At 45.2% G+C, this 143688-nt stretch overlaps 1 protein-coding gene across 1 annotated transcript; it reads left to right on the top strand.

Annotated features, from left to right (window-relative positions):
- The first annotated feature begins 31866 nt into the window (after positions 1-31866).
- Positions 31867-138453, top strand: FAM168A (family with sequence similarity 168 member A). Its single transcript, XM_075727566.1, has 6 exons — positions 31867-31945; positions 114227-114307; positions 125666-125791; positions 133593-133735; positions 136616-136790; positions 138341-138453. The coding sequence occupies exons 1-6, from the start codon at positions 31876-31878 to the stop codon at positions 138451-138453; spliced, it is 708 nt and encodes a 235-aa protein (XP_075583681.1). The 5' UTR covers positions 31867-31875.
- Positions 138454-143688: the final 5235 nt, after the last annotated feature.

Here is a 143688-nt window from a genome sequence, read left to right as displayed (position 1 = left end):
TTTGGAGATTAGATGAAAGTAGCCTCAATTCTTAAATGCAACAGAAGTAGCTATTTCAAGAAAAAATGTTTAAGTAACTGAGAAGTTGCTTCCCTGAACTCTGCTGTGACAGTTGACACCATTCATCTCCTCTCATGTCAGCCAGTTGGATATCGCCAGACCTTGAGCAGTTCCTCTTCCCATAACCAGTTTATGGCATTGAAGAATAAAGATTCTTCTTAGGTGCCGCAGGATCTACTTATGTAAAGACACCAGAAAACAGACAGACTCTTTAACAGTTTGAAGACCAGCAAGATGGAGAGCTGATCATGAGATCTCTTCTTGTCATTGTGTTGTCCATCGTGCAGTCCACACGCTGGTTAGTCTTCCTCCCATGCCACCTCCACGAGACAACGAATACGCAGCCTTTGGAGGTGCGTGGGCGGCAGTATTTTGCAGTCGGTTTGGTCCAGGTAGGCATAGATCAGTGATCAGACCTTTGGAAAGATGAAAAACAGAGAGCAAAGGCAGAGCCAGCATGCTTAGAAGTGAAACACTCCCGGGAAATGATCTGTCCGTGTAAGTGCTGCAGGTGGCCTTTCCTGGCTGTGATGATCACCTCCGATACATCAGATCTCATAGGCAGGGCTCAGCAGATGGAAACTCAGCCAGATGTCAGGAGTCATGGCTTTTAGAGACATGGAAAGGGAAAAAAAAATTTAAAAATATATTAAAAAAAAAAAATTAAATGTAGTTTCAAAACGGAGTTGTTTTATACTGCTTCACACCCAAAAAGCCCAAGTGCACAAGCATCAAATTGTGGAGATCGGAGATCTACTCATAAGATGCTTCTGAAAAGAGGGTAATTGAGCAGATATTTAAGATATAACGAGACAAGTTTTGTTGTAAAAATGTAACCATGTTGCTCCAAGCAGAAAGTCCTTGGAAACAGCTTCAGTTGCAATTCTTCCCTGTCCCAAATAAGCTTTCATTATTGGCAGTGAAGATCTGAAGTGCTGTTTGTTAGCAGAATTTACGGATGACTGACAGCATGCTCAGTCCTCTGGGTCCTCATGTTAAAGACAGTTCTTGCTACTGAAAAATATATCAGAAATCCCCAAAAAACCCAGGGAGTGTACAATATTCCCAAGTTAGGAACAGCACACCTGGCTTTTAATGGTAGTTTGTTTGATTCTGGGATATAGGAGAAGTGATATCTTTCAGATGCATTTCAGTGAGAGCCAGAACATTTTTTTTCCCTTTTCCTGCTCACCTGGAACCACTTAGAAGTGAGCAATTCCACCTGTTTGTCTTGCTGATGGCTGTTTTCTTCTAGTATAAGGAAATAGTTTCCACTTATATTTGACCATTATCTCATACGGATGTGGAGCAGGTTTCCATCTGCTGCGCTTGACTAGAGAGGAAATAGTGAAAGAAATCTGGGAGAAATTGGGGAAAGAAAAGGAAAATTTTAGGTAACTTAAACTGCTGACCTGTGTGTTCTGACTTTGCCTAAAAATTCCTCATTTTGGGGGCAACAGTGATAATAACTAAGGAAAACGCTGTGCCAGGTCTCGCTGATGATGGTAGGTGAGTGCTGCTGTACCAATATTATTGCTTCATGCCAGTGAAGTCTCCTACTGCCGAATGGATGCTGCGGGATGTTGTAATGCCTTCTGTAGCTCTAGCAGTGTTAATTTTTTATTATTATTATGAACAGAAGTATATTGGGGAAAGAGGTCTTTCAGTCAGACTGGTTATAGAAAGAGATAATGCTGGTACGGAGCATCAGATACACCAAAACCAGAAATATATCTGGCCTTGCTATTACTTGACTTGGAAAAGATTCAGTAATTTGGGTGGTCTACAGCTGTTTGTAAATGCCTGAGTTTTTTTTTTTTTTTTAAAGCGGTAGAAAATTGCAAAATATGTAGACAAAACATTATTTTCCCTTAAGTATCATGTTTTCATAAGTCCCACTAAGTGATGGTCCATTGGCAGTGTTAAGACTAATCTAATGACTCAAAGCTACCGACACAATTAGAACATGTGAAGGATCAGTTTTTAAAAATGGTGCTAGCTAGGTGTCTAGCTATTTAAATAGCACATGTATACATTTAAAAAAAAAAAAAATAGTAGAATGCCTTTGGGGGCTCCCTTTTCCCCAGAACTCTTAAGTTCCTCTCCCAAAATAACTCCCAGCTCATAGAATCATAGAATCGTTTGGGTTGGAAAAGACCTTTAAGATCATTCAGTCCAACCATTAACCTAACATTCATTACCAAGTCCACACTAAACCAATTAAGGGTAGACTAGACTAAACCATGTCCCAGAGTGCCACATCTGCCCGTTTTTTGAACACCACCAGGGATGGGGACTCCACCACCTCTCTGGGCAGCCTGGTCCAATGCTTGACTACCCTTTCCGTGAAGAAATTTTTCCTAATATCCAATCTAAACCTCCCCTGGCACAACTTGAGCCCATTTCCTCTTGTCCTATTGCTTGTTCCTTGGGAGAAGAGCCCAACACCCCCCTCCCTGCCCCCTCCTGTCAGGTAGTTGTAGAGAGCGATAAGGTCTCCCCTCAGCCTCCTCTTCTGCAGACTCTCCAGCTTGTTCACCTGTTTCAGATAACCTTCGAAAAGGGAACTGTGCGATCGGATTTTCCTTCTGCTGTACCCTGTTAATAACTAGAAATCCCCTGGAATTTCTTGGTAACGGCCCTGCAAGATGTGCTCCTGGTATAGGCACCCAGCAAACTCTAGCCTTGGACAGCTGGAATAGCGAAAAGGTTATAAGTAAATATGTTCTGGAAATTACATTTTAAAATTGGTTTAGGCAGTTTTCATCTTTAACTCATTTTGCAGTTAAAACCTAATTATGAATACTTAAATTCAGGTTAAAGAATCCAATTTTCTTCTAGTTCTGCATTAAACAAGTTGCCGGAACTTACCTGGTGGTAATGGGTTAGGTAGGAAGCATTCTCTGAGGCGGCATCGCTAAACTGCAGGCTTCATTTACACATGTAGGCTATAATAGTATTTTTAAAATGTTAATTTGGATAGAATGTAGTTACTGTCTTTGAGAAAAAAAAATCAATTACGCCTACCCCAGCTGGACTTACCTATGATTAAACTGAAAGGCAAAAATAGGATTCATGCTTTTTGAAAAAGGTGAGTTTGCCAGACTGTCATCTGAATTGTAAATAGCAGCTTTGGGTTTGAAATTAGTCATGGTCTTACACTCCTGTTCTACTGACGGGTAAATGAAAAATGGATTTGGGTAGTGTTGTCTCTTTTTCTGGTCGTTTATATGAAATGGGCAACTGCCAAACATAAAAATACCAGCTTAAAATTCCTTCATGTGTTTTGTGTTGCTGGAAGTTCAGATTGTACTTGTTGATTTAAAATTGGACATTGAAATCATATGTTGGCAGCAGTTGAAAAGTACGGTGTTTACTTGTCATCAGAACTGGTTTCATCCTGGAAAACATCGAGTATTTATTTTGCTCAAACCGCTGTCTAATACTTCTGAAGTAGGGGGGGTTCTTGCAGCGTGGGTGGGGGCTGCAGCGCCGGGGGGGATCGCTTTGAAGCTATCCCAAACTGACATCTTAATGAAGCACAAAGAAACATTATACTGCCCAAGATGATGTCTTGGGGGTAATGTGGAAAAATTTTAGGTAATGGGGATCAATCAGAGTAAGTTCCAACAAAGCCTTGACAACCCCAAGTCCTTTCTCAAATGATAGCTGATTTCTGAAATTGGGAACTTGAGAATGCTGCTTGTGGCTGAATTTGTCTTCAGATTATATTAGCTTAATTTAGTATGTGTTTTGTTCTTGGTTTTCTACTCTGAACCAAGATGACTATGAAGAGAATGAGAATTAATTGTATAACCATTGTATTAATATGGTGCACTAGAGTCTCTGTCCTCAGAGATGCTAAAACTCTGGCTGGATAGCCCACGAGCAACCCAGCACAGCTTTGAAGTTGTCCCTGCTTGGAGCTGGAGGTTGGAGAAGATCCCTCCTGGAGGTCCCTTCCAATCTAAATTATCCTGTGATTTTGTGATCCCACCAGAATTATATACTAAGCTCCTGTCGATCACTTCTCAGAAACCGGTTGGAGATGGAGATAGCGAGGATTTGCCCCCAGAACTTCTATTGACTGTGACGTTGAACGCCTGTGTCCACGTCTGATGGACAGGCATGGACAGGTGTCTTGGCTCTTGGGTTGCAGATCGGAAGTAGACTAGCAATTCAATTTTCATACGCGAGAACGTGATCCATATCTTTCTTCAGTCCTCAGTTGGGGTTGCTGTGTAGTGCTGCTGTCCAGGAGCATCCCTGTTCTGTCCCAAAGGCATTTTAGAAGAGGAGTCTTTCTCCGTATGTGGGAAAGCTTTGGGACTTTGAATGAAAAAGGAAAAGGAAATGGACACAGCATATAAATAATTCGTTTGCCAAGTGTGCATCTTTTCTGCAATGATTAAATATCTTTAAAAGGTCCCTTCCAACCCAAACCAGTCTATGATTCTGTGATCCTATTAATGAGGAATAATCAACTCCGCTGTTAATGATAAAATGGGATGGTAGAGGGTGCAATCAGTTTGGCAATCTTAGACATTGCTGCCCAAATAGCTTCATCTCTTTATTACAGGTCGCCTGAAAGCAGTTAATCTGGAGTCATTTACTTGTGATATGACCTGGCTAGTCTCAAAATGACACTTTTAAAGAAGTTGCCAAATAGAGCCATCTGTTTTCTTATACTCTAATTGCTCATTCAGCCCAAACAGCTCAGCAGATCTAAGGAAACCAGTTAGCGGGGAGGGCCAAGTGTTGACATGCTGTTCTGAAGCTATCTAGGTATGAATTAAGGCTCCTTGTCCGGAGCACAAACGCAGAGCCGTAGAGTACTTTTTTTTTTTTTTTAAATACTCCTCTACTTGTCTGGTTGTGCTTCTGTTCACATCACCTATTCCACTCCACAGATGAGGCTGGTGAGTTTTACCGTCTCTCCTGCTTGCTAAGAAGTGACCTCTAAATTGCTTTGCCTGCAGCTTTCCGGGCACTGTGAGCCTCCTCTGAAATGATTTTGTGAAGTCTCGGTTCTTAAGGCTTTCAAATTGTTCCTTAGGACGTACTTCTATTACAGAGGCTGGAAGAAAGGTGCTTCTCAAAGGGCAAAACCTCCACGCTAGGCTGTGTTTTCTAATCTTACTGAGGTTTCAGTTGCTGCTTCCTTCAGTGTTCCTCTTTAGATGACGGGTTGGAAGGAGAAGCACCGACAGAGATAGGAGCCCCGTGCGCTCAGTCATTCCCCAAAGCATGTGTTTTTCAAGCGCGTAGGACTCTGCAATCCCCAAGCCAACATGAGCTTGCTCTGCCCATGCTCAGAGCCGACCGAAAGCGTGCCGATGCCTTTAGCGCAGTCCCGGGAGCAAACGCCGTGCTCAGGTCAGACACCGTACCAGCGACCTTCATGTGGTTTTGAGTGGTTTGAGCATAAGCAGAGCAGCTTCGCATCTTGTCTGCAACTTTCTGTCTAGAGACGGGCGCCATCCCAGCTCTGTTGCTTCCTCCTTCCTTTGAGCGGCTTGCTCTGCAGTCCTTCGCCAGCTATAAACCATTTTGGCTCTTGGCAGGCTTTGCTGTTATTGCAAACGAGGTGGGGGGATTAAAAGCTCTCTGCATTTCACGTGTGTTTGCCTCGAAGCAGGGGAGGGAAGGCGAGGGTGCAGCAGGCTGCTCTGGGGTCAGCTGGTCCGCCTGATTGCACCAGGGTCACTCGTTAGAGCTGGTCTGCTTTATGGGGCACAAAATAGCCCTAGGGCTGTTGCTCCTTGCTGTGCAATGCTTGTTCTTTCTTTCTTCTGGGAAATGAAGTTCATTGCTATTTTTATCTGTATTGTGTAGTGTTTAGTGGAGTTTTGGGTGCTGTAAGAAGCAATCAATAATACTTGTTGACTGACCTCTGAACAAGGCTTCCTATTGCTCACAGAGAAACAAATGTTGTGAACAACTTGCTAAAAGCAGCTCTAATTCAGCAGAAACCCTCGGGGAGAACCGCAACAGAAGCTGCTGCTGGTTCTGAAGGGCGTCTCTCCTTGCTTGGTGGTTCCAAGTGGAACAAGGCTGGCATGTGTCCACAGGGTGGGTTCCTGTTGATATGCTTCCTAGAATGACATCTCATGCTTTTGGAGGCTTCTTTTGGTGGAGATGTTGACAGCTGGGGTAGAACTATAACTAGACTGCCTAATCCGTGCCTTACTGGGTGAGAGCTCAGTAGCAGGCTGGGTGTGAAGTTTAACTTGAGCAAAAGTGGCTAAAGAGAAAACAATCACTTGGGATATTGTTGTGGCTATGTTTTAGTGAATGCCCTCCTTGGCTGGCTAAGGAACTTGGGTTGTAAACTGCTCTAAAAATATTCATTGATGCAGTCTCTTCTTTGGAAATAGGTTGCTCAGGTTTGCAGGCATCTAGCCATACCTTGTTCTTAGAATCACAGAATAGTTTGGGTTGGAAGGGACCTTTAAAGGTCATCCAGTCCAACCCCCTGCTATGGGTAGGGACATCTTCCACTAGATCAGGTTGCTCAGAGCCCCGTCCAACCTGACCTGGAATGTTTCCAGGGATGGGGCATCTCCCACCTTTCTGGGCAACCTGTGCCAGTGTTTCACTACCCTCAGTGTAAAACATTTCTTCCTTATATCTAGGCTGAATCTCCCCTCTTTCAGTTTAAAACCATTACCCCTTGCCCTATTGCAGCAGGCCCTATTAAAAAGTCTGTCCCCATCTTTCTTACAAGCCCCCTTTAAGTATTGAAAGGCCGCAAGAAGGTCTCCCTGCAGCCTTCTCTTCTCCAGGCTGAGAAGAACCCTCTTCTTCTGTCTGTTATGACTGGGAGGATGTCTATCCTTGCACTTAAGTGCCATTAGGATAGACTTTGGGTTACCATAGTGGCAGGCATGGCAGTGTATATACTGTCTGGACATATTTGAAGGTTGCATACCTATAAAATCATGAGTAGTGTGGGGAAGGCAAGCGATCGGTCCTTACTTGCTGTCTCTTTGGTAGAAGAACTAGGGGATGTTGAGTGAAACTGGCAGCAGGCTTGTTAGAAAAGAGTTGTTCTTTGCATATGTGTAGTTCAGCAGTTGAACTCATAGCCCCAGAGTGGTGCGGAGGGTAGGAGCTTGCACTGGTTCAGAAGTGACTGGAAGAGTTCATAGAAAAGGTTTTCAAGGGCTGCTGAATCCTTCTTCTCAGGGAATGTGTGAACAGCAATTTGCTAGAGTTGAGGAGCACTCTGTGAGGGAGCAGCACAGCATGCTTGTCCTTTCCACATGTCCTTACATGCCTGGCCTCCGTCGGAGGTAGGAAACTGGTTTAATTGGACTTTTGGTGTCTCCTTTTTTTGGTCTGACCTTTAGGTTTTTAGGTATTCCTATTTTCCTTGCCCTGGGATTCGTCACGAGTAGGCATGGTTCTTTATCAAGCTCTCAATGCATCATTGAGGATGCTTAACCCCCTTGCTTCAGGTTGGCCTTGTAAAGTGTGTGATTTCCATGTCCTCCAGAACGTCTGCCTGACTGGTACTGGATGGGAAGAGCAGCAAGCACTTGGTGCTGCACTCATGGAGATGATTGCAATTGCCATTTCATTCTTAATGGTAATTTCTTCATGGAAAGAGTGGTCAAGCATTTGAACAGGCTGCTCAGAGAGGTGGTGGAGTCACCATCCCTGGAGGTGTTCAAAAAATGGGCAGACGTGGCACTTTGGGACATGGTTTAGTGGGCACGGTGGTGTTGGGTTGACGGTTGGACTGATGGTCTCAGAGGTCCTTTCCAATCTTAATGATTCCTAGTTTTTACTTTCATTAAAAATAATCCAGCCACCAAGCCAGGAAACATGAAATTACTCCTCTGCCCTTAATTGGTTTCGTGGTGGACTTGGTAGCGTTAGGTTAATGGTTGGAATGGATGATCTTCAAGGTCTTTTCCAACCTAAATGATTGTATGATTCTATGATTCTAATAAGCAGTAACCGTGCCCTGCTCCTGGATGGATTTGGCTTAGGGTACCATTTTTGAGCAGCCTCAGCCCTTGTTAGGAGCTCTTCCAGGTTCCACCAGAGCTGCTGCTGAGTGCCCGGGGACACCTGGTTTGGATGCCTGAAAAATCTCAAGCCTTGAGCATGAGATTGAGCTGAGTCCTGCTTCCATACCGCAAAGCTGCCTGCCTGCATCTTGTGTAATGGACCACGGACCAAAGTCCATGGACCAAAATCCAGAGTCTGAGAGTTCAAACTGAAATGGAGTCAGAGCTACCACTGGTGCCTGATACAGCGCCTTCGCCTGTCCAGGAGAATTAGTGGCATCCTCTGCAAGGACATTTTTTTTTTTTTCCCCAAACCTCATTCCACTGCTATGAAATTGTAACTGTGTTAAACAGAAACCAGTAAAGACACATTATTTGTATCTCCTCCTCTCAGTTTCTGCTTTCTGAACTCATCATCTGTCCTGCAGCTGCTGGGAGCCCAGGTCCATTTTATTTTCTGCTGTATCTTTTCTTTCAGCACAATCTCGGACTATAAAACCGAGGAGTTCATATTTTCACCTGAACAAAGGGAAAGTGGAGGTGTTTCCTGAAAAATTACGTGAAACACATCTCCTTCCAAGCTCCCCAAATGCAGGAGTCATCTAGACATTTTCTAATGGGTACAACTTTGGGATGGGGAAGACAGGGACAGCAAGTCAGTGGTCCAGAGTTATTGTGCTGAGATGGGGTTAAGCAAGGTTCCTGCAGCTCTCTGTATTCTTTTCTGGAGGCAAGTTAAGGAGCTGTGGGTTGGACAAGGCATTCTCTGGTAGAAGGATATAGAAGGTGGGTTGCAGGGACAAGCTCTGCCCCCTTGTCACCTGCACTAGCTCCCACAAGCTGGCAGATGCATCTGAGCCCAGCAGGAACTGCTGATGCCTCCATGGCTGCCCAAGATCTCTCTGTTTGCCACAGGAAAGAGCAAGCTCCTTTTGCCGAGTCGTCTTCATTGCCCCTCTGCTTTTTCTGGGCTCCCGCATGTTGCAGGTAAAACGATGACTGGCATTGCGCTGCTGTGTCCCTGGCTGTCTAGGTGCAGCCGCAGCTGCTGAGACTCCTAAAGCAAGGAGTGGAAAACGGGATTCTTTTCTTCCCAGTTTAGAAGATGAATAATTTTTTCTCCTTGTTGCTTAAGGGTTGTCATTGCCAGTTCATATTCCAGGTATGGTAAACGAGAGATTCTGTGCGCACCCTCCTGGTGATGCTGGCTGTGTCTCTGCAGTGGAAGAAGTCAGAAGTGGTCCACAGAGCTGGTTTCATTGCTTGATGAGTGATTGACCGCTTTCTGGATCTTGAGATTCTCCAGGAATATGTGGGGTCGGGATAAATCCTGGCCACCTGGCAAACTCCAGCCCTCCTTGTTTGGCCTCCTTGGCCAAGATAGTTTAGTCGCTGTTCCCATAATCCTGTTTACCCTCAGGTGAAGTGCATTGCCCTTGAACAGAGGTCACTCTAGGAACTCTTCCATAGTATCCCTTTTTTATTCCCAAACTGCCTATATGCAATTTCAGGAGGTGAGGGAGCTCTTTACAGGGTGTTTGCCAGCTACAAGCCTTGAAGCATCCATTAATACCCAATACCGATGGTATGAAACCCAGCTGAGCCTTGGCTGGGACTCTGTGGAGCTCCAGGTCTGTTGGTGGCTCAGACAGCTACGTCCATAAGAAATTGCTGTGGCACCTTGTGCTCTTACTATCTCTTAAAAAAAGCTTCTCTCTCTCAGAATCAGAGGTACCTCTGGGAACTAAACTCAGATCCCTTAGGACATAATTTGGTACTTTAACTATAAATCTTCCTTTTTCCGTATCTTTTCTGATAGAGGCGGATACTTGTATCTCAGAAGGAGACACCTGACTGTAGGTTTTATAGCAAGGCTGTTTGGATGATGATGTGCGTGTTACTACCTTCAGCTGACCAACTCCTCTGTAAATAGGGCAGTGGCGGGTAATGCCGTTTGTCATGCCTGTCAGCTCGAAGCCTCCGCGAGGGAGGTGACAATTCTCCTTTCAGCTGGACAGGGGTTGCAGGATGTGTTTGTACCCATGGGGAAGAAATTGTAATGTTTGTGTGTGTTTGTTCCAAATTACTCAGTTTCAGATCTGCTAGCTAACGGGCTAATCGTGGTGCTCCAGCATGGTGATAGGCTGGAAGAGGACTCTGTGAGGTGCTATTTATAGAATCATCGAATTGTTTAGGTTGGAAAAGACCTTTAAGATCATCCAGCCCAACCATTAACCTAACAATACCAATGCCACCACTAAACCAATTAGGGGTAGAGTCATAATTCCATGTTTCCTGGCTTAGTGGCTGGATTATTTTTGAATGAAAGTAAAAACTAGGAATCATGAAGGTTGGAAAGGACTTCTAAGATCACCAGTCCAACCATCAACCCAACACCACCGTGCCCACTAACCCATGTCCCAAAGTGCCATGTCTACCTGTTTTTTGAACACAAACAAAAAAAAAACCCCAAACCCCCAAACCTTTGGACCACAGAAATAATTTCCTTGGTTGTCCTTTGACCAAGTCATCCCTCTGTTTACATCCTTCTACTGCCTCCCCTCCTCAATCTTTTCACACATAAGCCCTCTGCAGCCTATCTTTGCCCTTTGTGTTGTTTCTCATTCTGTAGGAGAGGCTGTTGTCCACCTCCGGTTGTCCTTTGGTGGCAGCTCTCCTCCTTCTCCTCCTTCACCATTTGGTTTCATCAAGCTCCTGCTGCCCTGATGGCCAAGAAGTGCTGCCTGTAGACACCTACATGACTGCTACCTTTGCTCCTTAGCTGTATTTCCTTCGCTGTGATACCGCCAGCGTACGACAATTAGCGCAGGTTGTGTTCCCTTGTTTTATACTCAGCTGCTGTCTCCAGTAAAGCTGGTGGGTGGTTTGTGTGTGACAGATGTCACAGCGCTCCAGTGCTGGGTTGGAGAGCGCTGTGCTAATGCAAACTCGAATAAGTGCGATTTACTTTGCTTTTCATGCCTCATTTAATAATCAGTGCAAGTTCACAGATTAGGAAGGAAAAAGTTATTGTTCACAGCATCGGAACCAAATTAAAAACATTCATAAGCTTATAGCAAAACTCTCCAAAAGAAATTACTGAGATCTGCTGTGAAAATTACAGAAACTTGGCTACTCCTAATGACATAGTTTATTTTGCGAGACAGATTAAAAGCCACACTGGTTACGGGACGGGACGTGACGTATTTTGGGGCAATGCTGAGTGAAGAAGTAGCACTTCTTGTTGTCCTCCTACTGAATCCAAGCCTGTAAATATCTTTGTAGCATCTGTGGGTGAAATACCTGCTCTTGGCACAGTACTGCTGATCCAGCCAGCCAAAAGATACGGAAAATTGGAACTGGAAGAATGATCCTTTGTTCTGAAAGTCCACAGATCCATAATGATTCATCTTCTGCTTGATTGCAACTGAGGGAGCAGAACAAGCCCTGACAGTCGCTGACGGTGAGCGTGGGTGAGCTGCCGAGGCGCAGGCAGTTGTGTTCCCCTGCTTCGCTTGCAGGGAGACTTTCCTCGACCTCCCCGCTGAACAGATTTAATAGGTTTTTAGAGGCTTGAAGGGCTTGCTCAGTGCATCTAGCCTGGCTTTCCCTCAGCCAGACTGTGAGACTTCATGCAGTAATGTCTCCATCAGGCCTGTAGCTTCCAGGTAAACTAGCGCATGTGCTTGACAGAGATCTGTACTCTTGATTTATTGCATATGTTTTCCCCAGTAAAGGATTCATGACACAGTTCAGGAATTGGGGCTTGTTTAATTACGTGGAGCAGCTTTGGATTAACCTGAAACCTCTGGTAGTTGGTGTCTTTGACTTGATCGGTGATGGGTCTGTCAGGAAATTATACAGACCTGCGTGAAGTCTCCAACCCACGTCAGGAATATATGTAGGATATGTAGGGCACGGACCAGCAGATCACCTCATTAACCAAATCACCTCCAAATCACCTCAACTGGTCAGGAGGGAGCTAAACCCACCCTGGCTGTGGCACGACTTCCAGCCCTCTCTTGGGAACCGGGACGTCAGGGTAGACATCAGGTTAGCAAAACAAAACCAGAATAAGATATATAATTGCTAAGAGTCTGATGTGAAGAAAGAAGCGACGTGTAGCCATAATTAATGGCCAAATAATTGAGTGATTTGCCGAAGTCGTGCAGGATACGAAGTGTGATGTATGTGGAGGACATGCCATGAAAGAGGTTTGCAGGAGATTACCTGAGGTCGTGGGCTGTTTCACAGCAACCTCTGCTTGCCAAAAAGGCCACCCCTGTAGGGCAGAGGCTGCTGAAGCAGCTGTGAGCCCCATCTTTTGGGGAATATGGAGAGTTCCCAAACCTTTCCTGGGCTGCATATACTTTCTTGGTCTCATTACCCCTAGGAAAGTAAAACACCTGGGTGTTTGTGCTGCATTCGTCTGAAGCCTTACTTTGTTTTTTGAAAAAAACACTGAACAGCCTTACAAAAAAAACCAGGATGCTTTTTTACCCTCCCTTAGTGAAACCAAGTGTTAAATACTGGATTACAAGATTGGAAATAGAGTCGTATTTTTATGTGGTTCTTTTGTAATTCCAGGATTGCGTTTAACAAAAATCCTCTTCAGCTACACCAGTGTTTCATTAGCTTTGGATGCTCGTGACCCCAGAGCTTTTCCTACCGCGTTAAACACTCTGAGATAAAGTCTTTCTCTCTACATTCAAGATGGAATTTCCTTTTCTCCTTCTTACTATTTTGTTAACCTATTTTAGGAATGATTCTTCTGGATTTATACCAAATATAGATGCTGTGACTCAGCCTCCTCTGTTCCTGGGTTTGGACTTGGAGATCCACTTGCTGCTTTTGCATTTTGTAGCACTTCCCTCCACCTCTGTAATTTCCCCCTCTTCATTTCTAATCCAGTCCTCTTGCGTTCCTCAAGTAGCGTTCTTCAGTTTAAATGGCTTTCCTATTGATCCCAGGATTTTTAAGATTGTCACAATATTTTATAAATCAGCATCAGGAGAAGAATTCTGCACAGGAGATTCACCGTATCCAGTTGGCCATTAGACTGGCACAAAGCCCTTATGTGACATTTTAATAATACAAATGATAGATCTGGAACTTGTGATGGATCTGGTGTTGGGTTGGTGGTTGGACTGATGATTTTAGAGATCCTTTCCAACCTTAATGATTCCTAGTTTTTACTTTTATTCAAAAATAATCCAGCCACCAAGCCAGGAAACGTGAAATTATGATTCTGCCCTTAATTGGTTTCGTGGTGGACTTGGTAGCGTTAGGTTAATGGTTGGACTGGATGATCTTAATTTCCAACCTAAACGATTCGATGATTCTATGATTCTATGTGTTATTTTGGTTGTCCTCGATCTCTAGGGAGACTCTCCTCCTCCACGTAGCACCTGTGGAGGAAAGTTCATCATGAGCTATGTGCACAGACTGTCGTCTCTTGAAGTCCATCATGATGCTTGTGAAGGTTGCTGTCTCAACCGTGGTCCATGCTGCAGGAAAGGAACTCAGTCGGGGATGAATGTTATTTTGCAATTTGTATGCGCTTATGTTGAGGGCAGGGTGAATTTAACGGTGAGCAGTGGCTGATCTACAGACCTTGAAGCTACGAAGCGCTCTTGGTGTCGCGCAGAGTTGGGGCGGGCTCGTGGCAGTGTTCTCTCGCTGCGTGGCAGCTGTGGCTCAGAATCGGTGCGTGGTTTGATTGTATGTGTGCTCTCCCGTTAACAGCCAGTAATGGGGCAATTACTGCCTAATGCGGATGTGACTGTCCGTTTACTATGATCTAGACCGAAATCATTAACTCATTTCAACAGGTTATTCAATGGCCATGAGATGGAGATGAGCCAGCTGGACACAATGTGGCACAGAAGGACCGAGAGGCACGGGAAGCTGACTTTGTCAACGATGTCAGCTCAGATTTGCAAGATGCTACAGTGGCCGATGAGCATTTTTGCTTGCCTTTTAATTTGCCAATAACTGGCAGCACACGCTTAGCAGTTCTCTCTCATGTTCAGGTTTTTATTTCCCCCCTCCAATGTCTGCAGAAGATTTTCAAAATCAGATGGCGACAGTGAATTGCAAATCAGGAGGATTAGCATTTGTATCAAACACACTCCAGCAGAAGGAGATTACAAGTCTGGGGTCAGCCGATAGCAAGAGCTCAGGAGCGTAGCTATGGAGCGGGTGCTGCTGGAAGGGATGAGGAGGAGCGGAGTTCAGTGACGCTGCCCACCTGATATTCTGCTCTGGTCCTTCTACAACGCTGCCTTGACAGATGTTTTGCCTCTGCCAGGATTTTCTGTTCTCCTATGGAAATGCTCGAAGGTTTCACCTCTCTCTGCAGAATATAATCCTTCAAAAAATGTCATTTCTGTTCTTCGGTATCATACCTTTCTTTCTCTTTCTGCCAATAACAAGTATTTTGCATCAGATAAAAAAAAACCCAAACCAGTAGAGGTGCTGGCACATGCTTCATCTTTTTACTCGTGCTGTCTGTGTAGGCTGCTCTGAACAAAGAAGGGATGTGAGACCAGCAAGCATCAATGGCAGCTTCGCCAAGAGGTGAAAAAGGCCCTACTCATCCATGCGGTGCGCTGGTCTAAAATACCTGCGGTTTTGTATGCGCTCAGTGGGGTGTCGTGTTAATTTGAAAAGTAATAGCGCGAGCTGGGGGAAACCTGGGCTTCCTCTGCAAAGGGCTTAAACGCTGAAGGTACGCGTTCGCTTAATTGCTTGCCTGTGGCAAACAGATTGCCTAAGGGTGAAATTAAAGTGCCACTCCTAGAAAGCTTTCTAATTACATTTCCGTAGCCTTCAGCCATGTTTGGAGGAAAAGTCTGACGATATTGTGCTGATATCTAAATCTAAGCGCTGTTGCTTTATTATTTCCAGAGAAAATGGAGGGTTGTGAAGTGCATCTTCCTCTCTGCGTGTCGTGCGTCGTCTTCTGTAGTTGGACGAGGAGCATTCTGCATGTTGAGGGGTTGCTGGCGGGGGAAGCACGGCCCCAGTGATGCAGGGACCTCTGCACCCCAGGAAATTTGTATTGAGATACCTTATGGGGTGTCATTCCCTGTGCTCTGACTTCTTAACGCACACACCGTTCTGTTTAAACGTATTCAAGTATGGAAAGAAATTAAAATATAAGATTTATATTTAAATACAGGATTTAAATATATATTTTATGAGTTGAAAAGGAATAACCAGATTATTTCATAGTTCTTGAAAGAAGTCTATTTTGGGGGGAAAAAAAAAAAAAAAAAAGAAAGAAAGGGGGGGGACCTTGGGAAGTGTCTTGCTGTGTAATGCTTGTCCTTTATGAAGTGGATATTCCCAGGCTCTCCAGATCGTAGAGGTCATGATTACTCTCACAATTTGCCCTTCTCTTCTTTCCATCAAGGACATTTTTTTCCCCCCGTGTTGCCTGGCAATTCATGTGAAGATCGCTTAGGTCCTGCCCTGTGCTCTCCCTCTGTTTTCTCTGCCGGTCACATTGTCGAGAATCTTAGGACTGGTCTTCCAGAGGATGCACATCCAGCCTGGTTTCGGTCTTACTAACGGGGTGTGCTGCCTACGGGGCTGCGGGGGATTTTGCTACGCTTACCGTAGATTTGATTCTTTCTAGATTCAGTTCCTTGTTAGCTCTCCAAGCATCATTCTTCTTTGCTGTTGGAATCGTCTCTTAAAACTGAATTAATTGTTGAACTGAAACCAGGAACTCGGTTTCTGTTGTTTTTTAAGAAAAAACCCATGCCACCCAATACCTCACAAAACACTGCCTGGTTATATTGAGCTTATTTTCCAAGCATGTATAAACAAACCTGTGAATTCATTAAGAACTAGAGTGAATCTTACCAAAATTAGTCCCCTGCCAGGCTGTATTTTTCATCACAGGTAAGATCAATTTGGGCATTGTCAGAGCAGGGGAAAATTTGGAGAAAGGAAATCTCTTGAGTAGGTGGTGTGCCCCTGTTGTATGATTGATAGAGTTAATTTCAGATGCGAATTGAATTGTTACGAAGAATGATGGCATAAAGGTTATTATGTACAGAGATGATGCTTATCAGCATCAAAATAAATGTGTCACAAATCGGTTGCAAATCAAAGGCCTGATTTTCTTTTTTTTTTTCTTTTTCAAAACGCATAAATAAGGGGTGTGCACCTGTAAATCATGTAATCACTGTCTAACGTATGCTAGGATCTTTGCAGAATATACAAAAGACTTTGCTCTGTAGAGTCTATAATGTAAAGCTAGGAGGCTACAGACATCTCTGTGTGCTTAAACCCAGGTGGGGAATGCGCCTGAGCCAACAGGAGCGTGCCGACACGCAAGTGTGTTGTAAAATAGCTGCAGCACTGAATTCCAAGAATAATTAAATTATTGGTCTTAGGTAATACCTCCCTGACTATCTATTTGGACATGCACAAGCTCTTGATTTGGTGTTGGCTTTGGTACAAGGCAGCAGCAAGGGTATGCTTTGGTGTCTTACTTCTGTTACGTTATTTACGGTGCGAAGATGTGGGTAGATGTTAAAGTTTAATTTCAGTGTAGTCTGGAGACGGCCGTTACCCAAAGATTATGTTCTGTCTTCAGTTAAACTTTTGCCTTTGTACCTGTAATAATACTGAAATGATATTAAAAATGCAGAAAGCTTAGGCAAGCTGACAATTAAACAGATTTTGTAGACGCAATCCAAGCTGTGGTGGCCGCACGTGTGTAAGATTTGGGGTAACCTGCTGGTTGGAGATGATATTTAAAAAAACAGAAATTCACTGAATCGCTTAAATCGCGCAGTTGATTTCTTATGATAGGCATTAACGTGAAATTAAGCCATTTTGTGGCAAATTGAAACTTTTAGACTTCTAAAATGTCAGCGCGGGAGTCATAGCATCAAAGGGACGCTGATTGATAGAAAATAAGATTTTTCTTGCTGCTAAGTTGAAAGGCATCGTAGCAGTGTGTGAAGGCTCTGGCATCCTTGAAACCAAAGCAAAAGTGAATGGCAGATTAGTGAATTCAACTAATCATATCATTGCTGGATGCCCTCTTGAGTTTTAATGTTGTGTAATATCCTTCGACAAGTGAACGTGTTAACTTTTTTGGTATTGCTTTTATCGAAAATATCGGTAGTTGTGATTGGAAATCCTACTTCACTCTTAGTGCGAGCATCGTCTCGTGTTGGATTTGTGTGAGTATCACATTGTTAATATTTTGAACAAGACATGAGGAATTTTTTTTTTTTCCTACGCACGGATGCTGAAGCCCTGGTTGTTCAAATGGCTCCACGTAGCCTTGACCTTACACACAGGAGAAATCAATCTGAGGTGAATAGAAATGTTCACGTGTGAAGACCAATATTTACTTAGAGACCATTTCCAAGAGACCTCAAAGACTTTTTTAGTTGTTTTCTAATGTCAGCATACACTGTTATTTTAAGGAAGAAGCGAATGACTGCTCTGCTTTTAGTTTCTGCCATGCCTTTCAATCCCCAACCTGGCCTTATCCCCCCGGACGGAAAACAAGAAAGCAAAGCTGGGTTGTCTGGCCAGCCTGAATCATCAGCTGGGGATTTAGCAATTCTTTTTTTGCTGATATAAACTGCAAGCCGTAAGCTCCTTCAAACTTCATTGAATCTCTTCTCACTCTTTAGTTTAGGAAGGAAAGTCCGGAAACCTATGAAAAGTGTTAATTGTTGACTTGCTGTGGCCTTTCAGCCCTTTTCTTTGTGTGTGCTGCAAAAGCATTCCTGGTTTTGGCCTCCCGGGCTGGGTATATTCACTGGAAACCTGAATGAGTGTTTACGTGAATAAAAGCACTGCAAAATCCTCTGTAATGGCAGGCTGAAAAATTCTTGGCTTTTACAGTGATTATGAAACGAATATGCTAATTGACTGCGTGTTGCATACATTATAAACTCATATCATACATTCACAGATCTTGGTCTCCTGTCTCTTGTATAGTGTCTGCTACTAACCTTCGGAAATTCCTGTATTGAATGTTTAACTTGTGTTTGAGACCTAGTACAGCTTTATAAACATATGTAGCCTTCATTTAAAGATTTCAAGTGATTGATCGTGCTCATCTGATGCAGACTTTCTTTCTCTTATGCTGGTTATACATTGTTTTACCATGTATTTTTGCAGCATCTACCCATAGAGGCTTAGGCTCAGAGTCTGCAGGAGAAATCACAGAATCACAGAATATTTTGGGATGGAAGGGACCTTTAGAGCTCACCCAGCCCAACCCCCTGCAGTGAGCAGGGACAGCTTTAACCAGAGCAGGGTGCTCAGAGCCCCGTCCAACCTGGCCTGGGATGTTTCCAGGGATGGGGCATCGACCACCTCTCTGGGCAACCTGTGCCAGTGCCTCACCACCCTCAGCGTAAAACATTTCTTCCTTAGATCCAGTCTAAATCTATTCTCCCTTAGTTTAAATCTGTTACTCCTTGTCCTGTCACAACAGGCCTTGCTAAAAAGCTTGTCCCCATCCTTCCTGTAGGCCCCCTTTCAGCACTGCAAGGCCGCACTAAGGTCTCCTCGCAGCCTTCTCTTCTCCAGGCTGAACAACCCCAACTCCCCCAGCCTGGCCTCGGAGCAGAGGGGCTCCAGCCCTCGGATCATTTTGGTGGCCTCCTCTGGCCCCGCTCCAACATCCCCATGTCCTCCTTGTGCTGAGGGCCCCAGAGCTGGGCGCAGGGCTGCAGGTGGGGTCTGCCCAGAGCGGAGCAGAGGGGCAGAATCCCCTCCCTCGCCCTGCTGGCCACGCTGCTGGGGATGCAGCCCAGGATGGGGTTGGCTTGCTGGGCTGTGAGTGCAGATTGCCAGCTCATGCCCAGCTTTTCATCCCCCAGCACCCCCAAGTCCTTCTCCGCAGGGCTGCTCTCAATCCCTTCATCCCCCAGCCTACGTTGATGGCAGGGGTTGCCCCGTCCCAGGTGCAGGACCTTGCACTTGGCCTTGTTGAACCGAGTAGTAAAGAATTCATATATGATGTGAGTTGGATACATAGTAGAGCAGCGGGGCATATGTGCAGAAGGGGCTATGCATTCTCGATAGGGAGGGAGGATGCTGAAGGTCGTCTCTTCACCCACCCGCAGCCACCCAGGAGCATGGCATGGTTTGGTCATGGAGGCAGTTGGGTTTGGGCAGCTGGTGAGATGTGTGGGACGCTGTGGTCAGGCAGTGATCCCCACCAGCCCTGCTTCACCGTCAGCCAACGCAGTGTAAAGGTTTTGCGGGCAAGGGGAGGGGAGAAAGCTGTAGACCACAAGGTCTCCCAGTCCGCTTTGATGTTTGAGGGGTGAAGGTGATTAAGTCTTTAGGATTTAAATCAACTAATTAATTTCATATTTTCAGTTTGAATCATCTTTATTTTGATGGCTTGTAATAATAATTACAACACCACTGCCTTTGGGTATGCATCCCTCTTTTTCTTTTTTTTTTGCCTGGACTGTCCCCTATTCCCTTAGGAAGTAAAAACCCTGCCTGAATGCTGCCTATGATTGTTGTGAATATAATACTTTCTTAACTTGAGTTCTGTTTGTTCATCGCTTGGCACCTTTCACCTGAAAAAGCCAACAGGGTTCTTTTGCTTATTTTTCAAGTGGTACCACTTCTGCAACATGTGTTAGCCGGGTATTGGTGGTCTTCAGTATCATCAGGCACACCAGGTCTGGCATAAATCTGGGGTCCGTTGTTCTCCTTCCATGTAGACTGATTTCCAAATGGAGGGAACGAATGCCAGCATCTGCCTGACCTATGGGTATGAAAGACTTTCAGTCTCCTGGGCTCGTTAATACAGTACCTCTTGCCAACACGAAATTACAAAAAGAGGATGAGGAACAGACCTCTTGCTAAAGCTTCCTTTCTGCTAATGGATTTAACCTGTGCTCTCCTTCGTCTTCCTTGGTACAACTTTGTTTTAGAACAAAGATTGCAAAATATTTACGGAAGAAGGGACTATTACAGAGGATTGATCCCCTCCATTTGCATCATTAATCTTCATTTTTCCTAGTCTTTGTCCGTGCATCAGCACGACCAAAGGAAAAGAGAGGGAAGGATTTGCTGTGCTGCCTGCCAGGGGAATGGGACTGGAGCCGGAGGACAGGTCCATTGTCCTCCTGCCACTGAACCCTGCATTGGGTTTCCAGTCTTGACCACAGAAGAAAGCCTGCGACCAGAAAATGGGACCTGGGAGGCAGTCATTAGAGGAACAACCATGGCTGGAAGTCATAAATCACCCAGTCAGAACCTGCAGCGCCGTGCATTTGAATGCTGACCAAATAAAGCTGAGAGGATTCTGACCAATATATTATTAAAAGGACATCTCTGCCCTCATCTGATTTTAATTCCAGGAATATTGTATTTCTGGTGTTTCGACTTTGTACGGTGTAATCCACTCAGGAACAAATTTAGATCTTTATCCTACTGTAGGGCATTGGAAGAAGCGATGTTTTCAATATTCAGGATATGGTTTGAAAGTGATTCTCCCATACTGAGGGGAGTCATTATAAAAATTGAAGGAAGGTAATTCGTGGTAGCGGTTGGAAATTTTGGAGCAAAATGTAAATGAAATCATGTCTTTAAGGGTAACGTGACTATTTTTGGTATTGAAATTTTTCTGTTAGAAATTGGTTAATACAATTTAGTTTGACCCAGTGGAAAAGAAAATAGAATGCGATACTGTAGCCTGAAATGGAAACAAGAGTTCGTTCAGCTGGTGTGATTTGGATATGCCGTCTGCAAGCGACTGCATCCTCAGCTCACTGTAACGGTGTCATCTTCAACTCTTTTTCCAGCCTGGTATTTCTCTAGCTGACCACATCCCATTTTGAAATTATGCTTTAAACTCTTTGCAATGGGAGCCTCCATCTCTAAAACATGCTCAAGTACTTGAGTCTTCTCTATTGAAAACAATATGCCGATGGCAGCAAGTTTGATGCTCAGGAGCTGAATCTCAGTCCTGCCGGTATGGTCTTGCTTACCTTGAGCCCATCATCTCACTGCTTTTCTGCGGGCTTCTCGGCATCTGTAAAACAGACCTGCAGTGGTGATGGATTATTTAATATTTTTAAAGAGCTTGGAAGAGGGGAAACTTATATTTATTAGTGACATGAATTGTCTTTATGAATATTATTTTTCTGTCTGTTTTTTATGTCTGACTACTAAAGCGTAGCTTCTCTTAGGAAAAGGAGCAATGGTTGACTGTGAGAAAGGTCTGAAGCAGCTTGAGAAATCTCAGATAAGAAAGATGACTAAGAATATTACTTCGCTTTTTTTTATAGTGTCTGGGTGATGTTATAGGATAGATGTTTATAATCCAGGGAAATTTTCTAACCAAAGCCTCAATAATTTTATGGTAGGTCAAATTCTAAGTTAATAAAAAATGTCAATTAGTCACTATTTAGTGCTTGTTTAACATCATAGCTGATGTGGTAAGTTGTCATGGTCCTGTGAGGCATCGTAACATTGTCTATTTGGCTGATGTGCTATAGTACAGATATCCATTGATGGAAAAGTGTGAATCCTACCCTCTCCCCCACAACCCCTCCAAGGTTTCTGGTGTCCTACCAAGTGCCAAGGAAACTTCTGACTGGATACCGTTAGGAAAGGCCAAAGTCTTTGGAAAGCAGTTATGTCTGATGCCAAGAAAGTTACAGCCTGAGGCTGTGGAGGGAGGTAGAGGTCTGAGAAATGAGTTGCAGCACCAACTATTTTGAGCCGGAGATGAAATGCTGGTTGGAAGGATGTCTGGAGCCATCCAGTCCAACCTTCTGCTCCTAGCGGGGCTTTCCCCAGCAGCAGGTTGGGTCAACCATGGCCTTGCTTAGACCAGACCTGAAAACCTCCAGCAAACCTGTGGTCAGCCTGGTCCAGTAAGGCAGCACCCACCTAGTCAAAAGGCTTTTCCTAATGGCCAACCTGAATCTTCCAAACCATCATTTGTGGAAAGGAAGGAGCAGAGGGAAGAGTCTTCAAACTGCGTGTTCTGGGATGTCTTTTCAGTAAAACACAATGAAGTAGGATTGTGAAGATAAAAGAATCGAGATAATCAGCTGGAGGAAGACGTGGCTCAGTCGGAGAGCAGAATGAGAGCACTAAAGAGAAGAGTACTGCAGGGTTCATTTCAAAAGGAAAAGTCAGAAAGGCTTCAAGTTAAAGAAATTAATAGGAATATATCAAGGAAGTCGTTTGAGAACTACTGAGAATGATTTTGGACATGCAGGGACAGATATGTTAGATATTTTAAAAAAATACATTTATTTATTGGTTACCTGCTGGTGAAACCCATCAGTCTTGCAGATATAAAGCAGGGAATTTACAGCACAGAATTCATCTGCATACAGACGTTTTCTTCTCTGGAAACAGGCTAACATAACATCAGCTGTGCTAGCACCATTTTTTTTTCCTCCTTGCCAAAATTTCTTGTAGGGGAACTGTTTTCTTATTTACTGAGGCCCATAAGGGTATTTTTATAAGCTCTGCCTAATTCAAATAATACAAAATATAGATATTTTGCCAGGCCACATTCAGGCTCACTGAGCAGTTGCTTGTTCTCACCAAGTGCCATAGCTGGCTGTGGTGATCCCATCTTCCTTGTCTGTCTCTTGCTTTCTCAGGCTAGGACAAGGATTTCCTTTACTATTTTTCTAATATGCTATCTAACATAATTGAATCAGCAAATTTTTTGGATCTTCTGGCTTTAAGTAGATCATAAACTTCAGCAAATGAAAGGTCCAGGTTTTTCCTGCCTCAGCATTTATTTTTGGGCAGTCTGAGACCAGCAAATTCCACAGTCAAGACCTGCTTTGTGCTTATAAATTAGCCATTTAATTTTTCATACTACGAAGACACAAGGGCTTTTTCCCATTATAGATATCAAACTTTTCTCAAATGAAAGGTGTATGGGTTGGTTTAGTTATTTATCTGAGAGGAGGCAATGGGTGATGGGAATGTGGCTCCTTATGAGCTTGGCTAGGGTCTAGAGGAAGGCCACAAAAATGCCCCAAGCGCTGGAGCCCCTCTGCTCCGAGGCCAGGCTGGGGGAGTTGGGGTTGTTCAGCCTGGAGAGGAGAAGGCTGCGGGGAGACCTTGGTGCGGCCTTGCAGTGCTGAAAGGGGCTTGTAAGAAAGATGGGGACAGACTTTTTAGCAAGGCCTGTTGTGACAGGACAAGGAGTAATGGATTTAAACTAAAGAAGAATAGATTCAGACTGGATGTAAGGAAGAAATGTTTTACGCTGAGGGTGGTGAAGCGCTGGCACAGGTTGCCCAGAGAGGCGGTGGAGGCCCCATCCCTGGCAACATCCCAGGCCAGGTTGGACGGGGCTCTGAGCACCCTGCTCTGGTTAAAGCTGTCCCTGCTCACTGCAGGGGGTTGGGCGGGGTGAGCTCTAAAGGTCCCTTCCATCCCAAAGCATTCCGTGATTCTACAGGAAAGCTGGGGAGGGACTCTTTATCAGGGATTGTAGGGGTAGGATGAAGGGTAATGGTTTTAAACTGAAAGAGGGTAGATTTAGATTAGATATTAGGAAGAAATTCTTTAGTGTGAGGGTGGTGAGGCACTGCCACGGGTTGCCCAGAGAAGCTGTGGATGCCCCATCCCTGGAAGTGTTCAAGGCCAGGTTGGACGGGGCATTGAGCAACCTGATGGCAGGGGGCTTGGTCGTGATGATCTTTAAGGTCCCTTCCAGCCCAAACCATTGTGTGATTCTGTGACTCCCAGCTAGCCCATGCCACCCCCGTGTGTCTCCCCAGTGAACAGATGGGTGCTACTGCCCTGGTTTGGAGGTGGATCTGTATGAAAGATGCTATAGGACTGTAAAGTATCCAGCTCATTTTTGTTTTCCCTTTGCTGGCCTTTGAGATTGGATAAATCAAGTCCTATATGGAAATCCCTTGCTCCACAGCATTTCCAGTTGTTTTAATTATTTCCATCAGGGTCAGCTGAACAGCTTGGGTTTCATCTGGTGAGAACCATACCACTGGTCCATGGTGGTCATTAACATCTTGCTGTTCCTGTCTCTGCTCTCCTGTGGATGTAGTCCTAGATGGTAACACCTCTGTGGCAGGGTACAGCGGCTCATTGCCCAACCCCTGGGACTCCTCGGAGCAGCCGGATACAAATGCACTTGCCTTGGCGATTGCTGAAGTGGTGTGACACGAAGTATCTATGAAGAAAATACGTCGTCAACGTAATTAATGTGTAATGCAGTTCAGTCACGTTCAGAACCTCTTGGAAGACCGTACACAAATGACGTTGTGTTAATCACCAGCTGCATTAGCTGTACTGCTGACTTCAACGCCATCCGCGTTCATACAGTGAACATCTTGATTGCATTGGGTGATGACTACGCATCGAATATTTTCGTATCATGCTTTTTAGGTGTTCTCTCGAAGTTGCAATCTCTTGAATGGAGGGAATATTGTTTATACTAGCTCTTCTAATTCAAAACTTGACTGAAGAGTAAAACTGTGCAACGTCATCTTTCCTCTGAAGATGGTCCATGCCTGGAGGACACTGATGCTGTCTGCAAGCCTTTACCCCCGAGGGATGCAGACGTGCCATCCCAAATCTGGTTCACATCAGCAAAGGCATGCCTGCGTGCAGTAACGTCAACTGCTAAAGCGTTCCTGAACTGCTGCTTCACTGCGCATCTTCATTTCCACTGGAAATGCTCCCAGAAAAAAAGGGTCCAGGACATGACTGAGAGCAAGCGAGCAAGCCTGAAGTCAAATGTGCGTTTCAAATGTGAAAACACTTGTTGAAAGAGCAAACTTTTTCTCAGGATAGAAGAAAAGCTTCTTGCTTAGCTCTTGCTGCTTTATCACTAAAAATAGCAATATGAAAATCAATAGATGTATCAGTAGGATGGTTTGAGGACGAGGGTGACCCTTCTGCTCCGGCCGCATGGAGTTTATGAAGCAGGGTGCTGCAGGTTTTGGGGAGCTGGAGTTTGCAGTACAGATTTTATAGTTAGCCAGGTAAAACAAGGCTGGAGCAGAGCTGAAATTTTCTTTGAAAGCGAAAAGTGGGGAGACCTGCAGAAAAAAAGCAATATTCAGGCTGCTGAATGAGATGCCCTGGATCAATTTGTATAAACGTCAAGGTATAGCTGCAGTACAGTGGAAGAGATAAAAGCGAACATTATAGTGTACAAACAAGACCTACCGTTAATAATTTACTGCTAATGGAAGCCTTAAACTTTTTGTGGAGTCTGGCCTTTCTTTGGTTTCCCTCTTTAAATAGATTTTGTTTTAAAGCACTTTTTATTTTATTAATAAAAGATTAACTAAAATTGTGTCAACTTTGACCTGATTCTTTTATAAGGTCTTTAACAGGTTAAATATTTTGCTTCACATGAGATACGTTCAATCAACTTTTAGTTACCGTGTAACTAAAAAAGGAGTAAACTAAAAAGGAGATGTTAAATGTGGAAAACTGCATCGTGTTATGAATCTCCAAGCTCGTGCGTACTGTCACAGCGGAGTTTTTTGGGGGAAAGGTGGGACGTAGCCTTGTAGCTTGCCTAAATTAACCTTTAGCAGATGAATTGGAAGTTAATTTAATTATTGTTTGGTGGATCCCAAGTGAGGATCAAGCTTCAAATGACTTAACTGAAAAATTGTCAGAAAATCATTGGAATTTGAATGCAGTGTAAGGTCAGGAGGTCTTTCCATGTTCAAGGAGGCTTTGGCGGAATACTATTAGCATGCGATTTGTATAAAATGAATTTAAAGAGGTGATGTGCAGATCAAGGAAGAAATGTATCTCTTTGCCTTTTTTCTTTGTTCACTCTCATGTTTGGTTCTCTGCTGGCTTACGTGAAATAAATAATTTTTGGTACAGATAAGCAGACGCTTAGAGGAGAAAATACCGCTTTCTTTCCAAAGAAAAGCGTAAGGGACAGGTCTCTCAAAAGCGCTTACATCCAAGTTTCACAAAAGACGGAGGCAAATCACAACCTAAGCAGTATGGGAAGCTAAAGGGTGACTCTGACGCAAGGACTGACATGAAACAGGATGGAGAAGTATCTGTCATCCAGAAAAGCTCACGTTTGCATTATTTACTATTTTCTTTACATTTGTATTTAAGTTTAGATCTACTATTTAATTTTTTTACGAACCTGAAAGGTGTACGAGTCAGTGTCACTCTTTTAAGAACCCTGTAAAATCTAGTTATCTCTCTGTTTATAAATATTTTCTTCTTAGTCTGAAAAGAAAATGAAAAATAACTTCATAAACTTCCTGAATCTTGCATGCCAGCTTTATTCTTTTCTTTTAGGATTTTTTAAATATCCTTCAGCGTCGTTTTTCTTTTCCTCTGCCTCTGTACGGGAGAAGTGGGAAATACCTATATTTCTGTACGTCAGAGTGGGAGAGGCGTATAAGATGCCAGATCCACCAATGTGTGCATAGAAATACTCACGTTAAAACTTGTTTATGTGTAAAAATTACTGATGCGCGCCAGTATTTGCAGACTCAAGGCCTGAATGACTTTGGGAAGCAGTGAAGCTGGTCACGGCGCTTTCAAAGGCACAAAGTAAACTAACGCCAGAGCAAAACAACGGGGTAAGATGTTCCCGTTGTCTTGCGTCTGTCATAGTTGGAAGGTGGTGGTGATACCTGTGCTGGTTTTTGAGTGCTTTGAGCGTTTTTGAGTGCTTCCAGTAGGAAGAGGATGAAGTAGGCGATGTCCTAGGTTGTCACCGGGGTGGGGTCAGAGCCCTCTCCCTTGGCAGCAGCAGGAGAGCGCGATGCAGAGCGCGAAGCCCAGCTCTGGTCCAGTGAGGCGAGAGCGCCCGAGCGTAGCTCTGCAGCCACTTCACAGCACGGCGAGTTCAAGCTCAGCATTCAGGGCACAAGCATTTTCATTTCCCTTCTCGTGCTCCTTGGAAATCCCCCGTGCAAACTCGATTTGCCTGGCGTGTTGGCCTGCTCATGGCGAGGTGGCCGCCCGTAGACTGACCTCTCTTGTATTTCTGTTTACCCTTCATCTGAAGTGATTTCCTAGCGTGATGGAAGCATGCCACGCACTTTCACAGGAAAGATAAAATAGATGAAAATGTAACCAGGTTACAGCCAGAAAGTATCCTGAGACTGTTTGCTAGCAGCTTATTCCCATGGCATTCCTGCTGGAGTTACTCCTTCAGCTCCTTGCTGGAGTCTCAGCAGCTTCTAAGCAACTGAGCGTCACTGTCATGGGGATTAGGAAGCGGTGGAAGCTCCGTGCAATAGAGCAGTACTTGTGTTTGTCTGTTTATAATTCATTTCTATTAGTCTTTTTGTTGTGTATTCATGGCCACGAGCAAGTGCTGCAAGTTATTGTGGCGAAGGAGGTTTAATTTTGCTAATCCTGTTTTATTCCCATTTCAGTGTAGCTTTTCGAATGCCACAATGCGGCGCCTGTAATGAATTTAAAATGTATTTTTGAATGGTATTGTCTTGCAGAATGTATTGGAAGCTCATCTGAATGTGCTTTAATACTAGATGCTGAAAAGAAAGAAAATCATCCATCTGAAATGCCGTTTGCATGGACTGTTTCATGCTGGCTGGAGATAACACCCTGCATACCAAGCAGGGAGGAAGCACAAGCCTCTTCCTCATAATACACTCAAACCCCTAACATGATTACAATCTTTTTATCTCAGCTGAAAAGCATTTTCGTTCATCCTTCTCAATAAGAGTGTTTCTTTTTACCATTTGGTCCAACACCTAACGCAAGCCAGACAATGTTCACCACATTATGATTTGTTTGTACTCTTTACACCCAGAAAAGTGCAAATGCAATGATGACTGCATTGAACAAGGCACTTTATAAATGCAGCCGTGACTCCGTCCTTGTCCAGGAGCTGAGGTCCAGCTGTCACTGTGTGGTCCTGGGTGGAGGAACGCACATCCAACTGGAGGAGAAGAGGTTGGTTTTCGGACAAGTTGGGTCCTTGAGCTGGCTCGCAGGAAGCGGTGCTGCTGTAGAAGAGGATGCTTGGTGATTTTCGCTTTTTCTTTTGTCATTCCTGGGGAAGAGGGACCCTCAAAAACTCTATTTCTTGGGCAGGAAGGCTCAGCTAGGTAGGAGACTGGCTCTCTGTGTATGAGAAGGAGAATGCAGAGCTGGAGTAAGATGGACCCTAGCTCTGTTGCAGAACATCCTCAACTTACAGATCCTCTGGAATGGCCAACATGAAGAGCCATGTGCCCGCGTTTGACTGATGAATAGGATGTGGCTTTCCGCAGCCGTTTGATATTGCTGCAGGGGTCTCCCAGTGGCCCCCCATGCAAAGAGCACCGTGGGCACATTTGTTGAGAGCGTAGTCCAATGTCAGGCATCGTGCTGTTAGTTGGATGGCCAGGCACCTGAAATGGAGCCTGGATATTGACTTTCCTCCTGTGAACACAAGGATGGCTGGATGGGATCAGATCAAAGGTCCTCGCAGCCTAAAAGCCTGTCTGGAAGGCTGTCTGGGGGAGAGGAGGAGTTGCTCCGACCCTTGGAAGGCTTTCCAAATCCCACCATCCCAGCAGCAAGGGACATGGTGAGGCAAGCAAAGCAACCAACCACCCCTTTTGCTTTTGTTGAACCTAAGACACAATTATTTTTTCTAATGCCTCCACTTGCTTGGGTTATGAGAAAAAGTGTGTGATTGCTGCCTCTCCACCTTCTCCAGGTCATTTGTGATTTATTTTTTTACAGATGTCTGTCACATTCCCTGTCCCACTGGGCATTTCTTGTCTGGACTTGAAGTGTCCTGTTAGTGATTTAACACTAAATCTCTGCAACTCTATGACACCTCCCTCCTCCTTTTTCTCTCAAGTCCTATTTGTGGCATCTGTTACTTAAAGCATCATGTACTAGTAGTAACCCTTAGGCTACGTATATGACCGGTGTTTTAATTCAGAACAGTACTGCACTTTGGAGGTGACTCCCACCAATTGCGTTGTTGTTTCCATGTGCAAAGTGGTTTTGGTGTGCGTGGACCTGATTTCTTTCAGAAGCTTCACTCCCGTTGTCCATCACACATCCTCCAAGCTCTCATGGGACATACAGGTCCATACCGGTGATGGACATACCAGTAAAGGACATACTGGTGGCATCCTTTAGAGAACTTCAAACCATGCATCAGGCAGGGACCAGACTAAAAACCAGACTAAATCTAGTCCGAAGGAAACCCTCAAAGTGCAGCGGGTGTAGCCGTAGGAGCCTCAGCACAAAATGCTTTGATTGCCTTCTCATGTCTGATTGCACCAAAGTGTCTGGTAACGTAGACGTGTCTTTGGATTTTTATAGTGCTTTTCCTCATCAGAATATTATATGACCATTAAAATTTCGAAACACCTTCTTGCCTTATTCCTACTATTGTTGTGGAATCTGCATTGCAGGGTGATGATGGAATCAAATTGAAAAAAAAAAAAAAACCCTCACTGACAGAGGCATTTGGGTGAAAAGGAGGTTTTTGCTTCCTGGCTTTTGTTAGAGGAGCAGTAGATGCTCCTCATGCATTGTGTTGTGCTGGCACTTTTGGGCAGCATATTCCCCCACCTTGTTACTGTCAAACCATCTCCTTTCAGATGCTTTCAACTTACTGAAAATGCACCTGCTCGGGTGAAACACGTCCTACATGCTTTGGAAAAAGAAAGGCTTTTCATTTTGATGCCTTGCGGACAATGATTTATTCAGAGAAATAACATGCAATAGAAATGCGGTGGTTGAGCTTAAATCAACATTTTTTTTTTTCACTAGAGAAAAGAAAATAATTTTTGTGAATATAGATGGGTTTTGAAGTTCATCTTCTTATGAAGAAGTCACATTTTTTTAAAGCAGTGGTAGGTAGGTGTCATACATGGTATGCAGACACATAACGTGTTTGTTTGTCCACAGTTTCAGGTATACATAGAATCACAGAATCATAGAATGGTTTGGGTTGGAAGGGACCTTTAGAGCTCACCCAGCCCAACCCCCTGCAGTGAGCAGGGACAGCTTTAACCAGAGCAGGGTGCTCAGAGCCCCGTCCAACCTGGCCTGGGATGTTTCCAGGGATGGGGCATCGACCACCTCTCTGGGCAACCTGTGCCAGCACTTCACCACCCTCAGCATAAAGGATTTCTTCCTTATATCCAGTCTAAATCTATTCTTCTTTAGTTTAAATCCATTACTCCTTGTCCTGTCACAACAGGCCTGCATATACGTATGAGTGCATCCTGTATCCGCCACATCCTACGCTGAAATAGTGTTGAATGGGATCTGTGTGGCAGCCCAAAAGCCAGACTTTTGGACGGACACTTACAGAAGCTGATGCTCACCGTCTCAGAGATAGATGGCGTTGGGTCTTCTCCTGTAAATGAGAACTCAAGTCAGAAGGCAAACACCCGCTTGCCAGGGGCAGGTTGGCCGAGACTTGGAGCGCTGCCTGGGGACACGAGGACCAAATGGCCGTAAACCCCTTATGCTTGAATGTAAATCCCCAGCTGTCATGACTCATGGACATGATTTTTTGCACTGATTTTCTTCTTGATCTTCTGAGGAGCTCCATCGTGTGTTACTGAAGCCGCTGGCGTAAATATGTGTTTCTGTGTAGCTTTCTCTTTCGGCTCGCTTTATAACCATGATTTCCTTTGCTTTGAGAATTGCTCCTTCTGTGCTAACTTGGGGGTGGAGGGAAGGCTAATTAATTAAGCAGTAATTGTTGTCAAGTCAATTGGTGCTAACATTTAACATTTGACTTGTTTACTATCCTGAGGTAAAGCGGAAGGAGTTAATGATCTAACAAATTGTGCAGCCATCATGAGAGACTTGTTTGGAAAGAACAGTTTTGTTTATGAACTGTAAAATCATACATTTAAAAAACCACCACATTTTGAAGCAAGATCGTTGAGGTTCTTGTGTGAAATTGTCACTAGATAGCTGTGGAGACAAATGCGTCGCCTAATAAAGCTTAATGACTGATTTTCCCATTAATCAGAATTGAGAATGTGCTTCATTAAGATAATTAACTGAGCCAGTTGCTTAACTGACAGTTAGTAGACACAAATTCCCAAGTTACTTGCTTTCCTCTAAATAAAACTCACAAGAAGCTAACCCAGTACTGCTTCATCATCTTTATTGGAGAGAGAAACAGAAGGGTTGTTAAAATCTCATTGCCTGCATTGGGTCCGTGACTGCATCTCCCCGTCTGGGACAGTGGTGGGACACGGTGGGTGGCCCTGGGTGTCCTGTGCAGCCTTGCATGGGCCCCAAGCGTTGGGCTCAACGTTCTTGTAGTCAGCTCACGCTGAAAGCTCACAAATATTTGCTGCTTTCCATCTCGCCAGCAGCAAATGGTCTTTTATCTGCTAATTTCTGAAAGGTCAGGTCTTCGTTATGGTTGTTTTTGTCACCCAAGAACTATTAGCTCCTCCAAGGGGGAGAATTCCTTGTCAGAATTTGTGGCTTCTCCTCTTTGTTCATCACAAGCTAGAAGTGGGGTCATGAGTCCTGAGCCCCCCTGAAGGCAGGGATGTATAAGATTAATCTGCTCCGGGTGCATTTGTAGGCAGAATATGCAGTGCCAAAGAAGTTAGGGGAATTAACGGAGAGATCCAAAACTTGAATTATTAAATATGCTATCTGGTTGTAACGTCTAGTTGTAAATCCTTTCTTTCACAGCTCTCTGTGTCTTGAATTATAACACGGTAATGCTTGCATGTAGCAGAAGACTCTGCACAGAAGACAACTCTGGCGCTAACGTAAGGCAGTCATCTCAACTCTGCTTTTCTTTTGTCCTCAGAGTTCCCGGTCTTCCACCATGAACCCTGTTTACAGCCCCGTCCAACCTGGGGCTCCCTACGGAAACCCGAAGAACATGGCGTACACAGGTAGGACCGGTGTTCAGCGGCTCTTTCGTGAATGTCCATATTCGGTGGTGAGAGGAGATGATCATCAATGAGTGGTTAATCCCTTAACTGAGGGAGAGAGTTCCCATCAGGGAGCCAGATGGGTGACTTGCAGGAAAAACTCTTCAGCAAAGCCAGTGCAGTAAGGTTAGTGAGAAGGAATGGATCTGAATTCGTAAGAAGAGGATGCCCTGGAAATCCTAAAGAAAAGAATCAAAAGGGGGTTTCTTTAGACAAACAAAACACGCAAGAAGTTGCTGGGGGAGTCAGCTGGGAGCTGGAGGGCTTGCCTCTGGAGCTGAACTGAGTGACTCAGGCACACGTTCTGGAATAATCCTGCCATAGAAATGAGGATCCCGCAGGCGAGAGCCCGTTATTTGGAGAACATGCAGTTATTGTTGCAGGTGGTGATTTAAACTGTGTTATTGAACTGATTATTTTGTTTCCAGGTTATGCTTTGGTTGAGTTAACGAGCAAGTCTGATGTCTGTTTGAAGTCCATCTTTAGAACTGAGTTGTCTAAAGATGTCAAAATAGTCAAAAAAGGCACTGAAATATGTTTACCGTAATTGTGTAACTAGTGGGGAATGAAAGTGTGCTGATACGGAAAGAATTTAGCTCAGAGAGAAATAGTACTTTGCAAAAAGAAAATCTCAATTTAGGTATATCTGTGGTTTTCCCCATGGATTATGCTTACCAGCAGTTGTTGTTCTGATCTTGTATAAGCACCTTACAAAATCAGCCTTGGAAGACTCCTTCTTCTAACAATTTGTTGAATATAATTAGCTATTAAGTGTCATATTGTGTTATGATTTCCTTCTTTATATTTGCATTGCCAGTTGTATGTGTTGACTTTTACCTAATGTGCGAAATTGCTTGGGAATGCGCTTTTGTGGACCAACACCAAATGGGAATGAACATCAAATGCTCTTCGTTACTTCATTTACAGAATATTCTCATTGACTTTGGTAGCTGTTTCAGCTGGTAGATCAGTAGGGCTGGCTGCGTTGCTGCGAGGAGACTTGTCTGACATTCTGCGGAGCAGAGAGTTCCTCAAAGCTGTTTTGCCCCATTTTCATTCACCCTTTCTTTTTCTCCATCAAATTTATGCATGCTGCTTTGCTGGAGATACTGTAGCGCGGGGAGACTTTGGTCTCACAGTCAAAGCACTAGAGGCTTGGGGAAAAAAAAAAAAATCTCTGTGAATAATAGTCTCTTCAAAAATATCGCCATTGTAAGAGGACTGCAGACTCCAGCAGTGCTTGGGTGATAGAATGAGCTCATAAGTGCACAGTTATTTTCCTGCACTAGAAAAAACAGCAATTTTGTGCTTTCCAGCACAAGGATGGTTTGGACAAGAGTCTACTTCTCTCCCAATTTTTTTTTTTTTTTTTTTTTTTTTTGGTGTGTGCTCAAAGCTTCACCTTAATATCCATGCAATGTAGATTTTCTATATCTGCTTTCATACAATCCTGAATGTTTTAGAAGCTGCTTTCTGGCATTTGATAAGACAATTTTATTTAAATATTGAGGTGCAGATTGGATAGAGTTTGTACCCTGACCTTTCTGGAAGAAGAGTTTTAGAGGGTGATTTCTGGTTTAGATGAATGAATTCTACATGCCTGCATTCTGAATAAGTCAAATGGCAACATTAATAGGATGTTATCTTCTCAAATAACCTGCTGGTTAATCACCATGAAGATTGTACTGTGCACTTAAATATTTAAAGCTATTGTCTGCCTTGGCCAGCTTGTACCAGCTCTGGTAGGGATCATGGTGAGGAGGCCCCCATGAGACTGGTTTCACCCCAAACCATGGGACTTCAGGCATTTGTCTTCCATAGTTTGGGATACAAGAGGAATCAGCGGCAGATGTGCAGGATGACCTTGAAGAAAAAAGTTGGAGGCAGATCAGACTGGAAAAAATATAACAGGGTCCTGGGTTATGTCAATGGAAAAAACAGAGAAGGGAAGATTCAAGTGAGTGCTTGAACGTAGGATGCCGAAGCAGGAATTGAATATTAGTGCTTGTCTTTAACATTGCACAGGTGTAAGGTAAGGAGTCAGTGGGCTGAATTCTTACAATGAAGACCCAAAATAGATAATAGGTTAAAAAGTGTTTAAACAAAGAGCTGTTTTCTTTGTTAGGCAAATAGTATTACAAAACCTTTTAAATATGAATTTGTTTGCATGTCCAAAGAAGGGCAACGGAGCTGGGGAAGGGTCTGGAGCACAGGGCTGGTGGGGAGCGGCTGAGGGAGCTGGGGGTGTTCAGCCTGGAGAAGAGGAGGCTGAGGGGAGACCTGATCGCTCTGCAGCTCCTGACAGGAGGGGGCAGGGAGGGGGGTGTTGGGCTCTTCTCCCAAGTAGCTAGCGATAGGACGAGAGGAAATGGGCTCAAGGTGCATCAGGGGAGGTTTAGATTGGATATTAGGAGAAATTTCTTCACGGAAAGGGTAGTCGAGCATTGGACCAGGCTGCCCAGAGAGGTGGTGGAGTCCCCATCCCTGGAGGGATTTAAAAGATGCGTAGATGTGGCGCTTAGGGACATGGTTTAGTGGTGGACTTGGCAGTGCTGGGTTAACAGTTGACTCTGTGATCTGAAGGGTCTTTTCCAACCTAAACAATTCTATGATTCTATGAATATTTAATGAAAGACCTAAAGTTATATTGCAAAAGAGGGGGAGAAAATTTAAATTTTATCCTTTGTATAGACAAGATGGGCAACTCCTGAGGGTGTTCTCAACAATTATTAAAAGAAGGCTGCCACGTCTCCTGCATTACAAGTGCCAGGCTCTGTCTATCTAATTCTTGCTTTCTATGCTTAGACTTCATTTACATTGCTTTAACTTGCATTATTTAGCTACATATCAATTTCTAATGTAGTCACAAGCTCTTCTGGAGGATATTTAGACTCATAGAGACAAACAAAATAGACTTTTCACAGGAGAAGCATAAAGTTAAGGAGTTTGTAGATACTTCCTTCTCAAATTGCTTTGAAAATAATCACTAAAGCATATGACGTGGTAGATCTGGAGGGGATGTTGACTGCTGTCATATGTGCAAACCCCTTCCATGGTCCTGGGAGCTCATTACAGCTTTGGGGCTTAACGAGTGTCTCAGTCCTGATCAGCAGTTGAATGGAGGAGTTTTTTTTGGAGGAGTTTTCTTGGAGCCCCTAATTTGGAACAGCATGTCAGCAAACCGTTCCCATGAACGCTTCATGAGATGGAATGTACGATGTCTGTCCCGCAGTTTTGATTTGAGATATAATTTGGGTTACAATATAGAATTTATACAGTATAAGATACGATTTTTTTTTTTGAAACTCATCTTTTTGCAGTAGTGGAGGACACTGAAAAAAATTAACACCAAGCTTTCTATTAGGCAAGAAAGAGAAATGAAAAAACCTGAAGTGTAATAAAGTTGCGGTAAAGGTTGTTAGCCCTAGGCTATGCTCTCAGTTTGCTTTAGAGTTCAGATTTTTTTACTCCAAATCTAGTACAGCATGTGTATTACTTAGATTTTTGTCTTTAAAGATCATGCATAAGCCATTAATTTCTAACCTTGTGGAATAAACCTCAGGTGGGATATATGCGGAAAGAAAACAAGGACGGTAATCAGGACACTGGCAGGTTTATTTCTATGGTCGTGTGGTTTTTTAGTGCTAAATGTGAATGCTTTCTGTAGAATACATTGCTTTTGGTTGAAATAATCAGTTGTAATCTGATTTTCTTCTCATTCTCACTTCTTTGTTGTTTTCAGTACCTGGTGGGCTAGCGAGAGAGGTCCATTTCAAGATAAATACAAATTTTTGTACCAGATTGGCCGCTTGCGTGTTAGGGAGAATGGGAGATCCTTGGCACATACTCAAGTACTTGATGTACCATACATTTATTCAGATTCTTAGTTTTTCCATTCTGATCTTCCTTAAAGGAAGTGTGAAGGACAGTTATTTCCTAAATGATCTTTAAAATGTGGTCTGAATTAGGTGAATTTTTATGGGAAATTATAATTAAGTTAAAAAAAGGAAGTTTTAAAATAGAGTTATTAGGTGAAACAGAGTCAGAAGTGTTAAATTCGTAAGAAATGTTTATTGAAACGTTCTCCATGTTTGAACTAAGATTTACTAAGGTGGTTTCTCATGTAGTTAGTACATCTCATAAGACCCCCAGATCCGTTGGATTGCAACCTCCTTCCCAGTTTCCTTCCTAAACTGAAAGAGGAGAATGCACCTTGTGCGTTCTCTGCTGGCAGCGCTTTCTCGCTGTTGAATGAGCTGGCTGTTGAGCTCAGCTAAGGCGACTCAGAAAGAATATTCCCACTGCAGATGGAGCTACATCTATCCAACGTTGGGTTCGTGCTCCAGCAAGTCCTGGTTCCTCGTGCTCAGCTGGTGACTGCTTCCACTTCGCTAATTCAGCGTATTTTAGAACAGCAGCAGCAAACAGTGTTTGAGTGTTGTTTACTATTTAATTAAAACAGACTGTAATTACTTGTATCTTCATGTAAGCTGTCGTTTTAATTGAGGTTAAGTTAAAAAAGTATTTAAGGACTCTCATTTGCTTTTTTATTATTTGTAGAATTCACTTTACCTGCCCCAAACATAAGCTGCTGAACCGCCTGGCTTTCCTTTGCCGCATTATCCTTCCCATTTTCTTGCGTCCACTTTTGCTAAGGCACCAGTCCTGCAGCAAATAGATTAGCTCGTTGGTGTGGAATCAGGGATGAAGAATCAGTCTCTCCTGTAGCTTGTTTGACTTCAAGCGTGAAACTATAAAAGTGTTTGTTATAGCTCACAGTATTATCGTTTTCCCTACCAGAAGCTGATTAATATGCTGATAAGATGCTGTGATTCATGAACCTTCGGTAGACTGACTCTGTATTCGTTGTAGTTATTACTAAATAATAAATGATAATAAAATCCAAGAGCCCAAAGATGTGAAGCTGGTTCGTAAATCTCCAAGGAGTTTGTGTCACACTGCTCTAGTGCACAACACTTTCCAGGTCCTGCTGGAGCTCCTTCTGAGCTCCCATACTCAGAAGAGACGTTCTCCACCTCAAGTTTTTGCTGATGGAAGCCCTTGGTTTGCTTTTGACAAACAGCTCTGATCAGGCTTTATGTGCCGTGAAGCAGTATTTCTGTTCCCCTCACTTCCCCTAATTATTGAAGGTAAAGGAAAAATTATTTTGTTCACTAGGTTATTTGGGATTTTAAAAGGAACAGGACAAATTCTGGTTTTCTAGTTTCTCACTCTTATCCATTCATAAAAATCACTCAACAACATGGATATATTCTCTTCTGTTCCTTCTTTGACCACAGATTACTAATGATGCTCTACCAGATGGTTGTCCCCCTCCACCTTTTCCCACATCCAACCCTCCACTTGCTCTCCAACAAAAATACACACTTTCATTTCAAACTCCTTGTACTAGTCCGAAATCCCTGCTGTGGAAGTGCACACACCATCTGACCCTGCCTGGGGTCTCTCCTGGTCACCCAGATTCAGAATTGGTTTGCCCAGTTTTAGATACCTGCAGTGTGGCTGTGTGTCTCTGAGTGATCCCCTGGGATTTAATGGTAAGGGGCAAGAAAAGAACATCTCCAGTGTGGCCTGAATGTCCTAGAAATGCTCGTTTCTCTCTGATACTGAAAGGTGTATTGATGGCTGACTCAGATGTAGACATCGATGCAAAGTGGTCTGTGTTTGGTCTTGAGTTCCATCTCTGAGATTTGTGTCTGAATTATTTACCGCAGGTCTTCTAAAATGGTAAAATCCGTTTTAAAGAGGTTCTGTCTTGACAAGGTTACGTGCCTGGCACTTGGGTGGGAAGGGAAAGGCAAACGCATCTTCAGAGGTGAGTACGTGTGGGGCAAGGAAGGATGGTGACTCTCTTTCTAGGCTGAATACTCACTCCCACCACATGTAAAATGTGGACAGCTTGCCCACTGAAGGCCAGCTGGGCCGGTCGTTTCTCAAACACAAGGTTTTCAGCTCTCATGTAATCCCGTCAGCCTGTGGCCATAACTGCAGACTGTCCTCAAGGCCATCAGATCAAGGTTATTTGGACTAGTGAGGACACGGCCCAAAGCCACATAGGTCACTGATCTTCCCACCTCTTTGGTCTCACTCAGGAAAGAGTCGGGGATATGCAGCTTGTATCAGGAATAGCGTGGCCAGCAGGAGCAGGGCAGGGATCGTCCCCCTGTACTCGGCACTGGGGAGGCTGCACCTGGAATGCTGTGTCCAGTTTTGGGCCCCTCACTACAGAAAGGACATTGGGGTGCTGGAGCATGTCCAGAGAAGGGCAGCGGAGCTGGGGAAGGGTCTGGAGCACAGGGCTGGTGGGGAGCGGCTGAGGGAGCTGGGGGTGTTCAGCCTGGAGAAGAGGAGGCTGAAGGGGAGACCTGATCGCTCTCTGCAGCTCCTGACAGGAGGGTGCAGTGAGGTGGGTGTCGGTCTCTTCTCCCAAGTAGTTAGCGATAGGACGAGAGGAAATGGGCTCAACTTTCATCAAGGGATGCTTAGATTGGATATTAGGAGAAATTTCTTCATGGAAAGGGTAGTCAAGCATTGGACCAGGCTGCCCAGAGAGGTGGTGGAGTCCCCATCCCTGGTGGTGTTCAAAAAACGGGCAGACGTGGCACTTTGGGACATGGTTTATTGGGCACGGTGGTGTTGGGTTGATGGTTGGACTGATGGTCTTAGAGGTCCTTTCCAATCTTAATGATTCCTAGTTTTACTTTCATTAAAAATAATCCAGCCCCCAAGGCAGGAAACATGAAATTACTCCTCTGCCCTTAATTGGTTTAGTGGTGGCCTTGGTAGTGTAGGTTACTGGTTGGACTGGATGATCTTAAAGGTGTTTTCCAACCTAAACGATTCTGTGATTCTATGATTCTATTCTGTATGCAGCTTGGTAGCAGCCGAGGACAGTGTGGCAGAAAGCAACAGCAAGGAGTCCTCAAGAAGGAGGGTCTCACCCTCGTAGACAGTGTAGAGAAGACAACCGAATCTGTTTCATTCAGGAACCAGTAGATCACAGAGTACGAATGTGAGCTGCTGTCATCAAGAAGCTTTTGTTGGGTGGCAGTATTCAAATGGCCTAATCCTCTGGCTTTGATAAATAAAAATGTGCGTTTTGGAGTTCTGATATCTAATACACTTGTCCTGTTGATAGTTAATTAGCCACGAGCAGCCCCACTGCTACAGGTCTATAAGGAGTTCCCTTCTCCAGGCGTGCTGCTCAGTGGGTGCTACTGCAGGGTCCTCATCCCAACCTGCAACTCTCAAGGGATTTCCCCAGAAATGTCTTGAGGTCAGTGTCACCCTGTCTGGGACAGTTTGTCCTTACAGGAGGCAGCACCTAGCATCCTTAAATCCGACCAGATACAGGCTGGGAACTCCCCGGTCTTCTGCCTCCGTTGCACGTAGAGCTTGGGAACCCCAGTGGCAGTACCTGAACGTGATGGATACCCTCATTCCTTCTCCCAGGGCTTTTCCTGGTTTGTCAGGTGGAGCCCCCAGCCTTCCCATGTCTTTGTAGCAGGAATTCCCTTGTCTCTTGCTAATCAACCTTGTCTCTTTTACTAATTCCTTTTTCTCTTTTGATAATGATTTGTATCCATCATGCGTTCAGGTTTCTGCCATGGATCTTCTGGTGCTTCTCCACTTGTTTTTTTGTCTCGGAGAGGGATGGAAGGTAACACCTTCCACCACCCCCTTCCCAGGCTTTTTGGGAAAGATTATCAGTCAAGCCTCAACGCTGCTCTTCTGGTCCTTCTCCTTTTTGCATTGCTCGTTCCCTGGAGTCTTTCACTCCGTCCCAGCTATTTTTCTTTCTCTCTTGCAGCCTGGCCCAGCTGGCAAACACCTGCGTGGGTCCGGGGGAGCTGGACTCATTTCACCAGGAGGAACCTGACGCCTTTTAATAAAAGGTCTTTGTGCAACTGGGTTCTGTTTAGCTGCATTTCCAAAGTGGATTAACCTAGACTGCCCAGAGGCACTTTTAGGGAGCCTCTGCAGCACACGAATGTGAAATAAATATTCAAGGGTAGCTGCTCGGCAAGTTTTATCCTGCATAAGATTCACCAAAGTATTTTGGGGAAGCAGAGGAGTAGTCGAAAGCGAGGAAGACTTTGAATCACATTTACAGTTCATCTGTGATCTTGCTGCGAGATCCAGTATGTTCTTCCTCAAGTAACAAACGTGTCTTCTTCATTTGAAAGCATAAAATAGTCTTATTTCTGATGTTTTAAGGAGAAGTTCTGGCTAAGAGCTTTGTCATTTGTATGTAGAAAAGCGTGGTGTCTCTCTGTGTCACTTGTCAACCTTTTTTACACTGTCTGCAAGGTCTGGGTTCATTTGCTTTCCAATTTAATTGATTTTCCTGCTTCTTCAAGTGGCGATCTCTCTGCGGGATTTTTGAGAGCACTGAGGAAAATATACGACAGTAATGTAATTTTAATTTATGGTGTAACGCACACGTGCGGTTATAGTTACAAGATTTTGTGATAGAGAGTGGGTGTGGCTGGTAGGCAAATATGTGAGTCAACATACTAATTACTTTTTTTTTATGCTGGTGGAAAGGCATCGGTTCGATATTTTTCTTGTGTGTCTGAAATCTTGGAGAACTTTCGGAGGGATGCCTGAAAGGATTAAGGATTTGTGCGAACTGATGCTCTTACATTTGTGACCCATGCTGGCAGGCTGTGCAAGTCTGAAGCAAAAATCGTGCAGACATCATAGTCTAATTCTCTCTAAATTTCTGTAGAAAGGTGGAGAACAGAAATGTGGTCAGCTTCACAGCCATTGCTCTGGGCTCCAGGTTGACCAGTGCTGCTTGCTGAGGATGGGTTTCCTCTAGGACCCTCCACACCTCTGCTATTGCACGTGAGTGAGCCCTGCTTCATCCTTTTTGGACATGGAAAGCTCCAGTGCTTCCTTCAGCATGTTAAGCTCTCCCACCTGTAATTTGGGGTTTCTCCATAGGACCTCCACACGCTCCAGAAGAGCGAGATGCATCCCTGAGCCGGGCTGGTCACTGCACTCCCAAATTGCAAACTCCCAAGTTTTGTCATTTTTGTTTCCCCATAGTGAAACCACAACATTTGTTCGGAGATAATGATTAACAGAGGGAATCGGCATCGTCCGCCCTCCGGTCATTGTTTTTCTTGGCAGGACAGGAGGTGTGGGATCCTCAAGTGTGTTTTTTTCCTAATCTGTATCATTTGTATTCGTTGCTGAACCTCAGACATCAACAGCACATGTGAGGACTGACCTGCTTTACACTTGCTTGTTCATTTAATTTATTGGTATGGTGAAAGCCGGTAGCCTTCAAATTTGTAGAAGACGGAAGGATGTTCCAATAGGATTTCTACAGTCGGCCTTTAATCCTCCTTTGCATACTCTTTGTGGGACAAAGATAATTCTAGGCTTGATTTCAGCCTTTCTTATTAACTCAAAATTTTGCTGTATTATTCTCTGGAAAGGCTGGGCCTTTGATAACAGATTAGTTCTTTGGCCAAGAAAACCAAGTTCTTTCAGAACTGCTGTGTGCGCAGAGGATAAATTAGACTTTTTTTTCCTTTCTTTTTGGCATTCCTCAGCACATTGGTGGGGAGTGCCGAGGAACTCGAGGCGAATGGCTTTGATGCTGAATCAGGCGAGGTTGGGGTGCTCTCCTCCTTACCTTTCCTTGTACTTGAAGATCTGCACGCGTGTCTACCCCTTCCATTGATTGGGAAACATCATTTCTGGTTTTAATTAGGTGATCCATTGCTTACTGGTTCTGTAAAACAGGAATTTTAAACTGTGTTCAGGGTGTTGAATTGATTTCAGGGTGATTAAAAATGTATGAAGTGGGTACAGTGAATATTTTTCCTCTAGCGTTTCTTCATGTTTATTAATTGGTGTGTATAGAGCAGACAGGAAAATCATACTTGACTGGGAAAAGAATGAGCTCTGACTTGTGTAGACTCTTGTTATCTTTATGTTTAAATGCATAATTTCCGTACAGGAATACTTCCAAACAACTTGCTGAATTTCTCAGGGTTGGAAGCTGTTTGAGTTTCAGTGCTCTGCTTAGCTGATCAACGATGGCTAATTCACCTTCTTCGTAATAAATTAACTCATGGACTTTCTCGAAGTCGTCAAAAGCATAAAACCCCTAAGGAAATGAAGGACAAATTTTCTTGTTTGGGGAGCGAGGGAGAAGGAAGCAGAGGGGTTTGGGGTGAGATTAGGGTTATTTATGAGTGCGTGCAATAGCTGTAGGCTGTATTTGGCTGGTTTTCCTATCAACGGCAGCACCGTTGGGACGATGGACATGGAGGTCACCCACTGCACTCACCTATGGATGGACACAGGTTACTGTGCAAAATAGCCCTTGGCGCACAGAAGTTTGGTTGCCATATAGCTGTGTTTCAAGACAAAAGACTTTCTTTCTTTTTAGTGTTAGAAATGGAGGCATTTATATAATAATAAAGCTCCTTTGAAGAAAATAATTCATAACATCTTATTACAGATGCTTGTAGGCTCAGTTTGTTTGGAGGTTGGTCCCACTGATATCAGCCTTCCAAGGAGTTTCATAGAAACTTTGGGGAACATCCTTCACCCCTTGTTTTGTCACTGCTTGTATAAGGTTTTACGCGCTTTTCCCCTGTGTTGTAAATAAGCAGAATAGTCTCAGATCTTAAAAGCAAACAAAGCTCATGTTATGTTTTCCTGAATGACCCCATTGTGTGCTTTTTAATCCTACATGCTCGGTTGGTACGTGGAACTGGTTTATGCTCTGCCTCATTTCTTGGCTACAATATTGATTTTGTTTTTTCCCGTAGTGGAAAAGAAATAAAAAGATTAAATGACTAGGGATGAAGAGGGCTGGAGAAAATGTGTATAAGGCAGAGAAATTAAAAAAAAAAACCATAGGTGGAAAAAAACAGATGGCCTTGGAAACATGTTTTGAAGGGGAAAGTACTCCTTCGTTTAAAGAAAATAAAAGGTGAACAGAGAATTTTCTTGTGTGTCGGTTACTTCTGTAGAGTATTGGCACTTAATCTGAAATTAGGGAAGAAATAAGCATTATTTTTAAGCATGAGCTCTGCCAAAGTTCTGTCTTACATAGCACGTAGACAAATTCTAACCAGTGATTTGGGCTTTTAAAATGTATATTCAGTATTAAAATTGGTGAATGCAATTTCTTTTCCTTGTCTTATATCTTAGTTTCTATATATATCATAGAATGAAACTCTTTTTTGGTGGCTTTGTTAATTTATAGCGTGTTTCTAAGCCATCTTCTTTTTCTTTGTTTTAGCCATGGTTGTATTGGTTTGCACCATTTAAATTTCTTTTTTGATGTGTTCCCTTTATGTCCATATGTTTTCCTATACGTTCCCTTTACTTTGCTGCTGAACAACAAGGAGCCTCTCTATAGGCAGTCAGAGATCACGTTGGCCATCTTGGTGTTGTCTCCGTGGCATTTTGGTTCTCCGTGCCCCTAGGTCACGTTGCCAAGTCATGCTTGATTTGCCATACATCAAATCCTAAACCTATTTTGGCCTCGTTGCTTTCCAAACCCCCATAATTATTTCCTTCCTCCCCGTAACGATCTCTGGATGTCCAGTTTGCTCTGTTGAGAAAGCTGCTGACGTGGGCGGTGTTCCTACTATGAAGCCCCTCTACCGAGAGGTTATTTTAGGGACCTCCCTCCCCTTGTTTCCAATCTAGCACACCTCCTTTCACGAAGCCATGGTGTCTCTCTTCCAATGGTAGCAACTGTGGAAAAAATATTAGATGAGTTTTTTAAAATCCTTCCTTCTGGAGGTGAAGAGCACCAGCATGGGCTGGCAGAAGTCCGTCAGCAGCCGCTAAATGGGTCAGTGATTCTCCGCAGAGCACTTTGGGAGCCTCTGCCATGGGCACCGTGGAGCTGGAGTGTGACCTTGTCATTGTGTGAATTTGAGATGGGGGTGGTTAATAAAACAAAATGAAAATGTCTCATAGCACTGAAACCCCACGCCTGTTCGGAATCTCTCAGCTGTAAGTTAAAATCTCACCGAGTCTAAAATAAATGGCTTTTTCTGCATATTTTTTTCTGCCATTTGCAGTTCAAATTCATATCCTTGCTTGTTTTTCTCTGTGCATACTTGCACACCACACATTCAATACCTCTCAAATCCCCAGGTGCTTCAATTAAATGATTGAAAATAAGCTCTAATACTGCCTCATGATCCACTGAAACCCCTTAATATTTTCTGCCTTTCCTCCCCCCCCCCCTTTTTTTTTTTGTCTGACACAGCAAATGAGTGGTTAGATACTTGTTTTATTTTGGCATCTGAAGGTAATAAATTAAAATTTTGTGGCTTGACTTCTGGAAACATGTTTGTAGATTAAATATTGAATTTTTCTCCTCTCCTGGTGCACAATTATTTTTTACACTGTACGCAGTCAATGCGATACAGTGCAGAGATCTGTACGTAGAGAAACATGAGCTGGTATGGGGTCGTAAAAGACTTCTATAAGCTTCAGAAATAGTTCCCTCGTTTGTAGCAGATCTGTAAATTACCGAGTCTATTTTTCTACTGTGCTTTATACCTAACATCTTAGTTTTAGTTTTATGGGGATCAGCTTTCCCAAAGTGGCGCGGTTGAGCTCTGGCTTGTTAATCTGTTTTGCTGTGCTGTTTGCGTTAGATTTAGCCTCATCTGAAACCAAAATCCGGAGTTGCTTATATGCAAACGCGTTCGTATACTTATTTTAAAGTGCGTGTGCCTGCCTTTCCCTCTCCTTGCGCTTGCTGGCATTCGGCCTCATTTCATCTAATGCAGTACTGGGCTAGAATTTTAATGTCTCTGCGGCCAGCGATGATTTATTAGATCCCAAAGCCCTGGCTCAGAGTGCAGGAAGAAAATATTGCATCAGTGAGCTGGCTTGGCACTGCTCAAATAAATGAGTCCTGAAAGACTCTTTAGTGTTATGGCCTTTTTTTTGCCTTCCCCTCCCCTCGCCCCCACCGGTCCTTCCCCCGTCCCCGACCCCTGAGTTTCTGCTGATGTTGAGAAGTGCTCGTTTCCTTGCAGGAATTGCCATCTCCGGGTCTTTTTACGATAAATGCGTTTGTCAACAGCCTCGTTGCTTAAAACCTTTTGAATCCCTGCGGTTGCTTCGCGTGGGGCCGAGGAGGAGCTGTAATCCTCAAGTTGGGAAAAAATGAATCTTTTGTGGCAGGGCATGAGCTTGGGCTGCTGGTGATGAACTGGTGGTGCCGTAGCATTGCAGTGCATGGGGAAGATGTCCCTGTGGTCCTTCTTCTGGCCAGCATGCAGTGCCATCAGCTCTATGCTTAGCACCTCTTTGGGGTGGCACGCTGCTGGAGCAGCCCTATGGGTCGTTGTGGCTCGGAACTGAGCTCGCCGGGGGGGATATTTCACCTACTGTAGGTTTTCACAGTCTTTAGAAAACATGGTTTCTCCATTGAGCTTACAGTATCCAATAAATCTTTGTTTAGCTGGGAGGAAAATTGTGCTACTACTTGAAACGTCCCCGCAGGTCAAGGCACGATGAGTTATGTGTAAACTGTCACTACGGTTTTTTTTCTCTTCTATGTGCTGATGGAGAGGTGATTTAATTTTCTAAGTATGTTTTGCCTCCTCCACAGGACAGGAATGAGAGCAGTAAACATCAGCGTTGCCATTGCTCTGCCACTGAAAGGAACAAGTTTTGGCCATCTCTGCTGCCAGTATCACTGTGCTCCCGGCCACCCTACCGACATGTCACTGCGGTGGGCTCCTCCGTGGGGCGGCCATCTCTACTTGTGATTTAAAGTAAAGCATGAAAGAGCTAATCCCACTGCTTACAGATAAGCTGGCTGTGTTTGCTGCTGGTGTTGGTCCTAAAGATGCTCCTTATGTCACCAGCTGAAGGCAGGTGTTGGGTGGAGATGATCAGTCTCGTGTGGGCAGGGAGGGCCATGAGAGTTGCGTTAGGTGGGGAAAGCTAACGGCCGTCCACTGCTTGTCCAAAATACAGGGGGCACTTCTCACGTCTGCATCGGAGCCTGTCATGGAATCACAGAATGGTTTGGGTTGGAAGGGACCTTTGAAGATCATCTAGTCCAACCCCCCCTGTCACGAGCACAGACATCTTCCACTAGATCAGGTTGCTCAGAGCCCCGTCCAACCTCACCTTGAACGCTTCCAATGATGGGGAATCCACAGCTTCTCTGGGCGACCTGTGGCAGTGTCTCATCACCCTCACTGTAAAAAAAAGTCTTCCTTATGGCCCATCTAAATGTGCCCTCCTTCAGTTTAAAGCCATTGCCCCTTGTTCTGTCACTGCAGGCCCTGGTAAAAAGTATCTCTCTGTCTTTCTTAGAAGCCCTCTTTATATATTGGAAGGTCGCAATAAGGTCTTCCCGGAGCCTTCTCTTCTCCAAACTGAACAATCAGCCTTTCCTCGTAGGAGAGGTGCTCCAGCCCTCTGTCCATCTTGGTGTTCCTCCTCTGGACCTGCTCCAACAGGTCCATGTCTTTCTTATGCTGGCGTCCTGTCTTAGCACTGATCTGGGGAAAGAAACCCAGCACTTTAATATTCCAGAGAAGAGCAGCAGTTTGTGGCCACCACCCCAGTGCTGGCCGTGCTCACCCCCGAAGCTGGTCCGACGCGTCCCTTCTAGAGTGCTGTCAGCCCAGCAGCCTTTCCCCAGGGGCACGTCTAATTTTTTTCACTTCATAAAGAAAATAATTTTGAATCTTTTCATGAAGAAGAAGAATAAAGAAGAAATCAGGCTGAAAAGATGAGCTCTTGGAAGACTTGAGTTGTGAGCAACAGTTGTTAGATGTGAGGGTTGGAGGGAGAAGTAGAAGAATCTCATAATTAAGAAATTCTCTTTAGTAAGTAACCAAGGGCAGCTTCAGCCTTATGCTTGATTTGTTGCTGTCCATTTACAGTCAAAAATGATGTTGCTATCTCTTGTTATTAGAAACCTAATGTATTGCAGGGAAGATAATCCATATCTAGGGAGAAGGAGTCATCGGTATTGGTGGCATTCCCAGGAGATGCAAAGCCCATGATAACTGTAAATGAAATCAGATAGGGGAAAAAAGTAGATTTTAACAGCTTAACAATGAGTTATTTCATTCAGAAAGATCTGAGCGTGTATGCGTCTGAACGTCTATTTCCCTCTAGTTTCTTCTTATTTCAAATTAATAACTGTGTCTTGAGGTGAGGACCATTTTGTGCTGTGTGTTGAAGGCATGGGTAAAGGTGTTTGTACTGTTCAGGCATTTTGTTGCCAGAATGTTTTTGTCTCCTCTGAAGACAGTTAAGGAAACAGTAGTATAATTAACTGTCATAGGAATTCCAGGGTGAACAGAGCAATTTTTCATAAGTGAAGACACAGTAATGATTATGTAGTATTTAAATAGGGCATGGTTTGCTTTGAGCCTATTAATATAATTCAGGGTCTAGGACTGCTGGACTCAGACTTATGGTGCGCACCTACAGCATCTCATTGAATGCATGAGCAGCAGGTTGGTGGCTCTCAGGTCTCTTGCAGCCAGCTGAGACAAATTCTTAGGTGGGGGGATCATTCTCTGCAATTACCTATCTCTCTTGGCTTCGGAGAGTTTAGGATAACAGCGCTTCTCATGCGGGGACTTCAGTTTGGCACTTGACCATTGGTACATGCATTTGAACCTGGTAAGTTTGTCTCTTCTCCAGCACCTGACCCCAGGGTGCGAGGAATTAAATTGTAAAATTAGTGATTGACATCTCCCTGGCTGATGGGAGGGAGAGAGCAGAAGTGCATTTCTGCTTCTGTGTCCAGCCAAACACTTGAAGGTCAATTCTGCTAGCTAGCTGTAAGTGATGGAGGCTACAAGAGGGCCCATGTGTGCTGCACTCTATATCTGATATCAGTTTCCAAAGATGGTGGGAGTTGTCCATGTCATGCAGCTTGTTGCAACGTCTCTAGCAAAATGCAGGGAGACGTGTAGAAGGGGAAGGTGACTTCGTAAAAAAACCCCAACCCAACACATGCCTCATCTCCCCCTTGCTTATTCTGTCATACTCACATGCTCACAACACCAAGATGAACGTATTTGCGGAGTCTGCCAGGACCACATGCATGCCCAATGGAGAATCAGGCATGCAGCCGTCAAGTCCTCATCACGTCTCTTGGGTCCCCCTTCATCAGCAAAGACCACCTGGTTTTTGGGTGTGCCATTTGTGCCCTTTAGGAGTTGACAATGATTGGGATCTTCCTCCTCTTCATCCTGTCTTGCCTCTTGTCAGTCATTAGTCAACATTGCTGATCTACTTACTGCCTCTTTTTCCCTCTACCTGAAGGTCTTATGGCTCTCGTCCTTTTTTCCCCCTAGTTTGGGTGTCTTGAGAAACTGGACATCCTGTTATTTTTAATGTGCTTTGATCTTAATGACCTGCTGACACAGGTGCCATCAACACATGCTTTTCTCTTAAGTCTTCTTCTGCTATTTCTTCAACAAAGAGCTGCATTATTCTCTCTGGCAGCCATGGGAATGCCTCCAGCGAGATAAAATAAAATCTTAGAAGTTTCAAATTATGCTGAAACTAGTGAAAATAAATGATAAGCAGTAGCATAAAAAGGAGTGGCTGATGACAAGTATGTATGAAGGATAACGCTCGTTGAGTTCCCGCTCCCCTTGAAAGGAGGAGAGTCCATGGGCATGGTGCTGGTGTTCACTTTCCAGCTTACGCAGTGTTCCCATGCCAAAATCCATTTGCCAAAACGCAGGGACTCCAGGTAAAGAGGGAAAGCTGGCATCAGCATGTCCTTGATTAGCTTCCTCCTGCTAATTTGTCTCCATTAAAACGATAAGTCGTTTAAGTTGCTGCTTCCCTGAATATTAGTGGTGCATCTGCCTGAGCGGTTGGCCCAAGTGACCTGCCAAAGTTTCTGCTACTTGTCCCGTAGTAAAGAGAATGTTATCTAAGCACTGAAGGGCAGAGGAGAGCGTCTCCCTCAAAAAGGCATCATGCATCTCCCCATGCATTTTCATCTCTGGCTTCTTTCCTATCCTATCAGTGCTTTGGTTTGGCTGTAGAGTTTTTTAATTTCTTTTTTAACCAGGCAGTGCGTTATCCCTCCCTTGCTTCTCCCCAGCTGTCTGGTTCCTTAAAGGCAGTAACGTGTAATTCTCCCATCGTGGATGTTAGACCCGTTATGAATAAAGATGAAGTGGAATGCTTTCCCATTAATTTAAAACTTTGGTTATCATGACAACAGGTTACAACTCTCTTCATTGCCATGACAATCTCCTGCAAAATTGTTAAAATGTCGTCTTATAGTTATTTTTAGTTTGTCCTGTATTCCCATGGAGACCAACTTTTACTTGAAGTGTTTGATGCTTTGTGCTTGGAGCCTTTAATGAGCCTCACAGAAGTGTGTAAGTCAGTAAAGTCAGAGACCTCCGAGGTCAACCGATCCCTCCGTCAGCCCTTGCAAGAATGGTCTGTGCAGTACGCTTTTCTACTGCTTTGTTGTATTATGTGCACTTTTTTTTTTTTTATTATCTTCTCTCATGTGATTTTTAACATTTACATTTGCTGTAGCGCCTGAGCACTTGTCGTCTTCTTTGCATATGACCCTATTTGTTGCATTAAATTCTGTCTGAAAACTTCAGATTCTGCACAGGACACTGTGGGGAAAAAATCTACAAGGGAAAAAGAAAAACTATAGAAGACTGTGAACAGGACACTTAAAGTGCTAATTTGGTTTTAGTTGCTTTGTAGTTGTTTTGAGGAAAAAAATTGCACAGATATGAAGTTTTCTCTCTGTCTTTCCAACAGTTTACAAAGGAAGTTTTACTGGAGTAACATTTGCTCATTCAGCTAAACATTTACTAGCTTATCATTAAGCAATATTACAAATTACCTCAATTATAAATGGAAATAAGACTACTTTGCGAGCCTCCCTTTTTCCTGTGCTTTTATTTTCTCCCCAGGGAGCCAGTTCATGTGATCCATGGGAGTCTCCCCCTCATCGGCTGGAATTAGAAATTAAAAGTAGTAAGAACAGATAGCCGAAAAACAGGTTGCATCTATCGGACTGTTTCCCAAAAGTGGGGCAAGACTGACTGTCAACTACTATTTATTTATGAAGTATTTATCTTGCTGCTTCTTCAGTGGGTATGAGCATGGCTACTCCGAGGTAAAAAAGAGCAAAATTGAGATGGCATCACTACTTGTGCTGCACTGGAGAGGGTTAGCAGAGAGGTGACATGGATTAATCCAGGTTTCTTTACATTTAGGAGCTTGCTGTTAAAATTTTAAAAAAGGACACCTTCCAGTATCCTGTTGTCTATGCAGTACTGGTTCAGATCATTCGAACATGGAGTTTCTTTCACAAAGGTTGAAAAAAGAGTATTTGTATAGGCAGCTGATGTTGGCCTGATCCATCCCTTGGCGGTGCTGCTGCGATGGCTGGGTTTTCTCTGCAGGGCTCTACAAACAGCTCAGCAGATCAAAGCCTCCCGTCCATGTGTAATTCTGTGCCCTCTTCCACTTTATTGCCCGGGGGTTTATAGTTGTGAGGAATATCTAACACTATCTGCCTCAGCCTGGAAGCCTTTCGTGAAGGTGGCTGAGACTCTGTGTATTCATTTGTATTCATCATACCTTGAGTAAATGGGTTTTCGCTGTACTTGGGATTTTTTTCCACATCTAATAACTATTACAGTTTTTATGTAGTTCCTTGGTAGCCATCTTAAATTGTTGCATTTTTAATACTAGGCCTAACTCTTAGCTCTACTTCCTCTGCCTTTGTCGTGTCTACAGCCTTTAAGTACTTGTAGACACTCATCGGTATCCCATAAAAGACTTTTTACCACAGTCTGTAGTGACAGGACAAGGGGCAACAGCTTTAAACTGAAGGAGGGCAGGTTTAGATTGGACATAAGGAAGAAATTCTTTATGATGAGGGAGATGAGACACAGGCACAGGTTGCTTAAAGGAATTGTGGATGCCCCGTCTTTGGACATGTTCAAGATGAGGTTGGACGGGGCTTTGAGCAACCTGATCTAGTAGAAGATGTCCCTGCCCATGGCGGGGGGTTGGACTAGATGTTCTTCAAAGGTCCCTTGCCACCCAAACCCTTCTGTGAATCTATGAAGTTGTCACTTAGCCAAACTACCTGTGTTTTGCTATCTTAATTTTTCCCCAAAAATCAGACCTTCTGACACCATAATCCTTTTTGGTGCTTTTCACTAATTTTCCTGCAGGTTGGCTTTATTGGTATGGGGTTGGATCCCTAACAAACCCTGCCTGGAGGTGCTCATGCTGGCAGAAAGCTGGGTCATCAAGAGTTTCTTGTGACGAAGCTGGTGTTAGTCAGTGCTCCTATTTCTTGAAGTAAAACTGGTTGTTTTAAGAGGTGGCGCAAATACACAGATAATATTTCTATCAATAATTTTAGGCCTCTCTAGCTCAGGAGCTTATAATTGATTCTAAAAACTCTTTTTAAATGGTGTAAAATCTTTCCCTCTCTGGGATAATTAAATCCTTTTGCTGTTTAAGGTCACTCTGAATCTTTTTACAGCTGATAAGAGCCATCAGAATGGTTTTTTAATGTCTCTTGCTTGCAGAATCTCAATATTCATCAGAGTCCTTTTGCTTTCTGGTGTGTCTGATGTTGCATTTTCCATACGGAATCAAAATATAATATGATTTCTGCATAACTCAGCCCTCATCTCTAACATTGTATCATTATTTTGGTAGTAGGATTTCCTGGGATGGTAAATGGTTCAGTTCTGCTTTTCAGTTGCAAGCGGTAGTTATGAAATACGGTCAAGATTTTTATCCTGATGTTGCTCAGCATTCTGCAAGATGCAAAGAAGATACAGGCCTGAAGCTGACGGTATAGCACTCAAATGAAATCATAATCTATAAATCCCTTTGATATTTTTTTTCATACCGCCACTTGTAGAGGGCATTGCATAATTACGCTGATATTACTCAGGTGGTAAATTGTGTTGATTGTAAGGTGTGTGGCTGTATCTAAGTGTTTCCACAGAATTTTGTACATGTGCTGTACTCAGAAGAATTTCTTCTTTGTGTGTGTGTTTAAGAGGGCATTTAGCTTTCCTCAATAGCAATTGTTACTATATGGCTGTTCTCATTAGCAATAAAGGATATAGCTAATATAATTTATGCAAGTTATTAATAATGCTGCTGATAGTTTTCATATTGAGTCGGTTTTGTTGCTTGGGCTTTTTGTTTCTTTTTACATTATTTAGAATAAAATAGAACAGACTATTTCAGTTGGAAGGGACCTACAACGATCATCTAGTCCAACTGCCTGACCAGCTCAGGGCTGACTAAGTTAAAGCATGTTATTAAGGGCATTGTTATTTGATTTTCTATTTGCATTTCTGTGACCAGTGAATTAATTTTATGAGACACTTTGGTTAACAAAATACACCATCATCCGTGCTGTCTCTGAGCTTGGGACCGGCAGCTACAGTGAAGTGCAAAGAGAAATCTCCAGGTACAGAAAACAGAGTTTCCTTCCTCTTGCGCTTAGCAGGTACGGAAGAGGCAAGAGGTAATGTGTTACTTTGGAAGGGAGGGGGAATTTTTCAGATTTCCCTCTTGGAATTCATCTTACTTAAATCAGCGCAAATACACATTAAGTCTATTCAGTTCCTTTAGTAATATGAGGAAGGAGATTTTTCTGTATCAAAGGCTATTGTCATCGTAAGCCAGGGCTGATGAGATGGTAAAAGACCTTGACGTAAAGAGTTTGTTAGAAAAGTCCCAGTTTGGCAAAGTACAGTCGTGTATGGCTTGCAACAAGGGTGCGGCTGCTGGCAGCAGAGTTCGCTTGCACCAGAAACAGGGTCAGGAGAGGAGTTTGGGTTCAGGCTACCTGAGGTGAAGAGCTATGAGGAATCCTCTTGTAGGGTAGATTTAGACTAGATATAGGGAAGAAATGTTTTAAGCTGAGAGTGGTGAGACACTGGCACAGGTTGCCCAGAGAGGTGGTCAATGCCCCACCCCTGGAAACATTCCAGGTCAGGTTGGACGGGGCTCTGAGCAACCAGATCTAGTGGAAGATGTCCCTGCCCATGGCAGGGGGTTGGACTGGATGACCTTTAAAGGTCCCTTCCAACCCAAACCATTCTGTGATCTTATGATTTCTCCTTAATGTATATTCTACTCCAATGACTTTTGGAGTAAACAAAGACTTAGAGATAAAAAAAGCTGTGTAAAATCTTTACAGCTCCAGGAGATTTTCTGTGGATCACTCTGTGATTACACATTCACCCCCAAAAGCACGATAATTGCTTGGAGAATGGACTTGTAAAGGTCTTGTAGAAATGTAAGCTATCTGCAGCTATTTCCAATATTTCTTGTTAAAAAAACAAACAAACAAACCACAAATAATGTGCAAGAGCATCATTCTGTTGGTAAATAAGAATGGCAAACAGCTCCAGGCAGCTGGTGCATTTTTTCCTTGGATACCAAAAAAGTCATCCCAAGCAGGAATCTGTTCTTAAATATTTCTTTTTACTATAATAAACAAATACTTGAAACCTTGAGATCAAGGAGCAAGCAAAAATGTAGAACAATAACTTATGAAAGTATGATGTTGTTTGTGCCCCTCAAAAATATTGCTGGTATTTCTTACAGTAATCTTGCGATAACATGGGGATTTCTTCCATTTAACTGTGGCCTACTTCTGTTGCTGGTGGGGTTCCTGGCTTCTTCTCGATGGCCAGCCCTGAAGCTGGGGAAGGGTCTGGAGCACAGGCCTTATGAGGAGCGGCTGAGGGAACTGGGGTTGTTTAGCCTGGAGAAGAGGAGGCTGAGGGGAGACCTTATTGCTCTCTACAACTACCTGAAAGGAGGTTGTAGTGAGGTGGGGGTTGGTCTCTTCTCCCAAGCAGTTAGTGATAGGACAAGAGGAAATGGGCTCAAGCTGCGCTAGGGGAGGTTTAGATTGGATATTAGGAAAAATTTCTTTACGGAAAGGGTGGTCAAGCATTGGACCAGGCTGCCCAGAGAGGGGGCGGAGTCCCCATCCCTGGAAGCGTTCAAAAAATGGGTAGATGTGGCACTTTGGGACATGGTTTAGTCTAGTCTACCCTTGATTGGTTTAGTGTGGACTTGGTAATGTTAGGTTGATGGTTGGACTGGATGGTCTTAAAGGTCTTTTCCAACCTAAATGATTCTATGATTCTATGATTCTCAGCAGTGATAGTTTTAGGTCCTGTCTGTGTAAGAGCATTTTATTGTACTCTGGCTTGAAAATATATTATTGAGATGGGTCTTGAGTCTAGAGCCTTAAATTTCATCTCCTCAAGCACTGAATGTATTTTCTTGCAGGGTGAATGCCCAGCCCTGAATTATTGGGAGCATTTCTCTCCTATGCTTCCATCTGAGCTCCTTTCTAGTGCAGCGTCTGCTTCTCGTCCAGTGAAACACCTCATCTGAATTACCAATGATCTCTTTCTACCTCCAGCTTTGTCCTTCAGGCTCCTTGATGTGTCTTTGAGATTCACCTTCTCCATCAACTTAGAAGGCTTTGTCACCTCTTGTCCTTCAGAGGTTCTGCTTTGTTGCACCTCCAGCTTTCTGTGAGGTCTGCACTGGGGCATGCCCTTGCTCTCCTTTTGCTTCTGTTGCAGAAAATGTTATCAATAGATACAAATTAAGCTGCTCTCTTTGAATTGAAAATTTGCGGATCTTCCTTTCTGCTTACACTTGTTTCTTCTTGATCCCTACAAAATCCGACCTTTCTCATCTGTCTTCTTGTGTGCCTGGAGCTCAGGATCTTTTTCCCACAACAGTTTTTACATCTCTTGCTCTTCTTTCTGGGTTCCCATGGAAAGCACTTCAGTGCTTTATCTGCCATCAGAGCTGGTAAACTTGAGGTCATCTTTAACCAAAGACTTTATTGAGGTTGCCAGCTTGCTTCTCTCTTCTTTTGTTTCTCATTTTGTTCTGAAGAGTGTAATAGGGTAGGGTAGGGTAGGGTAGGATAGAAATAGGATAGGATAGGATAGGATAGGATAGGATAGGATAGGATAGGATAGGATAGAATAGAATAGAATAGAATAGAATAGAATAGAATAGAATATTTAAGTTGGAAGGGACCTACAATGATCATCTAGTCCAACTGCCTGACCACTTCAGGGCTGACCAAAAGTTAAAGCAAATTATTAAGGGCATTGCCCAAATGCCTCTTAAACACTGACAGGCTTGGAGCATCGACCACCTCTGTAGGAAGCCTGTTCCAGTGTTTGACCAGCTTAAATAAAAGATCTGTGACTTGGTTTTCTCACCCTTTTTTTTGATATTTTAGCAAAATTACAATGGATCAGATTTCCAGGTTGAGGAGACATTTCCCATCTTAGTTTTAACTGAATTTGAGATTAGGTCTCCCAGAGCTTGCTGAAGAGCCTTAGAATGGGGGGCAAAATTTTCACTTTCTTTTTAGAGGGGGAAGTGTCTTCTTGGAATGGGGAGATACAAGCTGGTCTTAATCGCCATGTGTGTTCTTCCTAGTGTAGTATTTTGATGAGATGAATGAGGGCAGCTCATGCAGCCTTGGGGTACTTAATTCAAAAAACAGAGCGGGGGAAATAGATGCAAGAATAATGATGGTGGATGAAACTTTTCAGCTCTACATCATCAGTTCAGCTGCCATCCAGGCAGTTGCCGGGACATGAGGATTATCGGACAAGTGGTTGTTGGCCTGTGTGAACTGAGTGGGTGGTGTTTGGAGCTTCTGTTTTTTGTACTAAAACAGGAAAGGACCCTGTATTCATGTGAAAAAAGTATTCAGTGTCGTAGCCTGGTATAAAAGAGCAAAGGGAGCTGCTGTGTGAGACTGGTATGAAGCAAGCAAAGGGAAATTCAGCAGGCACTTGCTGTAAGCGCGGTATCAAATGCTGCTGGCCACCGACTCAGCAAATGCACTCCGATTGATTATCCACCGACTCGTCCGCTTGTTTGCCTTCCAGCTCTTACATTAACCAATAGTTAAATCATCCCTAGAAATCCCTGGGGCTTCCTTGACTAATTGACCGCTCAAGGTGGTCCAGGTGGTTCCCTGCACGTCCATCTGGCAGCAACTTGAACCCATCTGGCCCTGCTTTGGCCTTGGAGAAACCTCTCCTGCTTCCCGCGGGAAGTTTATCCCGGAATCTTTGCTTTCAGAAGTGTTTAAGAAACAAAGCAAGATACTGCAACTACCAGTAACTCCTGTCTGGCAGTTGTTTATAGGACAGACTGAATGACTTCTGCTGCAAAATAGCGCATGACTTTTTTATCATGCACAAGAAAAAGCTGGAGCAAATGTCATCTACTGGGAGAGCCCAACTTGTATATATTTAGGAAGAGTAATGTGTAGTCCTAGGGAAGTTGGATGGTAAAGCTTCTGGCATATCCATTCAGAGCAACTCTCCAAAGTAAATGCAAAGCTGGGCATCTTCAAAAGGCAGGGCATGTCATCCTGCATGTCTATATCCACCCTCGCCAAGCGGGAGGACTTGGCATTCTCCGGCATGGGGAGATCTGGTGAGTGGCACGACTTCTCATGTTGCTGGCAAATGGTACAAGTCGTGTAGTGTTTGACAATGTTAGATATTTTTTTTTTTAATTCCTTATTTTCAGAGAAATTTTTTGTTTTGCTCTTGCTCCCGGTGTAAATCAATAAGCTTCATCGGGATGTATCTCCAGATACTTGCACGTGTCCACATGCATACAAACTCTGTGCCGTTGATGTCCTTGCTATACTTACCCAATTACTGAATACAAGCCTTTGCTTTCCTGCACTGTCAATCCAGCACGTTTCATCAGCAGCACGAAGGTCATTTCAATCCTTCAGGTGAACAGAAGACCTGCCCGCCTTTTAAAATCAATACCGGTGGCAAGATTATTTTTAGAAAGGGAAGGTCAAGCCCTGAACCTGAACACCTCGCAACGACGGCAGAGTTCAAGTTTAGTCCCTGCCTTTGTTGCCTGGGGCTGGGGTGATGCTCTCCCGTGCGGTACCCAACACGAACCCACCGGTGAGGACCGCTGGGTTTCCTTCCAGCGTCACCCTCCTTGTGCCCGAGTCCCTGTGGCGTACAGAAAGCAGATTTATGCAGCTCATTTGCTGCCCCTGTCTAATCATTCTTAGCTCTGCATTAATGTGCTGAGCAAGTAAAACTAGTTAATGAGAGGAGGAGAAAGGAGTCTTTTTTTGTAGGTCTAATGCTCTTGTTCCTGGAAGCGGAGGGGAGTAATTAGCATTCCAGCCGAGGAACCAGTTACTATGGCAGTGCGTATTGATGAGACGCGGTTGATACAAGTGAGCTAATTCAAACCAGCCGAAGGCCATATGTTTAGCTCTGTCTTTGTTATATAACAAGTTTTGAGGTCTTAAAAAAAAAAAATTCTGAGTCGAAATGACCTTCAAGGAATGGTTAAAATAAGAAAGCCACCGACCTTTTTGTTACCGGCACACAAACTCATTAGTTACATAAACAGGACGAAGGTTTTTAATCTCCTTTTGAAGTTATTTGCATATTTATTGAGGCTTACTGTGACTTTTTATTGGGGATCCCACTGATCCAAAAGTAGAGGACACACACAGCTGCAAAACCCACCACGTTTCCGTGAGGTTCATATTGAGCTAGGTTATTAGTCCTTGAGGTGGGACAAAATGGCAGTATTTAGTTTCGCTGTGAAATCAATAAACCGGGAATTTCTTGGTATTTCTATGCTGTTTTTTTTGTTGAATATTTGATCTTCAGATTATTTTTTTTCCCCCTGTATTCCCTGTTACTCTTTAAAAGGAGAAAATCTTTGGAGCATTGAAATTCATTTTACTACAGGGAACAAAACAGGATCTCAGCCTTGCTGAGTTGCAAGCAACTGTTGTAATTAGATTTAGCAACAAAAATGATACCTCAAAGAGTGCTATTGAGGCAAATGTTTCTTCACACTCCAAATCACTGCAGAGAAGGGGTTTGGAGAAGTGGAACTTCATTTTGCTCGTTGCTTTACCATTAACACCATTGTTAGACTCCACATTCGTAGGATGGTTTCATGACTGAAAGTGAAGCAGGAGCCGAGATGTCCCTGTTCCATCGTGCTCCGGTGGTGCTGGTTCTCCTTGCTCAGCCTGGATGGAGTCAGTGAGCACGTAGCACCAGTTTTGAACGCTCTTGTTTCATATAGCCATCTACTCTTAGTTATATCACAGCCCTACACGTTACCTGTGCAGGTATAGATGGTATCCTGCTAACTGTGGCTTCTGAAAGTTGAAGTCGTATTAAAAAAAAACCCCAAACAAACCCAAAAGCATCACCCCCCAAATATATTTTGTTAACCACATATTGCCAGGATGGAAATTCCGTAGGCTACAGGTTGCAGAAGGTGCTACGGACAACAAGGAGTGTAATAATTAAATTGCACAGCACACCTGAACGTGGGCTATTGCGGTGATTAATTTGAAATGCTGTCCTGTAATTATAATCAAACTATATTCTCTGCAGAAACCTTTATGCTCAAGCAGCAAGGAGCTGTTATGCATTATTGACTTTGGAGTAGCTGGAAGAAATTCAAAACATCTTCATATAAATTACATTTTGGTCATGGTCTGCTCATCCACACTGGCTTTGCAGGTGGAAGCTCCCCCTCCTCGAAGGCAGCTCCCGGCAGCTCCAGGCGTGTCCCTGCCTCCCTGCCAGCTTTTGCCAGCACAGCTTTTCTGTTCCTTATCCCCACCAAGAAGGTTTTCTCCAGGACATCAGCAACATAGCTGGGGTTCCTCACCCCCAACGCCACTTAGATCCCATCAAAGAGGTGCATCCATTGCGTGCTCCCCAGGAGCGTCTATGCCCAGGTCCCTAAATTCGGCACGTAGCTGATGGAGATGAAGAGAGACTGCAGCGCTGGGCCATGAAGCTCTTTCCTCGCCTTCCCTCAAGCCTGGCGTAGGCTGCAGCTTTGATGAAACTTGTCCTTGGTCTTATTTCCTCACATGCCTGAGTCACCGCATCGCCTAGTTTTTTCTCAGGGTCATGCTGCCACTGGTGCTTTTTGCTGCCTTCTTTCCTTTTGTAGTATTTCTGGTTTTACCCCAGTTAAGGCAAAAAGTAATTAAGGGGAAAATGAATTCAATAACTACATGACATGTTTATTTTTTTGCTGTGTAGCTCCATTAACAGAAGGGCTGCCAGAAGGGGGATGTGGAGGGGGGAAGCAGCAAACTGCACCAAGGATGCACCATGGAGATAGCCCTCCTGTAACCTCAGTGTCTTGACCGATACCGTAAAATCATAGAATCATAGAATCTTTTAGGTTGGAAAAGGCCTTTAAGATCATCCAGTCCAACCAGTAACCTAACACTACCAAGTCCACCACTAAACCAGTTAAGGGGAGAGGAAGAATTTCATGTTTCCTGGCTTGGTGGCTGGATTATTTTTGATGAAAGTAAAAATTAGGAATCATTAAGGTTGGAAAGGACCTCTGAGATCATCAGTCCAACCATCAACCCAACACCACCATGCCTACTAAACCATGTCCCAAAGTGCCACCTCTGCCCGTTTTTTGAATGCTTCCAGGGATGGGGACTCCACCACCTCTCTGGGCAGCCTGGTCCAATGCTTGACTACCCTTTCCGTGAAGAAGTTTCTCCCAATATCCAATCTAAACCTCCCCTGATGCACCTTGAGGCCGTTTCCTCTCATCCTATCACTTGTTCCTTGGGAGAAGAGCCCAACACCCCCCTCCCTGCCCCCTCCTGTCAGGAGCTGCAGAGCGATCAGGTCTCCCCTCAGCCTCCTCTTCTCCAGGCTGAACACCCCCAGCTCCCTCAGCCGCTCCCCACCAGCCCTGTGCTCCAGACCCTTCCCCAGCTCCGTTGCCCTTCTCTGGACACGCTCCAGCACCCCAATGTCCTTCTTGTAGTGAGGGGCCCAAAACTGGACACAGTATTTACAAGGTACTTAATATTCATTTATTTGATGAGCATCGCCAGGCCCTTTGCTGTTATGGCAATATCCTCTACCTTGTTACAGCAGCTGGTTGATGCTGGTGGATGAAGATCCTTGTGGTGGGGTTCTGTAGCTGGGGAAGGGAGATGGGGAAGGTTGTAACAAGCCCTTTGACAGGCCGGCGTGCCGTCAGGTTTAAAACCCACGTCTTAGGGTTAAACCACACTTTTAAGCCTCGTCCCGCTTAGCAGGTCTTGCTTTTTGGTGCTCCAGGTCTCTGCTGCACTGTGGAGAGGATCAGATGAAAGCACTGTCATTAATATTTGCCCTATACAACATGTTTTTGCAGTTTTTGAATAAAACCCCGTGCTTCTGTTATGTATGAACCATACTAATTTACTTTCAGGAAATGTTTGCCTGACTTTTAAGTGTTTTCCTCTTTTTTTAATCGTTGGCCGATTTATTGCAGAAGCTTAAGTAGATGTTGGAACTGTATTTGATTTAAAGCAGGCTTGCAAACTTAGTGCATAGCATAAAAAAATGAGATGTTTATAGATCCTTTTCTGTTTGACTGGAATACACCTGGCTTTCTGGGCTAGACACGTGCTATGCCTAAACCCAAGGCTTTAGAGATAAAACACGGCACTGGGATGGCTGACCGGTCTCGTGGAGGGATGCTGCTGCGATAAGATAATGAACTTGTTGTGGTTGTTGGAAATGGTTGTTAGTGTTAGGAGGAGGGACACGAAGGGCACAGACTGCCACAACCACCTGATAACGTCCTGCGAGCGTGGCATCTATGGGTCCTGTCCCGCTAGCACGTTCCAGGCTTTTCTGTGCATATCAGAGGATAAATTAATGTTTCTAGTCGCCACGTGAAAAAACCCCAAAGGTCAGATACGTTATCCTAGATTTGGTTCCTCCAAAGCTTCGCGTTCCCGGCGGAGCGACTCCCTGCAAGGGCAGGCGGGGAGTTTTCAGGAGGCTTCCTTTGCAAGCAATTAATGATTTCAGGGATTCAGTAGGAGTTGTTAGTGTGGCAACGTACGTTTCTGTCCCTTCCTATAGCACCTGTACAACAGCTTCAGGGGGCTTTGCATCGCGTGGTAGCCGTGCCTTCTGCTGTGCAGGTGTTATTCCCTCCAGTGCCATACCCGTGCTACAAGATTGTCATCCTCCTTATCTTTTAATCCTGTAGACTGATTTTTTTTTTTTCCTTCTGTGCTTATGTATTTACGTGACCCTTTATAAATATTGTATAAAACATCAAATTTTTTCTGGTTGAACAAATAGTCAGGATTCTATTAAAGAACAGGGCACGACATCGTTTTCAAAATTAAATAGAGCGTTACAAATTGGCTTTCTTCCTTTAAAAACATTTCACCAGGATGTGGAAAAACAAGGAAAATGTATCACAGTGTAAAAAAGAAAGAGAAATCTTTGCAGTCACAACGATTTTGGGAGGAAAGAAAAAATAATTTTAATGGGGCAAATAAAGCCGGTTTTTCTTCCTGTTTGGGACTTGGGTAGCCGGCGTCTGTAGGTATTCTGCCCAGAGGGTTTAGGAAAATCCCGCTCCGTCAGTCCTTAAGCACTGCTTCAGCAGCTTTCCCAGGGCTTCCTCGAGGGCTCAGCTCCAGGCTTGGGTTCCTGCATCACCCCATTTTGTCCCCTTCTTCCCTCCCAGTTCTGCCTAGTTCTTTTCCTGCCTCTTCAGCCTCGGCTGTGGCAGTGATGTTATGCTTAATTTGGCAAACAAACTGAAAACATAAAAATAATTCCATTAAGTTTGAATAATAATTAATATTTATTCTTCCGCACACACTCCATTTGCCTGCCAGCCAGTCTGGTTGCATTTAATACAAATTATTTCATTCAACCCAGAATCATTTATCAGAAAATTAAAGGAAACAAAGAGCGAAGAGAGGTGCTAATTTTCCCCTTCATCCCAATAGTCCCAGGGTTAGGATTTTTTTTCGGGGTATGGAAGAACCAGCTTCAGTTCTGTCTGAGAAGGTTTGAACCTGGATGCTCTTGTTTCAAGAGCGATCACAAGGTTTTAAGGATATTTTGGGATGCTTCTCCTATTTATTTCTAATCCTGTTCCATTTTGCATTAACACTGGAGTGGGACCAGAGTCCAAATGAATGTCCTAACCAGCAGGTTCAGTCCTCAGTATATTTTTCCAATTGAAATCATCCCATAAATTTGAAGGAGAGTCACCAAATAATTCAGGTTGGAAAGGGCCTCTGGAAGTCATCAGGTCCAGCTTGAGTCAGCTTGCTCGGAGCCTTGTCCAGTTGACAGAAGTTAATGAAATATTTTTGAACGATTGAAGCCACATGCTTTGGCAGGTTTGCAAATTATGCTGAAAAAAAGTTTGCCTGACTCTGTTGCCAGGTTTTGAAAGGACAGGACCTTCAGAGGATCCAGGATGTTGTAAAGCACTCGCTCCCGGAGGCTGGAAAGATGACGGAGCTTTGAATGAGCGTAGTTCAAGGGAGAGATGGGGAACAGGAAAGCTCAAGGCTTTAGGATCATAGAATCACAGAATCACAGAATGCTTTGGGTTGGAAGGGACCTTTAGAGCTCACCCAGCCCAACCCCTGCCGTGAGCAGGGATAGCTTTAACCAGATCAGGGTGCTCAGAGCCCCGTCCAACCTGGCCTGGGATGTTGCCAGGGATGGGGCATCGACCACCTCTCTGGGCAACCTGTGCCAGTGCTTCACCACCCTCAGTGTAAAACATTTCTTCCTTATATCCAGTCTAAATCTATTCTTCTTTAGTTTAAATCCATTATTCCTTGTCCTGTCACAACAGGCCTTGCTATAAAGATTCTCCCCATCTTTCCTGTAGGCCCCCTTTCAGCACTGCAAGGCCGCACTGAGGTCTCCCCGCAGCCTTCTCCTCTCCAGGCTGAACAACCCCAACTCCCCCAGCCTGGCCTCGGAGCAGAGGGGCTCCAGCCCTCGGATCATTTTGGTGGCCTCCTCTGGACCCGCTCCAACAGCTCCGTGTCCTCCTTGTGCTGAGGGCCCCAGAGCTGGGCGCAGGGCTGCAGGTGGGGTCTGCCCAGAGCGGAGCAGAGGGGCAGAATCCCCTCCCTCGACCTGCTGGCCACGCTGCTGGGGATGCAGCCCAGGATGGGGTTGGCTTGCTGGGCTGTGAGCGCACATTGCCAGCTCATGTCCAGCTTTTCATCCCCCAGCACCCCCAAGTCCTTCTCGGCAGGGCTGCTCTCAATCCCTTCATCCCCCAATCTGTACTGATACCGGGGGTTGCCCCGTCCCAGATGCAGGACCCTGCACTTGGCCTTGTTGAACCTCATGAGGTTCACACAGGCCCACCTCTCCAGCTTGAGATGAAAGGATACTTTCATCTACCTTAGCTGGCAGCTGCGGTACGTACGGCATGCGCAAGATGCCTGGCTGAGATAAGCCTACGCTTCTGGGGTCAAGGTTGGCTGGAGACTCTCGCCATGGGTGCGTTGCAGGGGCTTTCTCTTCGCTGTTACCTGTGTGGATTATTTTAGATTATTCTTAGTGCTGACTTGATTCCCTGGCAGCTCAAAGACTACATTAGAACAGAATTGACTATTTCAGTTGGAAGGGACCTACAACCATCATCTAGTCCAATGGCCTGACCAGTTCAGGGCTGACCAAAAGTTAAAGCGTGTTATTAAGGGCATCGTCCAAATGCCTCTGAAACACTGACAGGCTTGGGGCATCGACCACCTCTGTAGGAAGCCTGTTCCAGTGTTTGACCAACCCGTCCCAGTCTTTTTTTATCTTAATATACTGTTGGACTTGTCTTCCCTCAACTGCATGTTGAGCAGTGACTTTCCACCATCTCTCTTTCTAGATGCTGTGGCAGTGTGTACAGAAAAATTCATTGTATTGCTGTTTTTTGGGGTTTTTTAAACTCTGATAGTGTTTGAGCCCTGCAGTGCTTTGGCTGGAGCTGACCTCAGAGAGCAGGTAATAGGGTGGGCATGGCAGAAATCAAACAGCAGCACCTCAAAACCTGGCCCCATTATCTCCTCACTGGCAGGACCAAAATCTCCCTTTTAGTCCATAGGGGCTTTTATGGAAAATTTCATGGTTTTTATGGAAAGATTCAGCATCCTTTGCTGCACTATCAGTCTGAATGCCGGGTTTCTTGATTTATTTTTTTGTGGATTTTTTTTTTTCCCAAAGTTTACAGGAACTATGGACACAAAGCTTTTGCAGCTGGTGCTGCTTTGTCAATGGATTTCCACATCCTCCCAAATTCAGGATGATGAGTCAGGCGGTAGAAACAGGAAAGGAGTAGCAGTGCCGTCTCATCCGAAACACGTCCCCATTCATACCGATGCCTTATGATGCTGCACGTTATGAGTGATGAACATTACATTGTTTTGTTTTCCTAGAATGTGCAATTAGAGGAGATATAAAAACCTGGTGCTGCTCACAGTTTCTTTGATAGCAGGATGAGAGAATAACAGCTGAAAGAAGGCGAGAAAAGCAGGAGGTTCTCCTAGAGACATCTCGGCTCTTCTGAGCTGGGACCCATCTCTGCTTCCCAGCAGAGCGCTCTTCCTATGAGACCATTGCTCAACGATTTTTGTAACTTAACTCAGTCCAAGGCACATTTTATGGTTATTAGGGTACATATGTATCATTTAGCAAAAGTTCAGCTCAGTTGTCTTCCTGCAAAGCTGGCTTAGTCTTGCAGTGGAGCTAGTCTTTATTTCCTAATTAAATGACATTCTTGATAGGAAGGAAAGTGTGAATCAAAGAAAGCATATGATGATCGTAGCATGTCCCTGTATTGTCTATCCCAAGTAAAAGGCTAAAGCAGCGCAGTGTGATGCTCTCTCTTGTATTAAATGTTGCACAAAGTAAGAAGAATAATTAGGAAGTGCCATCTACTTTAGGCTGGAGAAGAGGAGGCTGAGGGGTGACCTCATTGCTCTCTACAACTACCTGAAAGGAGGGTGTAGTGAGGTGGGGGTTGGTCTCTTCTCCCATGTAGTTAGCGATAGGATGAGAGGAAATGGGCTCAAGCTGCACCAGGGGAGGTTTAGATTGCATATTAGGAAAAATTTCTTCATGGAAAGGGTAATCAAGTGTTGGAACAGGCTGCCCAGAGAGGTGGTGGAGTCCCCATCCTTGGAAGCGTTCAAAAAACGGGCAGACGTGGCACTTGGGGACATGGTTTAGTCTAGTCTACCCTTGATTGGTTTAGTGTGGACTTGGTAGTGTAGGTTACTGGTTGGACTGGATGATCTTAAAGGTCTTTTCCAACCTAAACGATTCTATGATTCTATGATTCTGTTAAGAATGCACATACAGTGAGTAGTGAACGTGTCCCTGTCAGGTCAGTTTTTCCTTTCTTGCCTGTATATCTTCCCCTTATTCTCTAACTTTATTTTCACAAGCTAAAATGGAAAAGGTAATTAACAAAAAACCCCCAAAAGTCTGATTTCACCCTGGAGCAAGTGTATACTGATGCACACTAGTGGGATCTTTAGTTTTCTGACCAGACTTCTGCTACGTATTCAATTTATTGCATGCGTATGACTCAACCTTTGGGAAGCAAAGACCTTCTTGAATATTCATTGAGTAAGTCCTTCTAACGTCCTGAACTCACATACCTAATCAGGTGATATATTTACTTTCATAATCACTCCTGACCTCCTTCCATATGTAAATCACACAATTTGAAAGCACATAATTCAGCACCAGATAGGACATCCAGCTGATTACTCTTACAGTAATTGCAGTGCCTCTTCCCAAAATTTCCTGGAAGAATCCTCAATCTTAAGTCTCACTTGGCCATGCTATGCCCTTGACCACTAATAAATTAGTTTTAGCCCATTTCTGCTTCCTTTGAAAGGAACCTGCATCTACATTTTCTTTAATCTCCTGAAAGCCTGCACAAATTACACCAAAAGGCTTTTTGGAAAATTGCTTGGAAGCATTATCAAACAGGTAAGTTACCAACTCATGATCACACTAATGTGTTGGAGCTCTTTCCTTTTAATTCTTTTGGGAAACATTGAGGGGCTGTTCCAGTAAGTTTCCCTAGACATCTCTAATGCCATCATTTATTTAATATGATCAAATGGCATCCCTTGTTATATGTAAAGCAAGTTTAGTTGAGCTGGAGGAGGGGTCTCAAAAGCAAACCAGTCTTTTGAAAGTCATAGTGATGACAGCATGAATAATAATAGAAATGAATGATGCTGTCCCTTCCTTTTCTAAACTTTCAGTTTATTCTGTGGCTCTAAAGTAAAAATTACGGTGATATTCTTTAGGGTTGATTTTATTCTGGCAGCACTGATTGGGTTTCTCTCCTGTTGTGATTTGAATCCAGCTTGGTTTGTTAATTTGTGCCTTGCCCCTTTGGGACTGCTTGGTGTTCGGCAAGAAATTTGTCAAGTTCTTCTGTCCTTACAAAAGTGCCTGATGGTGGTCAGGGAGCAGAGCTGCTGTGGGTTTTGGAGAAGACCTGTCATTTTGTCTTGTGTCGGTCTTGACTTAGAAGACTCAAGCTCAAATGCACCCCTGTTCAGGTAGAAACGCAGCATGGGCTTAAGTGTTTTGCTGTACAAAAACATTTGTCCTTTTTGGACATCAATATGTTATATTACGAGAGCAAACTCTTTCACTCTGTTCAACTCATGTAAGTATGATACTTTGATTCGGGCTTCATAATCGGAAAACCACCCTAAAACCAGAATGTGTTTCAGAATAAATAGCTGGTACAGGTTATGTATGGCAGCCCTGGAATCTGTAGTGTATTTGTTAGTGCAGGACATCTCAGGAGCTTCTAGAGATAAGATGAGAGCCCACAACTCATTTTTTATCCCCATTCTGTTTCCTACCTCCCACTTGTGTTGTGTTTAACACTGCATTTTGGCTATGACCATGACCAGCAAGTGGGCTGGTGGAACTGCCTAGCCCTTCCCAGCACTTACACTTCGTTATGATGGGGGAGTTGGCTGAAGAATTACCAGCTCTTGGATTTCACCACCCTTTCTGCTGAACGTCGTATTCATCAGAAAGTGCTGGGCTCCATATCATTCCTCAAATGGAAGTTAAAAATTAAAATACCTACTCAAAATCATCATAAATGTATATTCAGCTTAGTGTCCTGTGGATAAATTTTTAAAAAAGGGGCCAAAATTATGTCAGCTGAGGAGCTGGATTCATCTCACCTGTCTTTAGGGGGTGTCAGTATAGAGGGTCTACACATTAGCCCCTCACACAGGCTTTCCCTGGAGAGAAACAGAGATTTTTTGAGTGTTACTCATCTCAGCAAATGTATTACTCTTGAGTTGCAATGAATCCCTTCCCCCATAATTAAGTAATTGTAACTGAGTCAGTTCTGTCCAATATATTGGAGATTAAGGTGCATGAACCTCTGTATAATAACTGATTGTGGACCTCTATATGATGATATTTAACTTGGCAAACCTGTTCCTCAGTGCTAATTTTAATAAGCAAAAATTAAAAAAAAAAAAAAAAAGTACCTGCAGAAAGATGCACAGGAGACAAAACAGTTGTGGGGTGATTGGTGCATGTTGATATTTGGACTAAAAATGCCACGTGTCGAGCTACTTCAGGCAAGTTTTCACTGTCATGGAAAATGAATTCAGCACTGACACTGATTTTATTATACACTCCAATAAAACAGGTTATTGAGTTACATAGTTTATATATTGTTAAAGAACACACATACTATAGGAAGTACAGTACGTGCTTCTTTTTCACTCTCATGAGTGAAAATTTTTGGCTAGAATAATTTTTTGATGCCCTTAATCATGAGAATGCAGCTGAACCTTTGTAACTTTTGCTCAGCTGAGATGTAGTGACGCTGAGATTCAGCTTCATTGCCAGTCGGTACCCTTAACCGTGTTCCGAGCATCTCCTCTTCTGCCAGTGGTTGTATAAAATAATCCTGGCAATGTGTTGTACCTGCTTCCAAGACATAATTACCAGGTGGACGGCAGTTTTAATTTTCTACTGAAAAAAGGCTGTGATTAGAATCATAGAATTGTTTAGGTTGGAAAAGACCTTTAAGATCATTGAGTCCAACTGTTAACCCAGCACTGCCAGGTCCACCGCTAAACCATGTCCCTAAGTGCCATGTCTACATGTCTTTTAAATCCCTCCAGGGACGGTGACTCCACCACTTCCCCAGGCAGCCTGTTCCAGTGCTTGACAACCCTTTCTGTGAAGAAATTTTTCCCAATATCCAATGTAAACCTCCTTTGGTGCAGCTTGAGCCCATTTCCTCTCGTCCTATCGCTTGTTCCTTGGGAGAAGAGACCAACACCCCCCTCACTACAACCTCCTTTCAGGTAGTTGTAGAGAGCAATAAGGTCTCCCCTCAGCCTCCTCTTCTCCAGGCTAAAGTAGATGGCACTTCCTAATTATTATTCTTCTTCTATTCGCTCCAGCACCCCAATGTCCTTCTTGTAGTGAGGGGCCCAAAACTGGACACAGTATTCCAGGTGCTGCCTATCCTCCTTTAGTTTAAGAGGTGAATCTCCCCTCCTTTAGTTTAAAACCGTTACCCCTTGTCCTATCGCTACAGGCCCTACTAGAAAGTCTCCCTGCGTTTGAGGTATGATACATCACTGACTGCATCGCTCCGCTGCTTAACAAGAACCCTGAAGCAATTTTTTTCCCCATTTATGTCATTGAAGCATAGCCTGGTCTTTCTTGACTGCCCCAATACACTGATTAATATATTCATCAATATTAATGTATTCGTCAATCACACAGAATTCAGTGAAGTACGTGATAGGCAAAAGAAATGTTTGCTGATTTGTCAGCCCTTGTGAAAGTGGGATGAAAATCAAGAGACGTATCAAGAGGTTGCTGAGTGGGAACCTGGGGGAAGGTGGTGCGTGTAGTTTGAGGATGAAGAGAGCTAGCTAGGTGTCACATTCAGTACTGTAATGAAGGGGAGAGGGAGAAAAAAGAAGCAATTTAGGCAAAAATACAAAGACCGAAACCTCAATAGTAGTTTTCAGGGTCACGTTTCTAATTCTGGTCAAAAGATCAGTGACACCATATGCGTGTGAGGTACATGTATTAAAGCAGACAGTGAGGCAGGAAGGATCTTATGTGATGAAGCAGCCAACGTATTGCATTAATACGTTCTCTGGCTCTGCACAGAATTGCATTACAAGGCACATAACCGTGTCAGGTATAACGTGAGATGGAGGTTTGGAAGGCAGATAAGGCATCGAAGTTGCAAAAACCTAAATGAGGTATCGTTGTGCCGTTTATAAAACTTCTCTGCTATTGCAGTAGCTTTAGGAGGACTTTTTGATTCTGCTGAAGCATTTCAGATCTTCACTTTCATGTTCTTTTTCATAATCTCTTTATCTCTTGATATACCAACACGAAAAAGATCCTGCCAAGCTGTCTGAAACCATAAAAAAAGAAGTTGCCCTGTTTATTGACCTCTGCTTGAAAGCTGGAAACCATACTTCATTTTCTTAGATGTTTTCCTCATTTCACCTCCTATATTATTATAATCATCTGCCTTTCAAGTGTGGGACAAGCTGGGAGCCTAAGAATTGCCAGTCTGGAGCAGGTCCTCATGGTCCGCCTGGTTCCTTCTCGTCTCCATGGCAGGACCAGCACCAGGTGCTGCAAAGAGGCACAAGACCTCCACAACGAGAAGACATGGAAGATTCTTCCTTTCCCCTTTCCAGGTGCATGGATGTTAAGTCCCACCACAAGCTCTGTTAATTCAGTTTAAGCTGGCAGATATGAAATCTCCTCACTCCTTCTGTGATGGATGTTTTCTATACTAATTATTGTCCCGGATACGTTGGATGCGTACTAAATTTTTGGCATCACACTCTGATAAGGACTTCCTTGAATAAGTGTTTCTTATATTTGGTCTGGTATTAATCACCTTTTATTTTCATTGAACAGTGTCTTGTTCGTTTTGTGCCAAACTGGAAATTTCCTCGCCAGTCACTTCCTATTCTTGTCCATACCTGTCCTCTGTAGGCCATTGCTTAAATTCCATCTTTCTCTTACATCTTTCTTTCTCATCTTTCTATTATATCTTGCTTTCTCATCTCCTTTCTAAAGTGAATTGCCCTTCCTTAATCCCCGTTCATTTTGCAATACTCCTTTCGAGCTAGAGAGCCTGGCACCACGCGGAGCATCCAGAGGAGAGCGAAGCGCTGATTAACAGAGAGGCATCGCACTGCTCTCCGCGTTTTCCCGGCCTTTCCTTATGCGCCGTAATATCTTATTTGCTTTCCTGGACCCCAATTGCTCATTGAGCAGATGTTTCTCTTCATCCTGGCACTCTTAGCACCAGTCCCTTTCCTGAGTGGATGTAGTTCATTTAATATTTTGGATCGTTTTTTTCCTCCACTATGTATTATTTTACACTTACCAGTAGTGGATTTTGTTGGTTGTCGTTTTACTTATTCACCAAACTTTGTACAGGTTTGTTTTTTTTTTCCCCCCTTAAATTCCTTGTAGTCCTCTCTGGTCTGGCTGGTGTTGTTAATACATTTTACTAGCAGGTTTTCTTTTTTACTACTCACTTTTCATTATTAATACATATGTAAACAATTATACATATGTATTAATACATACATAAACAATTGTTAATGGCTTTTTGTTTTTCTTCCATAAGTTAATAGAGGAGTGGTGCTGCAGTGAATTAATAGAAAATAAATTAAAGAGCCTCCTCCACCAGCCAGGGGAGCTGGCGGGGGATATTTTTACCTTTCCCAAATTTCCCAAGCCAGCCCTCCCTTGTGCCCACACGTCGGTTTTAATGTGCATCGTTGCTGGCTTTGATGAAGGGCTGCAAGCTTTCTCCCCGTCCCTGGCCGCTATCGCTGAATCAGGACGACGAGACCAAACGTCCTTTCTTGGCTGTTTAATGCTGCCCGTTGTTATCGATGCCTTTATCACAGCAACAACGCAAATCAGTTCCAGTGGGAGACAGAAAGTACAGCCTGTCCAGGACACCGAGCCCGGGTCACTTCAGGCAACCAGCCTTTTTCCCCCCTTGTTTAAACTGGCAGCGAGCTGCTATCTTTTAAGTGAAGTGCCCGGTGATAGCAGTAGCCTGTGTGCTGGAACATTCGGTGGCTGGACCCTCCGGGAGGGGATGAGGATGCTGCGGAGGGCAGATGCTCACGCGTGCGCTGAGCATTCATCGGCTCCTTCCAGCATGTTTGGAGTCTACTCTTCCATCCTTGTTTTGCGTGTCCTTCCTTTATCCCCTGCCAAAAGATTAATTTAAACGCACTTTCATTTCACTATCTTTTTTTTTTTCTTCCTGCTAGACTGTCTATACTTGATTTGCAGTTAATTTTCCAGCGTACGTGCAGCTTCTTGGGCAGGGAGAAAAAGTCTTCTGATGTATGATGCTTGCATTGAATCATAAAGCTCCATTTCGTGTCATTTTCCAACGTAAACGTTTCTATGATTCTATGATTTTCTGGCAAATGTAATTCAGTGTGGGAATTATGGTTTTGGTTCAGATCCTTGGGTCTAAGACAGCTCTTTCCTATAAATCATTAGCAAACAATACAGAAGCTCTGTTTCTGATTGACAGCTCAGTCTGTATGTCATTACTCTACTCTGGTTTATTTACCTTCTTCATTAAGCTTAGGGTGTAGAACTGCCCACTCAAAAAAAATAAAGAGTAAATTAGCTTCAACAGGAATGATTAAAGCTATTACCATATTCTAATTTATCACCTATTACCAGACAAATGAGCGCACGCTGACTTTGTGCTCTCCTTCCACCACGCTCTTCGTTGCCAGCATTGCTTCTAATAACAGAAGGTACTTGACACCACTTAAGAGCACAGTGCCCAAAATGAATCCAGCACCTCTTAGCGTCCAAATTCAGGTGAAAAATAGGACTGCCATCTCATATATATTTCATATAAAGTCATGCTTGTTGTAATTGCAAGTATGGAACAAAACGACACCATTTCAGGAGAGAGAAGACAGAAGAAGCAGGAACTGAAGTGCAGGAGAGGAATAGAGAAAGCATAAAATAGCAATTATTAAATAATTCTGTGTCAGAAACTCTCTGGCTAATATATTAAATCGTAGAATAATTTAGTTTGGAAGGGCTCTCTGCAGATCTTTTTTCCTCAGCCCCTGGCTCAAATCAAAGCCAACTTCAAAGTTAGATGTAGAGTCATATGCAATTGAGTTTCAAATTTAACCAAGAAAGGATATTTCCATCCCCTCTCCGGGCCCCAGTTCCACCCTCCCTGTGGATGTGTTTTCTCCCAACGTTGAGTTGAATTTTTCTTGCAGCAACTTGTGCTCATTGCACATCATGCTTTTGCTGTGCACCTCCAAGGAGAGCACAGCTCCATCTTCCTCTAACCCCTCAGCAGGTAGCTGCAGATGCCATTAAGGTCTCCAACTTGCCTTCTCTTCTTCTGGCTGAGCAAACCCAGCTCCCGTCCTCCCCTCACACTTTGTATGCTCCAAGCCTTGGGAATGCCAGTTTGACTACGAACCACTGACAATTACCCTTCCAGTCTGATGATCCAGCCAGTTTTCCACCCATCCCTTCATTCATTCCCTGGTCCTAGGGGAGGCCATGCTGAGAGACATGCTGTGGTGAGGGTAGGTGACATCCGCGGCTTTCTCGTCAGCTGCTGAGCTAGTCGTGTCATTAATGAAGGCAGTCAGGGTAGTTGTGTATGATTTGTGCTTCACAAATCCATGGTGGCTGTTCCCAGCCACCTCCTTATCCTTCACATGCCTGGTTATGGTTTCCAGAAGGGTTTGCTTCATGAACTTCTGGGTAGGGAGGTGAGGCTGACTGGGTTGGCATTCCCCTCTTCATCCTCTTCGCCCTTTTTGAAGGCGGGTGTGATGTTTCCCTTTTTCCCATCATCAGGGACCTTCCCCATCGCCATTACCGTTCAGAGATGACAGAGAATGGCAGTGACATCAGCCAGCTCCCTTGGCACCCTCAGATGCATCTCGTCTGGCACTATGGACTTGTGTATGTCCAGGTTGCTTAACCGGTCCGTAACACATCTGTCCTCTATCAACAGTTGTTCTTCAGTCCTTCAGACTTTGCCAAGACAGCCTGCTCTTGGACACACGGGAGCAGAGCTAGCCGATAAAGACAAAGCAAAGAAGGACCTGAATTATCTCAGTCTTTTCTGTGTCCTTTGCTGCTACGTCCCTTGCCTCCTTCTTCGGTGGGCCCATGTTTCCCTTAGTTCTCCTTGTGCTGCCAGTGTACCTGCAGAAGTCCTTCTTGTTGCCCTTCTTGACAATGTCAAGTCCAGCAAAGCACTGGCTTCTCTGATGCCAGCCCTGCACAGCCAGCTCTCACAGACCCGCTAAAGACAGCATCCCATGGGATCCCACTGACTGGACCCCTGAACAAGCCAAAGTCCGTTGAAGTATAAATTCACATATTTCTCATTTTTGTTAGTGCCGTCTTCCCTACCTTTGCGTTCCTCCTCTTTCCCCACAGTCAGTGCTATAGTGTTGCCTACATCATCAAATAACTTCACTCCCCTGGTTCTCCTCCAGCTTCTCCTCTGGGTTATCCTCCAGGTTCTCCTCCAGGTCCATGGCATCCATGCAGCCTGCACGTGCCACCACCCTGGGACATTAAAGCGTGGTGGGAAGTGCGCTCCTGACCCAAGCTAAAGCACTGATGTAGGCGCATCGTTACTGTGTCTCTATGCTACTTGGGTTCATAGGCTTGTTGGCTTTCCTGCGCCCTACGGTGTCTGTCTTCTGCCCTTCTGACTCTCAAGGTGTCCAATAACACGGCTGGTGAAGGTGTTCAGTCCCATGGGAGAGGAGATCAGGGAAAGCATGCAAGATAGGCAGGAGGGCAAGATGGATAAAGAAAGTGTGCGTGACGCCGCACAAGGGAGAAACACGCTGAGAATGACACTGATCCAGACTTGGATGAGGATTTTAGTAATGTGAAAAATACAGGTTTGGGTGAAGTTGAGGGAGGATGCGGTGGAGCTTGGCCAGAAAATAGCTAGTGACAGAAAAAGCTAATCGGTGCTATATAAAGTTGCAGGTTGGCTTGTTGATTTTTCACTATTTTGTGGTGTTTAATTTGTTTTGCTGTTGATGCCTGACTGATGTCTCGCAACTCCTACTCTAGGAGACTCTCAGATGAACTCCTAGCAGGAATTGTTTAACGCAGGTGTGTGATATTGGGGTGTACTTTTAATAAATGTCAAGACTGACACGTATTGGTCTTGTGCTGTTGAGTAGTATCTGTCCAAATGTGATCTTTTTCTTGATGCTTCTCTAGATGTGCAAAGCTTCGGCTTCTTTGCTGAATTTTTGGGTTTGGTTTTTTTTTTTTCCCTTCTTTCATGAGAAAACTATCCAGCAATAAAGCACAGAAGAATATAGAAGGCAGATTGGTGTTTGCTGTTTTCAGTTCATTTACTGAAAACAGCTGGTAGCCATTTAGGAGAATGGGAGAAATATTGCAACTTCTGTCAAGGCTGAAAGTAAACACATGATTAAGGCAGAATTGACAACTCCTGTTTCACCACCAATTATTTGTCATCATGCTTTGGTGAACGACATCAACATGAAAATACATTGTTATGATGTGGATATAGATATTATTTATCTGTACTGGCATAGAGTGGCTTCATCTGCTCGCTAAGTGCCTTGAAAATACAGCGAGACGAATCGTGGCTGTTGTTCAACTCTTTTTCAGCTAGGGGCTTCCCAAGGATTATACAATTAATTTAATTGTATAAACTTTCGGGGTGGGGGGGGCGTGGATAAGCAGTTTATTGGTCCTATTTGGGAAACGCAGGGCAATGTATGGTTAAATGGCTGGCTGTTGGCTTGCCCAGTCCGCTCCCCGTCGTTGTGCCGCTGACCTTATAAAATCCTGCCAGTCTTTCCCTTTTATAAAGTGAATTCAAATCAGTGTTTTTGAAAAAGTGGAATTTTAAAACCCCAGAAAAACTCCAAACCTCTCTTGTTTTGCCTTAGCAAGAAGCCTTTTCGTACGAAGCAAGCTGGTGGCTTCTCTTTGAATTGCCTGGTTCTTTGGAGTGGTAAATTAAGACTTAATGTGGCATCTGCTACCTATTAACATTTTTCCCATACCAACAGAAACGCGATCGCGTGTGATAGTATTGAATTAGTCCAAAGATTTTTCTGAGAAATCGTGATCTTTTAGAAAACATCCCTGCCGGAGTCCGTCAAATGTAGCGGGCTGCTCCGTGGCTTTGTTTCAAGAAAATTTGCGTTTCTGATCTGTATTTATCCTAAACAAGCACCGGGTGATGTCTAGTTTGGTGTTTAGCTTTTGACAGAGCAGTCAGGAGGGTCAGCCGTGCTCTTCGCCGCCTGCCAACGTTTACGAGCAGTTAACCTCTCCTGCTAGCGAAGGTCACGTGCGTCAAAGATGGAGCTGTAAGACACTGATGTCTTACGTGAATGAGAATAATCTCACAGGTGGGGGAAGGCTGGAAGTGAGATAAAAATTTCAGTATTAATTTTTTTCTTTAATTCTGAAGGACGACGGAACTTCATTATCCAATATGCTTAAAATTGAACGACCTAATGAAATTTCACACCCACTAAATTTAATCATGGATTACTCATGTGGGATTTGAATCAGATAAAAAGGATGCCTCAGATATTTGGTAGCACTTGCATAAGGTAATAAAAAATCTGCAGTGTTCTTTGTCCTTTTTAGCAAATGTGAATCGCTTGACCTACTTTTCTTTTCTTTACTTTTTTTCTTCTTTTTTTTTTGGCATTCATGGACCTGACCCTGACTTCCTCCTGGGCATCACTGAACAGTCAGTCCCACACTCGCATACAAGCAGACGGATCTCAGGAGTGCTTCCTCCTGGATGTTGTTGATGCACGGTGGATTATTGGCTTTTGCTGCAGGAGTTTGAGACTGGGAAAAGAAATAAATGTGTTAGCTTGTGTATAAAAAGACCTTGCTGGTAGGAGGATATCATCGGGAGCAGGTGAGAGGTGGATGCTGGACTAAGGTTCTTCTGCTCAGGGCTTTGTATGTGACTGCTGAATGGTCTTTTGCAGATCACTTTACCCCTCCAAACCATTGGTGTATGGGCTTAAATTATGTTTGACACTCAGGGATGTTCTGAGCCCCCAAGAACTGGCGGTGCCTTTAGCCAAGCTGAGACTACACGTGCTCTGTGCTTACAAACTGGGCTATTCTCTCATTCACTGTGTTTCCGGATGAGTAGCCGTTTGTTGTCACTGTTGTTAAGTCTTAGTTTTGGTAGAATCCAAAGCTTATAGTCACCAGCAAAGCGAGACTTGGGGAACAAGAGGAGACAAGCACAAAGGCTGCATTTGAATTACTTGGGGATCTACTTGTTGCTTACATAAATGACCAAACACAGTGTGTGCTGTTTTTACAAGCAAATTTCCAATCAATAGGCATTGGGTGCATCGTGATCTAAGCGCAGATTGCTGATCTTGGATTCTGTCATTGACAACTTTGAAACAGTTAGTGGATCAAATCTAGTTAGCATTGGTGATGGTTACAAGAAGAAGTAAAAGGAGCACAGCTTTGGGGTGAATCTCTTCTGCTCTTCCCCCTTCTGACACAGCTACGGCAGCAGCTCCTACCCCTGCAGGGGCTAACCTAACGGTGAGGATTGGCAGAGGATTCTGGAAATAGCAATTCTCATGTATATTTAGTGGGACTTAGGGACTTGGGGCTGTTCATCAACATCTCCTGGTTCCCAGCAGCACCCAAGCACAGAGGAAAACCATCCACCTCCGCGCCTGAGCTGAAGACAAGCAGATAAAGGTGGGTTGTGGAGCACAGTTGCAGCCTGGAGTCACTTTTTGGAGGTATACAGTCAAAGGAGCATTTTGAAGAGATGTTAGATATTTAGGGGGAATTGTAGCCTTTCTTAGTGGGACTGCCCGAGTCAGATCAAGCACACAATGGTGCTTATTTTGAAATGCCCTGAGTGAGCAGCACAAGGCAGGCTGGCACTCTGGGGGAACCAAGGAGGAGTTGGTACCTCACTACTGAATATGGATGGCTAAGGGAGCATTAGGTGATGGAGAACCTTGAAATAAGCACAAATTCCTGACTCTATAAGCACAAATTCCTGACTCTTGGTAGAGGAAAGGGAGCCAGTCAAGTTGAGCAAAGGAGAAATGGCAGGGAGAAAGCCATGCACTAAGAAAATGATCTTTCTAGCGGTATTCTGAATAGACAGGGGTGGAATAGCAATGCTTTTGTCAAGGTCAGAGGATAAACTAATGTGATAGTTGGGATGTGAGATGATAAGTGGATGGTTGCCTAGATGGATGGGGAAGGCTATGTTTTAAGGATGTTATGCACAAAGAATCTCAAAGACTTCAACCTAGTTTGAAGCAGAAACACGGACAGGTTGCAGCTGAAGACAGTGATGAAGTTGTAAGTGCGAGTGACAGGGAAGATGCTGGGCATAGTCAATGCAGAATTAATAAGAAGAGCTTGTGGAGAAAGCTCATGTACATATACTCCTTGAGAGCTTCAGCTGGTGGGTAGGCATCCTTGACATCCATGAAGAGATGTCAAGCTGAAATGTTATTTGGACAGGAGGAGTCACGTCTACGGTAGACACCGCTTGAGTTTTTTGTATGGGAGTTAAGAGCTTTAAATTCCCTTTCAGGAACAGTTGAAGTTGGAGAAGCCAGCAGTCTTCACTTTTTGACAGATTAGGAGCCTGGCTGTCCACAGTACAACAAAGTCAGTAGACGGACATCTCAAGATGGAGAGAGAAATAGCCTTTGTTGTCAGATCTTTTCTGCTTTTGGCAGAACAATTATTTCGAAGCTTGCATGGTCTCTGCTTGGTGTCCACTGGGTGCCCTTCATCTTCAAAAAAAAAAAAAAAAAGTTTCTGCCTTGCACACAGATATAAAAAAGGATCCATCAGCAAACTGAACAGCAGCTTCAAATGTTTCATCAAGGAATATGAAATCTCATCACAGCTGGATTACCCACAAGCTTCAAAGTTCTTTAAGGTCAAAAAGTAGTTAAATTGTATAGAACAGTGTGAAACAAGGGCACTGAGGCTTCCTCTGGAGGCACAGAGGAGCTGCTTGTTTTGAGTGCTGTCTTGAACAGCTGGCCTACTATGTTTTTGTTCTTATAATCACTTCCTACTGGAGTTTTCTAGGCTTGTAGGGTTTTTTGCCAGTCTTTTCACACTGCCAAAATTAACGGAAGGGAATTTTCTGTTGAGTAGAAGCAAAAGCGCCGTTCAATTATAAAAGGTGTTCTTTAGTATTTGCAAAACACTTTGAGGTACCTTTATGGTGGTGAGAGCTATTACCACTATTATCTCTCACGCTGCAGGATGATGCCATGTTTTGTTGTAATGGACAGCTGTAATTTTTGTTGACTTCTCCATGTGCGTGTCTGGAAATGGTGGCCACGGTAGGCAGGCAGGCTTTCTGGCCGTGTTTATCCAGAGATGGACATCTCCTGCCGCAGCAGACTGCTATTAGGTGACCTCCGTCACGCTGTCAAGGATCTGGAGTGACCATGAACCAAACGCAATGTGTTTGGGTCAGTTCACTGCTACCAACGACAACGAATCTCCTCCGTTGCCAGTGTCTTGGGGGGAAAAAAAAAATCAGTAATTTAAATCAGATCGGTGCCTGCCACAAATTTTACAGGCTGTATAAAAAATACTTGTAAGGCCAAAGAGTAAAGGCAATGATGGATCACGGGCAGCTGAGGCTCACTGAAGGAGTTGTGGTTGATACCAGATACAGGGGAGATTTTTCCTCCTTTTTCGGTCTCCTGCTAACACATACACCTGCTACACCTGGAAAGGAGTTCGTGCTTATTTCTGGGAGACACGATTGCCTGTCTTTGCTTGTACTGCACTGCAGTTTTAAAGCCCAAAGTTTATCTTTTAATAGAAAAAAAAAAATTAAAAGTCCGTGTCTACCTGGAAGGAATGCAAGTTATTTGAATATGTGATGTGCAAAGTGTGCTCCTGTGTTAACGCACAGTCGGAGCTGCTGATCTGAGGAGCAGGGAGTTGGGAAATGGCAGAGGCGAGATGGTGGGGTGTCCAGGCTTGTTAGGGACCTATCCCGATAGTCTTCTGTGTCGGTTCCTATCCCTCAACATCACACCTCTACTCATTTTGAGTTCCTCCAAAAATAGTCCTTTAAAAGGGGGTTGAGAACTGTCCTGAGAATCATAGAATCATAGAATCGCAGAATGCTTTGGGTGGGAAGGGACCTTTAGAGGTCACCCAGCCCAACCCTCTGCAGCGAGCAGGGACAGCTTTAACCAGAGCAGGGTGCTCAGAGCCCCGTCCAACCTGGCCTGGGATGTTGCCAGGGATGGGGCATCGACCACCTCTCTGGGCAACCTGTGCCAGTGCCTCACCACCCTCAGCGTAAAACATTTCTTCCTTATATCCAGTCTAAATCTATTCTTCTTTAGTTTAAATCCGTTACTCCTTGTCCTGTCACAACAGGCCTTGCTAAAAAGATTGCCCCCATCCTTCCTGTAGGCCCCCTTTCAGCACTGCAGGGCCGCACTAAGGTCTCCCCACAGCCTTCTCCTCTCCAGGCTGAACAACCCCAACTCCCCCAGCCTGGCCTCGGAGCAGAGGGGCTCCAGCCCTCGGGGCATTTTTGAGACCGTGGACCGGCATGGAAAATGAGATTCAAGTTGGGGTACAGGGGAAAATGAGGCAGAGCCTTAAAAGCCGTAGCGAGCGGTGGAAGGAGGAACACCAGGAGCTGCGGAAGAGGGCAGCGTCTGGTCTGCTGGAGGGGGATGGAGAAACCAGCAGCGACACTTTGAATGGGCATTTTGAAATATGCTTTGCGTTAATTTTATCCAGAAGCATTTGACATGAATTTAGATTTGAAATCTGCATTTGCTCATTACTCGGTGACTGATGAATGCCAAATCAGTTCATTACTTTTGGAGTGGTTTTTTATCTTGTGCCATTATCTGGGGTTGCTCAGATCCTGTTCATTCATAGTTGCCTTTTCTGGATGTAATTGGGTTTAGGCAAGTAAGATACTAAATGAAGTGTTGATAACGAGAAGTATTGTTCATCTTTCCAAAGATAGTTTAAGATTTTTTTTTTTTTCTTTCTCTCGCTCATGGTGTGCTGAGGACTGTCTGGCGGTAATTGTTCCCAGCTCTGTGCATTCAGATGTATTTCATCACTGCCAGTGTATACGTACTGACCGTACCCTCGCTGCTGGAGCACGTGCTCTGTGGGAATTTGCCTGCGGAGCTGAAGTTTTTCTGTCTCGATTCCTGAAGGCTGATACGACGGCTCAGCGAGTGCTCAGTGGAAGAATAACGAAATGACCTTAATACCTTTGAAAAGTTAACTACCGTGTTTAACTCAGTAACACGGAAAGGAAATTGGTTTCCCTTCCTAAAAATGTCTCCTCTCCTCCTGAAGGAATGGATGAGGTCTCCATTTATCATAGCAGCTGAGATCAACAGGAAAATGTTACTGAGTTCCTGCGGCGTTTTTAATAGAATAAGGAGGCAATGCCCTTAAGCTGTTCCTTACCCAAACAAAATATTTGGTGAGCCTTGTTAATCTATCCTGGCAGGACCAGAGCCACCTAGCAGCAGGAAATGTCACCCTATCCAGCTGCTAAAAAAAATTATAATTCTATAATTTGTATTCCTGTGGGAGAATTCGAGAAGTGAAGATGTACTGGAAATTAAGAAACCTAATGGTGAATCAAATGAAGGCTATGCTTAGTGACTTTAAGACGATGAAAATTTTCTCATGAAAAAAGAAAATATGTATTTCTCCTCTCAAAAGTGCACAGTTCATAAGAAGAACGTGCCATGACAAGGATATGTCAATGGAGTTACAAAATGTTTAAAAAACCCCCTAGCCTACCGTCCTGCAAAATGTTACGTGGAAGGGAATATGGTAAGAAATGGTCAGAAGGAGATGGCAAGAATTATGTTACACATTTGTAAAAGGTATGTGACTGATTTTTATGCTGCTTGTCACCATCAGCAGATTTTAGAGCATTGCCCGTTGTCTTTTACAGAGCAGAAATTCCAGTTTGAACCTGATACCTCTCAAGGTACCAGAGTAAATATATATATAACCATGGTACCACTGGATACCCGCTGAACGTGACAATGTCAGCATGTATTTTTTTTCTCTGGCACATGCAGCTGAACCTCTGACTTTGCATGACTTCAGTGTTTTCCCACATCTAAATCAATTTTTAACACCACCAAGCCTTGTGCTCCGACATTGTGTCTTTATACTAAATAGCCTACTCCCACATCTTGTCATTTTAAAACACAGGAGCTTGGCCCAAACCGGTCCTTGAGGGCTTTCTGTCTTTACACAGAGCTATTTGATTCCTGTATCAGTTTGAAAGTGTCTGAGGGCTTTCAAGATAAAATACAGTTGTCTCCTTTTCACTCCTCTATGGTAGTCATAGTAAATGCCTTTGTTTCCAGGAATAGCTGAAGCGCTACAATTCCATTTGAAAATCCCATTAATCTCATGCACCCAATGATAACATAAAAAAAAAAAAAAGTACAATATATGGTTCCTCTTCCACAGGCTTCCTATTATTCAGCGTACACCTACGGTGCTGTCAGAGCAGGGCTTCATAAGTACTTCAGAGAGAAATCGAATAAAATTTCCCAGGCTTAAGCTTGCTAGGATGTACCTTTTCTACTCCTCCTAAATCATCTCCTGTCTCCTACTCTTGCACTCACTCTTGGCAGGAAGGTGGGACTGCTGACATGGCTTTTAGTCTTTATCCCTGATCTCCAGTCATAGAATCACGGAATGGTTTGGGTGGGAACGGACCTCTGAAGATCATCTAGTCCAACCCCCCTGCCATGGGCAGGGACAACTTCCACTAGAGCAGGTTGCTCAAAGCCCCGTCCAACCTCGCCTTGAACACTTCCAATGATGGGGCAGCCACAGGTTCTCTGGGCAGGACCAGGAGTGCTCACTTGTCATCTCTCTTTTCTTTCTCATCCCAGCACGTGGATGCTGGAGATGGGGAGAATCCACATAACTCGATAGTTAGGTGAATTCACCCAGAGGCACTGATGGTGGCCGCCAAGGAGGTGTTACGAGACCTCAAACTTGAGCCAAAGTTCTAATCCCGTGTGTTGCCACAGATCGCCTCAGATCATGTGGGTTAAAAGAAAGAGAGGCTCTTCAGCAGAAGTGGTTTGGAAATCAACTAAGGTTCTCCATCCAAACCACCCTGGTATTTATCTCCAAATTCTTGCCATCGCACAAATAGGAGGAGCTGAATGCCACCATATTCCTCAAATTTTCACCCATTAGAAATTCAGCTGAATGGTCATGGGGGAAATGTGAACTTCAGCAAGAATAGATTTGAATTGGGAACAAATTTAACCATTAGATTTTGGAAGCTATCCTTGCACCATTTGGTTTCATTAGCTTTCTTTTTTTTTCAAATAAACTGATGTCCACCATTCTGGGGGGTTTAACTCTCTTTGTCTTCAGCTTGAACCCTTTCATAGCAATATTATGTATCTTTCCATCAGAATAGATTTTTAGATATTGTAAAGCATATTTTTGCACAGGTTGGGAGACTTAGCGAGCTGCCAGCTCTCTCTTGTTACTCTTTAGATTTGTAATTCCCCAAAGATAAAGTAGTATTAGGAACAGTCCCCGGTTTTCTCTCGAAAGTAATTTCTGATTTCCATATTAATCAAAAATAGCTTTACCTTCGTACTGCCCTAATCCTAGTAACAACACGGAAAGAAGATTACTTTCTGTAGATGTCAGAAAAGCAATTAAAATTTGCACACAAGAATTGAGAGGGGGGAGGAATATCACCTCTTTATTTTGTGAGCTGAACAGGGAAATACCTCAAATTGTTTGTTTCTTATTGGCTCCTTTCCTTTTGAAGTGTGCGATAGAAAAGTCTTTAATATTCAAGATTAAAATACTGGCATTTCAGTAGATTGAGAGGGTTATACATGATGAGAAGAGACATTTTAAGGAGGGTGAGGATTGGCTGCAGAGAGCCTTGAATTTGCAGTTAAGAGAGGTAAGTGACTATTAATAGCTCTGTCTGCAGAGATGGATATTTGTTGATCTTAATGATGAGCTAAGAAAATGAACTTTGTAGCAGCAGACCAAATGCATGTAGGTAGGGTGAGCCTGCAGTTGTCGACTTAGAGAAAAAGGGGTTGCAGTAGTGAAGATGGCAGGTGAGGCACGTGCCTACGTAGCTGGATGGCAAAGGCTGTGGTTCAGAGATGTTGAACAGCAAGAATTTGGAATTTTTGGGTATAGTCTGGAGAAGTGAGATCTGTCCTAGCTGAGGGCAACAGGAGGATCATGGTGATCTGCAGAGTAACTGGAAAAAATGTGGTGGGAATGGTTTTTGTGGAGCTGAGGTGGAGCTACGTTTGACTTTGTGACCTGATCATCCATCAGGTGTCAGCCATTTGGGTATATTCAGGGTATTCTGTGGACAAATTATAGGTTGGGAAGGCAGGTGTAATTTGCACAGAGGTGGTATATACGTTTGCACTTTTAGATTAAGTTGTACAAGATAAAGGTTTAGAAGTTGAGGAGAAGAGAAAGCAATGACGGAGCCTGTGGAAGCCCCGTGGAAGCTGTAAGCTTGGAAGTGGCAAAGGAATGAGTAACTATATGTTGCTGGGGTATGGACTCTGTGTGTACGAGATGTATCTTCTCAGGGTCATGCTGTTGCCCTTGATCTTTGAGAAGAGAGGAGGTTCCTGTAGCTATTCACATAACCGTCTTTTCTTCTCCAGTTTTTCAGGTTACTGCAGAGTATACACTGAACTTATCCTGTATCTCACGTGGTACGTGACATGGCAAGGCGCTGCAGATAGCATTTTATAATTACTGAACCCTTTGAATTGAACCCAATTTACAGTTGGGCTAGATGATCATTGTAGGTCCCTTCCAACTGAACTATTATTCTATTCTATTCTATTCTATTCTATTCTATTCTATTCTATTCTATTCTATTCTATTCTATTCTATTCTATTCTGTTCCATTCTGTTCCGTTCTGTTCCGTTCTGTTCTACTCTATTCTGTTGTATTCTGCTCTATTATTTCAGTCAACACATACATATAAGTAGTCTCTGGAATGTGTAACGTCCTATACACAATAATTGTCTTCCTCATTTGGTTCTGCTGTTAAGTAGACCCATTGTGGAAATGGATTTCTTCCGTCTGGCTAATAACCTCGGACCAGTCCAAGGCACCATTATCAAACCTTCGTTTTGGATCCCAGAGGGCTCTTGCCTTTGAAAGGCATGTATTTATTGGAATAAATTTCTCCAGCAACTTGCCATGTGCCTGGTAAGCGCACTCAACACCTTCAGAACATTTTCTTCCACTTCCGCCATGCACCACAACTGGCAATAACATGTTCAGTGAAGAAAAAGCATCCGATTTCTTCCTGCCATATCCCAGCAGTGGTATCTGAATGGTGTTCCTGGGGTTTGCTCCTCATTGTAGGAAAGCGGTCCATCAGCCAGTACTACATATAAAGAGGAACTGGTAAACACAATAATTTCAGCTATTCTTAGTAGTTTTATCTCTGTGTACGCTGCCTTGCAGCCTGCATTGGCATTTTTCTTGCCCTAAGCATGCGAAAGGCAGCTTATTCTGGAAAAAAACTGCCTTTCTAAATGATCTTCATAGTTTAGCTTATTTGAAATAAAAATCTCCTTTTGCACAAAACATTCTGCTATAAAGCTTTGCTTCCTATTTTGAGTCATTAAAAGTGTTTTTAATTGTGACTGATAGCACGTGGAGCCCTTTGGAAATCTATTTTAGATTAAAACTCGTAAGGTGTTACGCATTAGCTTATTTTTGATAGGGAGAAAAATCTCCTGCAAAAAGAGATGAGTGTCTTCATGCATTTTTTATTGCACTTTGGCAGGAGGTTGCTTGGGGGGAAAGTTAAAAGTTATTCAACCGGAGCTGTGACAGTGACAAACTGGCCTCAGGTCATTTCTTCTCCTTGACATTTGCAAGTCAGCCAGTTGAGGAGCTTTAGATATCTTTACCGACCTCCCTTGCCTTGAAACCACATTGCAGGGGGACTTCAAGTTTCACCATTCCAGCGTATCCATTTTGAAGGTCTGATTTTTCTGGTTTGTTTTGTGTTGTTTCCCCCTTCAAGTATGTTTGCTGTTGCTCAGGAGCATGTGTGAAATGCATGGGTTCACCTGTGAGATGCTCATATTGTCTTGCAGTCACTCTGAAGTCTCCCCAGCTCCGTTATAAATTGATTTAACATGTGGGAACCACCTTGGAAGGTGGAGCATGTGATGGGCACACCAGCATTGCAGGAATCAGCTAAAGCATGCATACATCTTTCCCATTTGGGTGGTTTGCAGCACTGAAAATGAAGTTTCAGCTGGGCATCGGTTCCCAGCACCATTTGGCTGGTTGATAGAAGCAGCCTGAAGCCAGACAACTTGAATTTTGCTGGATTTTGGAGACCGTGAACGGCATTTGGTTCTCAGGGCTTCATGTGTCCAGTTTTGGGCCCCTCACTACAGGAAGGACATTAGGGTGCTGGAGTGTGGCCAGAGAAGGGCAACGGAGCTGGGGAAGGGTCTGGAGCACAGGGCTGATGGGGAGCGGCTGAGGGAGCTGGGGGTGTTCAGCCTGGAGAAGAGGAGGCTGAGGGGAGACCTGATCGCTCTCTGTAGCTGCCTGACAGGAGGGTGCAGTGAGGTGGGGGTTGGTCTCTTCTCCCAAGGAACAAGCAATAGGATGAGAGGAAACGGCCTCAAGGTGCATCAGGGGAGGTTTAGATTGGATATTGGGAGAAACTTCTTCATGGAAAGAGTAGTCAAGCATTGGACCAGGCTGCCCAGAGAGGTGGTGGAGTCCCCATCCCTGGAAGTGTTCAAAAAACGGGTAGATGTGGCATTTTTGGACATGGTTTAGTGGGCACGGTGGTGTTTGGTTAACAACACAGACTTATGATCTTAGAGGTCCTTTCCAACCTTAGTGATTCTGAGTTTTTACTTTCATTAAAAAATAATCCAGCCCCCAAGGCAGGAAACATGAAATTATGACTCTGCCCTTAATTGGTTCAGTGGTGGCCTTGGTAGTGTTAGGTTACTGGTTGGACTGGATGATCTTAAAGGTCTTTTCCGACCTCAATGATTCGATGACTCTCATGTTTTTGTAAAACCTTAATTCTGAACAAGTTTGGTACCACAACACCCGCTTAGTTTGCACACATGTGCAGATAAAATAGATGCTCATCTTTTCCTTTCCCCAGAATAATTTCAGATCCTCTTCATCCCAGGGTGTGCTGGATGTGCAGGTTCTTCCACTCAAAGGCGAAGCTGTCATAACAGCGATAAGAACTTGTCTCCAGAAAAGGTGTTGGCGTGAGCTTTGGCTGTTTAAAACCAAGTTGGACGATGTAGGAAATAGTCTAGCACTGCCAAAAATACATAAATACATACAAGTATACATATAAAATTGGCAGATAAATAGCTCTTTGCGCCTCTTAGTTTCCCTTACTCCATTTCAAGGCTGCAGCTGACTCTAAGGGAAAACATCAGCAGCAAGTTCAGAAAATCCAGAAGTTAATGGGTTCTGCAGGATGGGTTCTGCAGGATGGAGGAGCTGCTTGAAACGGATTCAGCTGCGGCTTTATTCAGCCCAGGTGGCAACTTCCTGGTGCACAGGACCGCACTTCACACAGCTGGTTCTTGAGCACTATCATCCTGAGAAGCAAATCCAGAGTAATTCTGTTTTTTTAAAGTCTGTCCCTGCTTTTTAAGAGAAAAAAATGTTGATCTTTATTTTCAATTCTCTTTACTCTCAGATGGAAGATTTTATTACAGTTAATATCACTGTTGTAACCCCTTTGCCCACCTATGATGGATCCACCTTGATATACCGAGAAAATGCCAAGCTCTGGCAGAGCTAAAAAGAAATGTCAGTGGGGTGAGAGTAGAAAGGCTGGTGGGAATTTGTTCAGCCCTTTCCCTCTGCCTTTCTCCTGTGGAAGAACAGTGGAGAAGCTAAAGGAATCATTAGATCTTGTGTGGGATTTGAGGAAAGGAAGAAATTCTTCCTACGGCGGGGTTGCCAAGGCCTTGGGCTTCTTCACCTTTTCTGTGGTTTATCTGCTACAATCGCTTGGTCATAATTTCTGTCACCTGAGGGGTGGTGGGACCTACTGGGGGTTTCTCCTGCTGTGTAGCTGATACTCATGTGAGAATCAAATGGTTGGCAATCGGGATGTCTTCTGAGGTCGTGGATGGTCTTTTTGCTCTCAGTTCCTTCTCAGGACACCTAAGCAGGGGACTGCTCCACCCTCCAGGTACCAGGTAGGAAGCTCAGGGGGCCAGATACCTTCCATCATCTTTGTGAAAGCACCATACTGTAAGCACCACGTTTGCTTGAGCTCACATAAATGCAAGGCAACGTTAAGGTGAACAGAACCAGTTCACAAAGCACAGGCGTGAATTCTGGGTTAAAATATTGGCAAATTCTGTCTTCTATTGATGCGACTTTTTCTAAGTGTCCCGTGCTGTAGCCAGTCTTGGGACTGGCACTTCGGGGACTTGGGGAGTTCTTCTGTCTGCCTTTGCTTGACACAGAATCTTCCCTGTTTTCTTGCCTTTATATTTTAAATTTGCCTCTGAATTTGTTCATTCAGTAAGAACATAGGTTTTGGACTTTCACCAAATATGGCCAGAGGGCTGGAACACCTCTCCTATGGAGAAAGGCTGAGAGAGTTGGGGTTATTGAGCCTGGAGAAGAGAAGGCTTCAGGGAGACCTTATTGCAGCCTTTCAGAACTTAAAGTGGGCTTATAAGAAAGATGGAAAGAGACTTTTTACCAAGGCCTATAGTGACAGGACAAGGGGCAACGGCTTTAAACTAAAAGAGGGTAGGTTTAGACTGGACATAAGGAACAAATGTTTTACGATGAGGGTGGTGAGATACTGGCACAGGTTGCCCAGAGAAGTTCTGGATGCCCCATTGTTGGAAGTGTTCAAGGTGAGGTTGGACAGAGCTTTGAGCAACCTGATCTAGTGGAAGATGTCTGTGCCTGTGGCAGGTGAAGGTTGGACCAGACGATCTTCAAAGGTCCCTTCCAGGCCAAACCTTCTGTGATTCTATGAACTATGGCTCTGACAGCCATCTTCCTCTCTGTGTCCATTAAGAGTAGGCTTTGAGATCCCTTTTGGCCTCTCGCATGTGTTCGTGATGCTTGTGCTGGATGTGGCATTACTTATCATTTACCTCATCTCCAGCATGCACACACATAAATGCCATAATATATCCCTCTTCATGCTTAGTTTCCGAGAAAGTAAAACAAAAAGCCAAGTTGAGCATTCAAGTAGAGTATTCTGCATGAGAAACTGGAGCATGGGTTGTGGAAGGGGCCGTGGAGCCCTGCTCTTCCTTTTTACAAAAGCAAGGTGTTGAAGCGCCCACTGCCAGCAAAACCAGGCAAAACGTTGACCCCGCAAATAAAAGTCTGCAAAGAACCCAGAACGCTGGCAATCCAGATGCCTCACTGTCTTGCTGATATTTTGACTTCCAGATCCTGAGCAGGAAACAAAGAGGATGGAGGATCCTCTCCAGGGAAACGGTCACAAAAGGAAGGTGTAATCCCCGATTTGGGATGAGGCACAAGCCAGAATTCATCTTCAATTTTTGTTGGAGGTCAGAGGGAGATGAGAAGATGGGACTGAATCCAGCTCTTGTCTCCTTGCAGAGAGATGTCTTACTGTGGTCTGTCTTGAGATGGATGCCCTGGTTGAGATTTATCTCCTAGTAATGTGGTCAGCATTTGTCCATAATTTTTTCTATTGCACCTCCTTGGGTTTTATAGCATTTCTGTCACTTTTCCATGAGGAAAACTGGATTATGCATTTCCTAATTTTGCTAGCTGTGATCCTGCTCACCCTGGCATTTGCTTCCCTGGTTTGGGCTAGCACAGAGGAATGTAAGTGACTTTGGAGTTCACGAGCAGCTGCTTTGCAAAAAACCAGTGAGGACTCACATGTGCTTGCAATGAAATGTGGAGCTTCGAGGTGAAATTTCACAACTAAAATACATTTCCTGAAATGCTTCCAATGTACATTTAGAAACTTCTATACTTCTAATAGAGCTCTCATTAGTTTGTTGTACTAGAAATGAAATGCTAAAAGTGGATCTTATTGCTGAATTCGTTTGCTTTGGTCCTTTCATTACTGAAAAGTATCCTCAGAGTCCCCAGCATCTTTTATAGTCATAAAACTCCTGGATGGGTGATTTGGTTGGCAATTTCATTGTTTGTTAAACTCAATATTTAGAGTATGGAGAAATAACAAACTTTTAGTTTGGGGGATTTTCATTCCACCATTATTTTTACACCTAAAAGATCAGATTTTTCAGGTGGACCCACAGATGTGTTCATGCAGGCCCCAATAACTTCTCATTTCTCTGAGGCACCAAGAGGCTTCAGTAGGGGGAAGGCATTGAGTGTCACCAGATTTATTCTCCATGCGTATTTTGTAGCAGTGCTGGATTTGAGGTCGACACAAACCCTAAGTGCACTTGTGGGGAGTGCCTGGATGGCCACAGCTCCCACTGGATGCCAGTGGCAGGAATGTAGCCATTGGGTAACAGCCTGACCATAGAAGGGTTCACCACTTGGCTTTTGACACGAGGTCAGTTGTGCCAGTCTAAGTGCAAGCAGGCTGATGGCTGGGCAGAAAGCCCAGTTATTGATAGCAACGGTAGGGCTCCTCTTAACTTCAGCTGTATTTTGGTTCTCAGAGCTTTGCTCAGTGTTTTAAGATCTCATTTTATTTTATTCGGGGACGAAAGCTTAGATTTGACTCATTGGTGACATGGGGAGGCAGGGGATGAGTATTACATGTTAGGGTTTCACCTAGAAAATGAAGCTATTATTCAGTTGTGGATTTCCCTACAATTGCTTGCTGCACGGAGATGCTGGAAGACAATGACTCAGTATAAATTAATTGTAATGCATTGATTTTATACTTGTAAATCTACAGAAGTTCATTAGTATTGAACAGGACTGTAGGAGCACCGGCTGACCAGGTGCCTGGTGGTTATTTGACCAAACTTTGGTCTGCTTCTGCCAGCAAGAACACCCGAGATGTCACCGTGCACCGAGAACAACCTCTGCGTGTGACCCACTTGACGTTTGCCAAGTGACCTGGAATTGGCACTTGCTTGTGTTTAAAAGAAGGAGCAAAATCTCTTAAGAGTGTTTCGTAAGGATGCTTCGTCTGGAATCAGTCTGATAAAATCAGATTCCTATAGGAAATCTGGTTGCTAATTTCTTTAGGGCATGATGTGCATGGAAACGCTTCCTCAGAGACCTTCTTTGCCATCACACAAAAGCACATGGGTAGGCCCACGGGTGATGGGTCTTGGGTTTTGTTTCAGCCGATGCTGCTAAAACGGTTCATCATTTCTGGTGAGTTTCAACTTAATGAAGAAATGTCCCTTCGGGTTTGAAGGAACAGTCTCTGCAAACTTGGATTTTTTTTTTGTTGACTTAGTTCATTTGGTAACTAGGAGGCTGATTTCAGCTATGCTGATTAAAAGAATGCTAATTCAAAATATCATTCCTGTAGTCGGTCCCTTGAAAAATCTGCTGAAAAGCTAGCAACTGCTTTGTATAATGATGCTTAAAAAAATATCGTAGGGGAAATAATTTAGCATGAAGGTATTTTTAATATGCAATTTCCAACCATGTGGAAAAAAAATTGCATCCCTTATGAAACGAATTTGTAGCTTGATGCATTTTTTTTTTATAGGTCTATATTAATTGAGTATCTCGCATCTTTTAAAGCTGAAGTGAAAATGAAATGATTAACATGTCCTCACAATGTCCTATATGGAGCACTGATCCCCCACAGAGACCTCCTTTGGCTCCGGTCCTCCAACCTGTTGGCCCCTTTGAGTCTCTGCTGCCAATCCGTCCAAAAATATGTCAAGCAAGGAACAGGTCCAAATCGGAGAAAGGTCGTCCCACGCAACTGGACCCTCCTGCAACTCATGCTAGTCCCGTTGGGGCAGTCTTGCTCTTTGAGGACTCTTGAAGCCTTCAGTTCTTCGGTGACTGATCACCATTAACCCATTTCTCTGCTCCCTTGCACCTGCTTGAGGACATATTTGGAACTTCTTCCCCTGGTGTCCATCATCTTTTGATGAGCGCTGTACCTTGTCCCATCCCAGCCCTCTAGTACCCTCACTGCCAAATACCCCAACAACCTGACACCACATCTCAACGCTGTTCCTCTGCTCCATCCTTGTCCCTGCAAGCCCTTTTATCCTTCAATCTGGGCCCCTGTATCCACGATCTTGCATCACATAGACCCCCACGGAAACCAGGAGCCAGCCTAGCGCCTTTTTGCAATGTGTGAATCCATAAAGAGGTTAGAGAGATGAAGAAGGATCTCCTCAGTGTTTCATATCGCTGAGGCTTTAGAATAATTTAAATATATTCTTTGCATATAGCTTTAAAAATAACCGTATCCAATAAAATATCTGTTGTTTATACTTGCCCTGCTTGGAAGTAGACCAGGACTTTGTAGATGACAGGAGGTCTCCGGAGTGCTGAGATGGAGTGGGAGACAGAAATCCAGGCAGAGGAGGATTTCAGGAGATCTAAAGAGAAAGTAGCACAGTTGCTTGCTGAACCTTTGGCAACGGACTGTGTGCTCTCCCGGTCATGTTGATACTGAAAAAACTTGCCAGGATAAATACATATTTGTTGCATTTAAGCTTTTTTTTTTTTTTTTTTAAATTTAGACAACCTCAGCTGATCCTTCATTTCTCAACTGTTCCCATTAACATACATACGCAGAAGACAAAGCAGAAACCTGCCATGAGTTTTGGCTACTTCGTCACATTGCCTTACACAGTCCTTGTCGAAGGATATACAGAATTTTATGAGTTTACATCCGAAGCAATGTAGACACGGTAATGCATTTGTTAAATGTATCAACGTTGCACAAGCGTGTGCAGCTCTGGGCTTGTCTGCAAGGAGAAGTCAACACAATCTCAGAGCAGGGTTGACCTTGTCCTTGCACAGCACCCTCAGGTGTGGCTTTGTCGTGATGATCTCGGTGCTCCAGAACAGGAGGATGGTTTTGCAGTGCTCCCCAGCTTGCAGAGACAGTGACGATGGACCACAGTCCGTCATCCAACTCCACTGTTTGGGATGGTCCTCACCAAGACAGAGGTGTGGGCAGGGACATGTGTGAAAGCAATCGTGCTTCAGACATTTTGTAGGAGAGTGACCTTTCCTACATGAAATAGTGTAGGAAAAAATCATAATTATGCAGATATAGTGCTATTTTTTCAGTTTCAAGTGCCTCAAATTCTCTCTTATGAAGTATGTTTCGGTGCGATGAATTAATGGCACTTTTCTGCTGTTGGCTTTTTTGGTAATAATTTGTAATATCATCCAAGAGATTCCTCTGGATGGCTCTTTTCTCTCCTTACCTGTGCTCCTTATTTAAAGCCCTCAGGTTTGCTGGTAAAAGTGAAGCGTGCTGCTGTTTTGAATCCCAAACTGTAACTAGTCGTCTTCGTTTTTCTAAGCTAAGTTATCTACTCGGCGGCTTACAGTACAGGAGGAGGTTGATGTGAACCATCTGATTTTTATTTTGCTCGACATAATGCCTTTCGCTCCTCCAGCTTCTGAGGTTTTCTCTTTTTTTCCTTCCCTTTTCCATCCAAGTCCATTGCTATAACTCGCTATTCCTGGAGGGAACTGGTGACTCTTTTTTCCGTTTCGCAGACACGCTGGTGGACGTGTTATTTTTAAGCCAGCCTCACTACCTGCGGCACGATGACTCATTACGGATTTGCAAAGTCCCCTACATTTTTGCTGAGAAGTTGGCTTCTGGATTTAATTCTTGAGAGGATAGTTAGGAGCGTGGCATAAAATCCCCAAATCCTTTTAAGAACAGTTAAACGAAGTCACAAAATCTTCCCTAAACACAGCACGACCGTCTGCCTTTCTAAAATTAGGGGGCATGGAGTGACCCAAGGAGCCTTGTCTCCATGTCAGGAGCTACCTCGTGGGGCAGCGGGTTTGATGGGGGGCTGACTGCGGCGAGCCTCAGGTTTGTAGGGGAAAAGTGATGCCTTAGGCAGGATGATTTAATGTGGGAACATACAGCGACGTCCCTTATTACAGTCTTAAACTTCTTCTGATAACCTAAGCCTGCAGGTTTAAATAATTCATGCATTCTGGTTTTTCTCCTTTGGTAGAGCTCTGTTTGCTCTGCGGTGGGTGGTTGTAGGAAACAGAGAGGAAAACGGGCTGTGTTGGGACATTGGGATGGACATGTTGGGAAGTGCTGTTGGGAAATCATCCTCCCACGTGCAGAGACGTGTCCACGGTGCCTTGTGTTCCTGAGCCATCACAGAAAGGTTTGGGTTGGAAGGGACCTTCGAAGATCATCCGGTCCACCCCCCTGCCATGGGCAGGGACATCTTCCATTAGATCCGGTTGCTCAGAGCCCCGTCCAACCTGACCTTGAACATTTCCAATGATGGGGCATCCACAACTTCTCTGGGCAACCTGTTCCGTCACTAAGGGGGACCTTGATCCCAAAGAATTGCATTTCAGCTTTAAATCATGAAGAAACCCTGCCTGTAAAACCCCACTTGGAAGTGGGAATGGGATATTTTTATTAGCTTTGGCGTGCTGCTTTATGAAACGTGAAAATACCCTCTTCCTTCAGTGAGCTTTCAGTCTAACTCAAGACACACGCTATATAGGGGGAAATAAATTATACGTAATTAAATCTGGACACTGGGGACTGCTTTAGATCCTTTGGGATTTGAGCTTGAGTGTCAAAGGACTGCAAAAATGTGAACAGCACGTGACAGATAGCCACAATATTTATTTGCTTAATACTTGCTTGCTGTCTTTTTGGTTTAAGCTGTTTGGCTTGCGTGCATAATGAGCCGCACATCTACCACCTCTGCAGCGCCCACACATATATTATGTATTTTAGGAGAGTTTGTTGTGTATCTAACATGCTAAATATTTCAAGATGCGTTACTAAAATCCCTCCTGTTCTTCCATGTGGATGGGCAGGACTGATTTCATGCCATAGCTTTTGGTGGTCTGCAGCCCACCTACGGTCCTACGGCCGCCTGCGTGATTTGGAAAGTGCTGTTGGCACCTTCCTCCTCTGCATCTCCAGCTGATCGATCACATACGAAGCATTTTGCGTTTTATCTTTCCTTGTACCTTTAGTCTCCCGTGTCAAGCATCCACTTGAGCTTCCTCCAGGGCTTTGTTGGCAGTGGTGGAAGGGAGAAGCACGCTAAGTGCCCGGCTCCTTTCCGAGCTGTGGGGCTGTTCTGGCATGCAGGCAGGGAACTGCTGATCCGGTGATTAGATCCCAGCAAGCGAGCGCTGGGCTTTTCCATAAGCTTTTCTTTTGTCAAATAGCATCTCCCAACCTTGCTGGCCAAGCTCGCGGGTTTTGAGCGTGATGCTGGAGAAGGTTCTTCTGTCCTGCACGGCTCTACATCTGCCATCCATCCCGAGAGTCTCAGAGGTCCCCTGCTTATCCACGTGAAATATTGCACCCAGGTAATACCACACGAGTCTTGGGATTTTTTTAAGCAAGCCTGACTGCTTCATCGTGTCAAAAACAAGCAAAAGAGGAGCCACAAATTTATCACATCTGCTTGAGCAACCAGGAGAATGCACCTCAACCATAAAATGTAATCTACTTAATTAGCTGTAATCGCTTTGCCGAGTTGGACTATCATAGAAATCATTGTTTTATGGCAAGCAAATGAAAATTGTATTGTGCTAAAACATCCCTGGGCTGTCACCCCTCAGCTGTGTTTTTTAAGACGCTTGTAGTTCCTTCTGGGCAGAATTCTGTTTGTAAGGAATAAAATATTTACAAGATGGGGAGGAGGGATTTTTATTTGCTTTTTCATATTTTTTTTTTCTTCTAAAGCTTTCTGAAGAGATGCTCTACCAGAACAGCTGGTGCAAAAACATAGCTCTAATTAAAACATTTCCTGAAATGAGCTTCTTTTTTTAGGAGAGGGATTAAAGGGCAAGAACGTGGTTTATATACACTTCTTCAGGAAGTAACGGGTTTGAAAAATGCAGTTTATGAACCAGAAGTAGTAAATGCTGCATAACCCTGTAATTTCAGTGCTGTTGCTCTTCCTCCCTGGCTTTTGGTGAGTTGGGCAGGAGCTGCTGGGTTTCTTCAGGGTCTGGTGCGGTGGTCGGGGGATCTCATCCCAGCTCATGGCTGGAAGATGAATAATAAAGACCTCGGGATAAGGGTTCTTTGCGGGATCACTGTATTTCTCCTCTCTTTCTGAGAGAACCTTTGCACTTTCGAGCTGGTGAAATTAGATTTTATTTTCGCTAGAGCCTTTTTTTAAACACTGCCGTGGAGTTTTGCCAGTTCAAATATTATGTATTCTCAGCTTCCCCAAACACAATTTGAATCTAATCTCCTGGCCCAAATACATGCGAGAGACCCATTAAGCATTTTAACACCCCAAAACTGGTTTTGTTAATATTCTGCATGTGCTCCATCTGCTGCTGTGTTTGTCTAAAGCTAATGTATTTGAGAGCAATTCACTTTGCTGGTCTAAGTCCAAAATGTCCAAAATACCATATGGACATTTTAAAGTTAATTAGCATTCTAAAATTCAGTATCTAAGTTAAGGATATTGCGATCCCTAAACCCTCGGTCTTCCTGAGTTTATTCTTGCAACCCCAAATATTTGATCATTTTGAATTTTTCTCTTTGCTAACCCTTGCAAATGAAAATCGCTGGGTCCATCCTTTAAAACTGGCCCTTTGGGGCAATAATTTGATTCTGTAGCATTGTTGTGATCAGCCTGGAATTGCCTATTAGTAGAATGAGCTGAAATAGGAAATTCGGTCTCCCCAGAGATCTTGTTTAAGGGTGTGAATTAAGACTAGCTCTGGTGAAATCGGGAGGATGCTGCCAATGTCAGAGGAGAATATGGAGTGTAAAAAGCAGAGGTAGGAAGAAAGCCAATGCTTGTGCTATAGGAGAGAATTACTGGGCAGTTTTTGTTGCATTAATCCGTGATCATGCTCTGGGGATGCCCAGGGCACACTGAAGCGTCAGCGCTGGGGACCTTGGCTTTGGCAGCACACCTGGAATACCATTTTTAGGGTAGGTCCAACACTGGCAAAGGAAATTCAAGCATCTTGAATAAGAAAAACTAAAAGTAATGTGTGGCCTGGTAAGGAGCTTTCTGCCATCACTTCTCTTCCAAGCAAACGCCTTCCTGTTCGTCCTGTAAAATTACAGCCTGAAAAAGCATTTCTGACACCTATTACTCAATGTTTAATTCCTCCAATAGACACAGTGCCGGTCCCACGAGGTCTGTAGCAACAAACCCTCCTATGCAGAAAATGGCAACTTGTCCTAAAAAATGTTCAAACTGCATCTCTACAACACTTTGAGTGACGACAAATGAAGTGGGAGGATACTCTTGTGCCATACAGACAAACCAGGGTCATCTTCTGCTCAGCTCGCAGTTTCTGGGTGACTCACAGCGAGCTAGCTTGTTCCTCGGCCTGTCGGCATCTCTGTCTGTGAAACTGGGATTTCCTTTCCTTCTTCCAGCCTTTTCAACCATTTCTTCACATTGCACAGTTGTGGGGACAGACCGATCTCTGACACGTCTGCAGGTATCTAGCGCATGGGAAGCCCTTTCTAGACGCTGCTGTCTTGAAACAAGGGACATTCTGGACCCGGTTGTCATAAACACCAACCGGGCAGAAGAAAGGAATTACGATAGAAATGGAACAGGAGCAAGTTCCCAATTCCAAAGTCTAAAAAGGTGTCAGAGACACACATTGAAGCTGATTCCCTTTCTGTAGCTGGAAGCACGGAGGTCTTGCATGCACCACGCTGTCTGTCACGGAGCAGAAATTACATCTGGAGCAAAACACCAAGGCTTGAAAAGATTTTTTTTTTTTTTTCCCTCCTGGCTTGGGAGCAGAGCTGAAAAGGATGAATTGAAAATTAGCCAGATGAACAAGTGCATTTTGGAAATCACAAAGGGCTGTTTTCTGAGCAGTTATTGTAAATACCCTGCCATAACCTATAACCTGAGGGCGCAGAGAGTACGGGGGCTTGCTCTCCTGCCTGCCTGCATTTATGTTACAAACTCCTCCAGAAAGAGCCTAGCAGAAATCCTCCCTTCAAGACCCATCTAGAGTTGCCATAGAAACTCTGCCAGAGCAGAAGGGGACTGGGAGTGTCCACTCCTAAGAGCGTGAGGTTCTTCTCGCCCTCCGCAAGATTGCAGGGAGACGGCAAGTTCATGATTGTAAAGTGTTCGCGCTGCTGTAGCTTCGTGTACGGAACCGGAGCGACTTGCAGGTCTTTATGGGTTCGACTTCTGGGTTGCTGGCGGAGAAGGGATGTCTCTGGGGCCAGAAGGATGCTCTGTCTCCTCCTTGGTTGGGGAAGGATGTCAAGGAGCATCTGATGCTTAAAATTCACCACGGTGGAGCCTTCTCTGTGTCAGAGTTGCACCAGGCAACCTTCACTTGAAGGTGGAAAAACAGTACCAGAAACATGAGGTCCTCATCTTCCTTCTCTTCACGTACATCTCCCCAGCTTTCAGTTTACTGCAGCTTTTTTTCCTTCCAACCTCAGCACTTCAGTGCAGATTTCAGTTCAGACAAAGAAATGCATGTTCAGTAGTGAGAATATAGGTAATTATTCCATTAAAGATACATGAGTCGAACAAGGCTTCAGCTCACTTTCCCTGAACCACATTACATCTATAAGCCAGTGAGAGCACAAGGCAACTTCTGCTGGTGAAGTAAGCAGATTTGACTCTGAGTACACACGGGAAAGCAGAGTTTTTCAGAAAAAAAAAGGCAACCCCATCACTTTTCTGACCCTAATCTCCCTTTAGTTTGTCATTCTGGATCAGTTCAGCTGCCATCTCAGAAGCCCTGCTGGGACATCTTCTCACCTGCCGTGCACCCGTGCTGACCTTCCAAATGTTGTAACAGCCCCAGAAAATGCTTTCTATAATATTCAAGAAAAGACAGAGGAAGAAACCTCAGGACAGGATGAAAAATGAGCTATGTATGGTCACTGTGAGCAGGAAGAGGAACAGTTACTCTATTTTCCTTCTCTAAATCTAAGATATTGGCTGAGTTAAGGGCCTGATGAAGTTGTTTTGCTTCATCCTCATTACTCTGCGGAAAAGAAAAACATATTTCATTGTCTTTTGAAGTAAAGATTTTGAAAATGACAAAGATTAAGAAGGAAGGAAGTATCTTAGTCTTAGGGCAGTATGTGCCGAAGCCTCACAAACCTACTGCCATTCTCCAAGGTTGTCAACAAGACCCTGTCAGAGAGAAGTGGCATTTCCAACAGGTTCAACAAGGTCCTTCAGCAGAGATCTGTAGAGAAACTAAGGATCACGGGAGGAGAGGGAAGGTCCTTTCCAGGATAAGTAATTTATTAAAAGATAAAAAGAGGGGGTTGGAGTAAGTAACAGGCTTTTCTGGTGAAGAGGTCCTGGCGTTTGGCAGAGGTCAGTGGTGGGAGCTGGGTTTGTTCAGCACTTTCAGAAGTGACCTGGGAAAGGCAAGGAGTGCTGAGGAGTGCTAATTTTAAATTATTCAGGCCAATAAAAGATGAGGGCTAAATGCGAAGGTTTGCAGTAGCTTCTCGTGAGACTTGAGTGAAGATGTAATTCAGTATAGGTGAATGTGAAGTGATGCATGTGAGGAAAAGGAGTCTTAATCTCACATCTAAAATGTTGGGGTCTGAGCTCACCATTCCCACTCAGGAGGAGGGTCCTGGACCATGACAGCCAGTGCCGTGAAAACATCAGCTCAATGCTCAGCACCTGTCCAAAAAGGCAAATACTATGGTAGGAATTAATCAGGAAAGGAGCTGAAGACCTGAGTGTGCCAGTACAGCTCTGGGCATCTCCCTCGTTCACCCACCTCTGAAACACTTTGGGTGATTTTGGCCCCCATCTCAGAAAGGCTTTAGGAGAGCTGGAAGAAGTTCAGAGAAGGACAGTAAGGGCAAATAAAGGTCTGGAAAGGCTTCCATATGGGGAGCAACTGAGTAACCTGGAAAGCTGCAGCCTAAGAAAGACGTGACCAAGGGGAATATGAGAGAGGTCAGTAGAGCCATGGGTGACATGGTCACTAAAAATAAGTCACTCCCCATTGCTGTAGTACAAAAACTAGGAGCCATCAGTTGAAGGAAAGTGGAATGTTTGCCACAAACCAAAGTTGAAGCTCCTTCAACAAGTATTTGGGCTGTGGAGATCTGAGGGTGAAAGCTTATATAGTTCAAGGGAAGACTTGAGAAGACCATGGAAGAGAAATCCACTAAGGGAGAAATAATAAATAATAAATGTGGTGAAAATAATATCTAGCACAGGAACTTCCCAAAATGTAAATGGCTGGAATCTGGGAGTGTATTGGGGGAAATCATAAACATTTATTTTTCCTACTGTCTTCCCCGGACATCCTAGGCATAGTTTTGGCCACTGTCAGAGGCAGGATACTGGACTAGACAGACCTTTAGTTTGATCCAGTACAGCTGCTCATATGTGTTGTCCCAATCTCTGTAGCCCACAGCTCACGTCAATTGAGTAAGAATTTGTTTTGTCTCATCATGGTAAGAGACTTGGGATGGGGCATGCTTTGCCCTGCTGTGGCTTTTCGTGGTAGCTTGGCTGAGAGGTTAAGAAGTGCTGGGCATCGGGTACGCCACCAGTCTGGGAGTTTGGGATCTCAGGTCCTCATCTGAGTTCTGGTGTTGACCCTCCATGCAGAAATTGTCTTCATGTCTGCGAGTCTGAATGTTTATATCTATGAAAAGATGCTATTTGCCTTTTACACACAAGCAATTTGACTTTACGCTTCTCGCCTTGGCTACTAAACTGTGACACTTTTATCAGTAGCATCCTCTTCTGCAGCAGAGCATCTATTACTGATCACGTCCCAAGAGAGCAGTTCTGCAGGGAAGGGGCTTGGCATGACCTGGCCGATGGCAGTGTTTCTCGCACCTTGACTGCACCAGGTGGTTCACCTCTTTGTGGCTGACCTTTCTGCAGCCTACAACACACCCCACTGCTACCTGCTCTGCTTTAGGAAGGATTTTTTTCAGAGTCCTTGCCTTTTTCATTCTTGGTCCATGCCCTGTCCCTATGACTAATCTGAGGGCCTGACAGCCATCTTTTATGAGTCCTTATGGAAGAATTTATGAACAGTTTCATTTGCCTGAGCAAGAGAAATGCTGTTTGCTGAGATGATTTTCCTGGGGAGGAAACAGGCATTAAATTTTAAATTGAACATGTGCACAGCTTCTCAGAGGGAAAGTCAGCTTTGCCCATCACATCACTGCTGTGGGATCTGCACAAGGTCAAGGGATGACCCTACCAAAGCTAGTCAGGTCTTCACAATGCACGCTCATGCCTTGTGTAAATCCTCTGGTAGGTGATTCAGAAGAGGAAAGGTTTACAAGCAGGGCTAGGAAAACGATAAAATTGTCAGCTGCTGGTAGGTTAATGTCCTTCATTAAGTTGATGAGGCTCTTCCTGAAGCCCAGCTGTAACTTCAGCAGCAGTTGTCCTTTGAACAAAACGCCGGCATCGAAGCAATATCTCCTGATGCTTGTGCTCAGCTCGGCTTATTGGTAAATAATAACCTTCTTGATTCAGCTTGCTCTCCAGCTATGGGCCTTTCCTTGGTCCGTTTGCCTCTCGCTCTTCCCCAGGACCATCCTCTGCAAGGGTGTGCTTGGCTGTGTGATGGTTCGGTACAGCTCCCGCTGTTCTGGCGGCACAATCTGTCCTCTTGCTTATGTCCGGAGCCCACCATGGCTAAAGCACTGAAGGGGATATCAACATTTACTTCTGAAACTCGTGTAGATGTGGCACTTTGGGACATGGTTTAGTAGGCATGGTGGTGTTGGGTTGACGGTTGGACTGATGATCTGAGAGGTCCTTTCCAATTTTAGTGATTCCTAGTTTTACTTTCATTCAGAAAGAATCCAGCCACCAAGGCAGGAAACATGAAATTAATTATTCCTCTCCCCTTAATTAGTTTAGTGGTGGCCTTGGTAGTGTTAGGCTAATGGTTGGACTGGATGATCTTAAAAGTCTTTTCCAACCTAAACGATTCTATGATTCTGAACTCACTTTTCCTGCACTACCTGTTCTGCACAAGAAACTAAATGGTGACAAGTTCTCCTGAGACAGAGCTGCAGACGGACTTCTGTGCCTGAAAAAGTTTCCTTTTTTTTACAGTTATGTCAGCTTCTCTAATAAAAGATCTGTCCTCTCCCAGCAACACTGGCCTCATTAGTCTTTTCTGCTTGCCTCTGGACAAGCATATTAGTGGTTACCCAGCACTGATGTGGATGTCTGGCTTTAGCTGAAGACTGATGGCAAGCTGGTTTTCACCATGACTGGGGTTCCTTTGAGAAAGAATGAAAATCATTATTCTTCAGGGCTTATCTTAGGGAGAATAGGAGGAATACCACTTGGTCTGCTTCAAGTTTAGCAGTCTTCTGCTGTCACAACTTATTTTAATCCTTCCAGCTAAATATTTCCCTGGGGAACATTATCGGATAAGATGGAGCCACAGTTCAGTGTTTAAGAAAAACTGTAATGGCTTCTTTATCTAGGGCTTATGCTTTCTTTGGAGCAACAAACAATTTTATTTTATCATTAGAGGCTGTTCATATCTTGCTTTGGATTAGTCAGATACAGAATGAAGTAAATAATTGCAGGGAGCATTAATATTGCGTGACTTAAACAGTTTTCCAGAACTTCTTTCCCATAGAGACTTGTCTCGACATAGGAAAGGATATGACACATGTCTCTTGCCCGGAAGTTATATTGATTGACAGTCTGTCAAGTTCTGTCACTATAGTTTATTTATAGTATGTGCCTTAAATAATCAAGCTATCTCACTAATATTTTTGGACAGTTGCTCCTAGTTTTCAAGATGAGTTTTGCTCATACAAATGCATCCTGAACCTAGACAGCTGCAGTAAGGCCTGGGAGTTTTCTTTTGGATGTAGGTGACTGAGATGGAACTGAAATAAGAATGGAAATGGGAATCATCTCTTTTGGCCAACAGCTTGCAAGTATATTGAGCCTTAAAAGATGGTCTGAAAGCAAGTTTTCTCTGAGCAAGGGAAAATGAAGGCAACATATGCCCAAAACAGTGCTTCTGTCATTTTCTTAATACCTTTTTGGTCTTGGAAAGTCTCTTAATTCCCTGGCATGATGAAGGCAACAGCTTCAAGCTGACACACTGCATCATGCAACTACAGGGTCCCACGGAAGAGCTCAGAGCTCTCTGCAAATCCACTGCTCTTCCTGCCTAATTCTTCCTGCCAAGAAACCAGGATTCTCCAGCTCTGCAGGGCAGGGAGGCCCCAGCAGCCATCCCCTGTCTTTGACCTCCAGCTGGGAAAATCTCCTCCAGGCAGGCAGGACCCCATTGTGTCAACATTGTGACCTTGTGACATGGTGACAAATAGACGGTACCACACACCTGTGCCATCAACTGAAGGTTTTCTTTCCATCACCTTTCATGCCAAAGGCACCTCTGCCACTCCCGTGACTGTCAATAGTTCTTTCTTAAAAGCCTGTATAAATGTAAAGGAAATGGTCGTGAACAGAAAGTACTTTTTGCCAGATTCATGTAGTTTTTGTCAGGTTTTTTTGGGGGTTGGGTTTATACTGAAGGTTGCAGAGGCATGGTTGTGTTGTCTGTGATGCCTGTAGAGCTCCTGCCTGTGTAGTCTCCAAGCGTTGTGCTTATCATGTAAGATGTGGATGATCCGTAAGAAAAACTCCTTCATCAAAGAGTGTGTGGTTTCACATAAGTGGAATTCACCACCCTTTGGGTCAAGCTGTGATCCGGGGGGGAGAGAAAAGAGAGGGAAGGAGTTATGGAAGTTTTCACACTAGAGGACCTGCACTCTTCCTTCCTCATCTTCTACTCTGCAGGTCCAGAGCTGCCTCCCCTCCTGGGGAGCCTGCCTACCCCTGCGTAATGACTTCACTGTTCTGGAAATGTGGAGCTGGAGTGAAGCCAGAGGGACTCATGAGGCAGTGAGGCTCCGTTATTCCCTTGCTTCACGCAAAAATTGGCCATGAGTCGGCAATGTGTGCTTGCAGCCCAGTCATATCCTGGTTGAGGATAGAATATCCAGGTTGAGGGAGGTGATTCTCCCCTTTACTCCTCTCTTGTGAGACCCCACCCAGAGTATTGTGGGGTTCCCAGTACAAGAAAGACATGGACCTGTTAGAGCAGGTCCAGAGGAGGGCCATGAAAATGATCAGGGGGCTGGAACACCTCTCCTATGAGGAAAGACTGGGAGAGTTGGGGTTGTTCAGCCTGGAGAAGAGAAGGCTCTGGGGAGACCTTACTGTGTCCTTTCAATATATAAATGGGGCTTGTAAGAAAGATGGAGAGAGAGTTTTTACCAAGGTCTGTAGTGACAGGACGAGGGGCAATGGTTTCAACTGAGAGAGGGGAGGTTTAGATTGGACATAGGAAGTGTTTTATGATGAGGGAGGTGAAACACTGTCACAGACTGCCCAGAGAAGCTGTGGATGCCCCATCATTGGAAGTGTTCAAGGTCAGGTTGGACAGGGCTCTGAGCAACCTGATCTGGTGGAAGATGTCCCTGCCCATGGCAGGGGGGTTGGATCAGATGACCTTCGAAGGTCCCTTCCAACCCAAACCCTCCTGTGATTGCTATGAATGCCTCAGGAAGAGAGGCAGCACAAAGCACTCTTTATTGACGGGAAGGACGTACCCGGCTCCAGCCAGAGCCCCGCTGCCTTCAGCATAAGCCCGCACATCCCTCCCCACCGCTGCTCCTCTGTGGGCTGTGGGGCCTTGGCCATCTGTCTGCAGCTCATCATGAGGTCTCTCCTCAGCACGAATGCAGAAGGGCAACCCTTGAACAGCAGATACACTAAATTACCCCATTTAATTAAAGTCCTTTAATTTTCATAGGATCAGATGGTAGTGTTGACTTACAGTCTCAACAGCAGCGAGTGTGAGATACGGTTTTCCAGCTCTGCGATAACGTGTCCGGTACAGAGTCTCAGCCTCAGTACACGGTCAGCAACTGCTGGGCTGTACAGACATCAGTATTTAAAAATGGGAAGCAACAGTACCAGCAACGCTGTGGGTGCCTTTACAGTCCACAGGAAGATTGGTTTTGCGTGGCCATGGGTAACGAGCAAGAAATAAGTTGCTACTTACATAAAGGAAAGGACCTTTCACATGAAAAAAGAACCAACTGTAAAAGTTCTCCAGGAAAGCGAGCAGGTTGTCAAATGCTAGAGCAAATCTTTTTTTAAAACAGTTGCTGTGTCTGGTGAATATGCATTCATTTGACTGCTCTACTCTTGGGCTGATGAGGCTTGAAACGGTAATAAGGGGGTGGCATTTTTTCATGGGAATGAATGTATTTATTATCCTCAGAGACTTCAGAAATGCTGGATTCTCAACCATCCATTAACTTGCTTTTCAGAACGGATCCACCCTTGCTTTCAGCTTTTCCTCTATTTTTACATCCATTTAGCATGAGTGGGCTGGAATAGTTTCATGGCAAGGCGGCGAGTGAGTGATGGGATACCGGTGGTAACGTGGGATGATCAGTGTAAAATGAAACCTGGCCCAGCCTCTGAGCTCCCTGCAGCATCAAGGTGCATTTGCAGATCTGGACGCTCGTCCTTCGTAATGTCCGAGGAGCAGCGTGCGGGACAGGTTTGGGTAGAGCTTGACGTGGAAATGCGTGCAATTGTTGTGCTTGGTTCAACTGTTAAATGGTTCTGCGTGATTAGGGAAGAAAGAAAAGGTTATGCCATCCTTCCTGCTGTAGTTGCATTTGTGAGCTGGCAAAACTGGATTTACTCAGATTCATACAATTTAAAATGTTAAGCGTAAACCAAAATAGAAATCAGTTTAGGAGGGTTTCAGCTCTGTCCTCCTGAGTGGGAGACTGCTTCTAGACTTAAATTTGATTTGGAAAACTCTGTGAATTGGGGAATATACATTTTGAGCTATAAAAGGAGTTTCAGTACAACAGATTTGCCTTTTAAAATGCAAGAGGCCAAATTAAGCCTGGAGGGTAAGTGAAATCTAATGGATGAGAGATGTCTTGATGTTCGAGTACTGAGTTTGACCCGAGTTCCAGCTGAAGGACGGTAACATCTGAAAACACACTGACAATCTCATGTACAACCATTCGATTGTACCTGTAGCATCCTAAGAGCCCTCAGTCTGTAAATCACTTGTGACAAAGGGCTCCTGGCTGGTAAATCAAGCGCTTGGTCTTGGAAGCGTTGCTCTCTCTTGACCTTGGTGCAGCCCCGTGCCCATCAAGGCAGCTGGACCCGTAAAACGAGCAGCCTGATAGCGCTGGGTCATGGCTTCTGCGAGGACATGAACATCTAAAGTGATGGGGCAGGAATACCTGCTGTGTATCAGGTAGGCACACCGAATTTAGGTGGGGTAAATCTGGAGCAATTAATCTTTGATTTAAGTGACATTTTAAATAGTTCCCATTGAACAGGAAAGGTCTATAAAATGCCCTGTGTAAGAAGCCGTTCAGAGGTCACCTCCCTACCTCCCGTGCACCAAGGGATATTCTCTGGGGGACAACTCCCCAAAAAGCAGGAGGAGATGCATGGCCCAAGCCCCGAGCTCTGCGGCTGTGCAAGGAGCAAGGTGGGCTGAAAAAGTATCCTTCTGCATGGAGAAAGGCTCATACCATGGGAGGACAAGGTTTGTTTAAATCTCTGCTGCAAGTCATTTCCGAAATGCTGTAGCTCTTCATCTCTGGAGGCTTGGTTTCCAATGCAGAATTATTTCCCAGATGTCCTTCTCAACTATTTTCTCTGTGCCCCCCAATCATCACATAATTAGGCGCATTCTTTCTGGTGTCATTGCTACCGGCAATCAACGTTCAAGAGCGTTGCTGCAAGTCTGGCTGGTGGAGGTTTTGGCGGAGCTATGCCAGGAAGCCTACGAGGTGTCTGCTCGCTGATTTCTCAGCTCTGGGGTAATTCCTCAAGTACCGAATATTGCACGTTTGTGTCACAGAATGTGACTTTTTGCGAGAATAAATTCCCAATCAGTCTAAAGGGAACAGATTTACAGCAGCGTGAAGTTGAAGACATGAATTTTCTCACATTTCTGTCCTGAGAAGGTACTCATAAATACTATTTTTGAAGAGGCAATAAAGAATGAGAAATGGTCGATGGGCTTAAAATACAACACGGAAGTATTCTGCAGGTGAAAATACTTTGGCTGCATACGGCTGACCTGAAGAGGTGATCGTAAAGATAAAATGTTCCTGGACCTGTTGCAGCTTTAAAGCTATCGCTCAGCAGAAACAAACTGGCATACAGTGATTCAGGGGTTTAAAAGGGAGAATTAGTAAAATGGTCCCTAGAATTTATCCACCTTGGAGCAGTGAATGGACACAATATGGACAGTTTTGTCCGTTGAATGTTGGTAGTTAATGAGCTCTTGAGATACTGCAGCAAGTGTCTGAGCAATGGTCAGCTGGAGTCCTTGGTGGCAGTGGTTCGACGAGTTGAAGTGTGATTTTGTAGTGCCTTGTCCTGCACTTAGATAAGGGACTTTATTATCTGTCCCTGTAAAAATCCTTGCGATACGGCCACTATTAGGAGTCTATCACTGCTCGAGACTTGCTAGGGAAAAGAATGAAGGAGAATATTTTGTCTTGTAAATTAATTTAGGCTGCTTGTAGCAATTTAAGCCCTGATCAGATAATGGCCAACAGAAACTATTCTTGAAAAATTAAATGGCACATTTTGGAAATCAGTGTTGTAAGTGACAATTCATTCACCCAGTCACCGGTGGAAGGCTGAAACATGGACCAAACTACCTGGGCTCTCCAGCCAAAGAGAAGCAAATTCTTTTTCAAGAGTTTCAAGAGTACCTAAGTCCTGCAGAGACCTAGCACTTGTGGATTTTCAGTGCTGCTTTGGCTGGTATGTTATTTAGATGTTCCTGACAATTTTGCTTGTGATCTGAAGCTGGAAGCTCACCCGCACATGGCGTGAAATTGTGGGTGGACGGATCCCTGGAAGCGTTCAAAAAACGGGCAGACGTGGCACTTCGGGACATGGTTTAGTCTAGTCTACCCTTAATTGGTTTAGTGGTGGACTTGGTAATGTTAGGTTAATGCTTGGACTGGATGATCTTAAAGGTCTTTTCCAACCTGAACGATTCTATGATTCTATGATTTTATGATTATGGTAGATGCTGCTGGCAGGTGCCAAATCCTGGGTGAACGTGTTGAGTTTGGGCTGCTCAAAACCAGTGATCTGCTTTTGCGAAGGACTTTGGTATGTGATAACCAGACCAGTTCAGCATAACAGGTTCAGATCACCATATTGATTCCTTTTCTAAGTATTCTCAAGTGCTCCATCTGCTCCATTTTTTAACATCTGTGCACCCTGGGTGTCCGGACGACGGAGCTGTGTCTCCATTTCAGCAGGGCTAGAGGGGAGAAGTGAGTGGCAGAGCCCCGGGGAAGGTCCCCTGAAGTCCACAGCGGTTCCTTAGCACCCCACTGCCTCTTCCATATGGCTTTTGTGATGTTTGTACGCAGAGGAGAGCACAAATCCAGAAACAGGAGGACAAGAAGGCACAAATCTTACGACATACCGAGGTTTATAGTGTGCCTTCAGAAGGCTGTGTTAGATGAGTGTAAGAAATATGCACAGTAGATGACACAATTAGAAACATTAATGAAATCTGGGGGGAAACATGGCCTAATCCCTGCTTGGTACCACATGTCGGTGTCTCCAAAGCTCCAGGATCAGACCCTAAAGCTTACAAAGGCAGGCTCGCAGCCTGGCTAAGATGCTGGTTAACCTAAGCAGGTTCTTCGTCGTCAAAGAGTTATCATAATAATGTATCTGCAGTTATGTCTTTTTGTAAATTCACTCCATTTTTTCAAATCTGGATTGGAGTGATATGCTAGAGGGAAGGGATACCATCGAGAGGGACCTGGACAGGCTTGAAGAGTGGGTCCATGTGAACCTCATGAGGTTCAACAAGGCCACGTGCAAGGTTGTGCACCTGGGTTGGGGCAACCCCCAGTATCAATATGGGCTGGGGGATAAAGGATAAAGGAGAAGGACTTGGGGATACTGGTAGATGAAGAACTGGACATGAGCCAACAACGTGTGCTTGGAGCCCAGAAAGCCAACCCCATCCTGGGCTGCATCCCCAGCAGCGTGGCCAGCAGGTCGAGGGAGGGGATTCTGCCCCTCTGCTCCGCTCTGGGCAGACCCCACCTGCAGCCCTGCGCCCAGCTCTGGGGCCCTCAGCACAAGGAGGACACGGAGCTGTTGGAGCGGGTCCAGAGGAGGCCACCAAAATGACCTGAGGGCTGGAGCCCCTCTGCTACAAGGCCAGGCTGGGGGAGCTGGGGTTGTTCAGCCTGGAGAAGAGAAGGCTGTGGGGAGACCTTGGTGCGGCCTTTCAGTACTTAAAGGGGGCTTGTAAGAAAGACGGAGAGAGAGTTTTACCAAGGTCTGTAATGACAGGACAAGGGGTAACGGTTTTAAATTGAAAGAGGGCAGGTTTAGACTGGAGAAGGAAGAAATGTTTCATGATGAGTGTGGTGAGACACTGGCACAGATTACCCAGAGAAGCTGTGGATGTCCCATTGTTGGAAGTGTTCAAGGTCAGGTTGGGGCTTTGAGCACCCTGATCTAGTGGAAGATGTCCCTGCCCATGACAGGAGGGTTGGACCAGATGATCTTCAAAGGTCCCTTCCAACCCAAACCCTTCTGTGATTCCGTGGATGGAGGTTGCTCATTTACGGCAAGGATGATCACTTGGGCAGTATATGCCTTCTTGAGAGGAACCAGAAAAATGGGGAGGAGACCTTTGAATTGGGTGCTCCGCTCTTAAAACTTGCTGTGGGTGTCTTCTGTAGTGCCCAAGGTAGTTGAGGTAGGGGCTTGGGGTGGGAGTGAGTTCAGGTGAACACCAGCTGAGCTTTCATTAGGAATTTCATGGCTGGCAGGAAAAAATGGCCAAGCCCCCCGTGCCTTTGCTGTGGGGTTTTAATGTCACTTTGTCCCTCGTGCCTGGTCCTCTGGAGCCTGGCGGTGCCAACCTACAGGGTGTTGCGAGGTTTCTTCCAATGGCTCATGGGAAGGATGAGCCAGAGCTGGTTTGCACCTGGGGCTGGGTATGAGTGCGCTGAATTTCAAATGCCGAAGTGAATGAAAGAGAATACCAAATCTAATCCTTGAACGAGCCCAAAGTCACCCTTCCCCTCTATCATTGCCCGTTCGATTCTTTAATCCTCCCCACCCTGCTGCTAGCCTTTCCTCCGAGGGCAGCCCTTTGCCTGCTGATATCTCTGGTAAAATAAATACAGCTGGTAATCTAAGCTAACTGCTTTATTACAGGCATTCTGAGTATGATCACTAAGGAGCCTGGGCATTTGAAGGCTCTGTATGTCACTCTTTTTTAATTTATTTCATAAACTCCTTTACTTAGCGCATCTCCTCAAGGTGTGCATCTCCTAAAAGCGTTAAAAAGAGGGGGCAGGTAGCTGGGACTCATAGCCTAAAAGCCATTAATCAAAAGCAGCATTGCACCAAAGAGGCAGAGCTGGAAATAATGGTATAGAAACATTTAGAAATACATGAAAAATTAAAGGCGGCTTTAAAATACCTACTTGATGCAGCCCCATGTGCTCTTTGCTTGCACAGCCAGTTATTGTGTCGTAATTTTTAAAGCAGTTCGGTTAATGCTTCTCAGAGCTGGAGTGCTGTATATTTTCCTTGGGGAGAACATTAAATGAACACTGGCTTTCCTACTCCTATTGATTGTGGAGATGATATTAAATTAAAATAAAGCAAGAAAACAACTTTTGATTTCTTCTGTGAGGAATCTAATAAATTTCGTTCAATACATTTTCATCTCATTTTCTTTCCTTCTGCATCATTGCTATAATAAGGCCCCAAGTCCCAGCAGAGACAGGGTCCCATCATGTGCAGATCTGTAGAAGTAGAAAGTAAATGATATTTTCTTTTTGTCCCTGAGACTTTCATGTCTCCAGCAGGAAGCCCATGAAGATTAGCAGCACTCAACGTAAAACAAGTGGGTTTGGCCCACTTGCTGTTATTTTTGATTCAAGGGGAAGAGGCAAGACAGACGTGGCAGGAGGAGAACAGGGTCAGCAGGAGGAATGGGGATTTACAGGGGGTCTCTGAGGGTATCCAGGGGGAAAATCAGAGCGGGATGCCAGATGCTTTGGTGTTGCCGCCTCTCCTGAGCTCATCCCTGGTCGTTGGATCCGGGCTTTGTCTTATGCTGCAGGGGATATAAGACATGGGGACCATCATGGGGATTGCAGCTTTTGCTTTCCTGAGGAAGCTTGTTTGTGGTCATTTGGGGGATGAAGAAGAGCCAACAAACATAAATCCTAACGGCTCAAAACCCAATAAGGTATAAAAATGTCTCATGTATTTTTAAACCCAGTGGTTTTTGAGCGCTGGGAATTTCCAAGCACGTTTCCCCTGGCACAAATTGCCCCAGATTCTGCTACTTTCTTATCTTTCAGTACGTCCAAAAAAGGAGCAAACCACATTAATTTTTCTGTACCTTTCCCATCTCCATTTCCCCTTAAAATAGAAAGGACAAGTTTTCTTGCTGGAGGTCAGCACTTATCAAAGTTTATGAGATCAGAGTGGAAGATAGAGTAGGGCAGGGCTGGCTGTATCTTTTTGCATCCGAAGCTATTAAAGCTTCCTTGATAGAAACGGTATTTATCTGAAATGAAATTATTCTGAAAATGGCCATAACTTACTTTCAGAACAACAAAAGATACCACAGTAAGCATGATGCAGTCCTACCAAGCAGAAATTAAACCCAAAAAAGAGAAAGACGACGTAAATATACAGTTGTCTCCATCTGCCTGAAATTACTGTGAGGTTCAACAAGGCCAAGTGCAAGGTCCTGCCCCTGGGATGGGGTAACCCCCAGTATCAGTACAGGCTGGGGGACGAAGAGATTGAGAGCAGCCTGCAGAGAAGGACTTGGGGGTACTGGGGGATGAAAAGCTGGACATGAGCCGGCAATGTGCGCTGGCAGCCCAGAAAGCCAACCCCAACCTGGGCTGCATCCCCAGCAGCGTGGCCAGCAGGTCGAGGGAGGGGATTCTGCCCCTCTGCTCCGCTCTGGGCAGACCCCCCTGCAGCCCTGCGCCCAGCTCTGGGGCCATCAGCACAAGGAGGGCACGGAGCTGTTGGAGCGGGTCCAGAGGAGGCCACCAAAATGATCCGAGGGCTGGAGCCCCTCTGCTCTGAGGCCAGGCTGGGGGAGTTGGGGTTGTTCAGCCTGGAGAGGAGAAGGCTGCGAGGAGACCTTAGTGCGGCCTTGCAGTGCTGAAAGGGGGCCTACAGGAAGGGTGGGGACAGACTTTTTAGCAAGGCCTGTTGTGACAGGACAAGGAATAATGGATTTAAACTAAAGGAGGAGAGATTTAGACTGGATATAAGGAAGAAATGTTTTACGCTGAGGGTGGTGAGGCACTGGCACAGGTTGCCCAGAGAGGCAGTGGAGGCCCCATCCCTGGCAACATCCCAGGCCAGGTTGGACGGGGCTCTGAGCACCCTGATCTGGTTAAAGCTGTCCCTGCTCACTGCAGGGGGTTGGGCTGGGTGATCCCTGAAGGTCCCTTCCAACCCAAAGCATCCTATGATTCTATGAAGTCTTTCAATAACAGGCTGGATGGAAAAGCTTACCCAAAGCCGCAGTTTTCCTGTGGTCTGATTTATTTCAGGCTTGTTTTTTACATAGAAACCTAATGTTGAAAATGTTGGTCCAAGTAAAAGAGAAGGGGTTTTTGCTGAATTTGATAGTGCATGAGTGCTGCCAATATCTCAGAAGGCACAGATGATCCATTTGCTGCATGTAGCCACACAGGACTATGTTTGTCATGGTTGTTGACTTAAAGCCTATTAGTTAAGGACTATTATTAAGGACTACTGCAGCAGTTCATGGGATTCAGGACTTATTTGGGGGGATTCACCAGCAGCAAAGACCAGAAGAACCTCTTGGTGCCCCAAGAGGTTGTCATCTCAATCCCGTCCCTAGTTGATGAGCAAGGGACTTCCCAACCCCATGGCATGCATGCACAGCTATCAGCTACTAAACTGTGTGCCGAGGAGGTAAAACCCCATGTAGAAACACAGTTGAGAGAATTATAAGGAAAATAGGCTTGGTGTGGTCAAGAAGTGAGCTGGAGTTGGTTTAACACCCCTAGCCAGATTGGTTAGGAGGCAAAGCGGGATCGTCGAGCTGGAGCAGGCAACAGGAGGACCCTGGAGCGATGAACGTGCTGGAAAAGAAATGGTTATCTTCTAATGAAGCAGAGAGTAGGCAGGGATATTTCTGATTTAAGATCTTCATCATTAATGTTCTGCTTGCAATCACTGGATCTGCAAATAACTTTCTGAGGAGCTTCTTGATTGCTAGAAGGCTGTAGATATTCCTGAGTACGATGACAACATAGTTTTATGCAGCCAAAAAAAAAAAAAAATCTGTTAAACTGCTGCTTATCCAACATTAACTACAGCAATTTTTAATTAACCTGATTTAGAAGCCAAATATATCACTGATGAAAATGAGAGGGTAGAACATACAGTCATTTATTCCAGTACAGTGGTCATGATTGTTGAATTAGATTTATTCAAATGAACCTCAAAATTTTGCCACAGTAGTCGACTGTGTGCCGGGTGCCAGGTTTTAGAAATCTGCACGTAGTTGAAGAGCAGGGAGCTTTGGGGCATGGGAGGGAGAGATTGCGATGTGTTTGTCTTGCTGCTCAGAAAGGGGGAGGAAAGACCCACGCTCGCTTTTATTTAATAAAGCAAAAAAAAAAAAAAAGATGGGGTGTGAATCAACTGCTAATTACCTCTTTCCAGCCTTTGCTGGCAACCAGCAGACAGCGTCAGTGGAGCTTGGCGTGGAAAGACTCTCCAAGGGTCATTTTGTCTGCCGTTGGGTTGGCTCTGCTCTGGGATGATGGCCAACGAGATGCACAGATAAACTGGGGCAGTGGCCGTGGCTGTGAAACACAGCAAAGCCAAACTCTGCCAGCAAAGGAAGATTTACGTCCTGTTCAGTCTCTTGGAGGGATTTACGCAGGAGCACGTAAGAAGGGATGGAGTTATTCGAGTGTTACCGTTTTCAGTCGGGAAGACTTCCAAGAAAAGGAGGTAGGGCAGTAAGCAAAAGCAAAATAGAGCGGACCGAGGTGCAGAGGTTGTCATCTGTGGTCTTCATGGAGGACAAGAATTTCTAATGAAGTAAGAGATTGGTGCAAGATACCTGCACTGTGTGTGGGTGCACACAGGGACTTGGGTCTGCAGTGCATGGTGATTTCCAAGCCTCCATGTAGCTGACTGCTTAGATGATTTCCTCTGAACTCCCTATGACCGATCCAAGTGAAGATGATGAAAATTGAAGATGCTCTGCAACCTTTTTTGAAATGCTCATTAAAACCTCATGCGGCTTCAAAGGGTACGAGCTGCTGTGCGTGTGCCTTCCAGGTGGCCTGGCAGGTAATCGGGTTCCTCCCAGGGATGGCAGTTGTGCAGCCATGAGTGAATATAAGGGCTGGCATCTTTTCATGCAAGGTCTCTGCCTTCCCTTTAGCAAGAAACTCTGGTTAATGTTAGTGCTGAGCACCGAGGACTCGGGCTGACTGCTAAGCTCTGCTGTTAGAATGCAAAGCGCTACCATGATCAAGCTATGATGGCTGCAGTTAGCCAAGGAAAACCTTTCAAATATAGCTGTGCTGGTGGTTTTTCGTAGCTGAATTCTGCATTCAGTGTGTGTATTTTCTCAGTAGTTTTTCTTCAGAGCACATTGAACATTCCTGTGTTCTGCATTCTGGTTATTGTCCTCATTTTCTAGAGGAATAAAGATGAAATATTGATGATGTCACGTGCGAGTCTGTGGAGCACATTCATAGACCTTCCTGTACCCTGGCCAACTGAGAATACATCTGTGCTTTACCTCTCAGCTGTGCCGATGGCCTCTTTGCTCACACAGGTTGTTTATTGCTTTCCAGGGATGTTGTCCTCTCTCCCTGATGACAAAAGCGTGATTTCTCCTTTTTTCTCATTGCAGGTTATCCGACGGGCTATCCCACCGCTGCCCCAGCCTACAACCCAAACATGTATCCAACCAGCAGCCCTGGCTACGCCCCAGGTAAAAATGTGTGTATGGAGACGAGATCGGGCATGTTGAAGCATGCAGGAGGATTTACCTTGTGCTGCTTGGTGTACAAAACCCAGCAGTTCCCATGTGCTTGTCAGCAAATAATTTCTGGGGAAGGGGCCTTGTGTTAAGCTCTTCCCTTCCTAACTGCCATTAACTTCAAGTCCTCCACTGGGAATATTTGTCTATGTTGCAAAGTACTCTGGAGCCATGAATTATATCTTAATATTAGTCCCAGGAATTTTACAATCCTCGTTGCTGTGATACCTGCGCATTGATGGCTTTTAATATTTTCTGAAGACCACATGCTATCTCTCTGAGATTGCCTTCCCCTTCCCCCTGCTTGTCCTTCTCTCCTCCTTCCATCTCACAGATGCAGAAATGTCAGCAACTGTGTCCTGTTTGGTGTCTGGATCTCCCATGCTGTGTCTTTACTGTCCCCCGCTTTCCTGTGGCACTGACAGACTCTGGGTCTGTCGTAGTGTCTTCTTCTGTCCAGCTCCTGCCCTTCACATTGCCCTAAAATGGCTCTTCCAAAGATGCAGCAAGCTCTTCCTGGCCAAACTCAGGAACTCTTCTGCCTTAGCCTTGGTGTGCTGGTTATCTTTGACAGCACCAGCTGCACTCTTCTCCATAAAATCTTGCTTTCCCTTGGCTTTCCCAGTTTGGCCAGTTGTTTTCCACCTTTGCTGCAGCATGTCCATTGGGATGTATTTGTCATCTGCCTCTTCCAGCTTTCCATGAAAGCTCGGCCAGGCTCTATCCTTTATTCCCTTCTCCACTACTCCCCATCTGTCTCTGGGAAACCTTAATTGGAGGTACAAGGTCTTCATTTTTCACACCAGCCACATCCTTTTGCATCCTCCTCTGCAGTTCCTCTGAACCATCCTACCAGCCAGGCTGATGGGTAACGCGTTCATCCTCCATAGCTCAGCCCCTACCCTGGACCCCTGCTCTCTCTGCCATCTCCAACCTTGGCAAATTCTCCTCCATCCTTCTGGAGAGCTGGTACAAAAATAATTTTTCCAGCCCGCTGCTTTAGCCGTGTCATCCTCCTCTTTGCCTTCCTCTTGCTCATATCTAGCACAGGCTACTTGTCTTTATTTACAGAAACAACACCCACTCCATTCATTCTTGGTGTCCAGAGCCTTACTGCTCTTTTGGCTCAGCCAACAACATCTGTCCTCTTCACCTCTTACCTTTCCAAGCAAGTGTCTCCCTTGTTCCTTCTGCTCCTCTCACTGGAAGGAGGCTTCCCCTTATCGCCCACAAAGCAATTTCTCATTTGAATTCCTCCATTAACCATGATTTTTTTTTGACAAAAACCCGTGACTAGAGTGTCAAGCTCCTTCCTTTCCCTCCACACCTCCCTTCTGTCTGGTTTCCGCTGTTGTCTCTTGGCCAAACACATACCCAACCCATGGCTCTGGTTATGTTGCTCTGTGGATGCAGAGAAAGGTCTGGATGGAGGAGAACACACACATCCAGGACCTTCCTGCCTGGCCGGAGAAAGCTAGAGAGGAGAAAGCCATCAAAGCATGTGGGTGGCATGAATACAAACCCAGTCATCCCCTGTCCATCACTTTGAGGTTAAACACCTCATCTACATGAGGTGGGGAGACGAGGGAATTGCTTATAGCCGAGAGCTGCCAATGGTAGAAGATTCATGTACATTAGGACAGAATGTAAATTAATCATGGGAGCTGCTGTCAAATAACTTCCAGCAAGGACACTTCTTATTCCAGAAGTGGACCTTCCACTGTTTTTAAGCCAGAGAAGTTACTCCGAAGCAGGAGTCATGGAGTAATTCCCACCTGTCCACAAGGAGTTGTCTTCACCACAGCATGGACTAATGAGGTTCTGTGCTTAATGAGTAATGTTTGAGTTGCTCTGCTAAATCAATCACTTGCTTTTTTATGCTTCTGAGCCCAAACTTGGAAACCTTTATAGAATTCTTTTTCTGTTTGGAGTTGAAGACTTCTCTTAGGCCCCCACTCAGGAAATAATTTAAGTCAAACCTACATTTAAGTACTTTACTGAAACCAGCCCTTTGGAAGGACCAAGCGACCTTGAGTTTTTAAAGTGCGGTTAAGTTCTCTGCTTTCAGCTAAATTACCTAGGGGATGGGAGCCTCTTGGCATGACAAAGGGTGGTAGAAACACGAGGGCTAAGTAGCAGTTTCAAAACGTGACTCTTATCTGGAGTGAGTTAAGTGAAAGGGAGAATAAGAAAAGGAAATCTTCTGTTTAATAGCCATCTTGAGATCTTGTGGCCCAGAGAAATTGTGGCTTCCCCATCCCTGGAAGTGTTCAAGGTCAGGTTGGATGGGGCTTTGAGCAACATTTGACCTAGTGGAAGATGTCCCTGCCCATGTCAGAGGGGGTTGGACTAGATGATCTTTGAAGGTCCCTTCCAACCCAAACCATTCTATGATCAGAACATTATTTATTAGCTGTGGGTTTTTTAGGTTGCAGTGTATTATCAGCGTTTTCTTTAAGGGATACAGTCACATAGGTCAAATGCAAGAATTGGCAGTGTCTGACCTGTGATTGGAAAAGCATTTCTGAAGTCAGGACTGTGCCTTTTTTCATGGTTTTAATGAAAAAGGCCTGAAAAAAAATCTCTTGCTCACCCATTTCTAAGCACACATGGGAGATGAAAAATAGTATCTTGCCCTTCGTTTTGACTTCATGGCTTTCCAGTTAGTTGAGATGTTTATTCTGAATGCTTCACCTCAAAAGAGCTGTGGGATTGTAAAACTTATTCATAAGCCATCTTTTCAGCTAAGTGTTCAGTAGTCATCACAGTGAAATAGATGTTTGAGTAATAAACACAAAGCCGGACTTTGTGACAGTCTTGCTAAACCCTTTCTCCTCTGAATTGCCAAGTTTTCAGTTTCCTAGTTGTCGTAAAATCAGTGGATCCCCAGGCTCAGGAGCTTTCCAAGGCTGATGAAGCAGGAATGAGGGTTTTGTTGCCAAAAACTTTTGGTGTTGTCTTCTCCACATCAAAGTTTAAATTCACTGTTATTTTGCGAGGTTATTAAATAAATCCGTTTACTGCGGATGACTCTATAAGGGATCTGTTGTGTTTTGTTTGCTTTTATGTGCTTCTGGTAGCACCTTTAGCGGCATTTTTTCCCACTAAAAATCCTAATGTGTAATATGAAACAAGTTTTCTTCCCCTAGATATGTGCTGGCCACCCTCAAATTCCCCTGAAGGATATAGTACTGAAAGAGTAAAATGAAAAGAGCTCCACAGCATAAAAAGAAACACCCACAAATTTATTAGTGGCTTGTCCTGCCAGAGGCTGGCAACGACCTCCCTGCTCAGCCAGGGATGTAAATACAGCAGCGTTCGTGCGTATTGGCCTGGAGATTATAAAATGTCTCTTGTCCCCAGCCACTGCCTGTGCCTTGCGCAGGCAGGAGCTCCACCACTGAATGGGGAGATGGCCAAGGGGACGCCCAAGTGAGAGGGAGCACCAAATCGCTGCAGGATGAGGAATTTTTTTTGGGTGGGTCTATCTTGCTTCTTGTACATCTCAGACACCATCCTCAGGAGGCTGGAGTTCCTATTAGAAAAAAAATTGAAACAACCCCCAGAAATGCTGCATTGCTATCCAAACAAAATACTTTTCTTTGCAAGGTCTTGATGAAATCCACACATTCCCCTGGAAAGATTTTATTTCAGCTCAGTTTAATTTTCCAAATTAAAAAGAAAGGAAAAAAGACTAGGAAATTTTCAAGTATCTTAAACAGCTGCAGCAATTGCCACATCTAGGGAACATTTCATTCCCTTTAGCTGTATAGACCTTAGGTCTCTAACTCTTCCAGCCCAGGTGCCTCTGTATTCAGCAGAGAGAAAGAGAGGCCTCCCCAGAGAGACATTTAGCCCATCTTTGGGGACAGACTCCCCATGGGTGCCTGTCTGTCCTACTGGGAGAGCTGGAGGTGAATCCTGCCTGGGATGTCCTTCATGCTCATGAGGAACAGGAACCCAAGGTTGGGGGGGGGGTTGTAGATGCTCTCTCAAGTAACTCTGATACATAGTCAAGATACCCTCAGAGAAGGAGGCGTCTAGGATGATGTTTTATGGGATTGCTTTCTTGGCATAGGTTAGGATAGTAGGAATAGATTGAGAAATGGGATCCACCTGGTGTGTAAAAGTGGAGGTCCTGGAGTGAGCCTCCTTCTCTTGAGCAAAGAAGTTGCTTGCACCCACAACAAAGGCAAGAAAGAAGTGGATGCCCCAGCCTAGATGGTAAAGAAACAGTCAAGAAGACTAGGAGAGGACAAGGAAAAACAGGGATAACCCTGGAAATCAGGGTTTGCACAGGCAAGGGTAGCCCTTGGCTACCCCTTTGTGAGCCCCATCGTTCCTCCAGCAGCCAGTGTCCTCCACCCAGCAGAAGGGAGCCCCCACACTCAGCGAGGGCCGGGTTGTCCATCCACCCTGGTCTCTCCTCCCTGAAAATGGCCGGATCGGTCTTCAGAAGTTTCCTCGTGATTGTTCGGTATGGAATAATCCACCCCGAACCTTGTTAGTCAGCGGCTTTTATAAGCACAAAACCACAAAGACTTTGATTTTTCCCTACCTTTGTCCAGGGGTTGTGGCTGTGGGTGTCCTCTCTTTCATTAAAGATGCTTAACCTCCCCCGTGCTTTGATTCTTGCTATATTTGATCGCTACAATACTTTGCAGCAAGCAGTTCTGCAGATTAATTAAGGCTTGAGTTACTGATTTTTTTTTTTTTTTTTTAAAGCAATGCATATAATTGTCTGTTGCTTTAGATTTGCATGATGTGAAAGGGGAAACGAAAGCCCTGGTCAATCTTCTTTGTGCCAGCCAGCCTTTTGTTCACTCCCCCGCCTCTCCCTTCTGAAGTGCAATCCTAATCTTTACCGACTTGCTTTCTCTAAAAAAAAAAGCTCTGATCATTTTTGCCCCCCCCTCACCAGATCTTTTTGTTACGCAGCTTAAGGCTCAAGCAAGAAAGCATTCACAGCCGGCTTGACATTTGAATTTCATTTCTCTGTTTATGAGTCTTAAAAATGCTTTTAAAAATTTCCTGTTGTCCAGAAAGCTGACAGGTCATTTTGCATTGAGAACAAAAATCTTCCACTGTGTAACACAACATAGCTAAGCACTAAATTAGCGAGGAAATAGTGAAGATTAAAATTGGTGCTCCTCAACCCAACTCCTCTTGCGCAGAAACCTCCCTCCTCCCCATAAACAATCATGCAGCTCTTGAAATCAATGCAATTTAATATCGCGGCAGGGTTTTTCCCCGTTATTTGGAGATTTATCTCGTAGGAGGCATGGTTCAGAGCCCTCAGCTTGTTCGTGTGCAGCCGGGAGGAAAGATGCTTTGGCGGACTGCGCTATGCTCAGAGCAGCGGCTCAGGAGCCGGGGATACACAAGTGCCAGTTAGTGGAGGAAAAAAGCCTGCGTGATGCTGTGAGTGAGGACAGCATCTATCAACATTATCTTTAGAGGCAGAGCAAAGGCTACAGAGGCAATCCTGGCTCGGACCTTGCTTACATTTAGAGGCTTTTTCAAGCTACTTGCAACTCCCTGCCAGTTTTTATTGAATTATGGTTTTTAAGATCCTGATTCTGCCGCAGGCAAGATGCCACATTAATAACTCCGGAGAGCAGGCGCTGGCTCCACCGCTCAGGACCTCCCAGCATTGCACCCACTGTCAGTGGTCGCTTCTCTATAGAAGACAGACTTAAAGGAGAAAAATTAAGAAGTTTTGAGAGACAACTAACGCAAAATAAGCTCCATAAAATCTTCCGGCAGTGGGTATATGTGACAGAGCGGGCAGCGTCCTCAACTGTGTTAAATGGAATCGAGTTAAAGTAATACTGTGGTTCAGTGGCTGAGTTAAAACCAGTCGTCTGTATCGGTACAGAGAGCACTTACTCAAATTGAATCAGCTGCTGTCATACAGGAGGCTGGAAATAACCCCGCCGCGGAGAAGAACATGCTGCTGGGGTTCATGCCGTCCATCAAACACGCTGGGAATCAGAGGGGATCAGCTTTATTTTTAAAATCATTGATTCTGAAGCAGCAGACTCGTTCTAAATGTATTGTTAAGGAATTTGAGATGTTGAGCTTTTGGCTGCCTCGCTGCAGGAAGAGATGCTGTATGTTCCCAGCGGAATTGCTGCTCTCAAAAGCATGCCATCCACCAACAAGGTTCTTCCGTTTCAAACCCCCCGGGCTGGGAGGGAGGTGGTACCTGCTGGCAGAAATCCTTCAGGATCACTAAAAAAGCAATCACAAACCAAAGTTTCATCTGCTTGGATATCTGATTCTCTGTATGGAGGTTAACCAGGCAATTGTGCCCCTTAATACTGCTTGGAATAGAGGTTGAAAAGGGTGGGAAGAGCAACCTTTGCTTGTGAGTTCTGAATTTGTGGGATGTAACTGAAAGTGAGCTGTCAGTCTTGAAAGAAACTCTTCTGTACAAGCTTGATCACCCTCTCTGGTCCACCCTAAAGGTGTTCCTCAGACGAGCTCTCTCTGGTTAGGTGTCTCTCGCCCCAAACCTCGTGAGTTTTGCTTGGCTTCCATGCAAAATCTTAGCAAGAGATCAACCACCGAGCGAAGATGAAGACTGCCCTCTGCTCCTGCCCTTGGTGTGGTTCACCCCAAGTGAAGTGCATCAGTGGTGGTTAATTTTCAAAGTTTAGTTTTCAAATACCTGCTACTTATGTGCCTTCCGCTTTCATCCTTGACGTCCTCCAAGCACACTACAGCCCCTGATGCCACGCTGGAAGTCAGCGATGCTCATGCTCTTCTCTTGACCTCGCAGTTCCCAAGACCCTGGGATCCACATGGAAAAGTAAATTATTTAGTGCCCCAAACTTTGTAATTGCCTCAATCAGAGAAGCGTAAGGAGACACGGAGAGGAGCTTGGAGAAGTCTAGAGTCCTCTTGGTCTATGCAGGTCCAGCAGCAGTGAGGAAGGAAAAATGGTAACTGGAACCAGTCTTGATTCCTCTCTCTCTCAGTGTCAGGTATCTGCTGAATATTTGCTAATGTTTGAGCACCAAAAGGATGATAAACTCTTCGCTGGTTCATTTCAAACCAACCCTTTCCAAAGCACAGATAACAGCCAGCCACTGCATTGCTTGCAAAGCTCAGCCAAAGGAGCCCGACATCAAGCAAGGAAATTAATTTCTTTCTAACCCATTTCATTGAAACAATGCAAGTTTCTGCCTTGTGTGATTTTCCTGTTGTGTTTTCCCTATTTGTTAGAGGGACAGACACAAGGCAGGCCACAAGATCACAACAAAACACCGGCATTGCAAACTCTGATGCTTGCTATAAGCCTATATTTAGGACAGTGTTATTAAAAAAACCCCTCCTTTCAAGTATGTGAAAATGAGCGCCTAAAATCACTCTACTGCAGAGACTTGAGGCACGCCAATTTAAAAAAAAAAAATAATGTATGTCTTCATTAAGCCTGGTGCATGTTCCCTCCCAGGCATTCTGTCTTCCTGCGATGGTTGTTTTGTTTTAACTTCCTTCATTAAAGCACGCCTTTTTATTTTCCTGAAAGTAGGGCACACACTTTTCACATGGAGGCTGGCTTGTGCTTTAACTGCGTTTATTAATAATGCAGGGGAGAATAATGCTTTGCATCCATTACTTCAGTGCCCTTACAGAGCAGAACAGATATTTCTAAAATCAGCCTCGGAAATTAGGGGTCTCCGTGGGGATGTTGTGGGACAGGACGGAGGCTCCGATCCCCCATTCCTGCTTCTGGGTCCTCCCCAGAGGAAACGTAGCTCTGCAGAGGGAAAGCATAGGCATCGTCTTTCACCGCGTAAGTGCTCCGAACCATCCTCTATAGGCGCCCATCGACTATTTAGGGACATCCCTGGGTCCCCTAAGGAGGGTATCTTGGGGTCTGGCGGGGTGAATATCCCGTAGAGCCTTGCAAGGCTTTCTAAGAACAAATGTTCCCACTGTTTTGAAGCAGTAATGGGACTGCCTGGGGAATTAAGCTTATTGCAAACTTTGTACGAGGTTCAAGGCCGTATCCATCACAAATAAGATTGGCAGAGGGAAACAAGAAATATGTATACCGTATGTACTGTATCATCTGCTTCGTCTTTCCGTTGCGATTCTGTACTCCAGTTAATTCACGGAATTTTCTTCAGGAATATCTAATTCATATTTTTCTCTTTTCTACTTAAAATATGTCCTGAACATTGCCACATTGGCTAGGGGTCCTCTCAGGGAGACAGAGCAGTCCCAGCACTGCAGAGACCCACACTCGGTTCACATTGCTTGCCCGGTTCCCACCACTAGATTTGCCAGGGATCCAACAGATAACAAATAAAAGCTCTTTATTTCTCAGTGAACGGCATAGGCGAGAGGCTAATGCAAATCCAGAAGACACTGGTAGGAGATAGAGCTTAAATGATATTAGATAGTCACAGCTGGATTGTAACCTCTGTGAATTGTAGCTCTTGCAAAGGAGCAGGAGATATTAATCTTCCTAGAAGCCTCCTTGGTTCACCTTTTCTGTAGTTCTAAGTGATGGATTCTCCGAGGATCCATGATTTGATGTACAGAACATGCACAGCTATGCCAAGCTCCCAGCCATCTCAGAGCCAAATTACCTTGATTTTTTTGGTAGGTCTAATGTGGAGAGGAGAAACCACAGAGGAAGGATTCATATAACAGCTAAATAATTGTCTCATCAGTCTTGGAGATTAAAACCTTTGTGAAATCCAGTGGCAAAAATGAATCTGATTTTGAATAAAAGCGTAAATGAAAGAGTGTTTCTGTCCCAGTGCTGGGAATTAGCTCTCCAGTGTGATGTTCAGGAGTGCAACGCACCATGGAAAATAAAGCAAGGCAGTTTGGAAATCCTTAATAACTCGCAAATCTTTGGGAGGGGGCACAGGCTCAGAGCAGAACTTGATCAGTGCTTGAGGGGAGGAGAAATTGCGCTGTGAATCTCTCACTTCCCACAAATCTCCTGGTTTTCTCTTGAAGAAGGTGAGGAGGGAGGAGCACATTTCCACATCTCCAGCAGCAGAGCACCATCCAGCCAGGTCTTGCACCCGTAAACGTCTCTGTGCAGCTGATGATTGCCGTGCCGTCCAGTAACGCATCGCTGCTGGGTGTCCTCCATGCTCCTGTATTTCTGTCCCACGCTAAGAGAGTGGTCTCATGAGTTTTTGGTGGACCAACAGACCTGCAACAATGCTTCTCTGCTCTCTCTGGGCAGTGGTGTCCAACCATGAGGACCTGTGGCATGGCTGGCATGGGCTGTGGCACCAGCGCTGATTCCTCCTTGGCCTCCTCAGTCACTCGTCCCCAGCTTCCAGCCTTGTGGCATTCCAGATTTACAGTTGCATCTTCAGAGATGGTTAATTAAGAGTCTGAACAAACATGGAGGTGTTGGAGGGATTTCAAACATCATTGCCCTTGCCTTTGAGCTGCAGAAAGGTTTACAAGCCCCGACCAAGTCACGAAGTCCCTCCTGTGGGGCTTAGCACCGAGCCCCTCAGGGGTAGGAACTTGCTTGGGAGAAGGAGTTATGAAGTGCAGCTTTAAAATGTCTTTATGTGTGACTCCCTTGGGGCTGACGGGAGGATAAGGAACTCACCACCTCCTCCTGTGGGCCATGGTGTCCCTCCCAAAAGAGCTCGTGTTTCTGCTCCAGACAGCTTTGTCCGAGCTTGGCTGGTTCTGCTATCAGAAACAGTTCCCTGTCTACAAAATCACACCTCCGTCATTCCTCTCTTGCCCAAAGGTTTGGGGTTTTTTTTACCTCCAGAAGCCTCTTGAGCTGGCAGGTCAGACCCAAAATCCCTTTACCACATCTCTGGGGAAATTCTACCTGTCCCTAACGCCACTCACATGGGGAGAAGGGCACAATGGGGACATACCCTGAACCCCAACCTTCTAGAGATCTTGGATAATTCAGTAATTTGGTGTAGAGCAAGTGTGTCAACAGTCTGCCTTCTGCGTTCACAAAAAATACCTCTAAAGAAGCCATAAATTGGTGATTTTCTTTGATTCCAGCAGCTGCATCATTTTACCTCCTTTACCCTCCACAACTTCACAGCGAGGTCTAATCACTAAGCGGCTTGCTGAGGATCGATCAACCCTCGCTTGGTTTTCTTTCCTTAGTAGCTGGGTGTGCAAAATACGTACTGCAGTACATGGAAAACCTGGAGCTTATTTCTTTTATAATGACAGCTAGAGCAGCTTGTTAAGCTGGTGAGCAGCAAGCTGTAATAACTGGCTGAGGCTTTCAAAAGATGTATGCACTCCGTTGGGAGGTGGTGGGACTTAAACCAAGAATGGTGGGGGCCACCATTTGAGATTAGTGTGGAACAGAAAGTTATGGCAGTTCCATAGTTTCAGGGGGGGAAAAAAAAAAAAAAGAAAACCAGAAAAAGACCTTTAAGCCTATCCTGGAGGCACCAGCTTTGGGAAGGAGCCTGGCTGTAGGCTTGTGTTGGTGATCTGCCTTCTCCATAGATGTGCTCCAGAAAGCCTTCGGTGTACTGGCAGTCCTTAGGTAAGGACTGGCAATGTGTTTGGCTATAATAAAGGTATAGCCAGCTCTGGTTCATCATACAGAGGTGCGTTGTGGCAGTTAGTATAAGACCTTTTCCTCTTTCAGAGAATTTAAGACCCACAAAACGACTGAATTCTGTTGGTCCCTTCTCCAATCCCACAAGATTTGGCTCTTGAGATTCTTCTGGATTATCTTACTTGGCTTCATAAATACTTTTCTGCAAACTGGGATACAGGGCGACCTGCCCAAAGCCGCTGCTTCTGCTGACTGTCCTTTCCAGGGTTTCTAAGGACCACCCAACGCTGTGATGGGATGGTCACAGCGACCACTACCTTGTCCACTGGTGGTACTGCCATGCAAGCATCTCAAAGGGTTTTACTGTGAATAAAATGCCTGGCACACCGGGCTCAGGCTGTTTTCCAGCTGGGAAACACAAGGCCAAGGACAGCCGTTACTGGTCCCGATGCACAGAGGTGATCAGTGGTATCTGGGGAGGGATGGTGGCTCTGCTGGCCATATCCCCCAGGTGAAGATCTTCATGCAGGTCACTTAGCTCAGGAAACCAGTCGTTTGGGGTAGGTAACTGGTGTGCAGCAATGCACTGTGCAGACCATCCCTCCGTGGGGAGCAGGTGGGGCGAGAGGATCCACGGTGTGAAATTCCTACAGATAGTTGTCCGTGAAAGGTGGGGGGGAAGGAAGAGAGCTGCAAAGTGGCTCAAATGTGACATAAACGCGGGAAGTTGTATCTTCATTGCTCTGTGTGACACCTCTTCTCTGTCTCTACTCAAGCTACACTTCTGATGAAGCAAGCCTGGCCACAGACCTCCTCCTCCTGTGCCACGGAGGGCACCTTCCACCTCCCGGTGGACACCGGGACCGAGAACAGAACTTATCAGGCTTCTTCTGCAGCATTCAGTAAATAAACCTTTTCTTCTGGGGTTTTACATGGTTGTTTTGTGCCCACTTGTCTCCCCTCCTGTGGGTTATTTGGGGATGGGGTTATTTGGGATCAGCCTGTTTGCCGATCATTTGGGTCCGTGCAGGTGCGCGTGTGTCCGTGCGTCCTTCCCCGGGCGCTGAGCCCTGACACAGGTGAGGGTGCTGCAGGTCCTGGGGGTGCTCACTGGCACTGTGTAGCAGATCCGTCACCTTCTGCCACTGGAGCTGCTCGGTGGGAGCATTGCGCTGCTGCTGCAATCCCTTCTGGGATGAAATTTTGCAGAGCCCTTGGGTTTTTTTTTTTTTCTTCTGAAGACCAGGTAGCATCCCTGCTCCTTTCTGTTTGCATTTGTGAAAACCATGAAGGAGCATGAAGAGGAGAGCGCTGACCCTCCTAGCGCTCCTTCGGAGGAGGAAGAGTCAAGTGGGGAAGGGTGAAGGCCCTTCTTTTAGCTGAGCGTGTGGTCCCCATGAGCAACGTGAGGTTGTTTGCAGGTGTATATCTGCAGTGGTGATGCTCCGTAGTTGAGCATGCATAGAACAACCAAAGGGAGGTTATTTCCTATTCCCTTAAAAGTCAGAGAATTCCAAAATAAAGCATGATTTTCAAGGAACCTAGGTGCAATTCCCACCTGTTAACTAAAACTGGCCCAGCAGAGGCAGAGGGAGGGAGGAGATGCTGCTTACGGATCGCAGTCAAACAGGCTTTTCCAGGTGGAGCCTTGTAATCTCATCCCTTATGAGGCCAAATAGTGCCTGCAGGAGGGGTGATAAGCTCCCTGATAAGGCCAGGCCCCCCCCCCCCCCCCCCCCCCCCCCCCCCCGTGCTTCCTCTGGTATGTGGGGTGTCCTCTGGCCCCTGCCCAACTGCTCCTGCCTGCTCTTGTCCTCACATTGCCTGCTAAATCTGGAGCCCGGCTAACGTGGGGCGTGCTGCAAGCATGAGGTGGGACCGCTCCTAGGTTCAAAATGCAAAATTAACCACTGGTGCTTCCAAACAGCCCTGGGATCTGGAGAAATTCCCAGCTGTATTTGGAGACAAAAATATGAAGTATCTTAAAGTGACCCTCCATGGGCCATGTTTGCAAGGCTGGGACTGTTGCGCCCATGCACACACGTGGGTTGAAGTGTTCCTCACCGTCTGCTCCAGGCTCCCTTTTTGCGTTAAATTAAATCATTTACAGAATGAGATGAGAGGAAGAAATATTGTTTTCCTTTTTTGATGAAAAGACTTATTAAAAATAAACCTATTAATAGCCTTTGGGAGACTTTATATTTGCAAAGGGATGTCCCTACCATCCTTTGGGGTAGGAGCTGTATGCCTGACATGGTGCGTGGGCTTTGCATTGCACCTAATTTCACGCCAGACCAGATTTGACCGAGTTGTAAGTATCTGAAAAATCTCAGTGCGTAATTAGTAGAAACCTAGATATTATTCAGCAAAATTCCCTCGGAGTTCAACCCATGCCTGGATGGGATTTCTCCTCCCCGTTGCACCTCCGGGCTGCTGCAGGTGAGATTCCTCCCTCAAAATCAGAGAGGGCAAGAGCAGGTACCAGGGCGGGAAAGGGTTTGGGGGCAAAATTTGGCTGTGGCCACCCCGTGTGGGTGATAAAGGAGTTCAATACTGTGGTCACCAGCCAGACCCATGCAGGTTGGCCTCGATTCCAGAGAACTGGCTTGGGCACATTTAATTTGGACATATGTAAAGCCTTGAGGTTTGATTTGCAGCGATGCTTCAGGCTTATAGCTGCAGTTGGCTTCTCCAGAGCTCTGCTGGGAGATGCCATCTGAAGCGCAGGCTCTGAAGAATCAGAAGCATTTCAGGTTGGGCATCCCAAATTGGTTCTGTCCTTCGGCTCGATCTCACCTCACCCAGGTTTTGTTCTTGGGAGAACAGCCTTCTCCAGGTATCCCATGGCAGGAGAGGGGTGAGAGCTTACTCGTGAGCATCAGTGTCCGATCTGGATGGAGGAGAGCCAAGGAGAAGCCTGGGAGATGACTCCTTCTGTTCCCAGCGTGAATAGTGCCCACCAGTACGGACTGGAGCCGCACGCTGAACAGGGTTATACGAATAAATGTGCAATAGCTGCTCAGTACCACCTCACATCTACACCACTAAGACAGAAGGGGTGCTGAGGGCTCAACTGGGCTGTGAACCTGCAGTGAAGGATGGTGGCAAGACATGCATGAGCTTAAAGGCTGGGTAGGGGCTGCCCAGGTGCCTTCATCCTGGCCTTGCCTACAGCGTGGGGACATGCCTTTGCCTTTTGGCTTTTTGTCCTTTAACGGTGGGTTTTCAAAGCTTGGTTTTGCCTGAGGTATTTTGTTTTCTTGCTTAGATGCTCCAGTTGAGATTGGGGGGGGTCATATACACAAACGTTTGCACATGGTAGTGAGCAAGGTTATCGATTTTATGGTAATTTCTGCCCAGAGCCTCCTGTTTGCTTTTGTCTGGCTGGTGAGGATAGTGGTGGCAATGACGATGTGCTGGGGAAGACATCGGCAGAGGCAATGCAAGCCTACCAGGCAGCTGCCCATGCTGGTGTCCACACCATGGCATCTTCCCCTGTGATGTTCCCATGTTCACCATGCCAAAACTGTTCCTCCAGCCCCCTGGGTACAGGGAGAGCGTCCAGATAATAAAGCCAGGTGAAAGGCTGGAAGAGGATGAGCCACACTGGAGGGCGCTGGCAGGGGCAGGACCAGACACTGGGAACAAATCAGACTCAACTGGGCCATGCAACCACGTAGGACCTCCCAGAGCTGCTCGCAGCTGCTTACTCCTGCCCACAATCGACTGCGGCTTGAGCCCCAAGCTCTGTCCTGCACCCGCCTTGTGGGATCTGCCTTCTGCTCCCAGGGCTGGGAGTGCGCCAAGTGCAGCCTCCTTAGACACACCTCTGAAAAAGTTACTGAAAAAATGCAAATCCATTTTTAGAGAATCACAGAATTGTGGAATCACAGAATGATTTGCGTTGGAAGGGACCTTCAAAGGTCAAAAGTCCAAACCCCCTGCCATGGGCAGGGACATCTTCCCCTAGATCAGGTTGCTCAGAGCCCCATCCAAACTCACCTTGAACACTTCCAGTGATGGGACCTCCACAACTTCTCTGGGCAACCTGTGCCAGTGTCTCACCACCCTCATCATAAAACATTTCCTCCTAATGTCCAGTCTAAACCTACCTTCTTTCAGTTTAAAACCATTGCCCGCCACCTTCTCCAGGCTGAAGAACCCCAACTCTCTCAGCCTTTCTTCACAGGAGAGCTGTCCCAGCCCTCTGACCATTTTCATGGCCTTCCTCTGGACCCGCTCCAACAGGTCCACGTCCTTGTGCTGGGGACCCCAGAGCTGGACACAGTACTCCACGTGAGGTCTCACCAGAGTGGAGTAGAGGGGCAGAATCACCTTCCTCAACCTGCTGGCCATGCTTCTTTTGCTGCAGCCTGGGATATGATTGGCTTTCTGGGCTGCAAGTGCACATTGACAGCTCATGTCCAGTTTGTCACCCACCAGTACCCCCAAGCCTCTGCAGGACTGCTTTCCATCCATTCATCCCCCAGTCTGTATTAATACTGGGGATTGCCCCATCCCAGGTGCAGGACCTTACACTTGGCCTTGTTGAACTTCATGAGGTTCACCTCAGCCCACTCCTCAAGCCTGTCCAGGTCCCTCTGGATGGCATCTCTTCCCTCTAGTGTATCCACTGCACCATTCGGCTTGGTGTCATCTGCAAACCTGCTGAGGGTGCACTCGATCCCACACTCTACATCATTATGAAGATATTAAATCATATTGGTCCCAGTACTGACCCTTGAGGGACACCACTCGTTACTGGTTTCCACTTGGGCATTGAGCCATTGACTGTAACTCTGGACACAGCCATCCAACCAATTCCTTATCCATCTAAGGAATTATGCTTGTGGTGAACCCTTCATGTGGAAACAAGAGGAGTTGGTAATACAAAATTCAGCAGAAAGCTTTTTTTTTTCCCCCTACCAACCTTAGAGTTAATGTAGAAAAATTTATCTGTGCAATTCAGGGCACTTCTTTGTTGCAGGATCAATAAGGTTGAGATTTCTAGAGTGGCACGAGGAATTTAATCAGCAATTTTAATAGAAGCTGGAGCTTAAAAGCTCGCTATTGCTTTTAAAATCCCAGCCTGCTGCTGAACTGCGAAGCGGCAATAGCACGGGCCATGCCAGCCTCCTAATCCTAATAAGGTGTTAGATAGTCATAATTAGGCTTTAAAATTAGCTGTCAGACACGCTTTTCCGAGAGGAGCATCCATCATCTTGTGTCATTAAAACCTGATTATGCTTCATTTTTACCCACAAATTGTTCTATTTTTTCCCAGTTTATAAACATGGAAGCTTACATCTGCCTGGACTATTACATTTAATACCTTTTTTAATATCGTAGCTAAATTGTCTGTGATTCAGCAATTGGGAAACCACAGCAAGTGTTAGCATTCAAGGCGGTGAAACCACGCAGCCTTGAGCTGGTCCACATCTCCAGATACCCATCAGAAATGAAGCGTGATGCTGAGAACTGGCAGCCTCCAAGGTCTTTGTTTGAAAAAATGAGTTCAGAATAAAAAAAAAAATGCATGAGATTGAAAAACAGGCAGCTGGCTGGTCTGTGGGTGATGTTGTTGGGTTCCTGGAGGACCTCATGATGGAGGAGCCTCCACTTCTGCTGCTGCGGTGAATACGGCTGTTTTGAACATGCATTTCCTCTTGCTGCTTCCATCTCTCATTTAAAGATAGTTGCTCTCCTGCTAATGTGAGTCAGAAAAAGAGTCACGGCTATTCCGCTGTTTAATTAACACATTTTTTCCAATCTGCAGTAATCAGGAGGCGGTGAGATGCTGTTTGGGAGTTCCTAGAAGGCTCCTTGTTATCTTCACGCTGTTTCAGTGCTGGGTGGATAATATGAGATATTAGCAGACTTGAAATCTTGGCCTTCATTAATTGCTGCCCTGAACACTGGTTGAGTAAATTAGTTCATTATATTTGAGTGTTTAGATGTCTTATCACCAGGCTGAGCCTTGACTTCTCCTCTCCATCCTACACAGTCTTTGGGGCCTGTTTGCTCTAAGGATGATTTCTCCCAGCCCTCCTGCAAGATCTGGCTACAATTTCTCACCAGCCATCTCACCCCACATGCTTTTCCTTGCTTGTGCAAGCAGATTTTTTTTACCATTTCCATTTTTTTTAACCATTCATCAAGCTGTGACCAACACCTTGAAGCCTTCGTGGCACACTTGATGCAGTCCAGGGCGTCTCATGGCAGCAGCTCAGCTTTTAGTCTACCCTAAAAAAAACCCCTTAAAGCACAACTTAAAGTATTCTTGAGGATTTTTCCCCAATTTAGCACTTAAGTAATAACATTTCAGGGGCAATTTCATGGCCCCTTCCTTGGAAATGCCTCTGAAGGTTGGGAATTCAGGTGCCACGTATCCGTGGTGCAGGGAAATTCCATCCTCAGGGCAGGTCGCACCTCCTTTAGATGCTGTACTTGCATGAGGTCTTATGGTACTTCGCTGCCAGGTAACAAGAACTGGATTATACAGCGCTATCATGGACCTGCTTAAAGCCACCCCTTCCCTTTTGGAGAGCAAAACTGGTGGAGGGTATGGGGGGGTCAACCCCATATTCATCACAAGTCGACAGACAGGAAGGTACCTTGAAAGGAAGCAGAAGAGCGGAGATCCTTACGGGATGTCCTCACTCCAGGGAAAGCCTTTAAAAAAAAAGACAAATACAATCAGACTTGCATTAGAGGATCTTGAGCTGGTACCGCTGGATCTTCCTGAAAGGAAAATGTAATTTTAAAAACACCAGACAGCTCAGAACTTAATGCAAATAGCAGCAAAAACCCAAAGTGACACCCACAGCCAGCAGGTCAGCTAATATCACGTTAACCTTTAGGTTATTTTTTGTTAGGTTAGTAGGTTTATTTTTTGGGACAAATTTCCGTGTTTTGGAAAGGATCCTTCATTTTAGTTTGTTCCCCATGTACTAAGTATCTCCTAAATGCTGCAAGATAAGTTAAGGTTTCTTTAGACCTTCGATAAAGTATAAATCTGGGACTTGGATGCTCCAGCTAAACAGCCTGGTGGGATGCTGGGGAAGACTGGGGGATGCTGAAGTCTGTTTTCTTTTCCTTATGTCCAAACAGAAGACAGACAAAAATTGCAATCTGCCATAGCAGGATCACAAATCTTGCAAGGGACGCTTCCCCAGCTGCCTGCGCCTGCCTAACTGCTGCCCTCCCAAGCCCCGGCTGCTCCTCCCAGCTTGCCAGCAGCCTGCCGTGCCTGTTTACCCAGCAGAGCAAATCATAGAATCGTAGAATCACAGAATGCTATGGGTTGGAAGGGACCTTTAGGGATCACGCAGCCCAACCCCTGCAGCGAGCAGGGACAGCTTTAACCAGAGCAGGGTGCTCAGAGCCCCGTCCAACCTGGCCTGGGATGTTTCCGGGGATGGGGCCTCCACTGCCTCTCTGGGCAACCTGTGCCAGTGCCTCACCACCCTCAGCGTAAAAAATTTCTTCCTCATATCCAGTCTAAATCTATTCTTCTTTAGTTTAAAACCGTTACTCCTTGTCCTGTCACAACAGGCCTTGCTAAAAAGATTGCCCCCACCCTTCCTATTGGCCCCCTTTCAGCACTGCAAGGCCGCACTAAGGTCTCCCCGCAGCCTTCTCCTCTCCAGGCTGAACAACCCCAACTCCCCCAGCCTGGCCTCGGAGCAGAGGGGCTCCAGCCCTCGGATCATTTTGGTGGCCTCCTCTGGCCCCGCTCCAACAGCTCCGTGCCCTCCTTGTGCTGAGGGCCCCAGAGCTGGGCGCAGGGCTGCAGGTGGGGTCTGCCCAGAGCGGAGCAGAGGGGCAGAATCCCCTCCCTCGCCCTGCTGGCCACGCTGCTGGGGATGCAGCCCAGGATGAATGTCTCTTCTTAATGGCAATAAAGCAGATTTGCAGCTTTTGTCACTAATGCAAAGGGCCTGCAGGGAGTGGGACAAGTATAAAGGTGCTTGAGCATCCCTTGGGGTTGCGTCTCCGGCCTGCAAGGTGAGCTGATGGTCACAGCCCTCCTTTGCAGGAGAGGAAACTGCTCGGCACTATCCGCCTTGATGAAATACTTAAACGCATCCATCATTTTCACTTTAATATTAAGGTTTGGACCATCGGTGTTGCTGCTTTTCCAGTCATTGCTTGAGGATATAGGCAGGGGACGGCAATACTGTGCCATGAAATTAGATCCTCCAGCAATTAAATTCTAGTTTTGCCCAAGAAAAAAGATGAAAGGACAAAAATCGGGGAAGGAGAGAAGGAAAAACATTATTCTCATCAAGTAGATGTATAGAGAAGGGTAAGTAGGTGTGGGGATACTGCTGCCTTAGGTGATTTAAGTGCTGGTTGAGTCCCATCAAGTCATGCCTTGACCATTGGGGATACTCCTCAGCTCTATGTCCCGGTGTAGGCAGCGAGGGAAGAGCCACTGCCGGGCTGGGTGGAGGATGAAGCTCCAGCTGCTGTGATTGATTAGCCAGGGGCTGGATGCCGGACTTGGAGGTCTCGGCTTGGTGGGTTTCGTGGGATGTCAGTAGATGCTGGTGCATCTTGGTACATCTCCTCCATGCTGAGTGATGCCCAGCGAGCAGCCAGTGCATCGTGAATGGCAGCTCGGGTTGCTCCTGTGCTGGGTGGACCAGCTCTGCAGCTGTAAATCCTCACCCTAACCTGGACCACTCTTGTCTTTGCCAGGGTACACTGCGGGGACTCCCTACAAGGTTCCACCGACCCAGAGTAACAACGCGCCTCCTCCCTACTCGCCGTCTCCGAATCCGTACCAAACCGCTATGTACCCCATCAGAAGTGCCTATCCACAGCAGAACCTGTACACCCAGGTAGGTGCCTCGCCAGCTGCTGCGGCAGCTCACCGCCTCACTCAGTGGTGTGCAAGTACAGCCCGAGGTGCCTGCAGGGCTTCGTCCTTGGCTGTCAGGGCTGAGCACCCGTGTCCTGGTGGGATGGAGGTGGTCATGGTGGAGCTTGGTGGGTCTCTGGGATGCTGGGGTCTCTCTCCCACCTCCTCCATTGGATCCTCTGGATGAGACACGGTCTTGCGTGGTTGTCGGTGTGCAGCGCAGTCAACACAGTGGCATCCCTGTGGCTCAGCTAGGTTGGGAATCAGGTCTCTTTCCCCAAAATCACATGCCTGACTGCCAGGGCTTGCTGGCTCCAGGATGGCCCCTGCACCCACCTCTCCCCACCCTCCCCAGCTCTCAACGCTACTCTTCCCCAGGGCCACAGATGAGTCTGGGTTACCACAAGGTCCACTTGCTGGTGGCTGTTGGCATCTCACTCGACTTGCATCGCCCTCCTGCCGCCTCCCATGGAAAAGCCCCTGTGTCACCTTCACCAGCACAAGCTACTTCAAGCCTGACCCAGATTCATGTCGTCATGGAGGAGCTCCTCCCTGAGCACCTGGATGGGTTTCCAGTACCATCTTCTCTGCTCCTGCACTGCCAGTGCCTCCAGCTATGTGCTGGGACCAAGATCCTCTGCAGAGATGCAATTTAGGGTAGATGTCCTCTGAAAATCACCTTGATGCCCCTTCCCACTGAAGATCATGAGCTTCTCAGAGCAATCTGGCCCTACAGCTTCCCTGGCTTTTCCCCTCCTCTTTAATGTCAAATAACCAACTTCTCCAGCAGCTACAACCTCATGGAGTGGTTTCTCCGTACCTTGCTGAGACCCGAGCATCTCCTCTTGCTGATTTTGTCCGCTGTCACCTCTCCTTCCATTAAGTCAATGTTGCATAAGCCATTGGGGTCCAAACCCATCCCTGCACGCTGGTTCTTCTCTGATCCCGGCTGCAGCACAAGCATGGCATCTGCTTAGCAGTACCTACCAGCAAGCCTGAGATGGAGAGGGGCTTGCAGATGCCATTTCCTCATCTCTACTTCCCAGGGACTGGCAAATAAGACTTTCAACAGCCTGGAAGGGAACAACATTGAGAAGGAGATGCTTTGGTAGATCCTTTCAGCAGATTGTGCTTGCAGCACTCACCGCCTGGGATGTTCCTTCTCTGCAGCTGATTTCTCAGTCATCTTTTCTTCATGGGCCTAATTTATCTTAGCACGTCCTTCTCATTCCCCCAGGAAATGCCTTTCAGCATCTGCAATTTGTCCCTATCAACCGTTGTAGCTCCTGAAAGAAATCAGTAATTTAATAGTTCACCTGCATCTCCTTCTCCCCTTAATCCATACCTTCAGAGGTTCTCTAACAGCTTTCACTAATGCATGATAAAGTCTCTCTTTGTTGTTTCAAACCCTCTAATCTTTCCAACCGTCCCTGGTTTGCAGGTACTGGCAGTGTCCGTGCCTGTCCCAGGCATAGCAGTTCTCTCCTTTGCACCACTCATGTTTCAGGCCCTTCATTATTTTGGATGTGGAGCTTTTTCTGTTGGCTCCTTTCTGTTTTTTCCCCACCCATCCCTCCCGCCTTGTTTCAAAACCCCGTGGGTCTCAGCAGCCTGGACTTCAGAGCCCCTGTGTCTCCCATCAGAAACCCAAGGAGATGACACCCTTCCTGAACGCAAGCAAGCACCTTGGGATCAGCCAAGAGCCGTGGCTTCTGCATTTCTTCCATCTCTGTTCACTTTCTATGCCAGCAGCCAAAGTCTTTTGGGTCCAAGCTTCATTTCATCCCACCAAATGAAGGCAGCACAGTTTGTCCCCGACGAACTGACTCTCCGACTCATGATGCTGATCCCCCTCCCAGTTCCGTTGCCTTCATCCATCCCGGTGACCATCCCACATATCCACAGGTTCAGCTTCATCCTTGCTTGTCCAGGTCTCCAGGCACAGGAGCTTGCTCATGGGAAGCACCAGCCCTTTGGCAGCACTTGAATCATGTCCCACGGGCAGCTCTTTGTACCAGCAGCTACGGTGACGCCTGCTAGTCTTAGTATTGCTTCTGCAACACATCTGGAGGAGCTGAGGGCTTGAAGTCTTCGAAGTGAAGGACAGTCACAGCAGAGCTGCTCCGCACTCGCAATATGGGTTGGGTTTGGGAACCTCCTATGTCCCATCTGGTACGGGGGGCAGGTGTGGGGCTGTGCTGCCACAGCCGGCAGGACCGGCCCCAAGAGCATCACTGCTCACTCTGTAGCAGGATCTACAGTCGCAGCTGATGCAACTCCTTGCTGACAGCACGAGCTGTGTTACCAGGCTGACACCCACTGCACACAGAGCTGGTGATTGCCTCTGAATAAAATACCGGGCTCCAAGTCACTGCTTTGGCTTGTGCTTTCAGTCTAAGTAACAAGTGATAGGATGAGAGGAAATGGCCTCAAGCTGCGTCAGGGGAGGTTTAGATTGGATATTAGGAAAAATTTCTTCATGGAAAGGGTAGTCAATCACTGGAACAGGCTGCCCAGAGAGGTGGTGGAGTCCCCATTCCTGGCAGTGTTCAAAAACCGGGCAGACGTGGCACTTTAGGAGATGGTTTAGTGGGCATGGTGGTGTTGGGTTAATGGTTAGACTGATGATCTTCGAGGTCCTTTCCAAACTTAATGATTCCTAGTTTTTACTGTCATTAAAAAATAATCCGGCCGCCAAGGCAGGAAACATGAAATTGCTACTCTCCCCTTAACTGGTTTAGTGGTGGACTTGGTAGTGTTAGGTTAGTGGTTGGACTGGATGATCTTTAAGGTCTTTTCCAACCTAAACGATTCTATGATTCTAAGACAATGGTGGGTTTTTTTTCTCCTTCTCAAACAGGGAGCTTATTATACCCAGCCAGTGTACGCGGCACAGCCTCACGTTATCCATCACACCACCGTGGTTCAGCCCAACAGCATCCCATCGGCCATCTATCCGGCCCCGGTCGCTGCGCCCAGGACCAACGGTGTGGCCATGGGGATGGTCGCTGGGACCACCATGGCAATGTCAGCAGGTAAGAAGGAATCTTTTATTGTGTTTTGAGCCGTAGTTTCATCTCTTGGGTGGGACAAATCCAAACAACCTGTGCAGGAGGCTTGTCCTGGATGAAAAACTCTCTGTGCATCCGACGTGTAGGCTGCAGAAGCGCCTTGCACACAGCTAATTGAAGCTTCGTCTGCTAGTTTTGCTTGCTGGTTACCTCTCCTTTGCAGGCAAAAATCAATTAATTTGCTCCTGATACTGATCTAACTCAGTTTTTAGGTTAGCAGAGGAGACCTTTCATGTGGCTCACTCTGGAGGGATGCACTCTTGCATCCTTAAATATATTATTCTTTCCTCTGTCTGTTCCATAAGTAGAGGAATAACCAGGTTTGTCCATCTTGTATTTCTATCCTCAAGTTCCTTTTTTAGGATACTTACAGTCTTGCTTTCATTTGACAAAATGAACATTAACCTTGGTTTATGTATCCCAAATCCTCTGCATTTTATGTGCAGGATTGCTTCAAACTGCAATTGATAGCACATTACTTTTTTCCAAAGCCTGTATTTCTCTCATTAACAATTCGTAGGATTGTATATTGAATTATTCCAAGAAATGCATCATTCATCCTTTTGCATCTGCATTAGCTGTGAAACAGGACTCTGTTATGGGACACAGTCCCTGTTGCAAATGGAGATATTGCAGCCTGAGTATGACAAGAACCACTCTGAGAGATTTACTGTTGCTTATACTAAGAAGTGGAGAGATGTAATTAATGCACGTGGGATGTCTTAAAATTTAGTTAGTAGCATTTGTAGAGAGATACTCAAAAACTGAGAATTTATTTTGAGCAGCCAGTTACAACCAGAACAGAGTAGTTTGGGGCTGTATTCTCCCTCCCTGCTCTACTGAAGGCACTGTGCAAATTCTCACCTAAAATCCCTCTGCGTATCAGCTGCAGACTAAAAGAGGCTGCGCCAGGCAGTCCTTCTGCTTCCTGGCTGGGAGAGGATCGCTCCTTCTGCTGCATCCTGAGGCGCTCGGCTCTGTGGGTTTAAATGAAGCAAAAGAGCTGCACTGCCCTTGGGAGATGAGCGGCAAAGCTCATCTTAATTTTCCCTGGAAGGTCTGGGGTTTTTTTCTCATCTTCTGCAACCCTCATTCCTTCCAGTTTGGTCCTTAGCTGTTTCAGATGGCTGCAGTGATCCACTGTTACAATTTAGCCCGGTACCTTCAGCAGGTGGAAGACGTCAGCAGGTTAGTGGCTAGCTCTGCTGCTAGTCTTTAGGGACAAGGAAAATTGGAAAAAGATGAGTTAAGGGCCAAAAGTAGCATGGAAAATATGCTGGAGCTTCAGGTGTGTTTATTCCGTTCATGGTGCTGGCTGATACCAACCGCATGAGTCAAACGCCTTTGATTCAGGTCTCACGGGCAGAATAATATTTGGGAGAACTGAAGAAGAAAAAAAAGGCAGCTGATGCTGTGCCTGCCCCTCCGATGCGGTCTGCAGCACCGTACCTTCGGGGTACTGCTCCCCTGCTGGAACTCTCCTCCTTGCTAAATATTTCTCCATGCTGTTGCAGGAACCTTGTTGACCACCCCACAACACACCGCCATCGGAGCACATCCAGTTTCCGTGCCAACGTACAGGGCTCAAGGAACCCCCACCTACAGCTATGTACCTCCACACTGGTAAACCCACTGGCCAATTCATGTGAGTGCTGCCTTTGCAGGTCTTGCTCTGCCCTTGTCGATTAATTACCACCGAGCACTGCCATCGCTTCTCGCCTTCCTACAAAGCTGCTGAATCCCTTTGTCCGGGCGATGCTTTGACTCCAGAAGAGCCATTTAGTACTGCTCCCCGGCAGGGATGGCTGCACAGCTCGCTGTCCTGGGGTTACGGAGGGTGTTAGCAAAGCACGGCGTGCCTTGACCTTACATCTTGCTGCTCAGTGCGTGCAAGGCTTTACCGGCAACCTCAGCGGCATTGAGCCGCTCTGAGTGCAGTCGGGCGCTGCGAGGGTGGAAATTTTCATGCTTTAAGGATTTGGATGCTTTATGCTCTTTCATAGAATCACAGAATGGTTTGGGTAGGAAGGGACCTTTAAAGGTCATCCAGTCCAACCCCCCTGCCATAAGCAGGGACATCTTCCACTGGATCCAGTTGCTAGAGCCCTGTCAAACCTGGCCTGGAATGTTTCCAGGGATGGGGCATCTCCCACCTTTCTGGGCAACCTGTGCCAGTGTCTCACCACCTTCAGTGTAAAGAATTCCTTCCTAATACCTAATCTAAATCTACCCTCTTTCAATTTAAAACCATTACCTCTCATCCTATCACTAAACTCCCTGATAAAGAGTCCCTCCCCAGCTTTCCTATCAGTTGAATATGTTTTTTTTCCCTGCTAAAACATGCTGGGAGATTGTCCTCTTCATTCGCACCAGGGTTGCGTGCAGCTGCCTGCACCCTGCCTGTTCATTCGCACCGGGGTTGCATGCAGCTGCCTGCAACCGGCTGCAGGTTCCTGTCGGGCTCAGGATCCCAGAAATCCCAGCTGCTCGTTTAAACGCCCTCCACGTGTTGCTGGAGCCCTTGGTCCATCACGCCCAATTAACGGGCCACGCATGATGGGGAACAAACGATGCTGCACGGGGAGGCAGCGCAGATCTCATCAAGCCCTGGGGGATTATCTGAAATGTCTCCTTGCTGCGTACATTACGTCGGGCTAACCTTGCCCATGACAAATTGTTGTGCAATTAGCAGAGAGCGTCCTGTCTGCATATTTTTAATCCTGTGCATTGGATACCACCGGCAAGCTGCTGCTTTCTCAGCTCCATGCCCAGGAAATTGCCCGCAGAGTGGTGCGAGGGATGGTTAAATCCCGTATCCACCAGCTATACATGCTGCACGCGGTGCAGGGGTGCAGAGGAGAGGAGAACAGCCCTGCCTGATCCTGCACCACTTCCTTCTAACTCCTTGTTTTTAATATGTTTGCTCTCTTCCAGATCCGGAGTCAAACATTGTATGCAACTACACAAGTCTTACATCGGTGCTGTGGCCGCTGTACTGCAGCACCTCGTCTGTTTGCAAGAACAAAAGAAAAAAAAAAAAGTGCAAGGGTCACTTTATGCATTCTTTAGTGGTTTTTGTAAAAGCTGCTTTTTCTAATCTTCTGCCTCTTTTTTTTTTTTTTTTTCCTCTCCCCCTTCCTCCTCCCCAACCCACATAAATTGTGTAACACACATACTGACACTGAGCAATAGTAAAGTTCTCTCTTTGGTCCTATCATTTGAAAGCTCAGAATATTCACTTTTCCAGCATTGCCCAGCTGAATGGTGCAAAGATCCCCCACTTCTCGTTCGTTTGGGTTCTTTTCGTTATTTTTCTGTTGTCGTTGTTGTTGACGAAAGCCTAGATTTTCTTTGGCTAGTAAGAGTGGTTGATGTTCAGGGTACTATGTGAAAAGCACAGCACTGGTAGGCAGGCTTATTCCAATTTGGTTTGGGTATTTTTAGTTGAATAATATAAATTATTTAATCTTCCATAACATATTACAAGAAAATTGGTGTCTTCCAGATAGCTGTCGTGATAGATTATAAATGCATTATCTGCAGTGAAATTCTGAACTCATCCCTTCTTTTGTAGGAGTAAGAGAATATAAATATAATTAGCGATGTAACACACTTGTCTTAGGAAGTAGGAGGACTGGTCACCATCGGGTCTTTGGTCTGCTTTTTCCAACTGGGCAAACGGATCTTGCATGATGGGAAGAGAGCAGCGGAGAGATGCGTGCCCTGGTAGCACCTTGCACCTCTTGGGAAAATGAGATGCTCCCCATCGGCCGCATCCCGGGGCTGCGTGAGGGAGAAGTTCCTTCCTTGCATGGCTACCATTCGCGGGCAGAGATGTGCCGGGCGGCTGGTGAAGGAAGCAAGGAGATGTCCAAGGTTTGGCCTGAAGAGCTTCTCCAGGTCCAGGGGTTGGTCTGAAGAACCTCTCAATGTCCAGGGATTGGTCTGAACTGCTTCTCCAGAGTCTGGTAGTGTGGGGAAAGAGGGCAGCTGGCTGATGGAGAAGAATCTTCGAGGTAGGGCGAGGGGGAAGATGGGTGGCTTCACCTTGCACCCATGTCGTTGGCAGGACTGAGACCAAACTGTGACACCTCTGTGGCAATCGAGGTGCCCCCCCGTTCTTTGGGTTACAGCTGGGCTCGGAGACTTCCAGGAGAAATGTTCATCCAAGCACAAATCCCGGCACCATAGAGAAAGGCTGGAGAGGGAGATGATGTCCAGCTGCTCTGCCTGGCTGGTGGGGAGAAGTTGCAGGGGAGAGGAAGCAATAGCAATAAATATGTCGCCTTCCTCACAGGAAGGCACCTGAGAAAAGGCAAGAGCAAGGAAGGTGATCCACAGTTGACGTGGACCGGGCTGGGAGACAACGGGCACGCAGAGGCTGTGGGCATTGGGGTAATTTCTGGGGGTTTTGGCTTACCCAAGGGCGCAAGGACATGAAGCCGACTGCGGCCAGTGACATCCCACCTCGGGGTGTCCAAGTAGAGCAATAAGTTGTCTCAAGGGCAGCAGAGAGAGAGTTCATGTTTGCAGACAATGCTTGTGGCCAGTTTATTTTTAAATCGTTATCACTAAACCCAGCATAGAAACAAGGTTTTTCTTTTTTTTTTTTCCTAAGACAAAAACATCATTGGGTTTTGATTTTTCCCTCGAGTGTGCCAAAATAGTTACATTCACCCATCGGCGTGTTTGTAACTCTCATGTCTCTTGGGCTCCGAGGTTGTCACAACAGACCAAATCCAGAGCCTTTAAAGAGGTCAGGTTAGGAGATGTGGATGGGAATTCCTCCCGGCACTGCCTGGCATGGGTTTCCAACCCATGCATGGCGTTGAGTCAGAGCCCAGATGTCTCTGTTGGTTGCTCTGCTTTGGTCATACCTAGATCACATCTCCAGATGGAGGTGAGGGCAGTGGAGACCAACACTGGAGGGTCACCTTGACTGGGACATGGTGGTGTAAGAGGTCAGACTGGAGGGTCTTTTAGAAGAGCAAGGTGACCAGTTGTTGGCACCTGGGTGAGACCTCCTTGCTCTTGGTGGTGTCTCCCAGCTTGGCTTCTGCTGCCATTGGGAGGAGCTACTGGAGCTCCTTCCCGTAAGCGTGGCCCAAATGGGGAGAAACAAGCTTAGGGAAACAAGCAAGAGGATTTTTCCTACCACTGGTTGGTCCTGGATGGTTTGACAGGCCAGGCGTTGGCACCAGCACTGCTGTATGGGCGTCATTTGCTTGGTTCTGCTGGTTTTAAAGGAAATCTAGAAAAACTCTGGTTGACCTTCCCAACCTCAAGAGGAACAAAGTGGGTGAAGACTGAACACCAGTGCTGTGGGGTGGGGAAGGTGGATTTCTCCCGTGTAGTACTTTGGGTTGCCCTTTGAGTTAGTATAAAAGGAAAAGAGAAGGAAAAAAAAAGAGTAAATAATCAGAGGGTTGTCCCATTGAGCTTGACAAAGCCAAGGGTTAGCACATAAAGAGCAATGGGACATTTGGAAATGACAGTACTACATCATCCTTCCACTGTTGGTAGCACGCTACAGTTAAACCTGGGCAAAAAAAAAAAAAAAAAAACCACAAACCCCAATAGATCACAGGAATTGAAGACCTCTCAAATACCCTTTTTTGCTCTCACTGTTGACTTCATGTTATGTATTAGGAGCTGTCTATCAGCATTGAAACACGTAGGATAGAGTAAGCTCTAGCCAACGTAACGGCACTATGGCTTGCAGGGTCCAATGAGCTTTGTTATCACAGTCTGGGCTTGGCAGAGGAGGACCTTTCCCAGCAGACACTGTCCTACCACCGGCCTAGGCACTCTTCACCCTTATCTGCTTTAGGAACGACTGCTAAAATTTTGGCCCATGGCTAGTAAGGAGGTGCTAGGCTTTCTCCTGAAAGGAAAGAAAACACTAAAGGTGAGGTAGAAAGCTCCAGGAGCTGAGCATGGAGGATCACCCAGTGTTACCGCTAATGAGATCTGTCATCGGGCAGTTTAGTTTTAATTCCTTCACTTGGATCAACAGCAGATCTGATGCTCCTCATCCCGTTATGCCCAGGCAGAAATACTCATGAACTCAACCAGGGTGTGAAGAGGTGAAATATTTGCTGTCTGTTGGGCGAGAGGCTTTAGTGAGCTCATTTGGCAACCAGTGTTAGGTTTAGGCTTGGACCACTGCACGGCTCCATGGCCACCGCATGGCTCCAGGCTTGGGTAGGTGGCTTCATGGGGCCATGGTGGTGGGGAGATGCTCCCTGCTACCGCATGGGAATGTGGGGCTTGATGCTGCCCAGCTCCTGCCAGCAGTGACCTGCAGCCCTGTCCCCTTCCCTGTGGAGTGACCTTTTTTTTGGATAGATGGAAGGATGGGAGGAAAGCCCATGATCCCAAGCCCTTTCCTTGGCCAAGTCATGGCTTAAGTGAAGGTCCTGGGGGGGGTCGCATTCTGGTGGGGGACTCCCTTGGGGGGGACAATGACGGGGGCCACCAGCTTCTCAAATATTTCACCCCAGCAAAGCTTTGCCGATGTCGGTTAAGGAAAAGGGTTTCCCACGGTGAAGGATCACACCGGGCATTAGCGGAGAAGAGCAGGAGGGGTTAAACCATCCTTAGCCAGCCAGCAAAGTGTCTCGGAGATTAAAATGCCAGCTAAAGAGGAAGGAAAATAACTCTCAAACCACTGTTACGACCATTAACCCATCCCTGCCGTTATCTTTGCTTTAAAAGATGAGCTGTAATGCAAGAGGTTTTTTTTGGGGGGGGGGGGGTTAAGGCACAGTAATAGTGGTGGTGGCCCCCAACCCGAGCGAGCCCCTTGGAGCCTGTACCCATCACGCCTCCAAGCGGCTGAACCCTCCGGGTGAGGATTTGC

The sequence above is a fragment of the Pelecanus crispus genome, chromosome 1 (assembly GCF_030463565.1).
Source record: "Pelecanus crispus isolate bPelCri1 chromosome 1, bPelCri1.pri, whole genome shotgun sequence".
Classification (NCBI taxonomy): Eukaryota; Metazoa; Chordata; class Aves; order Pelecaniformes; family Pelecanidae; genus Pelecanus; species Pelecanus crispus.
The sequence above is the reverse complement of the archived record's forward strand: the minus strand, read 5'-3'. Positions and strand labels throughout refer to the sequence as shown.

Bases quoted from the DNA above. Each gene is read 5' to 3' on its own strand.
- FAM168A (XM_075727566.1), top strand. From the start codon at position 31,876: ATGAACCCTGTTTACAGCCCCGTCCAACCTGGGGCTCCCTACGGAAAC. The intron at 125,792-133,592 runs GTAAATAAACCT...TGTCTTTGCCAG, and splicing joins GGCTTCTTCTGCAGCATTCA to GGTACACTGCGGGGACTCCC. The intron at 136,791-138,340 runs GTAAGAAGGAAT...ATGCTGTTGCAG, and splicing joins CACCATGGCAATGTCAGCAG to GAACCTTGTTGACCACCCCA.